The following is a 144,179-nucleotide window of genomic DNA, read 5'->3' on the forward strand; positions in this document are numbered from 1 at the left end:
GCTGGAGCCAATCCCAGCCAACACAGGGCACAAGGCAGGAAACAATCCGTTCTTTGTGCAAATTGAGCTGAACTGTAGAACGATGTACAGATACACCATCTGCAGCAAGATGTTCTTGCAGGTCTTTGGAGGTGATCTGTGGGTTGTCTGTAACCATTCTCACAATCCTGCGCATATGCCGCTCCTGTATTTTTCTTGGCTTGCCAGACCTGCTGGGTTTAACAGCAACTGTGCCTGTGGCCTTCCATTTCCTGATTCCATTCCTTACAGTTGAAACTGACAGTTTAAACCTCTGAGATAGCTTTTTGTAGCCTTCCCCTAAACCAGGAGACTCAATAATCTTTGTTTTCAGATCTTTTGAGAGTTGCTTTGATGATCCCATGCTGTCTTCAGAGGAGAGTCAAAGGGAAGGAAGCACAACTTGCAGTTGACCACCTTAAATACCTTTATATCTCATGATTGGACACACCTGTCTATGAAGTTCAAGACGTAACGAGCTCATCCAACCAATTTGGTGTTGTAAGTAATCAGCATTGAGCAGTGACATGTATTCAAATCAGCAAAATGACAAGGGGACCCACATTTGTGTGCAGCCAGTTTTCATATTTGATTTAATTTCATACAACTAAATACTGCTTCACTAAAAATCTTTGTTCGGAAAACACCACAATACTCAGATGTTCCTAGGAAATGAAAGACATACCACAATGATTATGCAGGCTGAGAGGGGTTCCCAAACTTTTTAATATGACTGTACAATATGTAATTTCATATACAGTGCTTTTCATAATGTTTGGGTCAAAGACACATTTTTCTTTGATTTACTCCTCTGCTCCACAGTTTAAAATTACAAATCAAACAATTCAGACATGAAAAAAGTAGATATAGCAGACTTTCATTTAAGAGGATTTGCAAACATTTCGCTCACAGCATGTAGAAATGACACTTTTCCTATATGGTCTCCCCATTTCAGGGCACCATAATTTTTTGGACAATTGGTGTCACAGGTGTTTGTGATTCCTCAGGTGGGTTTCATTGTTTCATAAGATATCTCAACTTGCTTCTACACTTTGGGGTCTATAGTTGCCATGGTTCAACATGGGGAACTGTGACAATGACAGTCAAAGAAGCCATCATGAATAAAACCATTAGAGACATCAGTAAAACCTTAGGATGACAGAATCAACTGTCTGGAATATCATGAAGAAGAAAAAACACACTGGTGGGCTCTGTAATCACAAAGGGACTGGTAGACCTCCACTACTGATGACAGAATCATCACTGTAGTAAAGAAAAAGCCCCCAACGCCACTCTGTCAGACCAGAAACAGCCTTCAGGAGGCAGATGTGGATGTGTCAGAGATGACTATCAGCAGAAGACTTCATGAACAGAAATACAGAGAAAACACTGCAAATGCAGACTACTGGTTAGCCACAAAAACAGGACGGTCAGATTACAGTTTGTGAGAAAGGACTTCAAAGATCCTGCAGAATTCTGGAAAAAGGTCTTGTAGACAAACGAGACAAAAATGAACCTCATCAGAGTGATGGCAAGAGAAAGTGTGGAGATGAAAAGGAACTGCCCGAGATCCAAAGCAGACCACCACAGCTGTTAAATGTGGTGGTGGTGAGGGTGTTCTGGCTTGGGCATGCATGGCTGCCACAGGTCCTGGCACACTTCTCTTCATTGATGACAGAGTTGCTGATGATATTGGCACAATGAATTCTGAGGTGTGTAGAAACATCTGACCTGCTTGAGTTCTACTAAATGCCTCAAAATTCAGTGGATGGCACTTCTTCCTACAACAAGATAATGAGCCAAACATACTGCTGAGGCAACACATGAGTTTTTCAAAGCTAAAAAATGGAAAATTCTTGAATGGCAAAGCCAGTCACCCAATTCAAATTTAACAGAGCAGGCTTTCCATATGCTGAAGAGAAAAAAACTTAAAGGGGACAAGCCCCCAAAACAAGCAGAAGCTGAAGATGGCTACTTTAAAGGCTTTGTAGAACATCACCAGATAAGATCCTCAGCACCTGCTGATGTCTATGAATCCGAGACTTCCATCAGACATTGCATGCAAGGGATATGCAACAAAGTGCTAAAGATGACAGCATTAAAGAACCTGCCATTGCTGTGTCTCAAACATTATAGTGCCCTGAAGTGGAAGGGCAATGTACAAAAAAGTATTCTCATTTCTACATGCTGTGACCAAAATGTAGGCCAATACCCTTAAATGAAAGTCTGCAATGTGCACTTTAATCACATCTGAATTGTTTGATTTTTAATTTTAAATTGTGGAGCAGAGGGGGAAATCAAGGAAAAATGGGTCCTAAACATTATGGAGGACACTTTGCATCGATATACTTTATCTAAGTTTGTATATATACACAGAATAATTATTTTATCCATGAATCCATTCTACTCACTGTCCCCATTATAGGATCAGCAGTACTGGGCATAAGGCAGGGATTATCCCAACTCCAGGCCACCGCAGCGGGTGCTCACACACGCCAAGTAAGTTTGTATTTGTTATCTAACACAAACAGGATGGAATTTAGGGAACCTGGGAACGTCCACATGGACAAAAGAAGAAAGTGTGATGTCCACACAGGCAGTCAACAAGGTAGAAACTGAATGCAGATTCATGAGCTGCTTTCTAGTGGATTTTATACTTTTATGTCATCTGTTCAAGTGCAGCATTCAAATTCTTCAAATAAATCAATATGGCCACTCCAAAGTATTCAAATTTAGTGACAAAATATCTTTAAGTGTTTATTGGTATAGTTGCCAGTGCCATGATTGAAAAGTTCAAGGTAATGTTTGTACACATTAAAAATAGATGATTTCTAATAAAAATACATATAAGAACAACAATTAATATGAAAACCCAACAGGTAGCAAGGATTTAAAAAAAAAAAAAAAAACGCTCTCACAGAAAGCCTGGCAGCAGGTCTCTGGCAAGTCCATTTCCATCTTAACGCTGCACTTTCCTATTTGTCTCTGCAAGGTGTCAGATGATCTCCGTCTTCGAGTGAGGTGGCCTGAGAGCAGGTCTGTTTGGTAGGCGCTGCACTGCAGCCTTCGCTCTAAGAGGCGAGATGCCAATTTGGGTTGATGGACTTTCGGGAGATTTTGTAGACGAGCGAATAATTGGCCGATGATCACGTGTGAGGTTCTCAGAACTTCTGTCAAGCACAGCTCTGCAAAACAAATCCCCAGAATACATTAGATGTGTTAACTGGAATGAACAGTAGATGGTGCTCTCGACAACATTATGTGCAGAGTTACCCATCAAACAATGAGAGGCTGCAGCAGAAACCAATGAATCCTGTATTGATCATGGAGATAACGGTTAGTTCAAGTAACAAATGAGCTTGAGTGTTCATTTACCATACAAAAGAACTGAATGGTGTTCAGTGGGCTGAGTAGAAAATTACACATGCACTGAAAATGATAAATATTCACATAATGTATTTACAAAAGAAAATTACTTATTATGTTGTCGCCACCGTGTGGTGGGATGGCGTCTGACTCACAGATCGTTCCTGCCTTGCACCTGATAGTTGCAGGGATTGGCTGCAGTTTCCCTACAACCCGGCTCTGGATTTGCAAGTTTAGAAAAAGGATAGATGGATGGATTATGATGTCTCAAAGGCTAAGTGTCACAGATAGAAAAATATTTCAGCTAAGTGCTTGAACTGTCAGATTTAAAATTCCTCTTAGTTTACTAAATGAGAAAAGTGAAATTTAACAAACATGGCAGTAAGCAGTGTGAGGTGTATTGGTTAGCCATGCAATTTTAAAAGTATGGCTCTGCAGCAAGTTCAACATACAGTCTTGGGAAAAAGAAAGTACACCTTCCTTTAGACCCTATTAATAACATCACAGAACAAAATCACAATTGTGTCGTCATCACTAACTTCTATAAACAGAGAGAAATCGAACCTCAGGCAACAAATAAAATATTTCAATATTTTGTTAGTTTTTTTTTTCCTAAAGGCAACCAAACATTCAGAAGAGATGTGGGAAAAAATAAGCACAGCCTTCCATCTTCCACAATATTTCATGGTCAGGTGTGTTTTCCTATAGGAGGCGCTAGCTCCCTGGAAATATGTTCATTTTGCAATTGTGGCGTCTTAAGTAACCCGAAAATAAACAGCTATATTATAAAGAGGCGATATCCCTCCCTTAGTCATACGGTGGTAAGAAATCACATAAGAGAAAATAACTTAGCTTTCTTTAATGACGGTTTATGCGGCATAACAGACGGGAAGCCATGACAAGACCTTGTGAAGAGTCTGCCATTTTCGTCTCTGCGTTGGAAGGATTTTCAGGATCGGATGACGGCATCTCCCATCCACCCGTCAGCTTCAAATATGTGCCAGGCAATGTTCCAAGGCTTTATACTCTTTCTTCATGTGCAGGCTCCCACTTAGGTAAATCATGCCATTCCAAACAAGGAAAAGAAGATCCAATGTAATGCTGACTCTGTCACACAGAAATAGTACAATGCCCATTTTCATAGTTGTCCCTTTCTTGTCTTCTAATGCTTGCCTAGCAGTTCTAAATAATGAGCTAAATCTGGCCTTGTGTTAGCTGTACATGTAAGTGGATTTATAAAATATTTTTTGTACAGAGCACAGTGACATATTAAATTTATGTACTTATTACAAGGTGTTACTAATGAAATGCACAAGATGAGTTAATGTCCATGAAGTGTGACTACCTCTATAAAAGCAAAAAGTTGTGGCAGTTTCATGTTCACATCTTGCCAATAAGAAAGTGCATCAGCCATGCCTCAGAGAAGGAATTGTTGCTGCTCGTTAGTCTGGGAGGGGTTATAAGGCCATTTCCAAACATTTGAAACTGATCTTTCTGCAGTGAGAAGGATTGTTTCCAAATGGGAGAGCTACCAAATCAGATGATAGTCTTCCCTGGAGTGGATGGCCCAGCAAATTCAGCCTGTTTAGTGGTCAGAGAAATCAGGAAACACCCAAGAACTACATCACTACATAACCTACAGACCTTGGTTAGCATGTTTGTGTTCATGACAGTACAATAAGAAAAAAAAACTGAAGAAATATGGAAGGGTGACAATGAGAAAGCTTCTTCTGTTCAAAAAGAATACAGTCATATGAAAAAGTTTGGGAACCCCTCTTAATTCTTTGGATTTTTGTTTCTTATTGACTGAGCTTTCAAAGTAGCAACTTCCTTTTAATATATGACATGCCTTATGGAAACAGAAGTATTTCAGCAGTGACATTAAGTTTATTGGATTAACAGAAAATATGCAATATGCATCATAACAAAATTAGACAGGTGCATAAATTTGGGCACCCCAACAGAGATATGACATCAATACTTAGTTGAGCCTCCTTTTACAAATATAACAGCTTCTAGACGCCTCCTATAGCCTTTGATGAGTGTCTGGATTCTGGATGGAGGTATTGTTGACCATTCTTCCATACAAAATCTCTCCAGTTCAGTTAAATTTGATGGCTGCCGAGCTTGAACAGCCTGCTTCAAATCATCCCATAGATTTTCGATGATATTCAAGTCAGGGGACTGTGACGGCCATTCCAGAACATTGTACTTCTCCCTCTGCATGAATGCCTTTGTAGATTTCGAACTGTATTTTGGGTCATTGTCTTGTTGGAATATCCAACCCCTGCGTAACTTCAACTTTGTGACTGATGCTTGAACATTATCCTGAAGAATTTGTTGATATTGGGTTGAATTCATTCGACCCTCGACTTTAGCAAAAGCCCCAGTCCCTGAACTAGCCACACAGCCCCACAGCATGACGGAACCTCCACCAAATGTGACAGTAGGTAGCAGGTGTTTTTCTTGGAATGCGGTTTTCTTCTTCCGCCATGCAAAGCGCTTTTTGTTCTGACCAAATAAGTCAATTTTTGTCTCATCAGTCCAAAGCACTTTGTTCCAAAATGAATCTGTCTCGTCTAAATGAGCATTTGCATACAACATGCGACTCTGTTTGTGGTGTGAGTGCAGAAAGGGCTTCTTTCTCATCACCCTTCCATACAGATGTTCTTTGTGCAAATTGTGCTGAATTGTAGCACGATGCACAGATACACCATCTGCAGCAAGATGTTCTTGCAGGTCTTTGGAGGTGATCTGTGGGTTGTCTGTAACCATTCTCACAATCCTGCGCATATGCCGCTCCTGTATTTTTCTTGGCCTGCCAGACCTGCTGGGTTTAACAGCAACTGTGCGTATGGCCTTCCATTTCCTGATTCCATTCCTTACAATTGAAACTGACAGTTTAAACCTCTGAGATAGCTTTTTGTAGCCTTCCCCTAAACCATGAGACTCAACAATCTTTGTTTTCAGATCTTTTGAGCGTTGCTTTGAGAATCCCATGCTGTCACTCTTCAGAGGAGAGTCAAAGGGAAGCACAACTTGTAATTGACCACCTTAAATACCTTCTCTCATGATTGGACACACCTGTCTAGGAAGTTCAAGGCTTAATGAGCTAATCCAACCAATTTGGTGTTGTAAGTAATCAGCATTGAGCAGTGACATGCATTCAAATCAGCAAAATTATAAGGGGATACAAATTTTTGCACAGCCAGTTATTCACATTTGATTTAATTTCATACAACTAAATACTGCTTCACTAAAAATCTTTGTTCCGAAAACACCACAGCAGTCAGATGTTCCTAGGAAATGAAAGACATACCACTGTTATCTTTTTTATTGAAAGTAGAGTCAATTATTATGCAGGCTGAGAGGGGTTCCCAAACTTTTTCATATGACTGTATGGCAGCATGGCTTAGGTTTGCCAAAATGCATCTAAACAAAGGGTCTAGAATAACATATTTTGGACAGATGAGAACAAGGTAAAGATGTCTGATCATCATGCACAGTGCCAAACACTGCGTATCACCACAAACACGTCACACCAACTGTCAACCATGGCGGTGGAGGGTGTGCAGCCACAGGGCCTGGGAAGCTGGCAATCACCGAGACAACCATGAACTCCACTTTATACCAAAATATTCTTGAGACAAATGTGAGACCTTCTGTCCGACTGCTGAAGCTGGGGTCAACCTGGATCATGGAACAGGGCAATGATCCCAAGCATACCAGCAAATCAACATCTGAATGGCTAAAAAAGAAGAAAATAAAGGTGTTGGAATGTCTGAGTCAAAGTCCAAGCCTCAATCCCACTGAGATGCTGTGGTGGGATCTTAAGAGAGCAGTACATAAACAGATGCCTTCAAAGATCAAGGAACTGATGCAAAATGATGTGCTGCAGAAAAGGTTCACTTCAAGTTATTGACACTAAAGGTGATTCTACATGATACAAAATTATAAGGTGGGCTTATTTTTTCCACATGCGTTCTGAATGTCTGCTTACTTTTTGGAAATCTGTTGTAATTTTTTGTCAGATGAAGTTAGATTTCTCTGTTTATAGAGTAAGTGATAACAACACAATTGTGATTCAGACCCCTATTAATAAAATCACAGAATTAAAGCAGGGTGGACTTTCTTTTTCTCATGACTGTAATGCCATTCAGTGATCCCCCGCTATATTGCAGTTCAGCTATCGTGCCCCTGCTACATCACGGATTTATTAATATTATTATTATTACTAGGGGGCTGTGCCCCCTGCTCGCTTCGTTCACTCACCCCCGGGTTTGGTTTTCCGGATAAACAATTTAAAGAGATTATTTTCATGAATTGTTACATATGCATTATTTAATTTTTACTTTAAAACTTTTGTAAAAACAATATTTGTCCTTTATTTCCTGCCCCGGGCATGGTTAAATCTCTTTCTCGTGGCACTTATAACGTTGCTTGCGTTGTAAAGGGGGGGTCTGAACGCACGTTAAAGAGATGCAATCGGTTCAGCTGTTGTCTTGCTGCTGCTGCTGCTGGCCAGCGGTGTGTTGTGCTTGTCGCGCTTTGTGTCAATCACTTAAAAGCCTGTACAGCCGCTGTCCTTTTGCCACTTTGCATCTCTGCCGCTAGCGTTCTGAAGGGGGTGTGAGGGCTGCACTCACACTAAGGAGAAGTGCTCAGATTATTTGCTGTCTTACTGCGTGTTCTGCTAGTCGTTGTTTTAAGAGCTGGAGGCACCTGAAGTTTGTCTGCCAAAAGCCTTCCAACAACCGAGAGGGTAGATGTCAGTGAACTTGTTTTAAATTGTTTATAAGTAGGGTGTGACGTGCAAAAGTCACCGTCTCACGGGTTTTGCTTCCTAAGGTTGTTATGTCAAGTCTTGCGTGTCGTTAAAGTGTGTCTCTGAGATGATCTGGTCTTGATCGCATCGCTCAACCCCTCGTGCCCCCCCGAAAGGAGGCGCACTACGCTCCTGCGACTTCGAGTCTCTCACGCTCACGTTGTGAAGGCAGGGGAGCTGATCACACGCTAAGCAGAAGAGGATGGATCAGCTACTGGCTTTGTGCTGCTTCTACCAAGATAACTGTTCTGCTTGTCGCTCTGTGAGTCGATCATTTAAAAGCCTGTACAGCAGCTACCCTTCTGTCCCACTGCCTTGTGGTGCGTGATGTTAAAATGTCTCTCGCAGGATGTCAAATTGTCTTCTAAGAAGATCAAGCCTCGTCTCCCTGACAAGATTTTTTTTTTATAATAGAGTGATGTTACTCATATCCTTAGCCCGACATCCATATATCATATGTGTTCACAAAATGTGTTTTAATAAATTTATATGTGTTTAAAGCGTGTGGGAGGGGTATTTTAAGGCTTAAACTATATAAAAAAATGTTTATTTATATGGTCTTTCTATATCACGGATCTTCACCTATCGCTGATGGGTCTGGAACATAACTTCCACGATAGGTGGGGGATCACTGTATTTATATTACGAGGGTGTAAGGATGACGCAGTGCAGCCTTAAGTGCCATTAAGAAGTCAAAGGATGACACACAGCCAAACTGGCGGAAGGAGAGGGCTTGCATTCCCCATTCCTGGGGTGGCATTCTCTGTCTGTGTGCTGGGTGCCAGTAAGTCAAAAAAAGAGCTGTGGCTTGGGAGAAGGGCAGCCCACCCAGCAGCCACCAGTAATGGCTCAACCTCTTAAAAAAGAAAGGGAGAAGGAGAGACTGAGGACAATTACGGAGGACAAGGGATTAAAACAGCAGGTGCAATGTCTTCCAGGTCTGTAAGGACAGGACAAGAGATGGCTCAGTTGTCTAGGGACACTGTAGATGACCCTAACCTGGACAGTGATTCTAGGATGGAGTTTAGAGCAGCCTCATGGACAGAAACCAACCGAGTTTGAAGGCAAGCTTGGCGGCAGAAAAGGGTACTAGAGCAGTGAGTAAAAGCCTTGTCACATTACACGACTTTCCCAGCAATGTACAGTTTCAGACTTTAGTTAGATAATCTTAGCGAGATTACGCACTCCTGTGACCACCAGCTGGGTAGTGCGACATTCCCAGCAACTTAGTTTAAGTAGTGTGCAACTCACCTCAACAAAATCAAACAGGCTTTACTTTCTCATAAGTCATAGGGGCAGGCTCTGTGTGCATCAGAGCTGACCACCAATAAACGCTCATCTGGACATACAATGCATAGAATTCATTCAATTAGAAACACAGATGTTTGGACCTCACAAAGAGGAGAGAAGAAAATCTGCCTGATGTTTCATGTTTTGTGCACCAGGAGAGAAAGGAACAAATAAAAAATAAAATGGGACAGTGATTGCGGCTGAACTATTCATATCTGTTATTGGCTGTCAGAAAAAAGGATGAGGTTGTGATACTTTGGAAATGTAAAACTGTCCTAATAAGTTGGCCACACAGTCACATAATCTGGCATGTCCTGCAGTTTCTAGTTGTATAAATTGACATCCTCAGACAATGAGATTAGCAACTAGAAGTCATGTAACGTAGCATCAGCTTAAGAGAGACACATCATACCAGGATTTAAGTGTTGTTGTTGTGCCTGTTTTACTGTATCTGCATATTGGTTCTCACTGTTCATACCTGTCTTTCATCTATTTACTTTTGGCCTTCTTATTTTATTGTGCATACTCAGGGCTGCCACAGGTGGTCCCCTCCTGTTACAATATGAATATAGGTAATGACAGATCTACTATCTGCAGTTACGGACAATCACATAAGAACTCTTGCCTATGCTTGGAAGAAAGTAGGGTAATAATAATCTGTGAACACCATACAGACGTCTGTGAGTAGGTATGTTCTTTCCAGTGGTTTATGAACTTTCTTCCTGGGGCCAACAGTTTTTTTTCTTCACAGTCTAACGTGATGCAGTAAAAATGACTAGAAACATTGAATTGTACCACTGTGTGTGTGAAATATGATGTACTGAAATACCAGCCATGCCAGTCAGTGTTTTTGCCTCAGGGTGTTGCTTTCTCAAAGTGCACAGGATTGGAGGGCTTTGTCAGGCTGAATGGCCTGCTCTCGTCCAAATTTTTCAAATGCTTTGCAGTTGCAGTAAGCTGCTACTCCTACACTCCTTCAAGTGGGATGCAGGTGGTTATAAAAGCAGATGGATATGAGATGAGGGTAAGTCAATAATTATCTACATTTTTGTGATAACTTTGTTTGGGTTAGCTGTACAACTTTCCCCCTGCACATGTAGAAACTTGATGTGTCTGTGGTCACTGTGGTAAAGTATCGACCATGATCAGTCAATTTCTCTTATTGTTTTCTAAGATTAAATATGGCCGTTCCCCTCTCCACTTACGTCAAAGAAGAGCAGCAAGCAGCAATCTGCTTTTAATGTTTTTGAATGTGTACCAGGGGCCGAAATCCTTGTCGGTTCATTAGAATCACGGTATAGACTTGATCAGTGGTGTCGTTGGTAGTGCACATGGATGGGCATCCCACTAATTTTTCTTGCTTAACACTTTTACGACCACTTTTGAACTTCTCAATCCAGCTGTAAATACGCAGCTGTGGTAAAACTCTGCCTCCATATTGTGCAGAAAGCCTTCTATGGATTTCAGCCCCTGGTACACCTTCAGCCTATGAAAACCACATCACTTCCCTTTGGTGTAACGGAAAGTGGAGTGGCCATTTCTACTCCACAAACACAATAAGATAAAACTGACTGATCAAGGTTGACACTTTAACACTGGAACCACAGACACATTATGTTTCCACATGTGCACAAGGAAAGTTGTATAGCCAACCCCAACAAAATTATTACAAAAGTGTGGATAATTCCTGACTTAGCCTCATCCATATATTCACATTCTATGTGAATTAATGTGTTCAAACTCTGAACTTTGATACATCTGCACTTGTATTCCAGATGTGACATTGGACTCAGTCAAGACAAGTGTCTGCAGGCTATCTAGTACTATTTAGGACAAGAGGACAGACGTAAGCTGTAATGCACTCCTAACAGGACTACCCAAGAAAGACATCAACCGACTGCAGTTAGTTCAAAATGCAACTGCTAGAATCTTAACCATCCATCTATCCATACATCCATTCTTAAACCTGCATATGCTGAGCAGGATTGTGGGAAAGCTAAAGGCAAGGACAATCCCTGGATCAGGGTGATCACAGACACAGACATCCATTTAGCAACGCCAATTGACCAAGGCTGCATGTCTTTGGACTGTGGGAGAAAACCGATGCACCTAGAGGAAGCCAACATGGACACGGGGGGGAACATGCAATCTCCACACATACAGGACCTGGAGTGGAAAGCCCAGCATCCTTACTGCCAGGGAGTAGTGCTACAACTGTGCCACCTTGTTGACCAGAATCTTAACCAGCAAAAGAAAATCTGAGCACATCTCACCATTCTTGGCATCATTACATTGGTTACCTGCATTCTTTAGAATGATTTTAAAATACTCTTAATTGTATAAAAAGCTCAAAATAATCTTGCTCCTTCCTGTATTTTTGGAGTGCCTGTCCCTTATATTAGCAGAAGTAATCCTCAAACACTGGTTTGCTTATTATTCCAAGCACTAGGCACAAAAAAAGTGGTGAGGCGGCCTTGTGCTGTTACACACTAAAAATCAAGAATGCTCCCAGTAGAGATACTCAAGGCTAACACCGTGGAACATTTAAAAAGACTCTTAAAAACACACTTTAAGTTGGCTTTTTCATAGTTGTGTTTTTTCCCTTTTGTCCCAGTTCTAATATATTATAATATGTAGTGCAATATCATATATTTTATAGATTATAAACCGCTACTATTCCCTGTTTTCTTTTCCGGCTTTCTGTGATGGCATGTTTTGCCATCATTATCTGATCAAAGCATGCTGTGGCCACCTGTGATGTCTGAAGGTATGTGGGTACTACAATTAGCCCTTTTCACACTTCTGTATTTTTTGTTTGCCATCGGCGGAGGAGGAGAGGTTGGGAGCATGCGCGTTGCTGCACCCATCACACGCCGATTGGGTACAAGTACATTGGGTGACACCTCAGCACCACACTGGAACAGAGTGAGGTTTTTACAGTGGCTGGAGTGCCAGTCCTACCACCAACCCCCAAGTTTTCCCTGCAAGTTGGAGGTCCTATTTGCAGGACAGGATGCAGATTAACGTCATGCTGGATGGAACAATTGCAGGTTAAGGGCCTTGCTCAAGGGGTAAACTGATTATTCTAAACAATGGTAGAATCCTGAAACTTGGACTTCTGTGGTGTCTCTGTGATCAAACTCTAAACAAAAACATCTGTGCCCAAGTTTCAGCAACTTTCCTGCTGAAACATGGAGAAGAAAATGGATCCAAGCAATCAAAACAGATAAATGACCATTTTTTTTTTATAAGCCATCACACCACTTATGTATGTAGCAGGCATTTCATATCTGAGGAATACATAAAATTTATGCTGTGCCTTAAGCCTGATGCTGTGCTTTTTCCTTTTGTCTTTAGTCATAGGGGTGGACTCTGTGTGCATGAGCGTTGACAAACAATGAAAGCTCACCAGGAAGTACACTGCTTACAATACAGTGATGAGCAATAAGGAACGTGGGTGTATTAGGCCTCACAAAGAAGAGAAGCTTGTCTATCTGATGTCTCATGTTTTACATACAATGACAGAATGGGGGGGAAGGGCAGAAGAAACTGTCAGAAAAAAGGGAGAAAATGTCTGTGCTGGAATGGCGGCATGCAGTTGCATAATCAGACTCATGTGAATTGATGTGATCTGATCAGTCAGCAAATCTGACATACCCTACAACTAAGAGTCGTATAATGTGATATCGACTCAAGGCCACAAGGGGAGTTCTAGAAGAATGGACCCAAAAGGTCATTTCTGATCCTGAAAGTTAATTCCAGGACATACCGTGGAAGAGGCTCCAGGCAGGGTCTTGGATTGTAGTGAGCAAAAGAACACCTGGCAGGGAAGTGGGAAGCCATCCCATCTAACAGATATTAATGACACTGCATAGGCAGGTCAGAACAGTAACAGGACTTGTTATTTTCTTTTTTTTTTTGCCAGACCCTGCATCCTTCTATTTATTATGGTCTTATTTATAAACATCCACTTTTTTTTTATTGTTTTATTTGCCTTATTTTAGGCTCAGAGATGATTCAAAATGATCCTCTATCTTACTCATACCAAAAACACAATGAGATCCCAAAACAGAAATCAAATAAAAGAAATAAAGTAAGATTACTTGTGAATCCGATCTCTCATTTCTGGTGGTCCAGAAGCTGGCCTTAAAATTGCACTGTTTGGAAAGACTCTCAGCCTGAACTCTGGACATGATTTTGGCTTCACAGCTGACATGTCCATGTGGACTCTCTCTGGATCCAGAAGGTGAAATTCTTCATCAGCCAAAAGCGGTCCAGCTCTTACTGCCACTTCACATGCTGCATTGTGCAACCCTGGTAGTTTTTCCTGCTTGATCTTTAGGTGTCGTGTCCTCAGCTCTGAGGTTTTCCGTGTTCCTGGAGACCCATTATGTCGGGGTGGGGGAGAAGGAGATGGACAAAACAGGGAGTTTGAGGACATCACTATAGTTGCATCTGTTTCAGCTGAGAAATCTAAAAGAACAAAATGAAAAAAATGCTGGAAATGCATAAAATGAAAAAAGAATACAACACAATTTTCAGGATTTTTCTTATTTTATTCATCATACTGCTGGAATAAACAGCAGCTGCCTACAACAGAAGAAGTGGGTTCAGCAAATGAAACGATGGACAGAAAATTTCACATTGTTTTGCCAGGAGCAAAAATAGGAAACAGCCAGAAAGATTTGCAGCTTTTATACCCAACACCTATTCTTGTCTCAGATTGACCAACCTGAGTTGGCCGGCACTATTTGTTAGACAGTACTGCTTGGATTTTAAAAGCAGTTAACTAGGAGATGCACATTTCTTTCAGAAATAAAGCAAATTTTTTTTTTCTTAGAGAAGCAGGAACAAAATCTGAAACTTTTCTGAGCCTTGTAATCTGTTGTTTTAAACCATAGGGGTTAATTATAATCACAGTCAGGAAACAACTGCAAGAAGTTATTCAGCAAATTTTTATAACATGCAGCCATTGCTCACCAAAATTCAATAATATCGCCAGAGCCAAAACACCAAGATGAACAATCAAGTTAAAAACGAAGTAGCATGGTTCAATAACAGAATACCAAAAACAACACTTTCAAAGAGAACTTGTTAACTGATTAAATCTATATCTCGGACAAAGTAGCTCATGCTGCTACACTGCATTCTATCATCCTGTATCAGGAGGGCAGATCCAAGTCACAAGGCAAGATCCCACCACAACCATAATCAGCCCGTAGCAGCTTCCAAACTAGTGATGTGAAACAGTTAAAATCTAAATGAAAAAAATTAAAAACTTTCTTCAGCAAAGAAGTAAATTGTAAACTCATATTAAAATAAAGCTGCAAAATTAAAGTTTCAAAATATACAATTCACGTGAACTAAAAAAAATGGTTCAAAACACAAAAATGTTTACAAAGGCAAAATGGATTTCACAATTCTCAACATACAGAGATTCACATGTTTTTGACATCAAAGTTGGCTTTGACGTAATGTGACGAAAGATTGAACTATATAACAACCCTAGAATGACTTTGACAATTCTCCTGTCTATTTTAAAAAAGAAAGACCTATTTAAACCTCTAAAATTAATAAAATGGAACACTTCATTTGTCCTACTGGACACATTAAGAATGAGGTACAAAATCTCTCCCTGAAATTACAGACGGTGCCGTGAGCTAGAGGAAATCCTGTCAGTAGAGCCTAGCTATCTTACCATTTTCTCCATAGCTCTTGTGCTGCAGGCGCTATGATGTTGTTGTTTAAGTATTAGCACTGAAGTTACACTGATTGAAGAGTAAATGCTACAGAACCCGTTAGTGAATTATCAATTGCAGTAGACTGCTTCTATAAAATGGACCAATGTGTCAGGTTAGCTAGTGATTCCAAAACGACCCAAGTAAGAGTAGATATGCTTTTGTGCATGCATGCCCTGAAATGGATTGATGACTGTTCTCATTTTGGTTTGGGCTTTGCACCCAAAGCTGCTGAGACAGGATCCTGCACCCCACAATCTTGTTTTTCTGTGGGTGCCTCCTACAATGGGAAGTATGAAACCCAAAAGTACAACTTACTGTATGACAAGGACCTATAGGTCACAGAGGACTTGCTGTCATCAACATCCAGACAGTGTACAGAAGCTATCAAGAAGGCTAATAGGATGCCAGGTTATGAAGCGTGATGTGTGGAGTACAAATCAAGGCAGGTTATGCTTAAATTATACAATACACTAGTGAGACTCCTCCTGGAGTACTGCATGCAGTTTTGGTCTCCTTATTAAAAAAAAGACACCGCAATGATAGAAAAAGCCTATGACAGAGCATCTAGACTGTAAGGTAATTTCAGTTTAAGGAAACAGAGGTGATTAAGAAGTGACAAGATTGAAGTTTTTAAAATAATGAAAGGAACTAGTACAGCAGACATAGGCTGATATTTTAAAATAAGTTCAACAAGAACAAAGGGGCACAGTTGGGAACTTGTTAAAGGTAAATGTCATACAAGCATGAGAATGTATTTCTTCGCCAGACACATGGATTAAATTACCAAGAAGTGTGGTAGACAGTAGGACTTTAGCGACCTTCAAAAATCGACTTGACATTATTTTGGTGAAATTAGGTTGACAGGATTGGAAAGCTTTATTGAGCTGAATAGCCTTTTCTTGTCTTATGTTGTGCACATCAGTTGGTTACCCATTTTTTCTGTGTGTACTTACCAGGTGATGGAGTTGTGCACCCAGAGGGCTCTGGGGATGCACTTAAAACCTCATCATTGTAACTACTCTCTTTAAACTCTTCTTCACTACTTCCATCCAGACTACATTCGTCATCATTGCAGTGTGTAATCTTAAGTATCTGTGGCTCACGTTCCTTCTGAATAGCTTCTAGACGCCTGATTAAAAAGATTATAACACACAAGTTAATGAAAGCCATAGTACACGCCAAGGTTTACCAAAAGATGCACATTTACTGGAACTAGAAGAACATCTCCACTAAAAGGTACAGAATTTAACAGACACATTATGGGGTTTCTAATCACTTTTTTAGATTATCACTTATGCTTGAATGCAAAGAATATTCTGTTGCCAAGTTGAAGCATTTGCATTACACAAAACGGCATACTATTGGCTGCAACTAGAGACCTTATCTTTATTTGGAGCTGAAATTGAAAATATTTATAAGGACATATGAAGTTTGGCAAATGATAGGGGACCATTCATCCCACCAGGCTTGGTTAGCTGACAGCCGAGTTGTCCCAACATCTCATTCAGATGATTTTCAAAGCTGACTTTTACTGAGCACAGGCTCAGAGAGTTTACACATTTATATAATTAAAGCATAATGCACTAACTGTAAATTATTAAACTGTAAAACATTAGTACACATAGACACACTCAATAAATAATATAAACAAGGAATGACAATACAAGTTTAATATTAAAAATAGGATATACACACGATGGGGTGAGAGGACAGCAAAACCTCCAGTGAGGGGAGTGGCAGTCAGTCATAACAAGTAAAAATCACAACTCTGGTGACATTCACCAAGTTGGCCCCTTTCCCCTTTGCCGAGTATTCTACAATATCTTAAGTACGTGCTGAAAAGTATAACAGTTACATTAATTTACTTGGCAGACACTTTTATCCAAAGCGACTTACAAAAGACGTCAACATAATCAAGTAGATATCAGTCTGAGGGACTGTTTTGAAACAAGTGTTACAGGTCAAGGATATAAAATAAACCAAACCTAACACCACAAGACTAGTTAATTTTGTCTTAGCTTCTACAAAACTGGTAATATCAATGAGACAGAAATTCACGGAACAAGAGTCTTCAAACACTTCTAAAACATACTAAGGGAATCAGCAGTTTGGGTGGAGGTAGACAGCTTGTTCCATCGGCTTGAGATATGATGCTCCACACAGAGGTGGTATCATCAGGTGCTGATCATTAGTAGACCCAAGTAGTGACAAGAAGCATAGGGCCTCACAACTGTTTCCATATATGTAGGTGCTGACTCATCAACTACCTTGTTGACAAGCATCAAAGAATTGAACTTGTATATTTTCCCCTATTGCTCAACTTCATTTCCATTTCTTCCTAATAAATTAAAGTCTCTTTCTCCTATCATTGGCTCCATTGTATCTTACGCCCTTCAGATATGGAGACGTGTTGAAAAACTGATGGGCCACTGATGAGATAGCACCTCCACACTCCTTTATTCCACAGTGAATATTGGAGGCTGTCTAAATTGCTCTTCCCCTTAGTGTCAGTCTGGTATCTCTCTGCTGGGACTAATATTGGTGAGTCAGGGCCAGAAACATTGCTCTCTTCACGATCTAGCCATCCTATCCCTTTCACTTAATACATTTTCTGTTTGCAGTTGAGGTCTTTGCTCAGGGTAATGAAATCAAATCATCTCCTATACTTGTTTGCTTCAACCCCCCCCCCCCCCCCCCCAATCCAAACAGCTGTCTAGATTCTACTTCCTCCTATACAAAGATTCCCTCAAAATTCTCCTAATCATGTCTATTTGGCTATTAGACCTTTCTCCATCGTCTGTGTTGTTGTTCTAAAAATCCTAGTCACCAGCAAAAACAATTTAAATTTGTCCACAGACTATACTCTACCCACTGGAGATGTCAGGTAATGGAATTAGAACTACCGTAGATCCACTATGTTATCTTAGTCTCCTTAAAGCCCCGGGCACCTTCCTTCACATTTTCTGGGGATGTCTTCTGGCTGTGGCTCACTAGTGCTATATAGGTGCTGGTCATAAAATTAGAATATCATGACAAAGTTGATTTATTTCAGTAATTCCATTCAAAAAGTGAAACTTGTATATTAGATTCATTCATTACACATAGACTGATGTTTAATCAAATGTTTATTTCTTTTAATTTTGATGATTATAACTGACAACTAATGAAAGTCCCAAACTCAGTATCTCGGAAAATTAGAATATTGTGAAAAGGTTCAATATTGAAGACACCTGGTGCCATACTCTGATCAGCTAATTAACTCAAAACACCTACAAAAGCCTTTAAATGGTCTCTCAGTCGAGTTCTGTAGGCTACACAATCATGGGGAAGACTGCTGACTTGACAGTTGTCCAAAAGACGACCATTGACACCTTGCACAAGGAGGGCAAGACACAAAAGGTCATTGCTAAAGAGGCTGGCTGTTCACAGAGCTCTGTGTCCAAGCACATTAATAGAGAGGCGAAGGGAAGGACAAGATGTGGTAGAAAAAAGTCTACAAGCAATAGGGATAACTGCACCCTGGAGAGGATTGTGAAACAAAACCCATTCAAAAATGTGGGGGAGATTCACAAAGAGTGGACTGCAGCTGGAGTCAGTGCTTCAAGAACCACCACGCACAGACGTATGCAAGACATGGGTTTCAGCTGTCGCATTTCTTGTGTCAAGCCACTCTTGAACAAGAGACAGCGTCAGAAGCGTCTCGCCTTTGGACTGCTGCTGAGTGGTCCAAAGTTACGTTCTCTTATGAAAGTAAATTTTGCATTTCCTTTGGAAATCAAGGTCCCAGAGTCTGGAGGAAGAGAGGAGAGGCACAGAATCCACGTTGCTTGAGGTCCAGTGTAAAGTTTCCACAGTCAGTGATGGTTTGGGGTGCCATTTCATCTGCTGGTGTTGGTCCATTGTGTTTTCTGAGGTCCAAGGTCAACGCAGCCGTCTACCAGGAAGTTTTAGAGCACTTCATGCTTCCTGCTGCTGACGAACTTTATGGAGATGCAGATTTCATTTTCCAACAGGACCTGGCACCTGCACACAGTGCCAAAGCTACCAGTACCTGGTTTAAGGACCATGGTATCCCTGTTCTTGATTGGCCAGCAAACTCGTCTGACCTTAACCCCATAGAAAATCTATGGGGTATTGTGAAAAGGAAGATGCAATACGCCAGACCCAACAATTCAGAAGAGCTGAAGGCCACTATCAGAGCAACATGGGCTCTCATAACACCTGAGCAGTGCCACAGACTGATCGACTCCATGCCACGCCGCATTGCTGCAGTAATCTGCTGCTGAAGAATGTGAATTTCCCATTGGGATTAATAAAGTATCTATCTATCTATCTATCTATCTATCTATCTATCTATCTATCTATCTATCTATCTATCTATCTATCTATCTATCTATCTATCTATCTATCTATCTATCTATCTAATCCAGGCCAAAGGAGCCCCAACTAAATATTGAGTGCTGTACCATGCTCATACTTTTCATGTTCATACCTTTCAGTTGGCCAACATTTCTAAAAATCCTTTTTTTGCATTGGTCTTAATTGATATTCTAATTTTCCGAGATACTGAATTTGGGACTTTCGTTAGTTGTCAGTTATAATCATCAACATTAAAAGAAATAAACATTTGAAATACATCAGTCTGTGTGTAATGAATGAATCTAATATACAAGTTTCACTTTTTGAATGGAATTACTGAAATAAATCAACTTTGTCATGATATTCTAATTTTATGACCAGCACCTGTATGGCAACATCAGTCTCCATAATCCTTTCCTTCCCCATTTCCTCTGTCCCCTGATGTTCTTTTCCTCCTGGACCTTTCTTCTCTTTCCTCACTTTTCAAGACTGTTACCGTTGCAGGTACTGTAAGGTGTTTATAGACTTTCGCTGAAAATCTTCTGCCCTTGTCTCTCCTGCAATCTAGAAGTCTTCATGTAATAACTGTATCCTTTTTGAACTTTCTGCATCTGAGATGAACAACTCTGCCAGCTCTACCATCTAAAACTTCCCTCATGCTGGTTGAAGGTTGCTTTGTGAGCAGTTTCTGCTTTCCATGGTGTTTTTGTTCTTACAGAGCCTACAGAACAGTTATTTATTGGATTCCTTTAATTGTACTCTTTTTATTAATTTAATCAATACAAACTTCATTACAATAAAATAATTTGAACTTTACCACAAGTGTTTACTCATTCAGTGTGTCATCCTTATGAAATTAAAGTAATATCACAAGAACATGGAAGGACAAGCAGACAGACAAACAAACACATAGATTTACTTGCTGTGTTCCAGTCTCCATGCTTTGAGCTCAGCAAAAATATTCTCCTGATTTTTATTTGCCACTTCTTTGGCTTCAACACATTCCTCAGATTTATGGCTACACTCTTGAAAGAGGCTTGAAGAGGAGGAGGTGAGCTAAGGAGAAAAAGAAAGTTAAAAGGTACAAACTATAAAAGGGAAATTTAAATAAATATTGGGCAAAGCTTTCAACTGTGATAATATCTCTAGCAGGGTATGGACTTTTCCAAACCTGCAAATAACGAGATCTAGGAAGTGAATTTATTTTGCAGATGTCTGAGGTTATCAGTGATACACTTTGAAAGATTTTTCTCAAGGCTCCAACTGTCTGATCATATCATATTACTAGAGAAGCTGCGATAACTAACACACACCAATGCACACAAATCAGAGTAACAACATATTTTCATGCTCCATCCCTCCACTATGGAAAATGATTGCCAATGTTTTTGGCAGACTAATTTTACATCCTGATGAGCTGTCAGGTACAGGCAGGGGCAGATCTACCATTAGGGCTTTCAGGGTAAGTGACCAGGGGCTTGTGATGGCAAAGGACCTTTTCATTAATCAATTCCACTGAATGAAACAAGCAAGTGTTTGTGCACCAAAAAGACCAAGGGGGATTCCCACTACCCTTGGCTTGATGAAACGACAGAGTTTCCATATGCCAAAAGCAACAATGGAAAATGACATGTTGCATCAAACAATCAGGTGTCCATACAATGTACTGTTAAAAGTATGATCAACTCTCAGTTAAAGAGCTAGGTCACCCAGGGGCCTATTGGGGTCTTGAATACAGACATGGACTACACCCATGGACATTCCATCCATCCATCCATTTTCCAACCCGCTGAATCCGAATACAGGGTCACGGGGGTCTGCTGGAGCCAATCCCAGCCAACACAGGGCACAAGGCAGGAACCAATCCCGGGCAGGGTGCCAACCCACCGCAGGACACACACAAACACACCCACACACCAAGCACACACTAGGGCCAATTTAGAATCGCCAATCCACCTAACCTGCATGTCTGTGGACTGTGGGAGGAAACCGGAGCGCCCGGAGGAAACCCACGCAGACACGGGGAGAACATGCAAACTCCACGCAGGGTGGACCCGGGAAGCGAACCCGGGTCTCCTAACTGCGAGGCAGCAGCGCTACCACTGCGCCACCGTGCCGCCCCCATGGACATTCCCTTCAGATATCTTTTATGAACTCTGTCCATTTCTTTATGTTATTCACTAGATCCAATTTCACAAAAGTCACAGATAGCCGGGTTTAAAGTTTCGAAAGGGAGTTCACCCCTTATATACAGTACAGCAGATTCAGTAAGTATTTGAAATCTTCACCTTTTACCCATTTTGTTATGTTACACCCTTGTGCTCAAATCACTTCAATTATCTGTTCCCAATGTTTAAAGACAGGATTTTGGAATTTTTTGCAAATTTATTAAAAATAAAAAACTGAAATATCCCACTGATACATGTATTCAGACCCTTTGCTCAGTACTTAGTTGAAACACCTTTGGTAGCGATTATGGCCTGGAATCTTCTGGGATATGATGTGACAAACTTCACACACCTGGATTTGGTGATTTTCTGCTATTCTTCTCTGCACATCCTCTCAAGCTCTTTCAGACTGGATGAGGCCCATCATTGGACAGCTGTTAAAGGTCTCTCCAGAGATGTTCAATTGGGTTTAAGTCCAAATTCTGTTGAGGCAACTCAAGGATATTGAAAGAGTTGACCCTAAGCCTCTCCTGTGTTATTTTTGCGTTGTGTTTAGGATCACCATCCTATTGGAAGGCAAACCTTTGGCCCAAAGCACTCTGAAGCAGTTTTATATTAAGGATTATCTACATACTTCGCTCTGTTCAGCTTTACCTTAGCCCAGACTAGTCTCCTAATTCTTGCTGCTGAAAAACAACCCCAAAGCATGATGCTGCCACCACCATGCTTTACCATTGGAATGGTGTTGCACAGGTGATGACAGGTGCCTAGTTTCCTCCAGATATGATGATAATCTTGGTTCCAGCAGACCAGAGAATCTTGCTTCTCAGAGTGTCAATGAGGTGCTATTTTGCAAAATCCAAGAAGGCTTCCATTTGTCTTTTACAAAGAAGAGGCTTCTGCTTGCTCACTCTGTAATAAAGCCTAAATTGGTGAACTGTTGCTCCTATGGTCATCCTTCTAGAAGTGTGATCATTGGTTTCTTAGTAACCTCTCTTAATATGGTCTTTCTCCCATGATTTCTCAACTTGGTTGGGTGGCCAGCACTAGAAACAGTCTTTGTGTTTCAAACCTGTGCTATCTGGAACCTTCATTGCTGCAGCAATATTTTTGTAGCTTTCCCCAAATCTGTGCGTTGACACAATTCTGTCTCTAAGCTCAATAGGCAATTTCTTTAACCTAATGGGCTTGGTGTTTGCTCAACAGTGGAACCTTCCACAGACAGATGTCTGCCTCCTACCAACTAGCTGAGTTCACCACAGGAGCACTCAAACAGTTGCAGAAACATTTCAACGATGATTAACACAATGGGATGCACCAGAGACAAAATTCAAGTGTCATAGCAAAGGGTCTGGATACTTACTGTCATATGAAAAAGATTGGGAACTCAGCCTGCATAATAATTTACTCTACGCATGTAACTGCCCAATGCTGATTACTTGCAACACCCAATTGGTTGGATTAGCTCGTTAAGCCTTGAAATTCATAGATAGGTGTGTCCAATCATGAGAAAAGGTATTTAAGGTGGTCAATTACAAGTTGTGCTTCCCTTTGACTCTCCTCTCAAGAGTGACAGCATGGGATCCTCAAAGCAACTCTCTAAAGATCTGAAAACAAAGACTGTTCAGTCTCATGGTTTAGGGGAAGGCTACAAAAAGATATCTCAGAGGTTTTTTAATATTTTTATTTTATTAATTTTCATTGTAATCATTCCATACAAACAGATCAATTTATAACCCAACAAATTTGAAGACTAATCAAACCCCACCCCTGAGAAGGAGAGCTTAGCTAAAGGAAAATTGCTTTAGGCTTTTTAATAAGGCAACATTAAACAAAAGAAAGGGAGAAGTAAATATCTATGTAAATAAGAGATGGAGAAGGGAGTTAAATGCGATAATAGTTATTTCTCTTATTCTAAAATAATATTGATTAAATCCTGCCATGTTTTGAAAAAATGTTGTACAGATCCTCTAATTGAAAATTAGATTTTTTCCAATTTCAAATAATATAAAACATCGGTTTCCCACTGACTTATAAGAGGAGAATTAGGATTCTTCCAATTTAACAAAATAAGTCTGCGTGCCAAAAGTGTAGTGAATGCAATCACCGTTTGCTTGTCCTTCTCCAATTCAAGTCCATCTGGAAGAACACCGAACACAGCTGTTAATGGGTTAGGAGGGATTGTGATACCAAGGCTGTCTGAGAGGCACTTAAAAATTTTTGTCCAAAATGATGTTAGTTTAGTGCAGGCCCAAAACATGTGACCCAGTGAGGCAGGAGCATGGTTGCAGCGCTCGCAGGTTGGATCCTACCCTGGAAACATTTTGGACAGTTTTAAGCGAGACAGATGGGCTCGATATATAATTTTTAGTTGAATAATTCTATGCTTTGCACATATAGAACTCGAGTGAATTCTCTGCTTTGCTACCTTCCACTCCTTTTCTGATATATTGATTAAGAGATCTTCTTCCCAATGTCCTCTTGGATCTTTGAAAGGTAGGGACTCTAATAAGATTTTATATATTGCGGAAATAGTGTTTGTTTCCTCGAAATTGAGCAGTATTTTTTCCAGCATTGTGGAGGGTGCAAGGTGGGGGAAATCGGGCAATTTCTGTTTAACAAAATTTCTAATTTGAAGATAGTAAAAGAAATGTGTAGCTGGGAGGTTGAATTTTGAACGTAATTGTTCAAAAGATGTAAATATGTTGTCTATATAAAGATCTCTGAGCATTTTAATCCCAAAACTTTTCCAGGTATTAAAAACTGGATATACTTGCGAAGGTTGAAAGAGGTGGTTCTCTTGCAGAGGTGCCACTGATAAAAGATTTTCCATCTTAAAATGCTTTCTAATTTGGTTCCATATTCTGAGTGAGTAAAGCACAATTGGGTTATTAGTATATTTGCGATAATTTTCATTTATTGGAGAGCAGAGCAGGGAATATAAAGAAGTACTACAGGATTTTACTTCTATTGCGGACCAAGCCTGTGTATGTTCATTTATTTGTGTCCAGGTTTTTATGGCTTGTATGTTTGCTGCCCAGTAATAAAACTGAAAATTAGGTAAAGCCATGCCACCTTCTGCCTGAGGTCTTTGTAGGGTCGCTCTTCGGATACGTGGGTGTTTTGAGTTCCAAATGAATGAGGTTATTATTGAATCTGTTTAAAAAACGATTTATTGATATATATTGGAATGTTTTGAAATAAAAAGAGAAGTTTAGGAAGGATATTCATCTTAACAATGTTAATTCTTCCGGCTAGAGTGAGATGAAGGGTTGACCATCTACGCAAGTCTTGCTTAATTTTTTCCATACAGACGCCAAAATTTTGTTGATAAAGAGCTTTATGTTTACTTGTGATATTTACCCCTAGGTATTTAAACTGATCTGCTATGGTAAAAGGTAGGATGTCTAATCTAATATTATATGCTTGTGAATTCACTGGAAAGAGTATACTTTTATTCAGATTAATTCTAAGACCAGATATCTTTTGAAATTCTGTTAGTGCTGTTAAAACAGCGGGGACAGTGTTTTCTGGGTCTGATATATATAAGACCATATCATCTGCATATAGAGAAATTTTCTGTTCCAGTCCTTCTCTGACAATCCCCTTTATCTAATAAGAATTTCGGCAGTGAACCGCCAGTGGTTCAATAGCGATTGCAAACAACAGTGGCGACAAGGGACATCCTTGTCTGGTACCACGTTCTAGTGTAAAGTAGTCTGAGCAAATGTTATTAATACAAACTGAAGCTTCTGGATTGGTATACAGTAGTTTGATCCAAGCACAAATATTCGGGCCAAACCCAAATTTCTCCAATGCAGTGAAAAGGTAATTCCATTCAATCATATCAAATGCCTTTTCTGCGTCTAATGAGAGTAATATCTCTGGGGTGTTTGATTTTGCTGGTGAATATATAACATTAAACAAGCGTCGGAGATTTGAAGATAGGTGTCGGCCTTTAATAAATCCAGTTTGATCTTGTGATATTACCGAGGGCAGCACTTTCTCCATCCTTCTAGCTAGGATTTTTGAGAGTATCTTAACATCATTATTCAGGAGTGAAATTGGTCTGTATGATGCACATTGTAACAAGTCCTTATTTTGTTTAGGAAAGACGGTGATTAATGCTTGTCGAAATGTTTGAGGTAGTATTTGGTTGTCTCTAGCAAAATGGTTGGATGAGCTTGTGAAGCCTTCATAGACAGGTGTGTCCAATCATGAGATATAAAGGTATTTAATGTGGTCAATTGCAAGTTGTGCTTCCTTCCCTTTGACTCTCCTCTGATGAGTAACAGCATGGGATCCTCAAAGCAACTCTCCAAAGATCTGAAAACAAAGATTGTCCAGTCTCATGGTTTAGGGGAAGGCTACAAAAAGCTATCTCAGGGGTTTAAACTGTCAGTTTCAACTGTAAGAAATGGAATCAGGAAATGGAAGGCCACAGGCGCAATTGTTGTTAAACCCAGCAGGTCTGGCAGGCCAAGAAAAATACAGGAGCGGCATATGGGCAGGATTGTGAGAATGGTTACAGACAACCCACAGATCACCTCCAAAGACCTACAAGAACATCTTGCTGCAGATAGTGTATCTGTACATCGTTCTACATTTCAGCACAATTTGAACAAAGAACATCTGTGTGGCAGGATGATGAGAAAGAAGCCCTTTCTGTACTCACACCACAAACAGAGTCGCTTGTTGTATGAAAATGCTCATTTAGACAAACCAGAGTCATTTTGGAACAAAGTGCTTTGGACTGATGAGACAAAAATGGAGTTATTTGGTCATAACAAAAAGCGCTTTGCATGGCAGATGAAGAACACCGCATTCCAAGAAAAACACCTGCTACCTACTGTCAAATTTGGTGGAGGTTCCATCATGCTGTGGGGCTGTGTGGCTAGTTCAGGGACTGGGGCCCTTGTTAAAGTCAAGGGTCAGATGAATTCAACTCAATATCAACAAACTCTGTCAAGAGGGCACAACAGCAACTTCATTTTCTTCGAAGGCTGAAAAGAGCAAACCTTCCTTCTCCTGTCCTCACAATTTTCTACAGAGGCACTATAGAAAGTATATTGACCAGCAGCATCTCAGTTTGGTATGGTAGCTGCACTGTTGCTGAACAGAAGATACTTCGAAGAGTGGTGAGGACAGCGGAGAAAACCATCGGGTCCTCACTCCTATCTGTTCAAGAATTACACTACTCACGTTGCCAGAGCAGATCATCATAAAAGATCCCACACACACGGCACATGGGCTGTTTGAACTTCTGCCCTCTAGAAAACGTTACCGCAGTATGCACTGCAGAGCGACCAGATTTAACAGGAGCTTCTTCCCCCAGGCCATCAGAATACTAAACTCTGTTAAATAACCTTTGTCCTTTTGCTCTCTTACTTACTGTGCACTTTATTACCACAAATAGGTCTTAAGTTTACAGTACATTATATTGTATTGTAATATCGGACATTACATTGTCTATATTGTATATATGATGTATAAATATTACATCCATATAGTGCAATATCACAATCACTGTGAAATGATGTGCAATATTTTCTTTCATACAGTATTATATTTCACCCACTGGCTGGCTTACATTTATATATATCTTTTGTTTTTATTGTTTGTACTGTGCTGCCTTGTGCTGTCTTACGCTGTCTTACCTACTTTCTGTGTAAGAAGTGAAATGTTTGTAATGTCTGTATGTTGTCTTGCGTGCCCTTGTCTTTTATGCACTTGTCTTATGTCTGCACATTGAGCCTGGAGAAACACAATTTCGTTCAGCTATGCATCCGTTGTTGTACTGTTGTATGGTATGAATGACAATAAAGTTCACTTACTTACTTACTTACTTAATTTTCAAGCATCAGTCACAAAGTTGAAGTTATGCTGGGGTTGGACAAGACAATGACCCAAAACACAGTTCAAAATCTACAAAGGCATTCATGCAGAGGAAGAAGTACAATGTTCTGGAATGGCCGTCACAGTCCACTGACTTTAATATCATCAAAAATCTATGGGATGATTTGAAGCAGGCTGTCCATGCTCGGCAGCCATCAAATTGAACGGAACTGGAAAGATTTTGTATATAAAAATGGTCAAAAATACCTCCATCCAGAATCCAGACACTCATCAAAGGTTATAGGAGGACAGCGTCTAGAGGCTGTTAGATTTGCAAAAGGAGGCTCAACTAAGTATTGATGTAATATCTCTGTTGGGGTGCCCAAATTTATGCACCTGTCTAATTTTGTTATGATGCATATTTTCTGTAAATCCAATAAACTTAATGTCACTGCTGAAATACTACTGTTTCCATAAGGCATGTCATATATTAAAAGGAAGTTGCTACTTTGAAAGCTCAGCCAATGAGAAACAAAAATCCAAAGAATTAAGAGGTGTTCCCAAACTTTTTCATATGACTTTATGTGAATGGGATATTTCATTTTTTAATTTTTAATAAATTTGCAAAACATTGCCTGTTTTCACGTTGTCATTCTGGGGCACTGAGTGTTGATTGATAAGGGAAAAAATGAACTTAAATGATTTTAGCACAAGGCTGCAAAATAGAAAAATGGGAAAAAAGTGAAGTGGTCCGAATATGTTCTGAATGTACTGTATACAGTGCATCCGGAAAGTATTCACAGCGCATCACTTTTTCCATATTTTGTTATGTTACACCCTTATTCCAAAATGGATTAAATTCATTTTTTTCCTCAGACTTTACACACAACACCCCATAATGACAACGTGAAAAAAGTTTACTTGAGATTTTTGCAAATTTGTTAAAAATAAAATTGAGAAAGCACATGTACATAAGTATTCACAGCCTTTGCCATGAAGCTCAAAATTGAGCTCAGGTGCATCCTGTTTCCCCTGATCATCCTTGAGATGTTTCTGCAGCTTCATTGGAGTCCACCTGTGGTAAATTCAGTTGACTGGACATGATTTGGAAAGGCACACACCTGTCTATATAAGGTCCCACAGTTGACAGTTCATGTCAGAGGACACACCAAGCATGAAGTCAAAGGAATTGTCTGTAGACCTCCAAGACAGGATTGTCTCAAGGCACAAATCTGGGGAAGGTTACAGAAAAATTTCTGCTGCTTTGAAGGTCCCAATGAGCACAGTGGCCTCCATCATCCGTAAGTGGAAGAAGTTTGAAACCATCAGGACTCTTCCTAGAGCTGGCCGGCCATCTAAACTGAGCGATCGGGGGAGAAGGGCCTTAGTCAGGGAAGTGACAAAGAACCCGACAGTCACTCTGTCAGAGCTCCAGAGGTCGTCTGTGGAGAGAGGAGAACCTTCCAGAAGGACAACCATCTCTGCAGCAATCCACCAATCAGGCCTGTATGGTAGAGTGGCCAGACAGAAGCCACTCCTTAGTAAAAGGCACATGGCAGCCCGCCTGGAGTTTGCCAAAAGGCACCTGAAGGACTCTCAGACCATGAAAAAGAAAATTCTCTGGTCTGATGAGACAAAGATTGAATTCTTTACTCTTTGGTGTGAATGCCAGGCATCCCTGGCATACCATCCCTACAGTGAAGCATGGTGGTGGCAGCATCATGCTGTGGGGATGTTTTTCAGCGGCAGGAACTGGGAGACTAGTCAGGATAAAGGGAAAGATGACTGCAGCAATGTACAGAGACATCCTCGATGAAAACCTGCTCCAGAGCGCTCTTGACCTCAGACTGGGGCGATGGTTCATCTTTCAGCAGGACAACGACCCTAAGCACACAGCCAAGATATCAAAGGAGTGGCTTCAGGACAACTTTGTGAATGTCCTTGAGCGGCCCAACCAGAGCCCAGACTTGAATCCGATTGAACATCTCTGGAGAGATCTTAAAATGGCTGTGCACCGACGCTTCCCAAACAACCTGATGGAGCTTGAGAGGTGCTGCAAAGAGGAATGGGCGAAACTGGCCAAGGATAGGTGTGCCAAGCTTGTGGCATCATATTCAAAAAGACTTGAGGCTGTAATTGCTGCCAAAGGTGCATCGACAAAGTATTGAGCAAAGGCTGTGAATACTTATGTACATGGGATTTCTCAGTTTTTTTATTTTTAATAAATTTGCAAAAACCTCAAGTAAACTTTTTTCACGTTGTCATTATGGGGTGTTGTGTGTAGAATTCTGAGGAAAAAAATTAATTTAATCCATTTTGGAATAAGGCTGTAACATAACAAAATGTGGAAAAAGTGATGCACTGTGAATACTTTCCAGATGCACTGTATATATTGCTCACAAAAACCAGAGCTCTACAAATCTAAAACACAAAATAATCAATCAATCACATATGTATTCACCTCCCTCAATTCCGTATTTAGTAGATGCACCTTTGACAGCCATAACAATATTGAGTCTATACGCACAGACTCCATTAGCTTTGCACATCTGCAAACTGCCATTGTTCCCTATTCTTTTTTTAAAAACTGCTCAAGCTCAGATTGCATGTATTCTATGATACTGGAAGAGAGAGACTGCCAATGGCGTGAATCTCAGGTCCAGAAGGAAAAATGTATACTGATCCTGGATGTAGAGCAGTTGAACAATTCTTTGTCCAAACATAGATACTTGAAGGGGTCATGTGAATTTCCCAATCCAGTCTATGAGTTTAGTTGATTTAGAAAATGTTTATGACTTTGTGTCCCATAGTTACCTTGGTATAAAATCTTTTGAGAGTACGAGAGTCCTGGGCCCTTATTGTATGCATGGAGTCCTTGTAGTTTCTGAGTGATAATTCTTGTAGTATCAAAAATATTGTTAGGTGTACAGAGCACAGTTAGATTTGTCAGGTGTACAGAGTACAGTTACATTCTTATTGGCACGTCCAACCAATATTCAACACACCACCACTCCGTGTTCACATTCTTAGTGTTAAGTCAAGTCCCTTCAGTGTGGGCACTGAATACTATCTTCTCTTCTCTTTATGGACAGGATATAGTACTTGGGTGTTGTACCATGTTAGCCATTATGGATGTAGTGAGAAGTTAAGCAAAATGACAACTAGAAAGATTACAATATGCAAGCTTTCAAGGCAACTCAGTCCACTTCTTCAGGCAAGATGTAATACAGAGACTGGAATTCCCAATGTTTATTTATATAGACACTAGGACAGATACAGCATTGGAAAACCTTTAAGTGAGACATCTTAGATTTAACAAATGAATAGACCTGTCCATGCAAAGATTCATTTAGCAAGAGAGGAGAACAATGTGTAGTCAAGATCTTTTGATAAGATAACTGTCCAACAATGTCTTTTGAAGTTTCTGATGAGTTTATTTCAAAACAATGTGGATCTGGACAGAATATCGAAGACCAGCTGAGATTTTGAAGGTATCCAGTTTAACACTAGAATTACCAGAGCCTACGAAAAAACTCGTAAATCCGTCCCACCTTAAATCGCGTCTTAAATCCGTTTGCACCTCTCCGCCAGAGTCCTTTGTCATCTAAATGTGCTGATAAAGCTACTAGCAGCCAGCTATTCCATCCCCCCACCGACTTAGAATGAACTTCTCTCCTAGCTCAAGCCTTGCCTTGATTTGATTACCTGGGATTGAAGTGGAGTTTTACAGTGGAAATAATTCTAGCGTTATTTGGAATACACGCATTTCATGTGTGTTCCATTTCTATAGTTGGCTGTGCAAACACATTTTTAAAACAGAAACGTTTTTCATATTCTAATAGTAAATGACAAAATGTAGGCATAAACTATATAACGTATGAAGCCTGAAGTCCATATATCAAAGAAACACTTTCACAAAAGGTACAAATAAAAGAACACGTGCGCCTTCATGCAAAAAAAAAAAAAAAAAAGCCGCGTTAGCATGCCACATTGACACTCTTACTACAACCGCCGCAGTGGCGTAATGGTATCAGTGCCTGACTGGGAATCAGTGGGTGGCGAGTTCGAATCCGCACGGCTCCACTTCGAGAAATTAACTGCTCTTATTCTTACAATTTTAGAATAACAATATAAATTTGATTTCAGTCTGTAACAGGCGGTGTAACTTATGATACTGGTAAAGGTTAGCTTTTTTTTTTTTTTTTTAAATTCACTTTTCATTCTCGCAGTCACATTCAGAATCAATCCATACAACCCCATCTGACACAGCTGGTTTCACATAAATAAAAGTGCACTTTTATTCAAGACTATAACCGAAGAATAAAGAAAGCAAGTTACAGTTGGTGGTTGATACGACAGCTTGCGTGGTGCAATGTTAAGAACTGCTGATTTCCGATCCGTGCTATATAAAATCATCACATTCAAATATTAACAGTTCCCACACACCCAAGGTCCGCCATTCCTACATTTACAACATGTGTACTTGTTGCAGTGTACACACCTCTCTGTGCTATGGTTCCTATTACAGTGAATGAGCACCTGACACTGTACTTTCTTCCCTGGGGAAGCTGAGGTCTTAGAACGGAAGTTTGTTGACGCTGTATCATCTTTTCTTTTTCCATCGCCTTTTCCTGTAAGAAGCGACGACGAAGTTCCTCTGCAAGGTGAGCCATGAACACTCTTCTTTCCTCAGCGGACCCCGTGCATGCCTTATACAGTACGTGTGCGTTCATCGCTGCTAGGTCAAGGATGTTGTACAACACAGCAACCGGCCACCTGCGTGTTCCTGTGCGCACTGAACAAGCACGCGCCTTCTGGTCCATGATGTCAACGCCACGCTGGGGAAAAAAGAAAGACAAATATATGTGACATTTTGAAGAAATCATTTTATCACCAGAAGAGCACCAGAATACTTCGTCACACTAATATTTTTTTCATTAGCATACCTTCATGTGGTTGTAGTCTGTGACCGTGTTTGTTTTTTTTTTTTTTTATCTTGCCCAATCTCCACATCATGGTGCATTGTGCTGAGAATGCAGACAGACTTCATCTTTTTGGGCACATACACTGTCAGCATGGCACTGGGAGATCTAAACACCAGCGTGGAGAATTGTTCGTGTACTGAACAGACTTTAGCTGCAGGTGGAAGTTCCCGTCGCACTTTATTCATGGTGCCAAGCAGAGTTGTATTGCGGTGCAGCAGTCTATTAGCCAGCGAAAGTGACGTGAAGAAGTTGTCTGTTGTTACGGTTCTGCCTTTTTGGATTGCGGCAGATTTGGAGACAAAGTACATGTGCAATGCCACTCCTTATTTAGGAAAAGATCCCAGTCGTCCCACGGGAGAAAGACTTTCCGAGTCTGTGGTCATAAAGCTTATGGAGCCATTTCTGGACAAAGGCAGAACCGTAACAACAGACAACTTCTTCACGTCACTTTCGCTGGCTAATAGACTGCTGCACCGCAATACAACTCTGCTTGGCACCATGAATAAAGTGCGACGGGAACTTCCACCTGCAGCTAAAGTCAGTTCAGTACACGAACAATTCTCCACGCTGGTGTTTAGATCTCCCAGTGCCATGCTGACAGTGTATGTGCCCAAAAAGATGAAGTCTGTCTGCATTCTCAGCACAATGCACCATGATGTGGAGATTGGGCAAGATAAAAAAAAAAAAACAAACACGGTCACAGACTACAACCACATGAAGGTATGCTAATGAAAAAAATATTAGTGTGACGAAGTATTCTGGTGCTCTTCTGGTGATAAAATGATTTCTTCAAAATGTCACATATATTTGTCTTTCTTTTTTCCCCAGCGTGGCGTTGACATCATGGACCAGAAGGCGCGTGCTTGTTCAGTGCGCACAGGAACACGCAGGTGGCCGGTTGCTGTGTTGTACAACATCCTTGACCTAGCAGCGATGAACGCACACGTACTGTATAAGGCATGCACGGGGTCCGCTGAGGAAAGAAGAGTGTTCATGGCTCACCTTGCAGAGGAACTTCGTCGTCGCTTCTTACAGGAAAAGGCGATGGAAAAAGAAAAGATGATACAGCGTCAACAAACTTCCGTTCTAAGACCTCAGCTTCCCCCAGGGAAGAAAGTACAGTGTCAGGTGCTCATTCACTGTAATAGGAACCATAGCACAGAGAGGTGTGTACACTGCAACAAGTACACATGTTGTAAATGTAGGAATGGCGGACCTTGGGTGTGTGGGAACTGTTAATATTTGAATGTGATGATTTTATATAGCACGGATCGGAAATCAGCAGTTCTTAACATTGCACCACGCAAGCTGTCGTATCAACCACCAACTGTAACTTGCTTTCTTTATTCTTCGGTTATAGTCTTGAATAAAAGTGCACTTTTATTTATGTGAAACCAGCTGTGTCAGATGGGGTTGTATGGATTGATTCTGAATGTGACTGCGAGAATGAAAAGTGAATTTAAAAAAAAAAAAAAAAAGCTAACCTTTACCAGTATCATAAGTTACACCGCCTGTTACAGACTGAAATCAAATTTATATTGTTATTCTAAAATTGTAAGAATAAGAGCAGTTAATTTCTCGAAGTGGAGCCGTGCGGATTCGAACTCGCCACCCTCTGATTCCCAGTCAGGCACTGATACCATTATGCCACTGCGGTGGTTGTAGTAAGAGTGTCAATGTGGCATGCTAACGCGGCTTTTTTTTTTTTTTTTTTTTTTTTGAATGAAGGCGCACGTGTTCTTTTATTTGTACCTTTTGTGAAAGTGTTTCTTTGATATATGGACTTCAGGCTTCATACGTTATATAGTTTATGCCTACATTTTGTCATTTACTATTAGAATATGAAAAACGTTTCTGTTTTAAAAATGTGTTTGCACAGCCAACTATAGAAATGGAACACACATGAAATGCGTGTATTCCAAATAACGCTAGAATTATTTCCACTGTAAAACTCCACTTCAATCCCAGGTAATCAAATCAAGGCAAGGCTTGAGCTAGGAGAGAAGTTCATTCTAAGTCGGTGGGGGGATGGAATAGCTGGCTGCTAGTAGCTTTATCAGCACATTTAGATGACAAAGGACTCTGGCGGAGAGGTGCAAACGGATTTAAGACGCGATTTAAGGTGGGACGGATTTACGAGTTTTTTCGTAGGCTCTGGTAATTCTAGTGTTAAGAACCTAAGGGTTACATTTCTGTTGTTTGCAGATTATGTTGTCCTCTTGGCCTCATCAGAATGTGATCTCCGGAGTACACTAGAACTGTTCATTGCAGAGTGTGATGTGGTTGTATAGAGAATCGGCCTCTCCAGATCTGATGTCACTAGGGGGCTCCGCCCCCTGCTCGCTTCGCTCGCCAACCCCTGGTGTTGGGAATGAGAAAAAGTGTGATGTATGAATGAGATATAGAATAGTGTGAAGGTGTAGATGATGCAGTAATGCAATGACTTGGGTAGTTATGTTTTCCACATTAATATTTTTTGGACATAATATAGTGCGTTGTGTTAAAAGGGGCATTTGGTCAAATGAGATTGCTGTTCCAAATCTGTCTGTAACAAAGTTGGCGCAGATAAAGGCTTGAGGAATTGTAATAATATCTGGGTGAAGTCTATCTGTATTGGTGAGTGTACCATCTCCTAGTTGTAATAACCAATTGTTATGATCTGGATGTGGACATTGCATGTTATGTACTAACTGTATATTTTGAAAGCAATGCCAATTGTCTGCGTATTTTAAGGTGCACTGAACAATAGCTGAGCGCATGGAATGTGGAACAATAGCTACGCACTGTCTAAAATCTCCTCGTAATAAAAGTACCTTTCCTTCAAAGGGAAGATCATTATTCATAAACGTTTGTAGAAGTTTATGAATGGTGTGGAGTAAGTGAGTGGATGCCATTGTATATTCATCAATAATTAACAGTTTTGCAAGACAGATGTCATGTGCAGTGCCACTGTTAATGTTCATAGTGGATATCGATTTGTAGGATCTAATGCAGTTCATAAAGATTTCACTTTCAGGTACATCGATAGTTAGAAGCTTCTGTAGATATTCAGGATATGAATGTAAAGGAGGCAGTCTAATTTGACCGTTTTGATAACAACGTGTAAATTCATTACATGTATTGCCAGTTGTTTCTTCAGGGAAGTTAAGTGAATGACAATGATTGCAAATGACATTCATTAATCTCAATGAATTTTCCTGAATAGTGGACTCAATATTGAACGCGTTGTCAGCTAACTGGCGCAATCGTTTAGCAGGTGTCTGTTGTTGATGTTCCCTCGCTGCCGTTTCTGTATGTCTGAGACGGAAGGTGTTTCGTTTTGAAGCCGTGCCTGTTTCGATGCAGTACTGTGAGACACGCGCTGCATGCGTCCACGTTCAGTGTATCTGTCCATTTGGGTTTGTTTCTGTAACTGTGTTAGTTGAGCTTTGCGTTTTTGGAGCCGAGACATTTTTTCTTCCAGAGTTTCAGAAGCGAGTTGGAGCCGACTTGTATTGTTTTTTTTCATGCGGGTTCGTGTGTTTGGTCTCGTTACTCGAGCCGTATTGGTTTGTACCCGTGATCGTGAATTCATGAATTGTTTGTTCTTCAGCGTTAGAAATATGGATAAGTAATAAGGAGGATTGCACTTACTGTTAATATGGAGCCTTTTCTGCGGTTGAACGGTTAATAGTGCCTCATTGTAATGAGATCCACCTATGCTGCATAGTGTGAATTGTGTTTGGTCCCGTTATCCGAGCCGTATCGATTTGTACCCGTGATCGTGAATTTATGACTTGTTTGTTCTTGAGCGTGATAAATATGGATAAGTAATAAGGAGGATCGCACTCACTGTTAATATGGAGCCGTTATTGTAATGAGATCCACCATTGCTGCATAGTGTGAACGTGTTGAGATGACGTATGTTTAATACGGACGGTTCATTTAGAAATGGGGCTTTGTGTGTAGATTTGTGCATATTTGCGTTGTTGATTTGTTTCAGGGTGTACTGTTCCAATGCGATGTAATATTTGTCCACATATGCGAAAGCAGTATGGGCCATTGCCTTTTGGTGGCCTGATATTTACTCCGGTAGATGCAAAAGCAAATAAACTATTGTAGGATCTAATGCAGTTCATAGAGTTTTTAGTTTCAGGTACATCGTTAGTTAGGTCGCGAGCGTCTTCTTTCTTTTTGTGTGCCAGGGGCTTGTTGAATCCTCCTCTTTGTGTGTGTCCCGTCCGTTGCTTTGGGGGGGGGGTTGCGGGTTCTTTTTTTTGTGTGGCAGGGGCTTGTTGAATCGTCCTCTTTGTGTGTCCCGTCCGTTGCTTGTGGGGGGGGGGGGGGGGGTGGGGGGGTGGCTGCTTGGAGGTGGGTGTGGGATTCGTGGGGCGTGAGCGGCTTCTTTTTTTTGTGTGCTAGTTTCGTGTGCAATGGCTTTCGTGCGGCGCTGTGTGCGTCGCCTGCGTTTGACTCCTTTTTTCTGTGGTCGCGGCGCCTCATTTCTTTGACTCCTTTTTTCTGTGCTCACTCCTTTTTTCTGTGGTCACGGCTTTTCTGTGGTCGCGGCCGCCTCTCGCGGCGCCTCATTTCTTGGGGCGCCTGCGCAGTACGTCTTTTTGCGGCTACGGCCCATGGCCGGATGTCCCTGCGTCCATCCGGTTTAGCATTCTCGGTTAGTAATACAGATGGTCCTCTACCCAGAGAACAGTGGCTAGTTCAATGCAGATAAAAGGTGAGAATTCTACCCTAAGTGCAGGAGTTCATGTATCTTGAGATTTTGTTCATAAGTTGGTATTGAGGTGATCATGAGGCTGACCAACACAACAATCCGGTGAAAGCAGGTTTATGGACATTGTACCTAACCATGCTCATGTACCAGGACAGTCTGCAGACGACACTTTCAATAGATCAGTCAGTATAAATCTCCATCCTCAACAATTGTCATGAGTTATGAGTAGTTACCAAAACAAAAATGAAATTGTGACTACAAGTGGCCAAAGTGAGGTTCATGCACTAGGTTGCTAGGCTCCCTCCGTGTTTGCAATATTGTGAGGAACTACATGGGAAGACCTTAGAGTATAACTCTTGGTTGCTCTGAATCTAGTTTGGGTGGCTTGCGCATGCCCCAGTGGTAGAAGTCTGAGAAGCAGACCAAGGACATCCTACAGGAATTATCTCTCTCTACTGGACGGGAAGCTTTTCTGAATTCCCTGGCAGGAGTTGGAAATTTATATTGAAAATACAGTGGTCTGGATTATCCAGCTCAGTGTGTAGCTACTCCAGCCCATTTCAGAATAGGCGGAGTGACAATGATGATGTAATAATGATGACAATGCTTTTGTTAGGGTTCCCTTCTCAAATGGTCACCTAAATCTTTTTCACTTTTGATGCTTTAAAATGCTTTGCTTCTTGAGGGCCAAAGCCAGCTTTTGAGCACTGTGCTGAGTAGATGACCTCCCTTTAGCAAGCAGTCTGGCAATACAAGCACAGCAAACTTTCCATGTGTATTTATATGTACTCATTACAAGTCAAGTCAGGTTGGGGAGCATGCACTGGTACAGTGTGTTGCCGCACCCACTACACAACGAAACAACTCAGGATCCCAGTTGACAACCCCCCCAGGCTGACACGCGGTCCAGTCCCACCCCCCAGAAATGAACCTCTATCTGCCGCAGCCAGGTATTACATGGGCGACTCCTTGGCCTGGTCCAGCCACTCGGGTCCCCAACAATGTGGATCTTACATGCCGGATCACCCTCGGGGAAACGCGCCACATGGCCGCAGTGCCGTAACTGATGCTCCCTCACAATGCAGGTAATGTGCCTCATTCAGGACTCCATGAGCAACTGCTCATTCGACACAAAGTCAAACCAACGGTACCCAAGGATTTTCCAGAGAGACACAGTACCGAAGGAGTCCAGTTTTCGTCTCAGGTCACTGGATAGTGTCCATGTCTCGCAACCATATAGCAAAACAGGAAGCACCAGAACTCTAAACAGTTGGACCTTCGTCCTTTTGCATAGATATCAGGAGCGCCACACACCCCTTTCCAGTGACCTCATGACACCCCCATGCTCTACCAATCAGTCTACTGACTTCATAGGAAGAGTCACCAGAGACATGAATGTCACTGCCAAGGTAAATAAACCTCTCAACAAGGTTGACACTCTCTCCGCAAACTGACACACTGCTGATGGCTGTGCCCAAAAGGTCATTAAAGGCCTGGCTCTTAGTTTTTATCAGGACACTCGCAAACCCAGACAATCAGACTCCTCACTCAGTCTCTCGAGCACCCCGATCAAAGCCTCCATTGACTCCGCGAAGTTCACAGCATTGTAAGCAAAGTCAAGATCCGTGAATCTTTCTTCACCAACAGATGCCCCACAGCCGCTGGACCCCACGACCTTGCCCAACACCCAGTCCATATAAGCACTGAACAGAGTAGGAGCAAAAAAAACACCCCTGGCGAACCCCAGAATCAACTGGGAAAAACACAGAGGTTCTGCCTCCAGTCACAGTAGCAGTGTACAGGCCAGCCATGATATCCAGCAACCTTGAGGGGATCCCGCGAACCCTCAGGATGTCCCACAGGGCAGCTCGATCAACTGAATCGAACGTTTAATGAAAATCGACAAAAGCTACACACAAACTCTGCCGATATTTGCGTTTGTGCTCCATGTGAACTCTCAGTGCCAGGATGTAGTCAATGGTAGACTTCTTAGGCATAAAACCAGACTGTTCCGGTCGCTGGTAGGTGAGCAAATGATCACGGATCCTATTGAGGACGACCCTAGCAAGGACCTTACCCAGCATCGAGAGCAGTGTTATCCCCCTGTAGTTGCTGCAATCCAGGCGATCACCCTTCCCTTTCCAGACAGGGGCGACTCATTGCATCATTAGTTATTTATAAAGATTTTGCATTTTAAACCTGAGAACTCAGTGAAGATCAGTATACAAAAATAAACTGAATGGAATTGAACTGAAAGTATATAAATGGAAAGTTGAACAGCTGGCTATGTCTAATTGCCAACGACACATGCAGACTTACAAATGCTTTATGTAAAGAATGTTATTGGCTGACCAGACAGCTAGGCACTGTAACTGAAAATCTTTTAATGACATGAAAACACATCCCCTTACATACCTAATGTAATTGAAATACCATGATAAACTGATTGAAACTGTTTAGGAATAATAAGAAAAAACTTTATAATATTCTAGACATCACATAATCTACATTTAACTTACATTTAACTTCTGTCGTCTTGCACGAAGAGCTTTTATTGGATTTCCACATATCACCTGACCAACTCCTGTAAAAGAACCAATATCATTTGTATACAGTACAAGACCAGTTAGAGGGTGGACTGGCAGCCCATCGACAGCTGCTTCCTGCCTTACACATAATGCACACAGAATTGGTTTAAATGGGTTTGAGAATGTTATGTAATATTATGTATCGGCTAAAGAGTGCAGCCATGGTGTCTGGTGTTAAAAAGACAGATTTTCCATCCATTTTCAGATTCTTAATGCTGCAGTACAGAAGGACAACAGCATCAGATACAAGATATGAATAAACTTGTACTGGACTCGAGTCCACATGATGGTGCACTCACAATAACACATAACAGAGCTAACTTATATTCACTGTTAGATGTGAAAGGGAAGCAGGGTATAGGGAGAAAAAGCAAAATGGACATAAAGAAAATGGTCAAACTCTACCACAGCCCAAGTTTTAACTCCAGTACCTTGAAACTAGTGCTCAAACTATATAATGCACTAGAGGGACTACATCTGGAGCACTATGTACAATTCTGGTCACAACATTACAAGAAAAACACAGCAGCACTTGAAGATATGCAGAAGAGAGCAGCCAAGAGCATCCCAGAACTTCAAGACATGTCATACTGTGACTCACTCCGAAAACTAAGCCTGTTTAAAGTCTCGAGCGCAGGAGACTACAAAAATTCTCAAACACATTGATACAGTAGTTACAGCAGAATTCTTTCAATTAAACAGTAAATCATGTACTCAAGGAAACCAGTGAAAATTGAGGGAAAATCTATTTAGGATTGAAGCCACAAAGTACTTCTTTATGCAAAGAGTAGTAGGAATCTGGAACAAACTACAGAGACATGGAGATGAAGCAGAATCCTTGACAACCTTTAACACTAGAATTACCAGAGTCTATGAAAAAACTCGTAGATCCGGCCCAACTTAAAACCGTTCTCACCTCTCCTTTGTCTTCTAAATGTGCCGATTAACACAAGTAGCAAGCAGCCGGCTATTCCATCCCCACCGCCGTAGAACGTTCACTAAGTTTTCCCAGCTCATGCCTTGTTTGATTATCTGGGAGTGACTGAAGTGCTGGAGTTTTAGAGTGGAAATAATAGATCGCTATTTGGAACACACGCAGTTCATGTGTGTTCCGTTTCTACAGTAATCTGTGTAAACACATTTTTAAAACAGAAACGTTTTTCATATTTTAGTAGTAAATGACAAAATGTAGGCCTAAACCATATAATGTATGAAGCCTAAAGTCCAAAGATCAAGTAAACACTTTCACAAAAGGTTCAAAGAATAGACAAGTAGCTTCCGTGGCGTAGCGTTAAGAGTTGCTGACTTGTAATCAAGTGTCCCCGGTTCGATCCCCACTCACTCCTATATTTGCCGTTTTCAGTAGTGAGCTCCTCATTTTGTTAATATTATACAGTACACACATACATTTGGTTTGCATCTGTAACACACAGTGTGCATTTATAGGACTTGTAAAAGTTACCATTTTTTTTTTACTTTTACTCTCTCTAAATCACGATCACGATACATACTACCGCCCCCAAACCCCAACCCCCACTCCAAGGGATCTGACCCTGTTATTTTTTATTTGAAACGGAAGAACTGGAGATGTGAGTGGTGTTTTGAGACAATGGAACTGAACATTCTTTCATCTGGAGGGATAAAAGCTGACACACAAACGCTGGCGAATCTGCATTCTCCGTATCTCATCGTCACTTGATTTTTTTTTTTTATTCAGTTTTATTGAGTGTTCCTGCTCATGCTGAATTAGTGTGCACCTTATGGTGTATGATGTCAAAAAAAACAAAAAACACAGACGTAGGTAGATATGATATTTGGAATTATTCGTTTTATGACCTGTATAGTACATTTCGGAAAACTTTGTGGCACGGATGCAACATTATTCATATTATTCATATTCATTCGCATAACATCTTGCAGTTTGTAATCAGTGTCTGCGCGTTTTTTTCCCTGATCTTGCCAGTCCCCACATGTTGCTGTACTCTGTTTCTTTTGTACTCCAGGACATGCAGAGGATAGAATAGTACAGAGCAGTAAGTTCAGCGCTATATGCAATCATCAGATTCAAATGTTAACTGTTCACACACACGCAAGGATAGTCTTTCCTACATTTACAACGTGTGTACCTGTTACAATGTACACGCTTCTCTCTATGCTGTGGTTCCTATTACACACCTGAAAGAAAGAGACAATATATGTGAAAACATTATCGCACTAATGCAATATTATTTGAAAATGAACAGCGTCATATCGGATGTGGATTTATGTTGGCGCTATTACTGAAATAAAAAAAGATCAACATGTGCGTTGATCCTGCAGCACTGAATAAGCTCACATGCTCTAACATCCCCCCAAACAGAGCTACTTACTACTGAAAACGGCAAATATATGAGTGACTGGGGATCGAACCGGTGACTCTTGATCACACTTGGTTTGCGTCTGTACTTGCGCTGTTTCCTAGAGTCAGATCGCGGGGGGGTGGGGGGTATTTGATGTTACAGGGATAATACAACAACTTCTGTGGCATAGCGGTAAGATTTACTGACTTGTAATCAAGAGTCCTCCGGTTCGATCCTAACTGCCTCGTATGTTTACCCTTTTGAGTAGTGAGCTGCTCTTATTGTTAGTATTATACAATAAACACATACATTTGATTTGCGTCTGTAACAGCCGATGTAAATTTATAGGACTTATAGGTAAAAGTTGGCATTTTTTTTCACTTTCAGTCACGATCACAATACATACTACCACCTTCCCCAGGGATCTGACGCTGTTAGTTTTTATTTGAAACTGGGAATACCTGTAGATGTGAGTGGTGTTTTGAGACAATCGAACTGGAAATTCTCTGATCTGGAGGGATAAAAGCTGACACACAAAAGCTGGTGAATTTGCCTTATTCCTATCTCATTGTCACTTGATTTTTTTTATTCAGTTTTATTGAGCGTTACTGCTTACGCTGAATTAGTATGCACCTTATGGTTATCGATTGTCTCAAAACACCACTCAAATGTACAGTTATTCCCAGTTTCAAATAAAAACTAATAGCGTCAGATCCCTTGGGGAATGGGGGATTGGGAGGGGGGTTAGTATGTATCGTGAGTGTGACTGAGAGAATAAAAGTGAAAAACAAAACGCCTACTTTTACAAGTCCTATAAATGTACACCGGCTGTTACAGATGCAAATCAAATGTATGTGTTTATTGTATAATATTAACAATAAGAGCAGCTCACTACTCAAAACGATATATAGGAGGCAGTTAGGACCGAACTGGGGACTCTTGATTATAAGTCGGCACTTCTTGCCATTGTGCCAAGGAAGCTGTTGCATCATCCTTGAACCTTTTGTGAAAGTGTTTATTTGATCTTTGGACTTCAGGTTTCACACATTATATAGATTATGTCTACATTTTGTCATTTATTACTAAAATATGAAAAACATTTCTGTTTTAACAATGTGTTTACACAGATTATTGTAGAAACAGAACACACATGCAATGCATATGTTCCAAATAACGATCTATTATTTCCATTCTAAAACTCCAGCACTTCACTCCCAGATAATCAAGACTGGAACTGGGAGAACTTTGTGCCTGTTCCGGTGGGGGGATGGAATAGTAGGCTGCTTGCTGCTTGTCTTGATCGGCACATTTACAAGACAAAAGATGCTGATGTTAGAGGTGTGAAGGGATTTAAGGTGGGTCAGATTTGCAAGTTTTTTCGAAGCCTTTGGTAATTCTAATGTTAAAAACTGCTGTTTGAACTTTGATTGATTTGTAATTATCAATTTACAGTGGGGCAAAAAAGTATTTACTCAGCCACCAATTGTGCAAGTTCTCCCACTTAAAAAGATGAGAGAGGCCTGTAATTTTCATCATAGGTATACCTCAACTATGAGAGGCAAAATGAGAAAAAAAAATCCAGAAAATCACATTGTCTGATTTTTGAAGAATTTATTTGCAAATTATGGTGGAAAAAAAGTATTTGGTCAATAACAAAAGTTCATCTCAATACTTTGTTATATACCCTTTGTTGGCAATGACAGAGGTCAAACGTTTTCTGTAACTCTTCACAAGGTTTTCACACACTGTTGCTGGTATTTTGGCCCATTCCTCCATGCAGATCTCCTCTAGAGCAGTGATGTTTTGGGGCTGTCGCTGGGCAACACGGACTTTCAACTCCCTCCAAAGATTTTCTATGGGGTTGAGATCTGGAGACTGGCTAGGCCACTCCAGGACCTTGAAATGCTTCTTACGAAGCCACTCCTTCGTTACCCGGGCGGTGTGTTTGGGATCATTGTCATGCTGAAAGACCCAGCCACGTTTCATCTTCAATGCCCTTGCTGATGGAAGGAGGTTTTCACTCAAAATCTGACGATACATGGCCCCATTCATTCTTTCCTTTAAACGAATCAGTCGTCCTGGTCCCTTTGCAGAAAAACAGCCCCAAAGCATGATGTTTCCACCCCCATGCTTTACAGTAGGTATGGTGTTCTTTGGATGCAACTCAGCATTCTTTCTCCTCCAAACACGACGAGTAGAGTTATTACCAAAAAGTTCTATTTTGGTTTCATCTGACCCTATGACATTCTCCCAGTCCTCTTCTGGATCATCCAAATGCTCTCTAGCAAACTTCAGACGGGTCTACATATGTACTGGCTTAAGCAGGATTTGAGTCCTTGGCGGCGTAGTGTGTTACTGATGGTAGCCTTTGTTACTTTGGTCCCAGCTCTCTGCAGGTCATTCACTAGTTCCCCCCGTGTGGTTCTGGGATTTTTGCTCACCGTTCTTGTGATCATTTTGACTCCACGGGGTGAGATCTTGCGTGGAGCCCCAGATCGAGGGAGATTATCAGTGGTCTTGGATGTCTTCCATTTTCTAATAATTGTTCCCACAGTTGATTTCTTCACACCAAGCTGCTTACCTATTGCAGATTCAGTCTTCCCAGTCTGGTGCAGGTCTACAATTTTGTTTCTGGTGTCCTTTGACAGCTCTTTGGTTTTGGCCATAGTGGAGTTTGGAGTGTGACTGTTTGAGGTTGTGGACAGGTGTCTTTTATATTGATAACGAGTTCAAACAGGTGCCATTAATATAGGTAACGAGTGGGGGACAGAGGAGCCTCTTACAGAAGAAGTTACAGGTCTGTGAGAGCCAGAAATCTTGCTTGTTTGTAGGTGACCAAATACTTATTTTCCACCATAATTTGCAAATAAATTCTTTAAAAATCAGACAATGTGATTTTATGGATTTTTTTCTCATTTTGTCTCTCATAGTTGAGGTATACCTATAATGAAAATTACAGGCCCCTCTCATCTTTTTAAGTGGGAGAACTTGCACAATTGGTGGCTGACTAAATACTTTTTTGCCCCACTGTATAGTACTAAACCCCTTTCAAATGTCAAGCCAAGACTGTAGGGCTATAGTGGGTTCAGAATGTTTTTAGGCACCTTCACTTTCTGCACAATTACGTTGTACATTTCAACACACTCAATAACCCATAATGAGAAAGTGAAAACATGTTGTCAGAAAGGTTTTGGAAATTTATTAAAAATCAAAAACTGAAATCTCTCATTCATATTAGTACTCAGACCTTTTGCTCTGGCACTCCAAACTGTGGTTAAGTGCATCTTGTTTGCCTTAATTATTTCTGAGATGGGTCTAAAAATTGATTGGAGTCCACCAGAGGCATATTGAATTGATAGGCCATCATTTGGGAAGGCACACATGTACTTACAGTATATACTATATACAGTTAGGTACATAAGTATTTGGACAACAACACAATTTTCATTAATTTGGCTCTGAATGCCTCTACAATGAATTTTAAATGAAGAAATCATTACATGATTGAAATGTAGGCTTTCAGAATGAATTGAAAGGGTTTAACAAAAATATTGTATGAGCCATTTACGAATGACTGCAATTTTTATACGTGGTTCCTCATTTACAGGGGCTCAAAGTTATTTGGACAAGACTGACAAGGTGTTACATAGTCAGGTGTGAGCAGGTCCCTCATTCTTTCATTAACTATTAAAAACAGACCATCATTAGACAGAGAAAACAAAACAAACCTATGAGAGATATAGTTGATTTGAACACCCCTGGTGTTTCTACTATCTGTTACATTCTTAGAAGGAATACACTGGTGAACTCAGCGGCACCAGAAGGCCTGGACAACCATGGAAGACAACTGTGCTGGATGATCGCAGAATTCTTTTCTTGGTGAAGTATACCCCCCTTTCACAACATTTAGCCAAACATAGAACACTCTCTGTGAGGTACGTCTATCATTGCCAAAGTCTACAATCAAGAGAAGACCTCATGAAAGTAAAGACAGAGGGTTTACCAAAAGGTGCACACCACTGGTAAACCTCAAGCACAGGAAGGACAGATTAGACTTCAGTTCTGGAGCTGTTTTCTTTATCCAAATGAAACTAAGATCAATATGTACCAGAATGATGGAGAGAAAGAGTAAGGAGAAGAGAAGGAACAGCTCATGATCTGTGAAACATGGTGTAGACCAGGGGTAGTCAACCTTTTTATACCTACCGCCCACTTTTGTATCTCTGTTACTAGTAAAATTTTCTAACTGCCCACCGGTTCCACAGTAATGGTGATTTATAAAGTAGGGAAGTAACTTTACTTTATAAAATTTATAAAGCAGAGTTACAGCAAGTTAAAGCATATAATAATAATTACCAAGTACTTTATGTCGGATTTTCTTTAAGTTTGGCAGAATAAATCTTTATAAAACAACTTCCATCCATCAATTTTCCAACCCGCTGAATCCGAACACAGGGTCACGGGGGTCTGCTGGAGCCAATCCCAGCCAACACAGGGCACAAGGCAGGAAACAATCCCGGGCAGGGTGCTAACCCACCGCAGGACACACACAAACACACCAAGCACACACTAGGGCCAATTTAGAATCGCCAATCCACCTAACCAGCATGTCTTTGGACTGTGGGAGGAAACCGGAGCGCCCGGAGGAAACCCGCGCAGACACGGGGAGAACATGCAAACTCCACGCAGGGAGGACCCGGGAAGCGAACCTAGGTCCCCAGATCTCCCAACTGCGAGGCAGCAGCGCTACCCACTGCGCCACCGTGCCGCCCATAAAACAACTTACTATAGTTAAATCTATCTTTTTATTTATACTTTGCATACATAGAAATTACATTAGTTAATTGAATTATTAGTGGGATCCCTGAGGCTGATGCTGGGAAACTAAATATTGAATATCCGGTTCAATTTTTGTGAGGAACAAACAAAGGTCTCCCCTTTCGGAAATATTCAGGCGGTTTCTTTCTTTGGTCATAATATGATTAACAGCACTAAATCCTGATTCCACAAGATATGAGGTAGGGAAAGGTATCAATAAACTGAATACCATTTTCCACATATTTGGATATAAGGCCGGCATTTTTTTATTTTGCCATAGGTTTTCATATCCACCACTGTCAAATTTATGTTTACTTTCTTCATCATATCTAATTTCTAACAGTTCTTCTTGGCAAGTTGTATCAGCCTCTTCAATATTTGCGGTAAAAGGATTTTTCATCCAGTCATATACCTTCAATTTCAAAATATCTTCAAATCGTTTTTCCATGTCCAATTTAAGTTCGTTGAGGTGGCTACTGAATCTGTCAATATCCTCTGGAGTTTCATCATCTTTTATAGATGATAATTGAGAAAACTGATGAAATTCTCTCTTCAATAGATTATGATGAAGTAGTTCAAGTTTGTCAATAAATAATAGCACAATACTTTGGCAACCTATAAAAGTTTTATTAGCTCCTTGAAGCTGCAAATTGGCATCGTTAAATCTCTTGAAAATATCTGCTAAGTAAAAGGCATCATTCTTTACTGTTTTTAACTGTTGACACAGATTGGTCTCATTATTACTTTCAAAAAAGTGTATGACACTATCATATAATGCTACAAATCTAGCCAAAGATGCACCCTTTGACAGCCACCGAACTTCTGTGTGCAAAAGTAACTTAATAAAATCTTCATTATTGTCCTGGCAAAGCTGCCGAAACATTCTATCATTCTTTGCATTGGATTTGATCTTGTTTACGGTTCGAATTATTATAGTTAATGATGAATGGAGACTTGTACTTAGATGTTTTCCTACAAGATGTTGTCTGTGCACCACACAATGAATACATAAAACATTTGGCACTTCCTGCTTCAAATAAGCAACAAATCCATGATAGCGACCTACCATTGATGGTGCTCCATCAGTAGCGCATGCAACAATATTATTCAAAGGAATATTATTTTTTGTAAAGTATGTTCTCACAGTATTAAATATAGATAATCCTTTTGTATCTGTGATGAGATTTATTGCGAATAGCATTTCTTCTCGTAATATATTGTTTTCATCAAAATAGCGTACATATGCCATCAATAAAGCATCATTATCTGCAATGGTAGATTCGTCCAATTGCATGGAAAATGAAGAGTTTTGGAGAATACTTATAAGTTTGTTTTCAACATTAACTGCCATTTCATCACTTCGTCGCTTTACTGTGCTATCGCTTAGGGGCAACGTTTTTAAAATTTAAGGTATATCCTGATGCATTACTGTTGAGATAAATTCTTTTATAGAGGGTATTATTACACTTTCACAAATTTTATAGCTTTTACCACTTTTTGCAATTAATTGTGAAATGCGATAACTGGCAATTAATCCATCTTCGTTCATTGTATGTTGTTTCTTAAATGATGCAACGATAGTTGAACGATTTTGAAATTTTTTATATATTTCCTTAAAATATTCAATGGGCTTGTCCTTGTCATTTGGATGCTTTGTAGAAAGATGTTCTCGCAATTGATTTGGCTTCATTGCCTCATTGGATAATGTTTTATGGCACAATAAACACATTGGATGTTATTTATTTGCAACAGATTCTATGAAACCCATCTTCAGATACTCTGGGGAATAGCCGTGTACGTATTTCTTTTTTTGAGACATGGGTTCACTATATTTCACAATATTTTGTTTGAAGCTGTAAGCACGTGCTTGCTCTCAGAAATCTAACTACGTACTGACTTTAGTTTTGATTACATAACGATTTAGCTTCACTTACGTAACGTGAACAAAACTTATGCACTTGAAGTCTGTTGCGTGGTCGCGACTTTTGGAATGCTGCGTGCTTTTCCGATCCGTTATGCGAGACGTCCTTCTCGTCTCCTGGCGTTGGTCAGGCAGGATCAGGCGTTCCGGTCGCTGGACAGCACAGCGTACGTTGGACGTGGATGGTCAGTCAAGGAGCTGGCTATCACGATCCCGCGAGGTTTTCATCAGACCGTAATGTTGAAAGATATGTGGATCCAACAACAGCCGTTGGGAGTCAGGATCGGGATGTAGTAATCATAGCTCCTCGTACGTTGAAATGATGAATGTGTTGACAGAGTAACAAATGCTGGGTACCTCTAAGTTGAGGATTGCAAGACGTTACAAGTGTCGTGGTTGAGCGAGAGTTTGTCGAGACGAGACTAAGTTAGTGAGTATCCGTGGTTGTGCATTTTATAAAATTTTATGTAGTGGGTGTTGGCCAATGGCATCACTTCTTTTGCTCGCGGATGCGGGCCAGGTGGGCGCGGTCCCAATACAAATGCCCTGTAACAGAGTCTGACCGCTGTCCTGATCTTGACTGGTCAACAGTTAGTCGATTAGTATGTAATCGCAGCGCCGTCTGGTTACTCTGCTACCGCCCACCATGAAAGCTGGAATGCCCACTAGTGGGCGGTAGGGACCAGGTTGACTACCACTGGTGTAGACAATGTTATGAAATGGGCATGTGTGACTGCAAATGGAAGTGGGTCACTAGTGTTCATTGATGTATTATAACTGCTGACAGAAGCAGCAGGATGATTTCTGAAGTCTACAGGTCTATATTGTCTGCTCAGATTCAGACAAATGCTGCAAAACTGATAGGATGACACTTAACAGTACATTTGGACGATGAGCCAAAACATACCGTGAAAGCAAACCAAGTACTTTTTAATGCAAAAACACGGAATATTATTCAATGGCTAAGTCAATCAACTGACCTCAACCCAACTGCACATACTTGTACATTTCACTTGCTGAAGACAAAACTGAAGACAGAAAGTCCAACAAACAAACAGCACATGAAGACAGCTGCAGTAAAAGCCTAGCAAAGCAACAGCATGGTGGAAACCCAGAACTTGGAGATGGCCATGGGTTCAGACTTCAGGCAGTAATTGACTGGAAAGGACTTTAAACCAAGTATTGAAAATGATTGTTATATTCGTGATTGTTAGTCTGTCCAAATACATTTCAGCCCCTGAAAATGGGGGACAATGTATAAAAATATGGCTCATATAATGTTTGAATTAAATGTTTGAATTAAAACTGTAAGTCTACACTTCAATCACATCTTGATTGCTTCATTTTAATACCACTGTGGTGGTGCATGGAGACAAAATTATGAAAATTGCATTACTGTCCAAATACTTATGGCCCTATTATGTATAGTCCCACAATTCACACTGCATGTCAAGACAAAAACCAAGCCATAATGATCAATTGACTGTTTGTAGTCTCTTGCAATCAAATTGTGCTGAGACATGGATCAGGGCAAGGTGATAAAACCAATTCTTAAGGTTTGAGTGTTCCCAGGAGCACAGCTTGCATCAATAATTGTGAAATGGAAAAGGTCTAGAACCAGCAAGACTCTTCCAAGTGTTGCCCATTTGACCAAACTGAGTAAACAAGAAGGGCATTGATCAGGGAGGTGACCAAAATCCCAATAGTCACTCTAGACATACTGCAGAAATTTTGTGATTAGATTTGAGAACTTGTCACAAGTATAGCCATCAATCCATCACTAAACCAAGCAGATGCATTTGACATCCCATGTGGAGCTTGCCAAACAGCATTTAAAGGACTCTGACAGCATGAGAGAAGATTCCCTAGTCTGATGACACTGTAATTGAACACTTTGGGAAGAATTCTAAGCAGTATGTCTGTCAAAAACCAAGCACTGTTCATTAACCCCAAAGTAGCATTCCTATGGTGAAGCATGGTGGTGGCAATGGGGGTGCTTCTCAGAAGCATGGAATCAGAATCTGATCTAAAACTGATAATAGGTCTTTGATGAAAACCTGTTCCAGAGTGCATGTGACCTCAGTCTGGGGTGAAGGTTCATTTGTCAGCACAACAACAACATGAGGATTACAGCCAAGACAACACTGGAGTGACTTTGGGACAAGTCTCTGACTGTCCTTGTGTGGCCCAGCCGAATCCCACACTTAAACCTCTAAGGAAATCTGTGGAGAGACCTGAAGATGGCAGTTTACATACACTTCCCATTCCAAACTAATGGAGCTCGAGAGGATTTGCCTGGAAGAATCTGGTAAACTACCCAAATGCAGGTGTGCAAAGCTTGTAGAAACTTACCAAAGAAGACTCAAAGCTGTGGAACTGCTGTCAAAGGGGCTTCTACAAAGTACTGAATTAAGGATCTGAAGACTTTTTTAAAAATGAACAATTTCAGGTTTTGATTTCTAATAAATTTGCAAAACTTTCTGAAAATATGTTTTCATTTTGTCATTATGGGTTGCTGAATGTAGATTGATGGGCAAAATTGCAAACTTATCCAATTAAAATTAAGTACAATAAAGTGTGCAGAAAGTGAAGGGGTCTGAATACTTTCAGAATTCACCATACAATATACAGATCAAAGGGGCTACAGTGTTCACTGTTTTGTCTTAATTTGTCCCTGCTCTTTCATTGTTATCTTCATCTAGCTTGTTGATGCCAATATGTTCAATTTAATCATTTCTTCATAACTGATTCCATATTTTTAGACTGCCTTAGGGCACTGTTTTTTCCTGTTAGTACTCCTTTTCTAGCAGATCTGAATGTGCACAATTTTTAGTCATGGAAGATAAAAAGGAACTGAAAATGTTTCAAATATCAAACAGGTTGAAGAGAGTTTTAGAGTTAATAAGTGCCATTTCATTTAGACATATGACTAAAGGGTTTTACCATGTGTAAGGCCACTGGCATCTTCTTCTAAAACACTTTCATCTGATCCAGATGATCCAGGACAGAGATTCCCAGGGATGTTATATCCTCGACTGGTCCCAAATAATCCGGCGCTTGCTGGTCTTTGTGAAATCCATGGCCTCTGACCGGTGCTGGGCCTTGCAGTGGCTGGACGCTGCCTAGATGGAGGTCTATCACCTGGAACATTTACCAAAAAGAATAAGAGCGGTCCACACCAAAATATCATCACCACAGAAATTACTTCAGCACATTGGTTTTTGAAGAATCTATAAACAGCTTTTGATTTAAAAATCTGTTACACATGTAATATTGAAGTGGGTTTCAGAATGCACAATATTGACTTTAATCATCATTTCATATGATGCATTCAAGCATTAAAAGGTTTTTGTATTTTGGTAAAATTATCCAGAGAGATGTTAGAATGGATAGATAGATAGATAGATAGATAGATAGATAGATAGATAGATAGATAGATAGATAGATAGATAGATAGATAGATAGATAGATAGATAGATAGATAGATAGATAGATAGATAGATAGATAGATAGATAGATAGATAGATAGATAGATAGAAAGGGACTATATAACACGATAGATAGATAGATAGATAGATAGATAGATAGATAGATAGATAGATAGATAGATAGATAGATAGATAGATAGATAGAAAGGGACTATATAACACGATAGATAGATAGATAGATAGATAGATAGATAGATAGATAGATAGATAGATAGATAGATAGATAGATAGATAGATAGATAGATAGATAGATAGATAGATAGATAGATAGATAGATAGAAAGGGACTATATAACACGATAGATAGATAGATAGATAGATAGATAGATAGATAGATAGATAGATAGATAGATAGATAGATAGATAGATAGATAGATAGATAGATAGATAGATAGATAGAGCTGCTGGAAAGGCTGCCACTCGCAGCGATACCTGACTCATCTATGATATGAGAATATTATGTGATTTTATTTAGAGATATATTGTGTGGGTTATGTACTCAGCAGGCAATTGCCAGGTACAAAGGTGGCATGGATAAGGGAAAGGACAATCCCAACAAGACCCCCTTCCCCAACCTCTTCTTGCAAGTGTGAGCTGACAGTGGCTGCAATTAATCAGTATATCTGCCTCTATGAGTAACAGTAGTAACAGTAATATTGTCAAAAATACAGTATGAAGTACAGTGAAATTCTTACTTGCGTGTCCAACATGTTTGTCACTATCCAAAGAATTAGCATTAGCTCAGAAGGTGGCAAAGACATAAAGTTACATGGTGAAGAGCTATTAGGAAGCTGATATAACTCCTCCTGGACTCTAGGGAAAATGTACAGATCATGAATGGGACAGATGGGGCCATTTTAAGAGGTTAAGGACCCCAGAAGCTACCTTATAGACTGGGACATTCTAAAGCTTTATGTAGCTTGATGGTATAAGGACATAAGAAGTCAGGCCTCTACAGCAGTAGCTCTCAAAGTGTGGTCCACAGATTATTGGTAGTCCGTAAGCTGACCTAGTTATCTTTCTGAGGAGAACCTTCCTGCCTATAAAGCTACATGACACAGCTCTAAGACACCCACCAGACAGAGCTCTGTCTGACTTTCTTGCAGATGATAACATCTTTTAGTTCTATAGTACTCCTTCATGCATCAGTCTTCTATGGTTGTGGAGACCACTTTCTCTCTTTTGACATTTCTTCCAACTCTCAGTCTCTCCCTGATCCAATCTAACCCCTTCACTACATGGGGCTTTTTCAATAATTCACCTTATTGCCCACCTCAAGAGCCAACCTGTGTCAACAGCAATCTCTTAATCGTATGTGGATGCTGATTCATGCTGTTTCTGATGTATTCATTTTGAAAGTCTCTGTATCTTTAGATAGATAGATAGATAGATAGATAGATAGATAGATAGATAGATAGATAGATAGATAGATAGATAGATAGATAGATAGATAGATAGATAGATAGATAGATAGATAGATAGATAGATACTTTACACCATCTTTAAGGCTTTGGAGACTTTGGAAGAAATCCCAACAACTTGTACCTCATAATTAGTTTAAAATACACTTCTGTCAACCTGAAGTTAAGACCTCCAAGGGAAACGAAAGCCACTATATAAAATAAAGCACCTACAGATGTATACTAGGCTTGGGAGAGAGACAGACGTGAGGCATGCCTGCTTTCAAAATGGAGGAATGATGCAGTTTTGAATGTGAGAACAAAGTGTTTGCTATAAAGAGGCAAGTTCTGAAGACACACTTAAAATGACATGCTGCCTTAGGATGCTATGAAATAAGAGTGCAAATAAACCAGGCCTGCTTCATTATGGCACATATTTATGCCTTAGTTGGATCAAGAAGAGCAAACACTTTTAAATTCCACAAATATCTCTCCTGGTTTGGCTGAAGCAAAGCCTACTGTTCTGGATGTTGATTTGAATCGTTCGGGTTGTCCATTGATGACGCCACTTCCGGTCCCAGATGACATCAGTTCCTTTTGATGTTTACTGTGTCTTATCATGACACAACAAGTATAAATTAGTAATGATTAAAGCTGGACTATTCTCTCACTGAAACTTGCCTCGTTTTTTATATCATCTACTCCAGTGTGCTTGTTCAAGTGATTCGTTGTTTGTTTAATTTTTTCAAAGGTAGCAATCTGACCTTGTTGGAGTTGGCTCTTGCATGTTTGTTCAGATTTGTGCAGCCCTTTTGGGGATAACAATTAAGAATATAGGTGTCGTTCTGGTCCCTGCTCAGGTATGTAAGCGAGGTTGCAAGTCTCAACAATATTGCTTTGTTTGATTTGTGCAGCCCTTTCAGGGGTAACGATGAGGGAGCTAAAGGATATAGGTGTCTCCCTGCACCCTGCTAAGGTATTGGTGTTTGAAACATAAGTGATGAGTGAATGTAACTTAGTAAAGTAGGCTGCATGGTTGTCTGAAGGGGGGGTGCATGGGGGCATGCACACCTCCCCACCAGAAAGTCATGTGATTTTTTTTTTTTTCAGCACTGCTGTCTTCGCATTAGAAGAGTTGAAATGAAATTACCATAGCAAAACTATTAATTATGTGCTTTCAACTTTTACTTTCAATTGCAGGCTTTAACTACTTAACTGTAATAATCCTGCGGTATTTCTGATCACTCTGTCCAAAAATTGCTGTGTTATTTTTGCATCCAGAACTCACTCTTCATATCAAAACCATCATTTTCTGAATCTGCATCCACAAAAATGTAAAAAAGAATGCAAACAGTTTGTATTGCTCACCCGCTCAGAAAAGAAGAACAAACAATGTCTGGTCATGCTGTTGCTGTTTATTAGTGCTGTGCTTTAGGCTTTTCGTTATTATTTTTTAGTTAGACAGACAGACAGACAGACAAACACACACACTTTATTAATCCCAAGGGGAAATTCACATACTCCAGCTGCAGCATATTAAATTGAAGAGTGATAAAAATGCAGGTATAACAGACAATAACTTTGTATAATGTTAATGTTTACCCCCCCCCCCGAGTGGAACTGAAGAGTCGTATTGTGTTGGGGAGGAACGATCTCCTCAGTCTGTCAGTGGAGCAGGACAGTGATGGCAGTCTGTCGCTGAAGTTGCTCCTCTGTCTGGAGATGATCCTGTTCAGTGGATGCAGTGGATTCTCCATGATTGACAGGAGCCGGCTCAGCGCCCGCTGGTCTGCCACGGATGTCCAACTGTCCAGCTCCATGCCTACAATAGAGCCTGCCTTCCTCACCAGTTTGTCCAGGCATGAGGCTTCCCTTTTCTTTATGCTGTCTCCCCGGCACACCACCGCGTAGAGAAGGGTGCTCGAAAACAACCGTCTGATAGAACATCTGCAGCATCTTATTGCAGATATTGAAGGACGCCAGCCTTCTAAGGAAGTATAGTCGGCTCTGTCCTCTCTTGCACAGAGCACCAGTATTGGCAGTCCAGTCCAATTTATCATCCAGCTGCACTCCCAGGTATTCATAGGTCTGCACCCTCTGCACGCAGTCACCTCTGATGATCACGGGATCCATGAGGGGCCTGGTCCTCCACAAAATCCACCACCAGCTCCTTGGTTTTGCTGGTGTTCAGTTGTAGGTGGTTTGAGTCGCACCATTTAACAAAGTCCTTGATTAGGTTCCTATACTCCTCCTCCTGCCCACTCCTAATGCAGCCCATGATAGCAGTGTCGTCAGCGAACTTTTGCACGTAGCAGGACTCCGAGTTGTATTGGAAGTCCGATGTATATAGGCTGAACAGAACCGGAGAAAGTACAGTCCCCTGCGGCGCTCCTGTGTTGCTGACCACAATGTCAGACCTGCAGTTCCTGAGACGCACATACTGAGGTCTGTCTTTAAGATAGTCCACGATCCATGCCATCAGGTATGAATCTACTCCCATCTCTGTCAGCAATTGCTGTGTTATTTTTGCATCCAAAATTCACTCTCCATATCAAAACCATCATTTTCTGAATCTGCATCCAAAAAAATGCAAAAAAGCATGCAAACAGTTTATATTGCTTACCCACTCAGAAAAGAATAAGAAACAATGTCTGGTCATGCTGTTGCTGTTTATTAGTGCTGTGCTTTAGGCTTTTCATTATTATTTTTTGCCTTATTAAATTAAAAATGTCTAAAACGAAAGTGGACAAGAAGAGTAACTATGCGTCCAAAATCCTCCCCTGTCGCCACCTATACACAGTTCTTTTCAAATTTCCTTATTTTATTTACCAAGTATTATACCCATTCATTTTATTTATATTGCAATGCATTCTCATTCCAGTGCATAAGAAAAGCAAATAAAATTGTTAACGTTTGTACTGCAACATAAAAAGCATTAGTGTTTTAGATGCTTTGCATAATGCAGAAGCCACCCTGTTAGACTGTGTCAGTGATTTTTCAATTCTGATATTAATTGTAGTTTTAGTTTTTATTTTATTTTATAAAATTAATTTTTATTTTTATTGCATTCTAGTTTTCAGTGGAATCAACCATTTTTATTTTTATTTAGTTCTGTGTTTAAAATTTTAGTTTTTATTTTATTTAGTTCTGGCCTTTTTATATAATAGTACAATTTTACTTTTTTTTTCTTTTGCAAGACCACAAATGCTGGTCTTCACATATTTCAAAGTTTTGTTTCAGTCAACAAAATACACTCACAGTTCATAATGCCGTTAAACACAGCATGACTATCAATGATCAAACAGATTAAGTGGCCTAATGAGTACAGTCAGCAAGATCAAATGTTTCAAACCAAGAAACCAGTCTGTGCAAGCATGTTGCTGTTAAGCTTTAAACAAGCACGCATTTTGAGTGATCTGTTCATCTTGCAATGTCGTCCATTGCACATATAGCCACACAGTGAAAATATTCACTTGACGAATGCCTGTAATGCAGGTGCACAGACAAGGTCCTCGGCACTATGATGGGCACCAGTAGATTGTATGTTAACGATTTCTGCTGTCAGTATTGAAGCTGTGACATGCAGTGATGTTCGTGGGGCACTGACTCCTTCAGAATCTGATTTACAAATATATAAACCTGTATCTTATTCACTATTCAATTGGCAGCATGCACATTGACTACTGGTTATGTTAAATAACTTATCAGCATTCTTTACATACACATAGGTAAGGTACATACAGTATTTGGCTAAGAAAGAACGTTACATTTATAGTGGCGAGAGAGAGTGGAAAGAGAGTATTTGCTCTGCACCCTCCATGTGTTCTAAATTTGCCGTTGGAATTTCACAATTCACACTCATTCAATACAAATGAAAGTATAGAGTGGTGTACAAAAAAACGGATTTCAATGTTGACCTTAATTGAAATACTTAGTTGTTTTTAAAATATTTAAATTCTTATGCTTTAATCAATTTTAATACAGACTGTTCAACAAAAGGATAACAAGAAAAGCAAATGAATATTTTATTTAAGGTCAAAATTTAGTCTTTAAATATTGAATTTTTTTTCTTAGTCTGATCCCATTTTTTTATAAAATTGAAAACCGTTTATGGTCTTACCTTTCTTTGTAAATGAAGTCCATGCGCCTATCCGTCTCCACGAAAATCTCAGTCACTTTCTTGTAAAAGTCCTCCTTGTTTTCCTTTAATTTTAAAAGTCTTAATCTTCCATTTTGAAGTTGGAAGAACAAATAAAAATAAACGGACCGCTGCAGTGCACTTGACTTTCTGATCTCGGTAACTTATTGGTGTGTCTGCATAGAAGAACTGCAGCAACAAACACCTGTTGGGCTCACATGCGACCCCCTTTCAGTGCGCCATGAAATTGTCTGCCTCAACTTGTGCCTTTTCACTGTGGTTTCATGTGTGATCAGCAAGACTAGATATGTCACACACAGTCATTAAATATATTAGCCAGACTGTGGAAAGTCAGGGTGTATAATAAATGTGTTTGCAAACATTATATTGGCGACATACAGAAAGGCAGCAACAGGCACGCGCCATTATGTTTGCATCAACCCAGCGTGTGAGGGATAGCACAGTCCGAGCTGAGGCTCCGCTTGTCTCTACCGCAACGCACCTCGTGTTTCTCCCTTGTATTTAATCAGGAAATGCACAAATTCAGAGATTTTGACGGTAAAAATTATCAAAATTATTGGAATCATACAGAAAACAAATTTATAGCACAGACTAGTGGACAAATTTAGTTATCATTATTAGTTTTTTTTTACTTTTCATACCTCCCCCGATCGCATGTCCCTGTATTGAAGTGCAGTCATGGTGCCAGAGAAGTGCTGGACTTCCACTAAGTACTGATCCAGTTGGTCCTGCACTGAAACTCCGAGACTATTTTCTTCTTCTTGCATGCTACATTTGCTTTTATTATCATCTGCGCTGTAATTAAAGTATTTCCACAAGTTACTTTCTTGCTTTCTACCAGCAAACATCTGTGCAAAACTCGCCATCGGCAACCACACGCGCCTATTACTTCAACCCGACAAACCTAATGTGCTCAACAAACAAACAACGGTCCTTTACGGAAGTTGCACCACGTGACTATTGTAAGCCCAAGGTACAAGATCACCGCATAGTGAACAGCGCAACATAACTGAACACTCAGGGCGACTGAACCGGATTGAAAGAAAATGATATTGTAGTTTTTTTCGTTTTTACTCAATTTTCGTTCTAGTTTTAGTTCGTTCACATATCACTAATTTTTATTTAGTTTTAGTTTCTCTGTTTGCCTTAATTTCAGTTCTCGTTCTTGTAAAACAAAAAACAATATTTTTAGTTCTAGTTCTCATTTTCGTTATGAAAATATCACTGCTGTACATACAGGTGTTTTATTAACCCAGTCAATAACTCACTTCCTAGGGCTCAGCAGCAGTTTGAGGACAGAGTTGGCCAGTAGCTCACGTCACAATGCAGTACACACCATGCACTGACACCCAGCCTTCTAACGGCACTGAACTTTTGCAAAGTTAATGAAGACAAAATGAAAGCACAACAGTTGTTTTGGACATCCGAATATCAGAACTTGGGCTTGCTTAAAGTACACTGATTTTTCCTTGTATTTGACAAGTCTTTTGCATTCCTATAACATTACATGCAACAACCTGTGGAAAAGTCACTTAGCACAGTGAGAAGTGTGAAAACTTGGCTGAGGACACCAAGGTTAGATGCAGGTTTATTTGGGCATGTGTGATGTGTTTACCTAATTGATACTTCATTCTAGTGCTCAAGAATATTAAAGTTATGAATAATTAAAAAAAAAAAAAAAAAAAGTACTTACTATATCTGCTGTTCAAGCAACAGTGATTTATCTCTCATATAATTAAAGCAGGAAAGACTCCCACTTTACTCTCTTCACTGAAGACACACACATATGCATGTCACATATGCAGATAATACAAAGCTATAGTGAATACTGGGTACACAAGCAAATAATAGTCTTCTCTAGTCAACCTCATAACTTTAGACTTAACCTGCTAATTTGAATATAATTTGAAATGCTTATTGTTAAAAATGCCTTCTAAAATCAAGAAAATAGATATTATTTGTTAATCTTGCTGTTTAAAATTAATCAAGTAAACTATTTACCTCTTTCTTATTATTTCTAATTAGTCTCAATAAACATTAATTAATTTTGGGGCTCACAGACAAGTTTGCCCCCTCCAGCAATATTTTCTGTGGACACCCATGGTGGGGTGTACATGTAAATCAAGGCTAATAATTTAGGCATTTCAAGTATTAACTTGTCTACTAATATAAAAGAACCCTAGAGGTTAATCTGCCTTTTGTGAACACTTTTACACCGCCACAAAACACTAACAAACATGAGCCGGCAAGGTAACTCATAAGAGTAGCAGTTTCAGAATAACCTTGTAGCACAGAAAGAGACCGGGGAGCAGTGAATATCTGACAGTACTCTGTTTCTGCTGGGTTTTTATCTTTCCAAAGACATACAAGCCTAAGTATGATACACACTTAAATTAAGGAGGTGCTTTCCAATAAACAGCCCTATTCAGGCCTGCTAACTCACTATTTATGTCTGTGTTCCAACTATTCTTTATACTTTGGGTCATTAATATTTTTCATGAGTAGAGATAGAGGAGAGAGAGGTTAGGAGCACATGCTGATACAGCGCATTGCCACACCCACCACATGACAAAGCAAATCAGGATCCAGATTAGGGCCCGAGTGCAGCCATGCAACGGGTGACACATCAGCACCACACTAGAACTAGAGTGGAACAGTGTAAGATTTTTTTATGGTGCCTGGTGTGCCAATCCTGCCACCAACCCCCAAGTTTTTCCCTGCAGGTTGGAGGGCCTAAATGCTGGGATGGATGCAGATTAACGTCATACCCAGGACAGAGCAATTGCAGGTTAAGGGCTTTGCTCAAGAGGCCAACAGAGCAGAGTCCCTTTTGGCATTTACGGGGTTTGAACCGGCAACCTTCCAGATCCCTAGCCTCAGAGCCACCACTCCGCCCACTAATGAGTCATGAGCACGTGTAAAAAAAAAAAAAACTGATAATTATAATGCTGAATGTAATTAGCGGCTATTGGCCATAGGTGGTCGTCCCTACCTTGGACTTTGACAAAGATGACCTTGGTCCAAAATACTTTGAGAACCACTGCTCTAGAGTTTTACTTTTAGCCATAAAGGGCTGTGTCTCACACCAGAAGTGTTGGTGTATGAAGATTTATACCACCCAGTTGACACTTGGGATACATCATGGACAGTGAGGCAGGGAAGAGGTTACCAGTAACAGCTGGTTATGAAAGTTTCTTCCTATTCCCCACCTAAAAATGAGCTTAAGAGGTTACCTGGTACCTTTCGTGTTTGGTGCAAGCCATTGATGATCTGATAAAATACTATTAACTCAAAAGGTTTTGAAAGATTAACTTTATGAATTCCTCTGACAATTGTTTAAACCTCAATCAGGTCAGCATTTTTCTTACCAGGATATTTCCCTTAGCCTGCTAGACCCTTACAGGCCATTTAACACTTTGCTTTCTCTTCTCTGTACAATTTCTGATACTGGTTTTTGCTTTTTTTTTTAATAATGGTGACCAAAACTTTTGAATTTTTTTTTAAATTTGGTCTGGAAGACAACATAACATAAAATCATAAATTAGTCTGTAAGTCAACATAAACCCCCAAATCCTTTTCAGAGGTTGCTTCCCATAGGACAGTGTCTCCCATATTGTATTTGTGATTCACTTTCCTTTTGCCCATGTGTACCCTTTCCAACATTAAACTTTGTTTTCCAAGTGTTCACTCAGTTCTGAAGCTTGTCTGAGTCTTCTAGAATTGTTTTTACTGCCTCTTCAGTATGTGCCATTCCCCCAATTTTGGTATCATCTGCATTTTAGGAGTGGTTTCTGTGTGGCACTGAAATACTCTTCACATGTATGTGACTCACCTCACAGTCCTCAAAAATGACATCACACTGACTATGCATTCAGTGTCTGACCTGTGATAGAATGGTAGTTCCTCATATAGTTGTCTGATTTGGCAGTTCAACTGGAATGTGGGTTATTTTTGATGCCACTATGTGGAGAAATAAACATTTATTTTATTTTCATCAGTCTTTCTTAAAATTGTTATTTACTGTTCCCAGCTGAAAATGATTTACTAAGTACATTCTGGAGTGACACAGTACCCTTACAGCTTCAAAGACATATGGGCAAATTCTGGCCCATTCACTATCTCTGTCAAAGTCACAGGTATCCTGAGTCCCACCAAATCCTATAGATATAAATTAGGCGACTCTAAAGTCTCTTGATGTGACAAAGACATGAGCAACACCTCTGATGGACTGTTACTATAAGCATTGTTTAATTCCATATACCTAATGCTGCCGGGACAGGTCCCTGCCACCCTGTTCCTGAATAAGCAGGTTTAGAAAATGGATGAGGAAGAGATGAATAATTCAACCCAACAATCCTTGATGCAAGTTCTTGAGAGGGGATCCCTCCATACCCTTCGAAGAATAACAGATTGATAGGAGACAGAGAAAGAGACAGATGAAGACAGTTTAACCTGACTCTGTGGGTTTCTTGTGTTTTTGAGCTATATGGAACTGTTTTTAAAGGACTGTCAATAGTGGTCCTTCATTGTGTATATTGCTATTGCTTTTTGTCTCTCTGCCAAACATACCTTTCCCCTAAGTAAGAAATTACTCAGTAAAATGTAAATGCCATTAAGCCACAAACTACATTTCAAATGCAAAACATAAACAAGATGTTTTTACCAGATGTGACATCATCCTCCAAAAGACTGCTATCTTTGATTAAGTCTTTTATGGTCTTCCAGTCTTCATTTGCTTGTCTGCAAGCTGATGGAGTGATATCATCCGCAGGAAGGTCATCCAAAACACTGAGCTGCGGAATCAGATCTTTCACTGTGGCCCGGTAATTGTATCCTAAGTCCTGAAAAAGAAAGTAAAGATCAAACTCCACATTCTGTTTCCATGTGTTTCACCCCGGTATACTAAACTATTCAAATTATAACTCAAAAATTTGATTTCCCACTCTAGATTCCAGGGATTATTTTACTTAATAACATGGAATCCTTATCAGCTTGCATTTATCATATTTTTCAAATAATTTACCAAAAATCACTTAGAGTTAGTGTTTTTGGACACCCCATATCTCTCAGGACAGTCACATATTCCTTATGCAGTTTTGGTGAACCAATATTTTTTTTTTAAATTTCTCATTTGTGTCATATTTTAAACATGACTCAGTTCTCACTTCATCACCAGAGCAGTATGCAAGTAGTTTTAGAAAGGGCGCTTTGGATCAAACATTTTTTAATTCATTAAAAATCTTAAATCTTATCAATTCTATTCAATACAGGTGATATCAGACCAATCAAATATTTTGTATTTATGAAACAAAGCTCATAAACTGGGAACTTGCTTTAGCCATGTGCTTAATCTACCAATATGACTACGCATTTGTGCTCGTTTAACAAAGAATTTCAGAGAGAATTTATATGTCTGAAAAAGAAGGATTTGCTTCGGGAAACAACAAACTGATATCCCAAGTATATAGCAGTAGATGTTTCATTTCCCACAGAGGATGTAGATATAGTACTCAGCATATCGATACCAAAAAACAAAAAGGTTATAAACTAAAGAGATCCTATGCACAAAGTCCTGAACTAATCCCACTAATGTCCACTAGAGGAGGGAAAACCGTCAAACACAAGCTAGTCAGGAAATATAGCAAATTTATAAATAAAAAGATTTATTTTACAAAAATGCTCTATAAATATCAAAGTTCCAAAGAGCACAAAAAGCAAAATGAGTTGACTGAACAAAACAATCCAATAGTAAAGTCCCATTACACAATGCAGAAGGCAAAGTCAAAAACAGATCGAAAGGCCACAAAAAGCCAGAAAAACATAATAAATCCAAATTACCAAAAGCACAAAAGAACCAGCCACCCACCTAGCACATTCACAATGAATCCCAAAGACTGTGGGTTTTCTCCAGCCTTTACAGGGCTGAGTGCAATCCTTTGCCTTATTGGGCAGATGGCCCCACTTCTTGTGGGATAACTCACAAGAAACATCACTGAAGACACATTGAAACTTGAAAACTAAATAATTCACACTGGTAACATAAAATATGAACAAAATGGGCATGAATGAGACATTTGATAAAGAGAGACCAGAACTTGCTGCAGAAAAACATTTATACAAGCATAAGGCTGCTGGCATTTCAGTCAGCAGCATAAATAAAATATGATCTGAGTTGTAGAGGGGCTTTCTAATTCAATTGTGTTATCTTATGTGCAAGCAGCAACTGTGCAACTGTGTTTGTAGATAGCAACTGTGACATAGCCATACACCCACTGGCAGTGCTTACGGTGTTGTTTAAAGTACACAAGTACTAAAGTATCTTTTCATACGAGTGCCTTTGTAGGCAGAATTTACTTTGATTTATTTTTTAGAGTTGTTTTGTGTGTGAGCAGTGTGAACTGTTTCTATGCAGCACTGGTAAAACCACAATACCCCAAGTCCCTAATAAATCCCAGGTTTCCCCAGTATTCTTTCAGGGAGAATCTCGTCACCTTATTTAGAGTTTAAATTAAAATACTCATTAGAAACATAAATATGCAAGTAATTATAACTAGGGGCTACACAGTTTTAAAATATGCATAATAATCCTACACAAATATGTAAAAGAAATAGTACTCACAAAGAAAAGTTTTCAATCAAACTTGTAGCAGGCTACTTAAAATTACCTACAACTCCCAGCACCCCTGGCTGTATTACACCATTGGGAATATTCAGAGAGTGCAGGGGTTGCTGGGACGAAGGATAATTAAGCGGCTTCTTTAAAAAGGAGCCAAAAAGATGCCGAGGGGATTGCGGTCATCTGTCTGTATTTGTTTGTACACAACATACACTGTTGGATTATGAATACAACCACTGTGGATTACAATTTCTATCTGGATGTAGGTGCTGTCCTGTGCCTGTTTGTCCATATGACTTCATCTTGGTTGGATACACCTGTATCTGGGGAGCACTCCCAATCATGCCAAATCTTCTGCTACAACTGGAACCTGGTAGGACAAAATCTGACATTTCAATTGTTGTATTTTATTGTTTTAACTGTTTACTGAGTTAGTGTCTTTTGTTTTGTTCTGTTAGTGTATAAATAATTTTCGCCAGCAGGTAGACGAGGATGACTTTTGCATAGGCATTGTTTGTTTAATAATTGTTTTTTCCCCTTCTTTATTTGTTTAATATATACTTTATTATATCTTTTTTATTTATCGAGTCTTTGAGTCGCTTATCAGTGAGTAAGTGTGTGCATGCCGGGTCAAGGCTGGGTGTGTTCCTGGGTTCCCCTGGATAAAATAAACAAATCACCGTCTTCGTTCTGTTTACATATTAGCTTCCTTGTGACTGCAAACGTATCAAATTAATATAAAAATCAGGGTAGCACGGTGACAAATGAGTTAGCACTGTTGCTTCATAGTCAGATTTCTGCCCAGTTACTACCTAAGGTGATGTTGCATGTTTTTTTTTTTTATTTCTTCATATGGATATTTTAGGATATTCCTTTTTCCTTACATATCTGAAAGACATTTGGATTTAGGGGTCATTAGTTAACTGTACATTGGCATAGCATTAGTGAGAACAGTGGAATGGCAACCTGTACATGACCGATTTCTGTCTTGTATCCTACTATTGTGAAACTCAAAGATTACTGTACACTAAAATTGGAGGGATAGCAAATACTGAAAAGACGACAAGAACATTTGAAAAAGACTTGGACAATCTTCAAAACGCAGTTCAAAGTAGACAACTGCAAAATGCTACAAATTAACAAAAGGAAGATCATGTTATAAAAACAACAAGGGTGATACAGACATGGTAGAAAATGAAAATACCCTTTCACTTAAAAAAAAAATTCCTTCCTTCATCTCCTCCACTCGGTGTTCTCAAGTACACGATTTACCATTTGTATTATGGGACACTTTTAGACTTTTCAACTGACAGATCTATGGTGATAGGCCTTTAGCCCCTGTTTGGTCAAACTGAACAGGAGTCTAGTGTATGCTGGGAGAATTGTAACGTGAAGATGAATTTCAGAGTGTTTCTGCATAGACTGTTTATGTGCTTTCAGTCCAGGTAACTATTTTTGAGCTGGCTGTGGGATGAGTTTGCTGACAATGATGTTTTGCCTTTGCATATACTTTGTGCTTTGAGAAACTATAAAATATCAGAATGCCCTGGTAGCAGTGAGGAGAACCTGTTGCTAAGTGAACCATGGTGTCTTGTTTTATGTGCTCACTGGGCAAGAAGACAGTGAGAGTTGCTGTCTTCTAAAAAATTGACACTTTCAGAGAGTCTTGTCTCTTCTTCAGAAAGAAATATTTTTCTTCACTTTTGATGATAGTAGTTTAGTGTTGTACCATGTTAGCCATTTTGGATGCAATGAGAATCTTTTATTAGCTAATGAAAAAGTTAGTCTTCACTTGTGATGGAAAAAACATAATCTGCAACTAAGAAATGAAGCCTCCTGGGAACGTTCACCCACATCTTTCTATTACTACTGGCATTGTATGAAGATTTATACCACCCAGTTGACACGTGGGGTACATCATGGACAGTGAGGCAGGGAAGAGGTTACCAGTAACAGCTGGTTATGAAAGTTTCTTCCTATTCCCCACCTAAAAACGAGCTTAAGAGGTTAGCTGATACCTTTCGTGTTTGGTGCAAGCCATTGATGATCTGATAAAATACTATTAACTCAAAAGGTTTTGAAAGATTAACTTTATGAATGCCTCTGACAATTGTTTAAACCTCAATCAGGTCAGCATTTTTCTTACCAGGATATTTCCCTTAGCCTGCTAGACCCTTACAGGCCATTTAACCCTTTGCTTTCTCTTCTCTCTTTATTTCTGATGCTGGTTTTTGCTTTTTTTTTTAATAATGGTGGAAAGAACTTGACATAGAAGTTCAAATATGGTCTCACTATCATATTTAAGACAAATGCATTTCCATGTTCCCTTCTAGAAATACTATAACAGACGTGTATAATAATCCATATTTGGATTTTTCGTTCTGCCACAGTCTGACTCCTCCTGACCATTTGGGATTTCACACCCCCTCATTTCAAATAAGTGGAGAAGAAACTTATTCGGCTAGAAATTCCTTGAACCAGAAACAGGACAACTCCAGCGGGAACACACAATAGTGAGAACAATAGGAACTGAGCCTATGGATCCTCTTTCAGAGCTGCTCCTTACAAGGAAGCTGCCAACACTTTTCTTTCCAATTACATCTAATGATTATAAATGGCCCAGACATTATTGTATTTTCTAATTTTTTTCCTCAATACAGACCAAAAATACACATAAATAAGTCACTACATAATTAAATAAATAAAGGCAGAATTTCAGTAAAATTCTGCCAGTTTTACTGCTAGTCAAATTCATTTGAAAAATGATTTAATATGTTAACTGAAACACTGCTAGCAACACACAAGAAAGGAACAGTCAGGTGTTTGCATTTACGAGAATGATGATCAAACAACGCTTTCATGTTTCTAAATAAAATAATTACATTTTGATGACCCACTTATGGAACACTATGCAAGTCAAATAGGGTGATCATCAAAAAGCTTATTTTACAGACGTGATCACACAGGAATGATTCACGGGTGAGCTAAGCCCTTTCATCTTACTGCTTACAGTCACTATCCTTTCCTCAGGGAATTCTGTAAACACGTATTTGAGTCTTCTATGATGCTCAGCTGCATATGAATATCCAATGCCTGAAACTTTAAAAGCAAAAGTGCATTGCAATAACTGCTTTAACCCACCTACCTTTTTATTTTTTAAAATGCCATTATTTACAAGTGACATTTTTTTACCAAAATTACTTGATAAACTAAATGCTGGTAAGGCTAAGAAGGATACTTATGTGCAGCCTTCACTGAGTGCTGATAAATGGCAGCACAGCAAAGAGCGAGCTCCAGTCTTCACTGCCATTAGGTTAAAAGCTTCTGTGTCTTCTGTGAGCATCTTCAAATTTACACAAAAACACACTGCATTTATATATACTGTAAATTGAAATATATACACAGTAAATATAGAAAGTCATTCTCCATGTATATATTCATATATACAGTAAACACAAATAAATAAGCACACTATGTATCTTACTAGTTTATATACAATGTATATACTGTATATTTTATATATATATATATATATATAATATATATATATATATATATATATATATATATATATATATATATATATACACACTGTATATATAAATATATATATATAAATATATATATATAAATATATATATATATATATATATATATATATAAATATATATATATATATATATAGTAACAAGGCGCAAGATTCACATTGGAGGCACACGTATAAAATAAATAAACTTTTTATTTTCTTCACCTGTGGGGCACGTCTTCCCTGTAATCCCCACAGGCACAACACAGTCCCAAAAGCACCAAGCACACCACACACTTCTTCTCCTGCACCACCACTCCTCCCAGGCAACCTCGTCCTCCTCCACCTGACTCTGGCCGCTGGCCCCTTTTATTGGGCACCTGGAAGTGTTCCAGGTGTTTGATTGCGGACATCCGGCTGCACTTCAGGGTGTGGCGAAACTAGTGCCCAGTGCAGTCCTGGAGGTGTGCAGACAGGAAATTTACCAAATGGATGCTGCCACCTATCCCACTGGGGGGCACAATGCCCAGGGAGGCAGTATCCCTCTATCTATCCATTATAAAGTCTTCCCAACCTGGAAAGAAACCATCCATTTGGGCCCAGATGCCAGCCAATCTGTGCCATCTATAACAATATAAACACACATATTTATATACACACAAATATTGTATATGTTTTGTATCACACTGGATGTCTTCAAATTCTCAAAGTCACATACTGCATTTAAATAAAATTCAAGGACACATACTATAAATATATTTGGTGATATACTCCACATATATTCATACACACTCTGTTTGTCATGAAATTACACTACAATTAGGGGCTTGTGATCAGCCCCAAAACTGCATTAAAAACGCCTAGTACGAGAAACGTATGTATTACAAAGGCCCTGTACCGCTGGGATGGGGCCCAGCCCACGCAATCCTAAAGTGGATAAGACAATTAGAAAATAAATGTCATTTTCAACTTCCCACAATATAAACTTAAAAAACACACACAATCACAAATATGAATATTTCTGTGCAAACCCTGCAACATCGACTTGGTTTGATGTTTTTAAGAATACTATTTCTCTGTACATACAGAATGATAATGTATGTTTTTATTGAATGTTATTCTGTGTTCTACTGCAATAACATACTTTATTTTTAAATGTATACGGCTGTAAAAACTGAATTTTTTTTGCCCTGTTTTCCATAAAATATTTTAATTTGCTTCTTTGTTTTTTTTTGTTTTATGTCATTTTCTTTGGTTGGTGATCAAGGTGGCCACAAGATTGAGATGGCATGAAGTGGTGGGTGGGAGACTGTAGTCTAAATCCAATAAATTGTTTCTGCTCACTGCCTTTGATATTGAATCTCGTTTATATTCTGGCATGGTAACATTTATTTTTCTTGAAACCTGCTGTCAATAATTGGTGTTAGACCCTTCCATCCATCCATTATCCAACCCGCTATATCCTAATTACAGGGTCACAGGGTTCTGCTGGAGCCAATCCCAGCCAACACAGGGCGCAAGGCAGGAAACAAACCCCGGGCAGGGCGCCAGCCAACCACAAGGCGCACGCACATGCACACACATACACACACCAAGCACACACTAGGGACAATTTAGAATCGCCAATGCACCTAACCTGCATGTCTTTGGACTGTGGGAGGAAACCGGAGCACCTGGAGGAAACCCACGCAGACACGGGGAGAACATGCAAACTCCATGCAGGGAGGACCCAGGAAGCGAACCCGGGTCTCCTAACTGCGAGGCAACAGCTCTACCCACTGCGCCACCATGCCGCCGTGGTGTTAGACCTATTCTGCTAAAATACAGAAGAAATATATACTTGAAGGACAGGAGTCTGATTAGTTCTGCAACAGTACATATGAGTATTCTGGTATTGTCTGTTATAAGATCACAGTTAAGAAAAAGCAGACTTCTACTGATCTTTGCATTAATAAATCAGATAACAGGATCAACATTTTTTTTTCAAATTGCATACAATCTCATATGCATAAGTGAGGGGAGAGAAATGGAAATGCGAATATCTTGTCATTCCCTTTGGACTCACAAACCACCAGAAACATTTCAATCTTATGTTAATGTCATTTTTTATGATTTATTGGGGCAATGTGTATTGGTTTATATTGAGGGCACTTTATTTTTTTTTCCAGAAGTTCAGATAATCACATTGAACACATTATGCAAGTATTTTAATGTCTTTGATAAAATATCTGTAATAATGACACCGAACATTAACTTTCTTTTTGGGTTATCAGATATCTTGTAGTACAATTGTAAACAGACCCTTGAAATGTAAAACTTGGTTTTGCCAGGTTTACCCACTATTAAGGTAATTTATAAAGGATTTTAGCTTTGTGACAGCTTAACTCAAAAAGCAGCAATTATGTTTATCTGGACTTCTGATGCTCTTGAAGCATTCATTCACCTATAGAAGTTATTAACTACTGCTTCAGTTCTATGTTAATCTGATTGTTCATTACAATTTGAGCTTGAAGTTGATACTTCAAATATTGGGCTGGGAGCAATACTTTCCCAAGGCAAGATGGTTGTTATTTTTTTACCAAATTCAATCATTTTAAATCCTATAGCTTCAGAAATCAAAACATCAAAGCCAGTTGTCTGTCTTGGCAATACAAAAAAAATCAGAACAACCACATGAACCAGAGAACGTTCTTCCTAAGGAACACTTTGTTGGAGGTATAATGTTTGAAGACCCTATCTCTAAGATGATTGAAGCTTAGTAATCTGAATGTCCCTGAAAATTTAAAATTTGTTTCAGAACCATACAGAAGGCTATTCTATTTTGGTGACAGAATTCCCTTAGTGCTGATCACTCTGTAATTCCCAAGCTGTAGAATTAATAAAACATTACTTTTTGTGGCCATCACTGAAAACATTAAAGCTATGCCCAAGTCCTGTACAATCTGTTGTAATGGAAAGGTTAATTTGGAAATGTTTACTCCAATCAATTCCTTCTCCCCTATACCTCAGAAAGAGATATTTATTTATGGACTTAATTTCTGATCTTTCACTCTCGCAAGGGTATAACGTTATTTTTCGTCAATGTTGACTGATTTTTTAAGTTTACAAATTTTGTTCCATTGTGAAAACTTTCTTCTAACCCAGCCACAGGGGAATGCACAAACCAGTGTGTTTCTTCGTGCCAGTCCCAAGTCCGGATAAATGGGGAGGGTTACGTCAGGAAGGGCATCCTGTGTAAAATTTTGCCAAATCAGTATGCGGACAACAATACAAATTTCCATACCGGATCGGTCGAGCTCTGGGTTAACAATGACCACCACCAGTACTGTTAGCCAACAGGGTGCTGGTGGTAATTGGGCTACTGTTGGCAGAAGAAGAAGAAGGAGAAGAAGAGGGGTGAGACGTGTTTGGAGGCAGGAGGAGAGGAGGAAGTTAAAGAGAGTGGAACTGAGGGTATGAACTTTGAATATTGGCAGTATGACTGGTAAGGGGAGAGAGTTAGCAGATATGATGGAGAGAAGGAAGGTTGATATATTGTGCATATAAGAGACTAAATGGAGAGGGAGTAAGGCCAGGTGGATTGGAGGTGGATTCAAATTGTTCTATCATGGTGTGGATAGGAGGAGAAAAGGAGTAGGGGTTATTCTAAAGGAACAGTATGTCAAGAGTGTTTTGGAGGTGAAAAGAGTGTCAGACAGAGTAATAATTATTAAGCTGGAAATTGGAGGTGTGAAGATGAATGTTGTTAGTGAATATGCCCGCAAGTTGGGTGTGCAATGGATGAGAAAGAAGATTCTGGAGTGAGTTGGATGAAGTGATGAACAGTGTATCCAAGGGACAGAAAGTGGTGATTGGAGCAGATTTCAATGGACATGTTGGTGAAGGGAACAAAGGAGACAAGGAGGTGATGGGTAGGTATGGTGTCAAGGAGAGGAATGAAGAAGGTCAGAGGATAGTGGATTTTGCCAAAAGGATTGACATAGCTGTGGTGTATACGTATTTTAAGAAGAGTGGAGGAAGATGCACACAGGTAGATTACATGCTATGCAGAAGAGTCAATCTGAAGGAGATTGAAGACTGCAAAGTGGTGGCAGGGGAAAGTATAGTTAAGCAGCATAGGATGGTGGTCTGTAGGATGACATTGGAGATCAAGAAGAGAAAGAGAGTGAGGACAGAGCCAACGATCAAATGGTGGAAGTTGAAAAAGGAAGACTACAAGGTGACACAGGCACTGGGTACTAGTGAAGAATTACCAGACAGTTGGGAAACTACAGCAGATGTAGCAAGGGTGACAGCAAGAAGTGACATCTGGACAGAGGAAGGAGGAAAAGGAAACCTGGTGGTGGAATGGGGAAATACAAGAGAGTATACAGAGGAAAAGGATGGCAAAGAAGAAGTGGGATAGTCAGAGAGATGCAGAAAGTAGACAAGAATACAAGGAGATAAGGTGAAAGGTGAAGAGAGAGGTGGCGAAGGCTAAAGAAAAAGCGTATGATGAGTTGTATGAGAGGCTGGACACTAAGGAGGGAGAAAAGGTCCAGTGGGCTAAACAGTGGGACCGAGCTGGGAAAGATGTGCAGCAAGTTAAGGTGATAAAGTATAAAGATGGAAATGTACTCACAAGCGAGGAGTGTGTGTTGAGCAGGTTGAAAGAGTACTTTGAGAGGCTGATGAATGAAGAGAACAAAAGGGAGAAGAGGTTGGATGATGTGGAGATAGTGAATCAGGAAGTGCAACGGATTAGCAAGGAGGAAGTAAGGACAACTATGAAGAGGATGAAGAATGGAAAAGTCGTTGGTCCAGACATACCTGTGGAAGCATGGAGGTGTTTAGGAGAGATGGCAGTGGAGTTTTTAACCAGATTGTTTAATGGAATCTTGGAAAATGAGAGGATGCCCGAGGAGTGGAGAAGAAGTGTACCAGTGCCAATATTTAAGAATAAGGGGGATGTGCAGGACTGTAGTAACTACAGGGGGATAAAATTGATGAGCCACAGCATGAAGTTATGAGAAAGAAGAGTGGAAGCTAGGTTAAAAAGTGAGGTGATGATTAGTGAGCAGCAGTATAGTTTTATGCCAAGAAAGAGCACCACAGATGTGATGCTTGCTCTGAGGGTGTTGATGGAGAAGTATAGAGAAGGCCAGAAGGAACTGCATTGTGTCTTTGTGGACCTGGAGAAAGCATATGACAGGGTGCCTCAAGTGGAGTTGTGGTATTGTATGAGGAAGTCGGGAATGGCAGAGAAGTACGTAAGTGTTGTACAGGATATGTATGAGGGAAGTGTGGCCGTGGTGAGGTCTGTGGTAGGAGTGACGGATGCATTCAGGGTGGAGGTGGGAGTACATCAGGGATCGGCTCTGAGCCCTTTCTTATTTGCAATGGTGATGGACAGGTTGATAGACGAGATTAGACAACAGTTCCCATGGACTATGATGTTTGCTGATGATATTGTGATCTGTAGCAATAGTAGGGAGCAGGTTGAGGAGAGCCTAGAGAGGTGGAGATATGCTCTAGAGAGGAGAGGAATAAAGGTGAGTAGGAACAAGACAGAATACATGTGTTTAAATGAGAGGGAGGTCAGTGGAATGGTGAAGATGCAGGGAGTAGAGTTGGCGAAGGTAGATGAGTTCTTGGGATCAACACTACAGAGTAACAGGGATTGTGGAAGAAAGGTGAAAAAGAGAGTGCAGGCAGGGTGGAATGGGTAGAGAAGAGTGTCAGGAGTCAGGAGTGATTTGTGACAGACGGATATCAGCCAGAGTGAAAGGGAAGGTCTACAGGACGGGATTGAGACCAGCTATGTTATATGGGTTGAAGACGGTGGAACTGACCAGAAAGCAGGAGACAGAGCTGGAAGTAGCAGAGTTAAAGATGGTAAGATTTGCATTGGCTGTGACAAGGATGGATAGGATTAGAAATGAGGACATTAGAGGGTCAGCTCAAGTTGGATGGTTGGGAGACAAAGTCAGAGAGGCGATATTGCGCTGGTTTGGACATGGTGCAGAGGAGAGATGCCGAGTACTGTATTTTAGGAGAAGGATGCTAAGGATAGAGCTGCCAGGCAAGAGAAAAAGAGGGAGGCCAAAGAGAAGGTTTATGGATGTGGTGAGAGAGGACAAGCAGATGATGGGTGTAACAGAACAAGATGCAAAGGACAGAAAGATATGGAAAAGATGATCCACTGTGGTGACCCCTAATGGGAGCAGAAGAAGAAAAAGAAAACGAAAACTTTCTTCTGCTCAACACTTGGTAGATCTTTTTATAAATAAATGCTATCAACTTCTTGGATTCCCTAAATCCATTATCTCTGATTGTGGACCACAATACTTAACAATAACGTAAATCTGTTAAAAACTTAAACTTGAAATTTTGACCTGGTCATAATACTTTTATGTTATGCTTTATGTAGTACATATATGTATGTGTAGTAAAAACACAGTTAGTCAACTAACTAAAATATACACTATATACAGACACCTGACCATCACACATATACAAGCTTGTTGGGCATCCCATTCCAAAACCATGGGCTTTAATGTGGAATGTGGTTACAACAGCCTTAACTGTTCTGGGAAGGCCTTCCATAAGATTTTGGAGTGTATCTGTACAAACTTGTGTCTATCTGACCAAAAGAGCAGTTGTGAGGTCAGGTACAGATGTTGGGAGAAGAAGACCTGGCTCAGAATCAGTGTTCCAATTCATCACATAGGGTGAGGGCTCTGTACAGGTCACTCGAATTCCTCCGTATCTTTTTGGACATGGCTTTGTACACAGGGGCACAGTCATGCTAGAACAGAAAAGGGCCTTCCCCAAACTGTTGTCTTTGCAAGCTATAGCATTAATAATATCCTTCACTGGAAGCAAGAGGCATAAGCCTGAACCCTGAAAAACAGCCCCACACCAGTATTCCTCCTCCAGCAAACTTTACAGTAGGCACTATGCAGTTCAGTAGGTAGTGTTCTGCTGGCATCAGCTTAACTCAGATTCATCTATCAGACTGCCAGATAGTGAAGTGTGCTGTACATATTGATCTTAAGCTTGCATGCCCCTACTTGGACATGAAAACCCATTTTACAAAGTTCCATGCAAAGTTCTTGTGCTAATGTTACATTCAGAGGAATTCTGTTGTGAGTGATGCCACAGAGGATAGGCGAATTTTATACGCTATGCTCTTTAGCACTCAAGAGGCACTGCCCTGTGAATTTGTATGGTTTATCACATGGTGGTTGAGGTGTTATTTCTTCTAGACACTTCTACATGGTAATAGCACTTACAGGTGACCAGGGCAGATCTAGCAGAGCAGAGATTTCACAATCTGACTTGTGGGAAAGGTGACATCCTTTCACAGTGCCACATTAAATGTCACTAAGCTTTCCAGTATGACCTATTCTACTGTCAGTGTTTGTCAATGGAGATGGTATGGCTGTGTGCTTCATTTTATGCAAAATGGGTGTGGCTGAAACTCCTGGACCCAATAATATGGAGGGGTGAACGCATACTTTTGGCCATTTAGTGTAAAATGGGACAAGCCTATGCTCTTATAAATCTAGGCAATCATACCTGGCAGTCACAATCTGAGCTGGGCTCTGACAGTTTTCTGTTTCTTTAAAATTTTATTTCATTTAAATCCCACTTACTTTGCTGTAAATGCCAACTTGTTCCATGGCCTGGATATTAATTTATTTTACAAGTACATTATTTTAAGCTCTTAAAGAATGCTTATGCTGGTGACCTGGGGTTAGAATAAAGTCTATCTTGCATGTGATAAAAGGCAACTAAAGGAGGTAACACTTTAGAAAGGGTATCCAGCCACAAAAACGTTTTGTTCACTCTCAAAATTTGTGGGGGCAACAGACAAACCTGAGGGGCCCTAGAAAGTTGTTTTCAAATAGATCGAGAAACAGATAAAGAAAAAACTTAGTTAATTATGAATTAATTGTTGTCATGGACAGCAGACACGGGTTGGCATTTAGCTGGGATGGATCAAGGTTCCTTAACCGGCTGGAAGGCCAGTTTAACACTAAATTACCAAAGCTTACGAAATAACTCATAAATCCAGCCCACCTTAAATCCGCTCGCACCTCTCCGTCAGCGTTTTTTGTCTTGTAAATGTGTTGATAAGCCGAAGCAGCCTACTATTCCATCCTCCCACCACCGCAAAAAGTGCAAAAATTGCTCTCCCAGCTCAAGTCTGGTTTATCAGAGAGTGAAGTAGTACCTAGACCTGTATTGGCTAAAAAAATATATAGTTATTTGGAACTCATGCACTTCAAGTGTGTTCCATGTCTACAAAGATCTATGTAAGTGTAGGATAACAGGAAATGCAAGAAATGTTGAACACATACCTAAAAGACAAACTTTTTCCATGTTTTAGTACTAACGACAAAATGTAGACATAAAGTCTATAATGTGTGAAGACTGAAGTCCAAATATCAAATAAGCACTTTCACAAAAGAGGTTGGGCGTCATCCTGCCAGTCAATCTGCCCCTCACCTGTCCTCCAACAAAGCAGCTCAGCTTACAGAGCTCACCAACATATCGTGCAGACTCCTGTTTGTGATTATGTATTGTGATGGTCTTTACATAAAAAAACATTTATATGTTACTTATAGGGCGGCACGGTGGCGCAGTGGGTAGCGCTGCTGCCTCGCAGTTTGGGAGATCTGGGGACCTGGGTTCGCTTCCCGGGTCCTCCCTGCGTGGAGTTTGCATGTTCTCCCGTGTCTGCGTGGGTTTCCTCCGGGTGCTCCGGTTTCCTCCCACAGTCCCAAAGACATGCAGGTTAGGTGGATTGGCGATTCTAAATTGGCCCTAGTGTGTGCTTTGGTGTGTGTGTGGGTGTGTTTTGTGTGTGTCCTGCGGTGGGTTGGCACCCCTGCCCAGGATTGGTTCCCTGCCTTGTGCCCCTGTGTTGGCTGGGATTGGCTCCAGCAGGACCCCCGTGACCCTGTGTTCGGATTCAGCGGGTTGGAAAATGGGATGGATGGATGTTACTTATATAAAAGCCAGATCAAATGTTATTTACCTTGATTTATTTACTTATCTTCCTACAGCATAAAAGTCACAAGTAGACTGCAGAGCTTCCTTGGTTTGATCGACAAGGGCATGCTCACAAATTGCACGTGTTAATGCCACGAAAAATGCCTGCGGACATTTCAGTACGTGATCAATGGTACGAGAATGCAGTCAGACTTCTTTTTTGGGCACATACACTGTCCATATCTAAACACTAGCATGGAGAATCACTCGCATACTGAAGAGTCTATAGCTGCAGGTGGAAGCTGCCGTCGGACTTTTGCAGTCACTGTACTTTGTATATAAAAGTCAAATTGAATGTTATTTACCTTGATTTATTTACGTATCTTCCTATAGCGTAAAATCACAAGTAAAACTGCAGAGCTTCCTGTGTTTGATCGACACGGGCATGCTGACAAAGTACATGTGTACTGAAGTGACTTTAGCTGGAAGTGGAAGCTCCTGTCACACCCTATGCAACTGTGTTTGATCTTATTCAGGAAAAGATCCCAGTCGCCCCACGAGAGAAAGACTTTCCAAGACTAAGGTCATAAAGTTTATGAAATCGTTTTTGGACAAAGTCAGAACCATAAAGACAGTTGCATGGAGCTTCCACATTCTATCTGGCTTTTATATAAGTAACATATAAATGTTTCTTATGTAAAGATCATCACAAAACATAATCACAAACAGGACTTTGCACAATACCTTGGCGAGCTCTATAAGCTGAGCTGCTTTGTTGGAGGACAGGTGTGGGGTAGACTGACTGGCAGGATGACGCCTGATCTCTGGGTGCATCCAAACGGTGCCATCTTTTGTATTTAGGCCTGGTGCAACTGCGTTGTTCTTATATGTGAGTAGACATTGCTTGTGGGGGGTGGGTGATGCTTCTGTTCTCTTTCTCCGATGTAGAACCCTCATCCTCATCTGAGTTCACCTCTGTTATAACACGTCTTTATTTGAAAACTAACAGTGTCAGATTGGGAGGAGCGTGAACGCGACTGACAGTATAAAACTGAATTAAAAAAAAAAACGCTAACCTTTATAAGTACCATACATTTAGACCGGCTGTTACAGACTCAAATCAAATGTATGTTTTTATTGTATAATAGCAACAATAAGAGCAGCTCACTACTCAAAACATTTATGTTGAGACGCAAGGAAGCTCAAACCGGTGACTCTTTGAATAAGAGTCAGCAGCTCTCACAGCTGTACTGCCAAAGAAGTCGTTACAAAGACCCACACTAACCCGATTTCTTTTTCTTCGGTTATAGTCTTGAATAAAAGCGCAGTTGTTCTGTAATATTTATACCTTTTATGTAAGTGCTTATATGATATTTGGACTTCAGTCTTCACACATTATGCACTTCATGTCTACATTCTGTCGTTAGTACTAAAACATGGAAAAAGTTGGTCTTTTAGATACGTGTTCAACATTTCTTACATTTCCTATAATCCTACACTTACATAGATCTTTGTAGACATGGAACACACATGAAATGCAGGAGTTCCAATAACGATATTATTTTTTTAGCCTATACAGCTCTAGGCACTACTTCACTCCCTGATAAACCAGACTTGAGCTGGGAGAGCGATTTTTGTCGTGGTGGGAGGATGGGATAGTAGGCTGCTTGGGCTTATCGACACATTTACAAAACAAAAGACGCTGACAGAGAGGTGTGAGCGGATTTAAGGTGGGCCAGGTTTACGAGTTATTTCGTAAGCTTTGGTAATTTCTAGTATTAACAGAATGGCAGAGGGAGGCCAATCACATGGATATTTGCCCCCCTCGATACAATAAGTGGCAGTCTTCCTAGGCTATGGTGCCTGCAAGAATACCCGCAGGGCAGGGTGGGAATTGCTATCCCTGTAGACAGCCCTGCTGTGGTCCAGGTGTGCCACCAAGAACAGACCATTCCCACTTTAAAGAACAGAAGCACTTTCAGTGTGCAATGCTGTGACACCAGAAGTACTCCCAGATCCGGCATAAAAGAAGCTGAGTTAACTGAATGGGTAGTCAGAGTTGAGAGGAGAGTGAAGAAACTGCATAGGAGTGTGGAAGGAGGCAAGAAGATTTTGTATTATACTGTTGTGAAAGGATTTGGAGGTACTTTAAATAAAAAAAATGTAAAAATCTTCTGTATGAACCCAGGACTGTGCCGTGTAGTTGTGTTTGATAGTTTGGGACAATGCTATGCACCCTAATAGTCACACTGTTCACATTTGCTCTTATCTAAGATTAAGGATTTGGTTTATTGAAGACTCAGTTATAGTTAGTTTAAATATTAACTGCCCAACCTTTTAGGCTTAGCAGAAGGAGAGTGCTTGACACTAGAAAGATGGCTGACCAATTCATTTTCAGTTCTTTTAAAGGCTACCATTTGTTTAATTTTACAGGTTTTATATACAAGGTGATTTAATTATAAAATCTGAAGTATTTTTCTTTGGAAGTGTAGAAGAAATGGAGCATATGCATAGAGGAAAAACATTAAGTAGACCCTTTAGGAATCCTGTGCATTAATTAATATGTGCCAACCATTTGAATTATAATTGTATAGCCTATCATCTACATTCTGCACAAACTTATTAAGTTAACAAAAGTTCTCACAAGGTACTTGGATTTCACATTAAAAGAGCAGGTTATTCTTCTACATCAATAAAGAAGAATACATTCTAGAAATTCTAAAATAAATATCTATGATATCAGCAAAACCTTTTGAGAGCGTAAAAATCTGATAATGGGTTATTATTCCTGACCCATTGATTTCTACAGAAAACAACACAAAGCAAAGTAACTCTAAGCTTACTAGCAAAAGACTGGCTGATGTTCTTATGTAACAGTATCCATTTGGGTGACATACCTAACCATGGCTATTTAAATAGAAAGCAAGAATGAAAGTGATTGTTTAGAGAAAAAAAAGAAAGGAAGAAAACCTTGTGCAGAACTTTTAAATTTATTTAAAAGAAATGGATGCACTATTCTGATTGATATTCACACATCAGGGCTCACTTAAAGTTTAGTAACAAGCTCTTATTCTGAGCTTTCTACATTCTTTTCATTAGAGACGTAACTACTGATCACCACACACCCCGCAGAGTATACTTTCCACATCACTCCCATCTTCCCGCTTGTGGAGGTCTGCTTAGAGAGAAGCTCTCCAGATAATAACAGATTGATTACTCCAGGAAGACAGATATCCCCTTACCATAAACTACAAGCACAAGGTCAGTCTGCTCGAGAAAACTCCTGACTGAACCAATTCTATTTTTAACTGTAATCTCACCTAAAGAGTATGTTATACAAATGGTCTTCTCATAATAACTAGTTTTAAAATAATGACTACATACTTACATGTACATTACATTTAATTACTAAGTATTCACCCTGAGTGATATCACTTAATTGTGTATCAAACACTCAAAGGGAGATTAGGTGGTTAGAGAAAAGATTTTATTACAGCTTTTACCATGCTAATGACAGCAACTAATGGAGTTTACATTTTAATGGAAGTTAATCTCTACTTTTGAAACACATGAAGAAAAACATTTTTGGGATCATTAAGTTAGGTCGACAGTGTGGCCTAGTGGTTATGGCTTTGAACTTCAATCCCTGAGGGTGTGGGTTCAAATCCTGCTAATGACACACTATTGTGACCATGACCAAGTCACTTCACCGGCCTGTGCTCCAACTGGAAAAGCAAAAGGAAATGGAACCAACTGTATCTCAAATGGTGTAAGTCGCCTTGGATAAAAGCGACGACCAAACAATAAGTGATAATACTCAGATTTCAGAAGAGTAGAAGAACGTATTTGCACAATGGATGTCCGCAAAATGTATTGCTGAGTGTAAGGTGATCACACTAATAAACATTTATTGCAGCTATCATGGCCCTTTATTTAAATTTCAACCCTCCACAATATCTAGACTCCAGAGCAGACCAATTCCACATTCAAGAGGGACATTTTTTTTGGTATGTGTGGTGGAGTGATTTCTGCCGTATAAGTTGATAAATATTTTGTACGTCTTTATTTGTAAACTAGACAAAGCACATGTAACATTAGCTAGTGTTTCAGGAAGTATATTTTACTTTATTGATGAGAAAACTGCTGCTTTGATGTTTAACCAACCAATCCCCCCAGTCTTTATTACTGACTCAAGATGTGAAATTAATGGTAAAGGGGATGAAGCATGTATCAGACCAGCTTGGCAAGGAAGACTGTGTTTGGATGTACAGCCTATAAGCCATCGACCGCAGGAAGGCCATAACTGAATAAAGAAAGCAAATGGGGGATGAGTTGTACCTGAGCGCTTTCATTGGTAACTGGACAGGAAGGGACAGGTAAATTAATTTTACTGGTCTAAAGTATGGCTGTTTATGATTGGTTTTGAGTCGGAAGACATTTTGTTCTACGGCGTCCCACTGGTTTGGGTTTTGTTGTATGAATGGTATACAGTTGGGCACCTAGCCTTTATCTGTCTCTCTCACCATTTGGCCATGCAGAGAAAAACCATGATGAAGACAATTCTATCTCAGCAGCCATACTGAAACAGGCATGTGGCCTGTTTCAATACTCCATTCAAAGGCCATGAGGTAGCAAAGCTAGGCTACAATGAAAATAAGAAACCTATGAACGCAAGATGCACTGCTACTTAGGCTCTAAGGGCATGGTTTGCCAATATTCACATAGTATTCTGCTTCTATATATTAATGTTACAATATAAAGAGAACAGTAATCATTATTCCCAAACAGCCCTTTTACAACCAGTTTAACACAAAAATACACAGATATTCATTGGGTTGGTGTAAAAGATGTAGAACATTAATATCTGACTGAGCAACAATAGCATCAAAATGTGTAACTGAGCACTCCTCGCCCATGTTCAAAGGTCCACTGACATTCAGCAGTGGACAGATCGAGCATTTTCACACAAACATTTTTAATTCTATGTGCGTTGAAAAAATTAGCCTATTTTGGGTTAGTTTTGTTAAAATTGTGACTAGACTTAAAATTGTCTAGTAAGTACCTTCTGCACCATTGTATAACCACAACATTTTTCACATAAATTAAAGTAAATTAGCATAGCATCCTTCTGTAAATGTGCTCAAAATATAAGGCAATCCAGTTTCTATTGATTCAAGACAGTTTTTCAAGATTTTGTGCAGGCTTATAAGAACTTAACCTACTTGTCGCTGAAACAAATCTGTCGATTGTGACTAATGCATCTCCGGACTATGCAGTGCTGGTCCAGGATTAGGTCACTTCTGCCAGCATGCACATATTTATCATTATTTGTGCAGACTTCTTCAGTTTGTTTTCTTGTACATTACTATTTATTGAACACATTTGCATTTTATCCTGTAACCTTGTGTTGTAACATAACCCTCCACAACTCTGATCTGGATTAAGTGGCCTTGATAAAATGATGTTATGTTACCTTGTTTTTTATGCAGCTTGGCAATGGTGTGCTATTGAAAGGGTCTTACTGAATATACAATTACAACTGATGGATTATAGGAATAGCACACTATATTGGTTATGTACTGTATAGGCTGAAGAGTGATATTCCAGGTTGCTGAAGCTGATCCTATATCCTGGCTTCTGGCAAGCCTTTATGCAAAGTGTGTAACGCAAGCCAATCAATTACTGGAAGAAAATGATTGTAAGTTGACATCATCCTGTTGTGCACCAATATGCATTTCCAACTGATCAGAAAAGTCTCCGTCATCTCCATGTGATGGCTTTTGTCCCAGGACCTAGTAGATCCCCTTACCTCCCTTAGCTATATAACTGATGCAGCAGCCTGGCTACAGACAGTTCAAAATCTGCAATGACAATGAAGATCAGGAGAAGTACAGTATATACAGGTAATGGAGGGCTTTGTCATGTGGCTGAGAGATAGCCATCTGCAATTGAACATTACCAAGACAAAGGACATATTGGTGGCCTTCACACAAGCCGGAGAATGCCACTGGAATCAGTCACCATAACAAGGGAAGAAGAGGTGGAAGTAGTGTGGTCTTATAAATGCCTACTGTAGGCTCCATCTGAGATTTACAATAAATTGGGAGAGCAATACAGGTCTGTTTTACAAAAAGTCAGAGCAGGTTTATTTTTTTGGGAAGATTCTGGTATTTCAATGTATGTAATACATTGCTGGGTTTGCAGTGTACTACTCTAAACTGCTGTGTAATACTGGACATCAGAATGAAGTGATCAGGAAACAGTGGCGCTTCGCCAGTGTTGGAATGAACCAGGAGTTACTGAAAGCATAAAAGAGTATGATGGCAAAATTAGAAATAATTATAATTGATGTTACCCACCCACTCCATTACCCGGTGCCCCAGAGCAACTTTAGTCAAGGGCCCATTCAACCATGGTGGCCTAACAGGCACTGCAGGGTCTCTACAGTCATTAGTTTGAATAATGCCTTCTCCAATTGTGTCTATGTTCACCGTTTCCAATTACACACTGGAACAAAAACAATATATTTTTGTTATTAAATAATTAGTACTATGTGGTGTGTACAACCCCAATTCCAATGAAGTTGGGACATTGTGTATAACGTAAATAAAAACAGAATACAATGATTTGCAAATCCTTTTCAACCTATATTCAATTGAATACACTACAAAGACAAGATATCGAATGTTCAAACTGATAAACTTTATTGTTGTTTTGCAAATCTTCACTCATTTTGAATTTGATGCCTGCAACAAGTTCCAAAAAAGCTGGGACAGGGGCAGTAAAAGACTGGGAAAGTTGAGGAATGTTCAAAAAACACCTGTTTTGGACATTCCACAGGTGAACAGGTTAATTGGAAACAGGTGTTTGTCATGATTGGGTATAAAAGGAGCATCCCCAAAAGGCTCAGTCGTTCACAAGCAAGGATGGGGCGAGGTTCACCATTTTGTGAACAACTGCATGGGCAAATAGTCCAGCAGTTTAAGAACAACGTTTCTCAACGTACAATTGCAAGGAATCTAGGGATTTCATCATCTACTATCCATGATATCATCAAAAGATTCAGAGAATCTGGAGAAATCTCTGCACGTAAGTGGCAAGGCCGAATGCCAACACTGGATGCCCGTGACCTTCGATCCCTCAGGTAGCACTGCATTAAAAACTGACATCATTTTGTAAAGGATATTACCACGCGGGCTCAGGAATACTTCAGAAAACCATTGTCAGTTAACACAGTTCGTCGCTACATCTACAAGTGCAAGTTAAAACTCTACCATGCAAAGCGAAAGCCATATATCAACAACACCCAGAAATGCCGCCTGCTTCTCTGGGCCCAAGCTCATCTGAGATGGACTGATGCAAAGTGGAAATGTGTGCTGTGGTCTGACGAGTCCACATTTCAAATTGTTTTTGGAAATCATGGATGTCGTGTCCTCTGGGCCAATGAGGAAAAGGACCATCCGGATTGTTATCAGCGCAAAGTTCAAAAGCCAGCATCTGTGATGGTATGGGAGTGTGTTAGTGCCCATGGCATGGATAACTTGCACATCTGTGAAGGCACCATTAATGCTGAAAGGTACATACAGGTTTTGGAGCAACATACGTTGCCATCCAAGCGATGTCTTTTTCAGGGATGGCCCTGCTTATTTCAGCAGGACAATGCAAAGCCACATTCTGCATGTGTTACAACAGCGTGGCTTCGTAGTAAAAGAGTGCAGGTACTAGACTGGCCTGCCTGCAGTCCAGACCTGTCTCCCATTGAAAATGTGTGGCGCATTATGAAGCGCAAAATACGACTGTTGAGCAACTGAAGTTGTACATCAAGCAAGAATGGGAAAGAATTCCACCTACACAGCTTCAACAATTAGTGTCCTCAGTTCCCAAACGCTTATTGAGAGTTGTTAAAAGGAAAGGTGATATATAACACAGTGGTAAACATGCTGCTGTCCCAGCTTTTTTGGAACGTGTTGCAGGCATCAAATTCAAAATGAGTGAAGATTTGCAAAACAACAATAAAGTTTATCAGTTTGAACATTCGATATCTTGTCTCTGTAGTGTATTCAATTGAATATAGGTTGAAAAGGATTTGCAAATCATTGTATTCTGTTTTTATTTACGTTTTACACAACGTCCCAACTTCATTGGAATTGGAGTTGTATGTTTTTGGATATTGTACCTACATATGGTACATTTGTGTACTTTGTTTTGTTTAGCTGTTTTGTGGAACAATAAAATATATTTATTCATTTACGTGTCTCATATGCATCTAATAAATATCTATCTATCTATCTATCAATCTCATGCAGTGCACTCATTTATCTTTTCCATGTAGTGTCTTTTATCTGGATATATGTTATATATACTGCCTTTTGCATCTCTCTGTGTCTTACATAGTATCTTTCATATCTATCAATTAGACAGCACCTTTTTTAAATTTCAACTGATCTCTTTTACAATACACAGAACCGCACACAAAAATAAAACACAAGCTCTAATAATCTGTTTGTACCACACACTGCTTGTTTTACCACCCAAAAGGTCAAAAGCCAAAACTAGACAACACCTACCTCAGTTGCACCTGGACGTGGGGTCAAGCAGACAGGATTTCCTTCCAATGTTAGAACACTTAATTTGCTGCAAAGGCCAAGGTACTGCACTTGAATAATGTCTTCAATATTGTTGCCTTCAAGGTCTAGAATCACAAGGTGATCCAACATGCTAACTGACTCAGATCTGAGATGTCGTTATATGCAAGATACAGTTCCTGCAGAAATAAAATGAAAACGCACTCTTCAATCAAGAGATATGGCATATTGACAGGGAATGCCAGTTCAGTGCTCTCTTCTGACTTACTGTATATGATAGAACTGTTAAGACAACTAAATTCAACTTAATTGTACATACAGTGTTTTTCACTGATTGCTACACATACGTTACAACCATAATATGATACCAGTGAAGTACAAAATCTGCTGGTTGTGAAGGGGCCCCATAACAGTTCAAGCTTCAGGACCCCAGAAATGTAGGTCTGCCTCATCTATACAGAATGCAGTACGTGTAGCTGACAATACAAATACATATTTCATTGAAGTGTGTGGCCACTGAGTGTGCTCAGCTCCCCAAAGCCGACGCAGACAGATGTGAACACAAGTTCTTCACCATACACAGGCTTTTATTCATGTGAAATGCTTTCTCTACAAGAGTTTCCCACAACAGCTATGCAGTACAACAATAAAGTAGCACAACAGTAAAGCACCAAGCATTTTCTCTTTTCTTCCTTCTCTCTCTATATCTCATTTTCTCTGCTTCTGCCTCCAATCCTTCTCCAGCAAACTTCGTCTTCTCCCTCTCAACTTTGGCTCTCTGAGCAGTGGCAGCGGGCTTCTTTTATCCAGCACCCGGGAGTACTTCCAGTGACCCATTAGCTTGGAACAGAAGCACTTCCAGGTGAGGCGGAAGCCCAACAAAGTAGGGCTCCACACCCCCTAGCGTCACCCATGGAACCCAACAGCGTTGTGCCGAATACCAACCCCCATGGAGCCCTGTGGGAATCCGAGGAACTGCTGCAACCCAAGGGGGCTACCATTTAGCGCTGGGAAAGATAATGCCCTGTACAAGTTCTCCCGCTGGTCCTTCCTTTATGAAGTTGTCTCAGCCAGGTAAGGGCCATGGCAATCTGCCACAAGTGTTATTAATTTAAATTGTTAATCTTTACTATAATATCAATACCAATAATCGTAAATTCTGAAATTTGTAGTAATCGTGCATCCCTGCGTATGCATATAAGTATTCACTGCTTTTAAGATCTCTGTGATGTTTAAGTATTTTAAGGCTCCAAACTGAAGTTAGTAAAAGGTAATGTAAAATAAAATAAATTAAGTACAGCCAGAAGCAAAAGAGAGGAAAACAAAATTCTATTCTACAAAGGTTTCAAAAAATAGAAACCACTGAAGGACACCAAAGTCACTTTTTAAATGGAGGTACAAGGTTTAAAATTACCAGTAGCAACCCACTGCAAAGACAATAAACCAATGTGCAGTGGAAAGATGAGCTGGACTTGAAATCTTGCAGATAAGTTGCTACTAAGCAATTTATGGAAAAAAAATTATCCATCCATCCATTATCCAACCCGCTATATCCTAACTACAGGGTCACGGGGGTCTGCGGGAGCCAATCCCAGCCAACACAGGGCGCAAGGCAGGAAACAAACCCTGGGCAGAATGCACACACACACCCACACACTAGGGACAATTTAGGATTGCCAATGCACCTAACCTGCATGTCTCTGGACTGTGGGAGGACACTGAACCACCCGGTGGAAACCCACGCAGACACGGGGAGAATATGCAAACTCCACGCGGGGAGGACCCAGGAAGCAAATCCGGGTCTCCTAACTGCGAGGCAGCAGCGCTACCCATTGCGCCACTGTGCCGCCCAAGATAAATTATAAGTATGGTAAATGGCAGTCTTATTATGGTGTGGGAAACTGTTTCTCAGTTAATGAAGAGGTACATTTGGTGAAGACAAGTAGTGCTGTTGTCACATTTTTTACTTTTTTCAGGCATAATACTGCAGAGCATAACATAGTGAACCAGAACAATGAATTAGGAAGAAAATCAGTGTACCTTCAAGGAACAAAATGAGGGTATCCCATCTAGGTCCGAGAGACAGCAGCGAACCATCCATAACACCTCTAAGTGGGAGAGTGTTGTTCCAAGATCCCTTCATAAATAAGAAAGAAAAATTAGTTAAAGAAAAAACTTCTGAGATGATTCTCCATTGATTGTCATTTGAGCTTTTCATTCCATTAGTCTGTTTTAAAAGTCTGTAAAGGCGGATGTAATTTCCCCCAAAGGGTAGATGGAGAGAAGTGATAATATTCCAGTACCACTCTAAAGGCAGTGAAGCACAAGTGCTCAGACAGTGAAGCGGACACCAAGACTGCTGTAGCACCTTCGTAGGAAGTGAAAGGGTCCCATTGTGCACCCAGTGAAGGGGGGTGTTCAGAGTGCAGCAGTGCCCTATAGGTACGAAGGGGAGTGATTACATTCAAAACGGGAAGAGAGTGTAGAAAGTGCCATTACAACTCCTAACCACTGTCAGTAAAAGGAGATGCTCAGGGTGGTATAGTTCACTCAGTAAAAAGTGAAGGGGGTTAACAGTGCTTTACAGTCAACATAGGCAGGTTCCGTCAGGAAAGACCATTTCTGTGGTGGTAGAGAATTCCTGAAGACAGCCACAGGCAGGTGCACAAGATCCCATAGGAAATAAAGGGTGGTACTCACAGTACAATATGGCATCAACCTGTAGGTGGAAAAGTGAGGTGCTAAGGCTGCTGTATAATATCTATAGGCAGTGAAAAGGATGTTAGGCATGAACTATTTAGAAGTGGCAGAGTATAGCAAACAGCAAACTGATGATTCTCACTTTTTTGCCTTGAAAATTAACCTTCCTTTCTATCTTTGCTAGATTTTAATAATTTGCATGTACTCTACCTGCCAAAAATCTTTAAATGTTATCCACTAGTCCTTTACCTTCCCACCCATAGGGTTAGGCAAAGCACATACTAGTGTAATGTCCATTCTAACAGAGGGACAGAAGAACTGTGCAGTCAAACACACTTGGCTTTCATACAGTGCATCCGGAAAGTAATCACAGCGCATCATTTTTTCCACATTTTGTTGTTACAGCCTTATTCCAAAATGGATTAATTCATTTTTTCCTCAGAATTCTACACACAACCACCCCATAATGACAATGTGAAAAAAGTTTACTTGAGGGTTTTTGCAAATTTATTAAAAATAAAAAAATTGAGAAAGCACATGTACATAAGTATTCACGCCTTTGCCGTGAAGCTCGAATTGAGCTCAGGTGCATCCTGTTTCCCCTGATCATCCTTGAGATGTTTCTGCAGCTTAATTGGAGTCCACCTGTGGTAAATTCAGTTGACTGGACATGATTTGGAAATCACACACCTGTCCATATAAGGTCCCACAGTTGACAGTTCATGTCAGAGCACAAACCAAGCATGAAGTCAAAGGAATTGTCTGTAGACCTCCGAGACAGGATTGTCTCGAGGCACAAATATGGGGAAGGTTACAGAAAAATTTCTGCTGCTTTTGAAGGTCCCAATGAGCACAGTGGCCTCCATCATCCGTAAGTGGAAGAAGTTTGAAACCACCAGGACTCTTCCTGGAGCTGGCCGGCCATCTAAACTGAGTGATCGGGGGAGAAGGGCCTTAGTCAGGGAGGTGACCAAGAACCCGATGGTCACTCTGTCAGAGCTCCAGAGGTCCTCTGTGGAGAGAGGAGAACCTTCCAGAAGGACAACCATCTCTGCAGCAATCCACCAATCAGGCCTGTATGGTAGAGTGGCCAGACAGAAGCCACTCCTTAGTAAAAGGCACATGGCAGCCCGCCTGGAGTTTGCCAAAAGGCACCTGAAGGACTCTCAGACCATGAGAAAGAAAATTCTCTGGTCTGATGAGACAAAGATTGAACCTGGCACCATCCCTACAGTGAAGCATGGTGGTGGCAGCATCATGCTGTGGGGATGTTTTACAGCGGCAGGGACTGGGAGACTAGACTGGATAAAGGGAAAGATGACTGCAGCAATGTACAGAGACATCCTGGATGAAAACCTACTCCAGAGCGCTCTTGACCTCAGACTGGGGCGACGGTTCATCATTCAGCAGGACAACGACCCTAAGCACACAGCCAAGATATCAAAGGAGTGGCTTCAGGATAACTCTGTGAATGTCCTTGAGTGGCCCAGCCAGAGCCCAGACTTGAATCCGATTGAAACATCTCTGGAGAGATCTTAAAATGGCTGTGCACCGACGCTTCCCATCCAACCTGATGGAGCTTGAGAGGTGCTGCAAAGAGGAATGGGCGAAACTGGCCAAGGATAGGTGTGCCAAGCTTGTGGCATCATATTTAACAAGACTTGAGGCTGTAATTGCTGCCAAAGGTGCATTGACAAAGTATTGAGCAAAGGCTGTGAATACTTATGTACATGGGATTTCTCAGTTTTTTTATATTTAATAAATTTGCAAAACCTCAAGTAAACTTTTTTCACGTTGTCATTATGGGTGTTGTGTGCAGAATTCTGAGGAATAAAATGAATTTAATCCATTTTGGAATAAGGCTGTAACATGACAAAAGGTGGAAAAAGTGATGGGCTGTGAATACTTTCTGGATGCACTGTATATACTATAACAATGCACCAACAGCTAATAAAAACTGTGCACCCACATAAGCATTAGAGTGTAGAGCAAGGTAAAATGCCTAATTCTGAATAAAATCATCAGCCTATGCAGTATGTCTTAACAAAATCATTCTCTCAAACCACTGGCTAGGAGGAGCGTTTCCAAAATGAAGTTTCCTATATTAAGTACATTCTTTTTTATTGTAGACTTACTCAGAATTGCTGCATATCCATCTTACTAACTGAAGGTTGTAAACCGGATATGGACACAGGGTGCTGGGCGCATCGAGGCGCACGCGCACTGCCGCCCACCACAGAGGAAAAAAAGAAACGAGAGGATTCGAAGGTTGTATTACAGGAAGCAGGGCTGAACTTGCTGTGCTCCACTCTGCCAGCAGTCAGTGTCAGCAAAGGCAACGGAATCATGTCTCCACAAAACGAGACCGCTTTACTACAGATATGCGTATGTAATTAAACGAGAGGATTCAGCGCATATGTGAATCACATTACAGTATTACAGTACGGAATTCCCAGACGACCAAACTACACGGCGTAAACCGGATATGGACGCAGGGCGCAGGGCTGAACTTGCTGTGCTCCACTCTGCCAGCAGTCGGTGTCAGCAAAGGCAACAGAATCACGTCTCCACAAAACGAGACCACTTTACTATAGATATGCATATGTAATTAAATGACATTTTCCCAGACGCACCCACCCTCCATGATATGTCATCCATCCACATATCGGACGGAACAGAAACTGATTGCCATTCTTGGATATCCAATTCGTTGGCAAATCTCGGGCTTACTAGTACTGTATAAGACAACAATATGGGTGATGTAACTTGGCCTTCTATCTATGTGGGAGTTACTGCTGCTGCCTCAAGGATCCAGTATCCTTTGTTCATATTCCAATTCCTATCACTCCCCATGTGAGGTCTGCAATTTTTTTTTTCTCTAAGTAGCTCAATTTCCTTCCCATACATCCCATGGATGTGTGTGTTAAGTTAACTGTCCCAGTATGGATGTGTACATAAGTAAACCCTGAGATGGTCTGATGCCCTTTCCAGATCTGGTCTTTGCCTTTAGCCATGAGGTGACAGGATAGGCTCTGGTCCTCAGCAATGCTAAACCAAGAGAATATTATGTTAATCCTAAATATTACGAAAGGTTTGGGATTAATGCTGTCAATAACACGTGACAAATGTGTTTATTATGCTTGCATTTGCTATTCATTTTTATCAGTATTTTGGTTCTTTTATCATTACTTCAGTGACGTAACCAAAATGCATCACCATTTTGTGTTTGTTATTACTATTATTGTACATGGTTGCTAAACAATGTGAAGAATGACAGGGATGGACTGGGATCCCGGCCAGCATGAGCTCCATTCCTTTCTTAGTCTGAGGCTGAAGTGGCATTCCAGCAGGGCTGAACAGAAGACCCTTACTTGGCTGGGAGTTCAGTATCATGGAAGGACCAGGAGAGACAGTCTATCACGCCCATGATATGCTAGGTAGCAGCACTCCAGGACCAGTACACCTATGCATATCCCTGCAGGGCATACTGGAAACTACAGTCCTGTTGGGTGGCCATCTGAGTTTCATAGAGACTGCCAAGGGAAGCGGCAGGGAAGGACTATTCCTACATTGAGAGGCTTCTGCCAGACTTGGAAGTGATTCCCTTGGGCAATATCTTGGCCCCAGAAGTACACCAGGGTCTGAGTTAATAAGAAGCCCTCCGTCTCACTTCGAGAAGTCAGAGTCAGAAGGAATAGGGCAACACTCACCCAGGGAGGACCAGAGGAAGAAAGATTTCGATTGTGTTACTTGTGGAAGTTCAAAGGTATTGTGCATAATAAAATAAACCTATTTTAACCAGGGACATGTGAGTGGTCTAGCAGTGTCTGGTATTCGTGCCTGTGCTATACATATACCTCTTACAGGTCACAAAACTTGATAACCCTTTGCTTTCTGTGTTCGATACAATTTTTTATCCTCCTACAAACAGTACCATGAATTCCCACTTCTTTTAGCCTACTGTAAGCCAAGATAAACAATACCATATGCACCACACTTATCCTACTCTTTTGTTGCTTCCACAGAGAATTCCAGCATATTAGTGAAACACAATCATCCCCCTCTGTTGACAGTTTACTTACAGAACCTTCTTCACAAGAGTTGTTTGATGTTTTTCTTAATAATTACTGCCATTAATTTACCTGTGATGCACAATATGTTTACTGGTCTGTACTTACTTGGACCAGCCTTACCACCCTTCTCATACAATAGGATAATATTTGCTAGCCTCCAGTCTGGAAGAATTTTCCCAGTTTGTAGAAATTTTTGAAAAGTATGTGCCAAGGATTTATTCACTGCCCTCCACAATGTTAAATTAAATTCTGCAATGTACACTTTAATCACATCTCAATTGCTTGATTTGTAATTTTAAACTGTGAGGCAGAGGTGTAAATCAAGGAAAAATGGGTCTTGGTCCTAAATATTATGCAGGGCACTGTATATGCATTAACCAACTTGTCCTGGTGATTTGTTAGATTTCAGTCTCTTCAATCCAAGCAACCATTCTCCCTCTGTACTTTCCAATTCACTTAGTACCTCCTTAGTAGTCCCTGTTACTTTTAAGAGGTTATCAACTTCTTAACACATATATACTTCAATAAAGTGCAAGTTCAAAGCATTTGCCATTTCACTGCCTGCATATTCTAGCTCACCTTTACTGTTCTTAACACTCTTCACCTCCTCCATGACTCTTCTTTACTACTAAACTACGGAAACAATCTCATTGGGCCACTCTCTGCGTTTTCTGTTAAATTTATCTCCAACTGTCTTTTAGTCTTCCTAACACCCTTTTCCACCATTGCTCTTAGGTGCTCTATGCTGAAGTTCCTTGCCTTATACGCCTTGTACATTTTCTTTCTTTTGTAACCTGTTTTTTTAGCTCCTTACCTATCCATCATGGAGTTCTCTTTAATTTCATACTGCTTCTACTTGTCCCGCATTATATGTAAAGCATTTTAAACTTGTTCCACATCTCCTGGACAGACTCCATACTGAAAGCCCAATCCCAATTTTTCTTTATTTTTCCACGTATGCCCAAATTTTGCCCTACTAAACTAAAATGTAACTGTTTTAGCTTTTGCATATGTTGGAGCATTAAACTGACAGCTTTTAAGATTAAATTGCAAGCAATACATTTTTGACAGTTAAGGTGATAAATAAGCATTAGGTTAGATTCTTTTGTTTTTATTCATTTACTAGCTACAGTACCTGTGGAACACAGGTAATGTAAAAATTAAAAAATATTTGCTGACACTTGCCCTACATGTACTTCCAGCGCCTTTCCTCTTTGTCTGCATGTTTCTGAATGTCTCTTCACCGGCATCATGTCTCTCGAGTGCATTCCTATAAACCCTGCTTCTCTGACTGTCATTACTTTCAAAAAGCCTTTCTAGATAGATAGATAGATAGATAGATACTTTATTAATCCCAATGGGAAATTCTCACCTCCTGTCTGGTTTTATACTTGCCATGTTTGAAAGCAACTCTTAACATGTGTCATACGGCTTTACTCCTCCTCGTGCGTCTCACAATTGCACTACCTCTTCTGTCATGTTTCCAAAGCCAAACTGAACAATCACACCAAAACCTATCTGACCAATCAGATTGCTCTGACAGACTGGACACACAGACCTTAGTGTTTTACTACATAATTAGATTCAAAGTCCATCCTGAGTAAATTAACAACATTGATTTTACGTAGCACCTTTTTTAGTGATCACCATGAAATAGTGTTTTAAAAGTATTATTTAAAAAAAAAATCTATATTTTTAAAGTTGGAACACTGACAGGTGAACTGACTTACTCAAAGTCACACAGTGAAACAGAGGGATGTGCCAGTACTGAAATCTTTATTTTATATACAGTAGCATCTATCTGTAGTGAATATAATTATTACTTATATTATTGTATATGTGTTTAGTTCAGTTTAAGCAAAAGAAGATTAAGAGTTGACATGATCAAAGTGTTTAAAATTATGAAGTGAATTAGTACAGTGGATCAAAACTGTGACTTTAAAATGAGTTCATCAAGCACATGGGGACACAGTTGAAACTTGTTAAGGGTAAATTTTCACACAAACATTAGGAAATTTTTCTTTACACAAAGAACAGGACTTTCAAAACTCAACTTGATGTTTTTTTGGAAGAAATAAGTGGATAGTACTGGTGAGCTTTGTTGGGCTGAATGGCCTGTTTTCATCTAGATTGTTCTAATGGTCTAATGTGGCTAACACCTTTATCCAAGGTGACTTACAAGAGATTAATATGTTATCGCCATGTTCTTTACATTTGGAACACTTGCAGGTGAAGTGACTTACTGAATCTCAAACAGTAAATCAGAGCCAGGCACTGATACTTTAATCTATATTTTATATGGTGTTTTTATAAAGTCAAAGTCAAAGCGAACTTTATTGTTATCTCAACCATATAGAAGTATACAGATAGACGAAATTGCGAAGCTCAGGGTCCACAGTGTAACAACATGAAGTGCAAATAAAAAATTAAAAATGAATTAAATTAGAATTAGAATTAAAATTTAAAATTACAATTAAAAATTAAAACATAAACAAGACAAGGCATTGTGCAAAGACAAGACAAGTAGCAGCAATATTGACATGTAGTAAGCTTTACTTGTTGTGTTCTACATATATGTCTGCACTGAATCAGCTGCATTTAATCTCATTGTACATGTGTATAGTGACAATAAAAGGCATTCTGTTCTATTCTATTCAATATGAACATTGATGCAATGTATGGTATTGTGCAATCTAGATACATAAATATAGTCAATAAATATGTAATATAATACATAATCTATCTTACTAAACCACAGTTAATTTATGCACGGCGGACGCACCGAGGAGCATGCGCATTGCGGCCTTGGCGCCCGCCCCAGAGTCCAGAGTCAAACGCAGCGGCTTCCCAAAACGCGGCGGCGCCCGCCCCAGTGTCAAACGCAGCGGCTTCCCAGAGTCAGTAGGTGGCGCCCAAATAACACAACGTGCTGCGCCATGGCACCCGCCCTAGAGTCAAACGCAGCGGCTTCCCAAAACGCGGCGGCTTCCCAGAGTCAGTAGGTGGCGCCCAGACAACACAACCTGTGAGCGCCCAAACAACACAACCTGTACAGTCATGGATACAAACAATGAACAAAGGCGCCCACACAAAGAAACCACTTTAGTTCAAATAGGGTTAGTGAATTAAATGGAAACTTTACCATGCCTACGACCTACACCTGAGGTACAGTGTGCACGCCAGGTTGTACAGCCGCCCGGACGCGACTGCCCACACCACCGCATATACCCTCCATGATATTTCATCACGCAGCGGCTTCCCACCGAGGCGCATATTGCGCCCTGGCGCACACCCCAGAGTAAAACGCAGTGGCTTCCCAGAGTTAGTAGGTGGCGCCCAAACAACACAACCTGTTCACTACACTTGCTCTAATCCACTGTGCCAGTAATATAGATCACATAACGGTCACAGACTCAAACCCAGCGGCTTCCCCGACTCAGTGGCTGGCACACGAACACCACAACCTGTAAACTAAACTTGCTGTGCTTGTGGACACTTTTTGTGACTGAAGACAGAGAAGAAAATTAAAATTAGTAAAAACCTTTTATTGATACATACCAGGCAAGGGTAAAATGACAGAGAAATACAGTCCTAGGACACCGCACTTCATCTGCCTCGAGCGCAGATGTCCTTGCTCTTTTATAGCTTTTCTAGTCTCCTGATCGTAGACCACGTAAGCAATAAAAATAGCGTCCTGACTCATTTTGTATTATTCCAATTGGTAAAGTCTTTACCCTAAAGGTACATTTTCTTGTCACACACATCATTGAAAGAAAACTTACAGAAAGTATATATGCTTTTTGTCACGTACGCAAAACACAAACAAGTTTGATCATTCTGTCCTATTTTCCTCCACTCTGCCAGCAGTTGGTGTCAGCAAAGGCAACAGAATCACGTCTCCACAAAACGAGACCGCTTTAGTATAGATATGCTTATTGAATTAAATGACATTTCCCCAGACGCACCCACCCTCCATGATATGCCATCCATCCAAATATCGGATGGAACAGAAACTGATTGCCATTCTTGGATTTCCGATTCGCTAGCGAATCGCGGGCTTACTTGTAGATATAGATAATACAGCACAGTGTGAGGTAGTACAGAAATGGCAGCATGACTCAGTGTATGAGAATAGTTGTTTAAGACATGTGTAAACAATGACAGGACAGAATGTTTCACAGCAGAAGGATCCATATTACTAAACGAGAATGGTAAACCGGATATGGACGCAGGGTCGTCGTGCCCGTGGACGCAAAAGACATAGTGCGCAAGCGCCACACAAAGCCCCCCCCCCATAGTGAAATGGGAGAGACTGCGCACGTGCGCAGGCGCCACACAAAGCCAGCCCCCCCCCCCCCCCCACCGCAACAGAGCAAAACGGGAGAAACTACGAACCGTCAGAGTAGGAAACAAAGTAAAACCTCATAAAGAGGATAAAGAACAGGGACAAACACATGAAGAGCAGGTTACAGAACAAAGCCCCCCTCCCCAGAGTACAACGACAGAGACTACGAACCGTCTGACATGCCGCAAGCAGGATAAAGCGAGGTCAGAAATAAAACACAAAGTAGGAAACAAAGTAAAACTTCATAAAGGGATTAAAGAAACAAAGCACCCCCCCCCCGAGTGAAACGGGAGAGACTACCCACGTGTGCAGACAACACACAAAGGCCCCAGAGCAAAACGGGACAGACTACGAAGCATCAAAGTAGGAAACAAACTAAAACGTCATAAAGAGAGACTACGAACGGTCTGACATGCCGCAAGCAAGATAAAGCGAGATCAGAAATAAAACACAGAATAGGAAGCAAAGTAAAACTTCATAACATTGGCTTTTAACTCTTAACCTGTCTTATTTCCACTTGCTTTTTGCTATTTCTCTGTTTTATTGGGTCCCCTGACCTGTTTTTAGTGTCTCTGTTTTAATTCTCTCTTAATGTTTGTTTTTAATATTTTGCTTTTAGTCTTGCTTGTTTTAACTGTACAGCGCTTCGGTCAGTTGTAATGCTGTGTTTTTAAGCGCTTAACAAATAAAAATGGTATGGTATGGTATAAAGAGATTAAAGAACGGGGACGAACACATGGAGAGCAGGTTACAGATGATGAAACCTAGGCACTAAACACATGCACACCAAGATACAAAATATAAAGGCAGAACCAATGACAGTTAAATGTCCACACCACACAATGGATATGGACCCTGAAGGTTCAGGTGCCTACATCGGGCGTCACAAAGCCCAGTAAAGTACAAAAGGCAAATGCGCCTACACAGCATGGTAGGAACCGACATAATACGGAATGCGCAGGCGTGGCCGCCATATTGTGAGTGGCACTAATGCGTAGATCTAATGAACGTGGACTCCTACAACGCGCGTCTCAAACTGCATAAGCAAAGCAGGCACAGGTTCAACACGACACACCTCGAGTTACCGAGATACACACACGCGCCTGCCTGGATATAATTAATTAACAGTGGAGAGCCCCAGAGTGACACGGGCAAGCTCTCCGTATTAAACGTGCGTCATCCTCACACGTGGCTACCCAGCGGGCACGGGTTCAAAACGCCGGGGGTAGGCGAGCGAAGCCCCCTTGTATCGAAGAATGTCAAAGTGAACACCCTCACAAGTACAGAGGTAAAGCGTAATTGTTCTAAGGATACAGTCAGAGAAGTGGCAAGTGAACGCATCCACTCAGTAAATTTAAAGCAGCTACTGACTCTTATTACATTTATTTTAAATAGAATCTTTCAATTGAGTCCATTATCACAAGGCACTTTATAGTCAAGGCAATGGAAGAATTGTTTACTGATTTTATTTATTTACTTACTTATTTTTTACAATGGATGCACTGGCTGGAAAAAGTGATTAATGATGTGTAATAGAGGTGGGGCATTCACTTTCCATATTGAACACTGACATAAGGTGCTTTTATAATCATATGTTACATTTTAACTCAAAAGTCAAACATGAGACTTAAACCAACAGTTTTAGACAACAGTGCCGAGATGTTAAGGGATACTGGTGACCTAAATTGCAACACACATAACATCTTGAATGAGAAGTAACCGCTTCTGATCTTTTATCTCCCAGGAATGCAACAAGTCTCTGCTCGTCTTCTCAAAGACAGCATTTCAGTAACATCTGCATTTTCCAGGGAGGTAACCATCCACAAACACATTCATACCAGAAAGTCAATGCCGGGAAATCAGATGTCTTAGGATGTTCAGAGTTTCAGCATAATGTAGGCTCAGTTAGCTTTCTTGGATTGCACAAGATTTAATTTCTGTTTGTGCTGATGGGCTATATCCCCTAAATGCTCCAAGTTCTGTTTAAGGAGTACAGTAATCCCTCCTCCATCGCGGGGGTTGCATTCCAGAGCCACCCGCGAAATAAGAAAATCCGCGAAGTAGAAACCATATGTTTATATGGTTATTTTTATATTGTCATGCTTGGGTCACAGATTTGCACAGTAACACAGGAGGTTGTAGAGAGACAGGAACGTTATTCAGACACTGCAAACAAACATTTGTCTCTTTTCAAAGTTTAAACTGTGCTCCATGACAAGACAGAGATGACAGTTCTGTCTCACAATTAAAAGAATGCAAACATATCTTCCTCTTCAAAGGAGTGCGTGTCAGGAGCACAGAATGTCACATAGATAGAGAAAACAATCTCTAGCAAACAAATCAATAGGGTTGTTTGGCTTTTAAGTATGCGAAGCACCACGGCACAAAGCTGTTGAAGGCGGCAGCTCACACCCCCTCCGTCAGGAGCAGGGAGAGAGAGAGAGAGAGACAGAGTTTGTTTTTCAGTCAAAAATCAATATGTGCCCTTCGAGCTTTTAAGTATGCGAAGCACCGTGCAGCATATCGTTTCAGGAAGCAGCTGCACAAAAGATAGCAACGTGAAGATAATCTTTCAGCGTTTTTAGACGAGCGTCCGTATCGTCTAGGTGTGCGAACAGCCCCCCTGCTCAATCCCCATAAGTCAGGATCACAGAAAGTCAGCGCAAGAGAGAGAGAAAAGTAAGCAATCTAGCTTCTCAGCCATCTGCCAATAGTGTCCCTTGTATGAAATCAACTGGGCAAACCAACTGAGGAAGCATGTACCAGAAATTAAAAGACCCATTGTCTGCAGAAATCCGCGAACCAGCAAAAAATCCGCGATATATATTTAAATATGCTTACATATAAAATCCGCGATGGAGTGAAGCCGCGAAAGGCGAAGCGCGATATAGCGAGGGATCACTGTAGTTTCAAAATACATTACATTGATTTTGTTTGAAATTCCAATGTTCTTACCTCACAGAGGCAATCACACTATTGTTCAATTTCATTTGGACCAAACTGGGCAAATACGTCCCTGTAAAAAGTAAATGTTAGATTTTCATTAAGTTAAACCACAAACATGCATAGCAGATAGCACAAGAGAACAACAACAACAAATACAATATTAATAACTAGTCAAAGTACCCGGCATTGTCAGGATATATTATTATAATGGGTTAAGATAAGAAAGCAAATATTTATGAAACTTTAAAATGTTAACCCTTTTGTAATTGCTGGCTGAAATGCAAGTGTCTCGTCTGCCATTTACCTGTATGTAGAGCCAAACTCAACTGGCTGAATTATTTTGGATGAGAGAGCTTGGTTTTGTGTTTCATGCCCCCCACCCCCAATTACAACTGTGTTTTTCCAAAGAACTTTTGAAAGCCTTTAAAGTCTACATTTGAAGTCTAATTGATTAATAATATGCATGCAAAATTGCACAAACTTTGACAAAGCCGTTTGTTGACATCCATTTTGTTTTAGAAACACCATTCCCAATAATTTTTGAAATGTCATGTAAAAAAGGTTGATGTGCTTGCTGCTTCCTGAGCAGCTCTTCTTTTTTCCACCCTAATGGCCCACTTCTTCTTTTCTTTTGTCGCCATCTTTTTGCGTTAAAACTGATTAAGATTGTGTTGCAATTACTTAGTACGTTTTCCTTAATTTTTCACTTAACCTGGCACTTAAGTCTTCAATCTGCCTCAAGAATGATTTAAGATATTAAAAGGTAGGGGAAGTGATGGCAAAGGTGGTGGGGATGAGAACAGCTTCCGTATGCATGCGCCGCATGGTTGATTTTAAAATAGAGTGGATTCTACAATAAAATAAATAAAAATAAAAAGAGGAATAACCTTAGAGGTCAATCATCACCCCAAAAACGGATAGTAGACATCACATAGTATATGTGTACCAAATTTCAGGTCAATATTTCAAACTGTGTGCGAGCTACAGGTGATTTAAGATCCTGGACAAACGAACAACCACGGTAGTGTATTACAGTGGAACCTCGGTTCACGACCATAATTCGTTCCAAAACTCTGGTCGTAACCCGATTTGGTCGTGACCCGAAGTAATTTCAATTTTAATCTATAGGATTGTATGTAAATACAATTAATCCATTCCAGACCGTACAAACTGTATGCAAATATATTTTCTTTAAAGATTTTTAAGCACAAAAATAGTTAATTATACCATAGAATGCACAGTGTAATAGTAAACTAATGTAAAAACATTGAATAACACTGAGACAAACACCCAGGCTCCCTGCTCAGCTGCACGTGCAGGCTCGCTTGCTCTCTGCTGCACACTCTCTCTCTCAGCAGCAGGCGAGCCTGCGCTCTCTCTCTCGCGCTCACTCTCTCTCTCCTGCACCGGCTTTATTTATATAGCTATTTATTAAAACTAGCCTTTTTGACGGGAGCTGTGGACCCGCTATACCACGGAAGGAAGCTGGGTTGAGAGGCGGTTACAGAGAGAGTGAGAGTCCCTCTGCGTGATGCACCGAGAACAATGTACAGTACAGGGAGAGACTGAACATGGGCGTAAATCATCAGCGCGCACAAACCGACAGGGAAACTGGCTTGTTCGTATGCCGAGTGTGTGGTCGTGAACAGATGCAAAAGTTTGGCGAACTTTTTGGTCGTAACCTGATTTGTATGTGTTCTGAGAAGTTCGTGAACCAAGGTTCCACTGTATATTTAAAGATTGGTTGCATGTATTTTGGTTTTCCAATTGGACTACAGGCAGATCAAGTGACTTGCTCAGGGTCACACAGTGGTGTCAGTAGTGGGATTTGAAACCATAACCTCAGGGTTTGAAGTCCAAAGCCTTGACCACTACGCCACACTGCCCTACAATGCAGGACCAAAACCTGAAAAGGTTATCACTCCATCACAGGACACGCTAACACATAAATCCACACATATTCATGTCAAAGACAGAGCGAACAATCAATTTAAATTATATGTCTTTAGGATGTGGGAGGAAAGTGGAGTTTCTACTGAAACCCCAGAAAAGGGATTACTCATAGTTATTTTGTGTGGATCTGTGTTTTAAAAATCTCTGTGTCGGTCTGTATTTTAAAAATCTCCATGTATATGCTAAATGCTTTTTAATGAATTATTTTTTATTGTAAAAACAGTAGTCTGATTTGATATGAGATAAAAAACACCTCTTAATACTTTACATTTGAATCAGGATTAAAATCAGGAAAAGAGTTAACTTACAAGTTATATACTGTATAACTTAGTTTGAAATCCATAATCATAAATCACCATTGTCATGATAATTTTGAGTAACCAGTTAACCTAATCTGCATGTCTGTGGATATGTATGAGGAAAAGCAGACTACATAATAATATGTGACCCTCCATCTTCCTGTTTTATGTCCCAGTGCTGTAAATTCCATACCTCGTTCACCGCAGACTGCTAAGCTGTATGTAAAAGGTTTACAGAAACATTTCCTAAACTATACGTGTACAAGGCGGTATATGGTAAGCCAGAGATTAGAGCCGGTGAAGACAACTAAGACTAGCATTAAGACAGGAAAATTGCACAACACAGAGTAATCGCACAAATACCACAGGAGCCTCTTGTTCTTTGCATTTGTTAGTTATTCTCCTTTAACTCATCCTGTTTCAAATGAAAGCACACACTTTCAAATGATTATGACCCACAACCACCAAAATGAATGAGGGTCAGAAAAAACAATAAAGTTGAGCACATGGCAAAACAGAGACTTGCAGTGTCTTATTTGTTGTCATTTTTTTTCTCTCCTTGTTTTTGACTTACCAAAGTTTCCCAGGCTATTTTCTCGTGTGTCCACGCACATCTCTAAAAATGTCACTTGTGTCAGGTCATCAGTCTTTGCCAGAACTTGCTATGGAGTTAAGAACACAGGGAAAAAAAAACAGTAGTAGTTTATTTTTAACCTACATGCATTCAAAACAAAAAGGATCAAATGTAGAACTTCAATTTTAAAGCAAGAGACAAAGTTGTCACTCTTAAATAAATCAACCTATATAAAAAACTTTTATATAGTATATGTCAATGTCAATTTATTTATATAGCACATTTAAAACAAGACAGACAGACAGACAGACAGACAGACAGACAGACAGACAGACAGACAGATAGAGATAGAGATAGAGATAGAGATAGAGATAGAGATAGAGATAGAGATAGAGATAGAGATAGAGATAGAGATAGATAGATAGATAGATAGATACTTTATTAATCCCAATGGGAAATTCACATTCTCCAGCAGCAGCATACTGAAGCTGCTCTTCTGTCTGGAGATACTATTTAGTGGATGCAGTGGATTCTCCATAATTGATAGGAGCCTGCTGAGCGCCTCAGACCACTGCTGATAGGAATGCTGTGGCCAAAGTGCTTTACAATAATAGAATAAAAGAAAAAAAAAAACAAACAAAATAACATAAATAGAAATAAAAATATATGAACATAAATAAAAATAAAATAAATAATAAATAGAAGTGATGTTATACAATCACAATGAGGAAACCATCAGTATTACTGAAGGTCAAGGAATGCAAGTGAGTAGAAATGAGTCTTTAATCTTGTTTTAAACAGTTCAATTGTAGACGACTCCTTTATGTGATGAGGTAAAGAGTTCCACAGGCAAGGAGCACCAGCTGTAAAAGCCCTGTCCCCCTTGGTTTGAGGGACAACAAGAGACAACTGACCAGAAGATCTAAGCACTCTGGATGGCTGGTGTAAAAATCACAATTCAGATAAATAGGCAGGAGCAAGCCCATGTAAAGATTTAAAAACTAGAAACAAGATTTTAAAATCAATTTTAAAACTGACAGGCTGCCAGTGTAAAGAAGCTAAAATAGGAGAAACAGAATCAGACTTTCTTGCCCCAACCAGAAAGCGAGTGGCAGCATTTTGGACCAACTATAACCTGTGTATCAGGGATTTGCTAATCCCAGAATACAGCGAATTGCAGTAATCAAGGTGAGAAAAAATAAAAGTATGAGTAGCTTTCTCAAGATCCCTGGAAGATAAAAAAGGCTTGATCTTACCTAATAGACGAAGCTGAAAAAAGTAACTCTTGACTACAGAATTTGCTTGTTTCTCAACAGAGAGGTTACTGTCAAACTGTATATCTAACATATGAACAGAAGATTTGCATTTAAGAGATAAAATAGTCTTATTTTGAATAGATTTTCTTAAGTCAGTGTCAAATTATGCAATTTCTAATTGAGGGATATAGCATGTCAAATTAATAATAATAATAATTCTTTGCATTTATATAGTGCTTTTCTCACTAATAATAATAATAATAATTCTTTGCATTTATATAGCACTTTTCTCACTACTCAAAGCGCTTAGCAATTGCAGGTTAAGGGCCATGCTCAAGGGCTTAACAGAGAAGAGTCCCTTTTGGCATTTTTTACGGGATTTGAACCAGCAACCTTCCGATTGCCAGTGCAGATCCCTAGCCTCAGAGCCACCACTCCGCCTGTTCCATTTTCCATCTACAGTTGCTGATCTCATTGCCAGACCATGAAAATTACTCAGATTTAGTGATCGTGTGCAGACCTTCCAGCATGGTCATGCCCACCCCCTTTTGTGGCAGCCAATAGCAGAGTCCATGCTGAATGAAGGGTTAAGAGGAATGGTGAGTTTATCAGCAATTTTTTTCATTCTGTCATGGTATCTAAAATATGAAGCAGCAGACAGACAGTTTGGGAGGGACAAAGCCCCCATGCTCCTTATTCCTCATCATCGCATTACATTGTACTTCCAAATGAGCATTCATTGGTTGTCTGCTTTCATGCATGCAAGTGCACCACTACAACTAAAAACAAAATCAAACCTGCTTGATTATCCCAGGGAGTTGCAGACTAGCTGGACAGAGTCGTTGAGTATGTCACATTACGCTATGGGCTTTATGAGAGCATGCTGCCAACTGTCTCCGACTCGCTAAGATTATGTAAATGAAGGCCATAGATGAAAATCACTGGGTAAGTTGTATAATGTGATACAGCTTTTAATGAGCTATTTTTAAACATTTTTTCTTGCTTCCATTACACTTACTGCACATTGATGCTGGCTTACTGGAGTGTATAATACATTTGTGAGACCTTCAGTGAATACTGTGTGTCATTCTGCTGTCCAGCAAAGAGTGACAACATGTTTTATGTTGGTTAGACATGCAAATAAAGTTTCACTGTACTCTGTACATGTGAAAGTACTACCACTACTATACACTGATGGGGCAAAACATAATGACTAGCTGCCTCATATACTGTTGCTCCTCTGTGTTCCATCAAAACAGCTTTGACACACCAAAGCATGGACTCTAAAAGACCTCTGAAGATGTCCTGTGGAATCTGATTCCAGGATTTTAGCAGAAGATCCACTAACTCCTGTAGGTTGCAAAATGGAGCCGCTGCAGGTCACACTCGTTATTCCAACACATGCCACAGATACTCAATTAGATTGAGTTCTGAGGAATTTAGAGGCCAAGGCAACACCTTGAACTCTTCATCAAGTTCTTCAAACTGTTCCCAAACAATTCATGCAGTGCAGTAGGGCGCATTATCCTGCTAAAAGATGCCAATCCCAATGGGGAATACCATTGCCATGAAGGAGTGTACTTGGTCTGTAATAATGGTTAAGTAAGTGGTACATGTCAAATTAATGTCCTCATGAATGCTCATCCATCCATCCATTGTCTCCCGCTTATCCGAGGTCGGGTCGCGGGGGCAGCAGCTTGAGCAGAGATGCCCAGACTTCCCTCTCCCCGGCCACTTCTTCTAGCTCTTCCGGGAGAATCCCAAGGCGTTCCCAGGCCAGTCGAGAGACATAGTCCCTCCAGCGTGTCCTGGGTCTTCCCCGGGGCCTCCTCCCGGTTGGACGTGCCCGGAACACCTCACCAGGGAGGCGTCCAGGAGGCATCCTGATCAGATGCCCGAGCCACCTCATCTGACTCCTCTCGATGCGGAGGAGCAGCGGCTCTACTCTGAGCCCCTCCCGGATGACTGAGCTTCTCACCCTATCTTTAAGGGAAAGCCCAGACACCCTGCGGAGGAAACTCATTTCAGCCGCTTGTATTCGCGATCTCGTTTCTTTCGGTCACTACCCATAGCTCATGACCATAGGTGAGGTAGGAACATAGATCGACTGGTAAATTGAGAGCTTCGCCTTGCGGCTCAGCTCCTTTTTCACCACGACAGACCGATGCAATGCCCGCATTACTGCGGATGCTGCACCGATCCGCCTGTCGATCTCACGCTCCATTCTTCCCTCACTCGTGAACAAGACCCCGAGATACTTGAACTCCTCCACTTGGGGCAGGATCTCGCCACCAACCCTGAGAGGGCACTCCACCCTTTTCCGGCTGAGGACCATGGTCTCGGATTTGGAGGTGCTGATTCTCATCCCAGCCGCTTCACACTCGGCTGCGAACCGATCCAGAGAGAGCTGAAGATCACGGCCTGATGAAGCAAACAGGACAACATCATCTGCAAAAAGCAGTGATCCAATCCTGAGCCCACCAAACCGGACCCTCTCAACACCCTGGCTGCGCGTAGAAATTCTGTCCATAAAAGTTATGAACAGAATCGGTGACAAAGGGCAGCCCTGGCGGAGTCCAACTCTCACTGGAAACGGGTTCGACTTACTGCCGGCAATGCGGACCAAGCTCTGGCACCGATCGTACAGGGACTGAACAGCCCTTATCAGGGGGGCCGGTACCCCATACTCTCGGAGTACCCCCCACAGGATTCCCCGAGGGACACGGTCGAATGCCTTTTCTAAGTCCACAAAACACATGTAGACTGGTTGGGCAAACTCCCATGCACCCTCCAGGACCCTGCTAAGGGTATAGAGCTGGTCCACTGTTCCGCGACCAGGACGAAAACCACACTGTTCCTCCTGAATCCGAGGCTCGACTATCCGACGGACCCTCCTCTCCAGGACCCCTGAATAGACTTTTCCAGGGAGGCTGAGGAGTGTGATCCCTCTGTAGTTGGAACACACCCTCCGATCCCCTTTCTTAAAAAGGGGGACCACCACCCCGGTCTGCCAATCCAGAGGCACTGTCCCTGATGTCCATGCGATGTTGCAGAGGCGTGTCAGCCAAGACAGTCCTACAACATCCAGAGCCTTGAGGAACTCCGGGCGTATCTCATCCACCCCCGGGGCCCTGCCACCAAGGAGTTTTTTGACCACCTCAGTGACCTCAGTCCCAGAGATGGGGGAGCCCACCTCTGAGTCCCCAGGCTCTGCTTCCTCATTGGAAGTCATGTTAATGGGATTGAGGAGGTCTTCGAAGTATTCCGACCACCGACCCACAACGTCCCGAGTCGAGGTCAGCAGCGCACCATCCCCACCATATACAGTGTTGACACTGCACTGCTTCCCCTTCCTGAGACGCCGGATGGTGGACCAGAATCTCCTCGAAGCCGTCCGAAAGTCATTCTCCATGGCCTCCCCAAACTCCTCCCACGCCCGAGTTTTTGCCTCAGCAACCACCAAAGCCGCATTCCGCTTGGCCTGCCGGTACCTATCAGCTGCCTCCGGGGGTCCCACAGGACAAAAGGGTAGGACTCCTTCTTCAGCTTGACGGCATCCTTCACCCGCCGGTGTCCACCAGCGGGTTCGGGGATTGCTGCCACGACAGGCACCGACCACCTTACGGCCACAGCTCCGGTCAGCTGCCTCAACAATAGAGGCACGGAACATGGCCCATTCGGACTCAATGTCCCCCACCCTCCCTCGGGATGTGGTCGAAGTTCTGCCGGAGGTGGGAGTTGAAGCTACTTCTGACAGGGGGCTCTGCCAGACGTTCCCAGCAGACCCTCACAACACGTTTGGGGCCTACCACGCCTGACCGGCATCCTCCCCCACCATCGAAGCCAACTCACCACCAGGTGGTGATCAGTTGACAGCTCCGCCTCTCTCTTCACCCGAGTGTCCAAGACATGTGGCCGCAAGTCCGACGACACGACCACAAAGTCGATCATCGAACTGAGGCCTAGGGTGTCCTGGTGCCAAGTGCACATATGAACACCCCTATGCTTGAACATGGTGTTCGTTATGGACAATCCGTGACGAGCACAGAAGTCCAATAACAAAACACCGCTCGGGTTCAGATCAGGGGGGCCATTCCTCCCAATCATGCCCTTCCAGGTCTCACTGTCATTGCCCACGTGAGCATTGAAGTCTCCCAGCAGAACGAGGGAGTCCCCAGAAGGTATGCCCTCTAGCACCCCCTCCAGGGACTCCAAAAAGGGTGGGTACTCCGAACTGCTGTTCGGTGCATACGCACAAACAACAGTTAGGACCCGTCCCCCCACCCGAAGGCGAAGGGAGGCTACCCTCTCGTCCACCGGGGTAAACCCCAATGTACAGGCTCCAAGTTGGGGGGGCAATAAGTATACCCACACCTGCTCTGCGCCTCTCACCGGGGGCAACTCCAGAGTGGTAGAGAGTCCAGCCCCTCTCAAGGAGATTGGTTCCAGAGTCCAAGCTGTGCGTCGAGGTGAGCCCGACTATATCTATCCGGAACCTCTCAACTTCGCGCACTAGCTCAGGCTCCTTCCCCTTCAGAGAGGTGACATTCCACGTCCCAAGAGCCAGTTTCTGTAGCCGAGGATCGGACCGCCAAGGTCCCCGCCTTCGGCCATCACCCAACTCACACTGCACCCTGCACTTGGTCTGTAATAATGGTTAAGTAAGTGGTACATGTCAAATTAATGTCCTCATGAATGCTTGGACACAGAATTTCCCAGCATCACACTCCCTCCATTGGCTTGTCTTCTTCTCACAGTGTATCCTGGTTCCATCTTTTCCCCAAGTAAATGACACATATGTACCCTGCTGTCCACATGATGCAATAAAAAAACAGGATTAACTGGAGTAGACAACCATTTTTTATTGTTCCAAACGTCTAGTTCGCATTCCCATTGTTGGTGCTTTCAACAATGGGCATGAGCACTCTGACTAGAATGAAGTTACTCAATCCCATATGCTGCAGGGCCTGATGCACTGTGGGTCGTGACACGTTACTCCAACAAACATCATTAAAATGATCCATGATTTGTGCCTCAGTAGCTCTTCTGTTGGTTTGTACCAGATGGGATAGTCTTTGTTGGCCCCTTGCATTGATGAGTCTTCTTTGCCAAACAACTTGCCGGTGGTTTGTGGTTTTTTTTTTCCTCCTCAGACCACTACTGATAGGTACTCACCACGGCTGACCATGAACACCTCCCAGGCTTTGCTGTTTTGGAAACACTCTGACCCAGTTGTCTAGCCACAATGAGTTGGCCCTTGGATCTTTACACCTGTCCATATCTTCTGCACTCAACATGCGGACTATAAGTAACTAATGCCAGCTTTTCGTCTAATATATCTCTGGCCTTAACATGCGCTGTTCTTACAACGTAGTCAACATCATTCACTTCATATGGGAGTGGTCATAATGCTTTGGGTCATCAGTTAGTGCATTTACAATTCTTCAATAACCCGATCACTCACAGAAACTGGATTTATAAAATGCCATGAAAACCCTTATTTCAATTAAGGAAATAGGGGTATGGGTCTTTGAGAGACCTAATTAACAGGGGTAGATTTCCCCACAAATAATCCAGTCCATGAATAATCCCATAACCGGGTTACAGTTAAGGATTTTGTATTCTGCAAATGTACATTGCACTCTGTCAGCCTGCGCACATGTTTGGTTTGCACATGCACATTTTGGTTTGTCAGCGTCCACAAAATAAATTTCCAGAAGCAAATGTTCAGCAATCCTATTATTCCTTCTTCTGGCTGGAATAATGTGTGTCATTATTTCAGAAATTAATTAATTCATGTTGATGACCTAAAATCAGCAACACAATCTAGAGAGCAGTAAGGTAACACATTAACAGTAACGTGTATTACATGGTCAGATTACTTTTTAAAGTAATGAGTAACCTAACACAATGCTTTCATACTGAAGTAAAAATAACTGCATTATTATTATTCCAGTAGCAATAAGTGTAAGGCAAGAAGCAGACATATCGGTTATGGCAGTCCTTTGCTGGGCTCAATCACTGTGCAGAAAAGAGTTTGCTGCATGCAATCTGGTACCAGAAACTTAGTTAGTTAGTTAGTTAGTTAGTTAGTTAGTTAGTTAGTTAGTTAGTTAGTTAGTTAGTTAGTTAGTTAGTTAGTTAGTTAGTTAGTTAGTTAGATACAGACAGCCAGACAGGAAAGGTACTATATAGTACATATATATACAGATAGACAGACAGCCAGACAGGAAAGGCACTCTATAGTAAAGACAGACAGACAGACAGCCAGCCAGCCAGCCAGCCAGCCAGCCAGCCAGCCAGACAGACAGACAGACAGACAGACAGACAGACAGACAGACAGATAGATAGATAGATAGATAGATAGATAGATAGATAGATAGATAGGAAAGGCACTATATAGTAAATAGATAGACAGACAGACACTTTATTAATCCCAAGGGGAAATTCACATATTCACATATAAACAAATAAACTGTCAGTTAGACTAAATATATTTATAAAACACAAAAAAAGTATCACTGACGCCATGCTTATTTTCAAATTCATGGTGGCCGCTGTTGACATTTTGTTCTTTTTTGCACAGTTTAATGACATTGGAGCATTTTTCAAAAGAAGAACTCCAGAAGATTACTTACCCATGTAAACTTGGATTATTAAGTAATCAGGTTTCTTCCTTAACCAGATTATTCACCTTAAGCTGATTGTGTGTGTGGATGTAAATTCACTGTGTGCACTTCCTTGGCAGTGCAAGTTTAATCAACATATATAAGTTGTTTCTTAATAGCTTTCTATGTATTACTCTCCATTAGGCATATTTATTATTTCAGTTGTGCAAGTGTTATAATAAAAAGGTTTCACAAATAGTATAACAGGAAATAATACTGACAATATATAAAACTGAAAATCTATATATATAATTCACTAAGCCAGAAGACAAGTAGCCGACCATGGAAAGCACGCCGGAAGGGGCGTGGATTCACTAAACCGCCGACAAGTAAGACGCCAATGGCGCACGCAGGAAGGAGCCACGCCCACCAACTCTTAGACCATTGGATACGACGAAAGAATCACAGAGCCACGCCCACCAACTCGGATGCGAGCCAAGGGAAACATGTCGTCATTTCTGTTTGTCTGTGCCACAGTACACTTGCAGCTCTGAGCCACGTTGACTTTTCATTAGTCAACCTCAGTGGAACCTTGGTTCACACACAGGCCGCGCGATAGAGAGAGCCGCGCACACACAGGCAGCGTCAGAGAGACAGAGGGGCGCGCACACACACACACAGAGAGGCAACGCCAGAGAGAGACAGAGGCACACACAGGCAGCGCAAGAGAGAGCCGCGCAATCCTTTAAAACTGAAGTTAAAACACAATGAAGGAAGCAGTCTTTAAAAACCAATAAGCCCTGTGCCTCTTTTTCATTAGCGTCTCACCTGCTTCAGGCCCTGCAACAGTCGAGACGCTCTCTCTGCAGCTGACCTTCTCTGTGCCTGACTCCACTACTGTCAGTCGCCTGATTAAAAATGGCCTTTTGAAGGGGAGCTATGGACCCGCTATACCACAGGAACACATTGCCTTCGAGCCTGCTCTCGCTCACTCTAACGTACTGGCTTGCTCTCTCTCTCTCTCTCTCCTCACTCTACACGGGAGAAATGCCCGAAGCAGAGAGACAGAGGGGGTGGGGGCTCGCGTGCTGCTGAGAGAGAGAGAGAGACAGAGAGGGCTCCCTTGCTTCTGAGAGACAGAGGGGGAGGGGGCTCGCGTGCTGCTGAGAAAGAGAGAGGGGGGGCTGGGGAGGCTCACGTGCTGCTGAGAGAGAGAGAGGGGGCTCGTGTGCTGCTGAGAGAGAGAGAGAGAGGGGGGGGGGGGCTGGGGAGGCTCGCGTGTTGCTGAGAGAGAGCCTGCGCATGCACTGCACATGCCATGCAGCTGAGCAGGGAGCCTGGGTGTTTGTCAGTGTTATTCAATGTTTTTACTATTACACTATGCATTCTATGGTGTAATAATTAACTATATTTGTGCTTAAAAATCTTTAAAAAAAATATATTCACATACAGTTCGTATGGTCTGGAATGGATTAATTGTATTTACATGCAATCCTATGGGGAAATTGCTTCGGTTCACGACCAAATCGGTTTACGACCAGAAGTTTGGAACGAATTATGGTTGTGAACCGAGGTTCCACTGTATATTGAGTCTAGAAAACATGATCAGCAAGTCTTTGATAGGCTGCAACAAAATGATGAAAGAACGGGCACATTTTTTTCTCACAAGCTGGGTGGGTGTTAGTTAATTAGTTACTCGAAGGATTTCAAGATTTAATATGCACAAGCGGTAACACTGCAAAAGCAGCCCAAACCAGAAAAGACTGCTGGCAAAAAGTGGCTGACAAATTAAATGCGTGTGCATTGTACTTACTGAAAGCGGCGTTACGGATTTTGCAAATGTTCATTTTTCCCTCTGCTTAAAAAACATTAAAAAAGCGGCGTGATTATGCGGCGTATACTACGCCGTGGGTTGGTATGCAGCGTGTAAAACAGTTTGTCGCGGATAATTTGCCTTTTACTTTAACACGAAGACAATTTCCTGTTAGATTTGCCTTTGCGATGACAATTGATAAGGCACAGGGCCAAACTTTCAAAAAGATGTGCATGTATCTGCCAAAACCAGTTTTCAGTCACGGACAGTTGTATGTTGCTCTCTCCAGAGTTCCATCTTTTCATTCACTTACTGGTATGCCTGCAGGAACACGTGCAGTGAGCGAGAGAGAGCGAGCGACACACACACGCATACAGGTGTGCGAGAGAGAGAGCGCTGGACGCATAAGAATAATAATACTTCATTACATTGATATACCGGTGTTTTCAGTATTCAAAGTGCTATCCACACAGGGAGAAACCGGGAAGCGAACCCAAAATCTTCCATAGTCTCCTTACTGCAAAACAGCAGCACTACCATTGTGCTACAAGGCAGTTAAAGAATGCACCGGCCTCGATTTTGTTTTCACTTCTGTTTACAGCGATTGGATCGTAGTGTGCATTGTTGCAATGTTACTTTTCTTGGTGGCTTATTACATTACGGATGTTTCACATGTTAATTTTTTTCCCTGTGCTTAAAAGACATTAAAAAAGTGTTTCTCAACTGTGACTCCGGAACAACTCAGTACGCAAGCTATATTAAGCGTCAACAACGAAGACTCGCTACACCTTAATGAACAAGTGCTGAAACTTATCCCTACAGACGAAGTAACTTTCACCAGCGTGGCCTCCATCGTCACAGACGATCCCGTTTTCAGTCACGGACAATTGTATGTTGCTCTCTCCAGAGGTCCATCTTTTCATTCACTCACAGTGGTATCCACAAACCCACCCCATTTGGACAACTGTGTCGTTCAGCAAGTGTTCACCCATCAATACATAATTATGCGGCGTATGTTACGCCGCGGGTTGGCTAGTAATATATATTTCCCTCTCTTCTTTTCAAGAGACCAATTTTGTAAACCCTTTCCAAACTGACTTTAATGGAAAACTAATGGTTAGAAGTAAGAGTCTGAAAGGCTTACCACCAACAGGTCAAAGATTCACAAAAGCAGCACACAACAGAAAATGCCTGGTATCTTCATCAGTTAAAATCTGTGTGCCATTTTATTTAGCATAGGCTCAGCATAGAACAACCACTACAGGTGACTGATGTCCTATCCAGGATTGGTTGCTACCTTGTGTTCGATGTTTCCAAGAGACTCACGTCTCTCGTGGCCATTAATTAGGTTGAACAAGTTTGAGGATGTTATTTTGTTACTACAGTAGATGTATCGCTGTCTACTTCAAAAGTGTGTTACAGGAAATAATAGGAAAATAACAGGAAATGTAATTCTTTAAACTTTGAAGCGGAAACCGTGGCAATCGTTAAAAAGTAAGTGGATGAGATAATCAGGACAACTGAATTATTACCTGACAGGATGAGCGTGGTGGGCTGCATGATTTCCTCTTGTTTGTCAAACTAATGTTCTATGCAGAACAGTTAAAATGTAAAATTTTCTCTGCCTCATGCTTATAATTCTGGTATTTCATAGAAAAAAGCAAAAGCAGTGTGAAATCTTTTTGAATTATTATTAATACTTGGATAAATGGTATACCTTATCGTCATCTTTTATAGTCAAGGAATGACAACTTACAATATAGTAATACAGTACATTATCTTTTATATCTTCCAACTTACAATATAGTAATACAATATCTTTTATAGTCAAGGAGCAAGGACAACTTACAATAAAGACTCCTCATTCTGGGAGGGCCGCGGGGAGCCATGCCCACCTTATCAGACTTGATTTGTTTGTGAGAAAAATTACTCTTTTGTATTTAAAAATAATGTTCAAAATATATACATTATATACAGTCAGTCACAGTGCCCTCCATAATATGCTTGGAACAAAGACACATTTTTCCCTGATTTCCCCCTCTGCTCCAAAGTTCAAAATTACAAATCAAACAATAGGCCACTTTTAAAAGGTGAATTATTAAAACTGTTTGATTATGTTTGTAAAACATACACTTCACCCTCAGCTGCCAACAGCTGTTCGTCTGTAAGATGCATTATGACAAGCTACAAAAATCTCAATTTTGGGAACAAGTGCATTAAATGCACATATATCTTATAGTATTAGACATTTGTATTTGTGTATTTTAGGTTTTTGATGTGTGAAGATCTTAATTCTGACATTTATTTTACATTTGAAATTAAGGTTTCAAAGTGTAAAAAATGTTACAATCTTATTTTTCCTTATTTACACAACGCCATCTTGAATGTCATGTAACCTTGATAGTCATACTGATGACATCACGCAAATGGTGCTATAAATATGACAGTAATTCACACTACATAGCCGAATATCCAGTCAGTTAGCTTTTCTCTCAAGTAGGCTCTAACAGTAGGACTGTTTATTTTAGTTTTCACTTTGACTCATAAATACCCTGATTCAGGAGAAGTCAGTGAGATTTTAAAGTAAGGCAAACAAGCTGAGGTCAAAACCAGAAAAGCAACCAATCAGATCGACAAAAATGAAAATACTAACCAGACTTCTAAACCAAGAGACAAATGCTAAGTTCAAAATACTACAAGATAAGAATTTAAGGAACTTTATTGATTAGAGGCTTTCTGTCAATCTCAGATACAGAAATAATCCATGTGCTGATCATGATGCATTGAAGGCATCTTCCCAAGGAATACTGGGAATGGTCACCAAGGAATCGCCTGAAACATAGCCCCCAAAACAACGGTGCGTGTGACAAATTACAGATGGAACTGCAAGTGAACTGAAGTGAAACAGTAATAAATCTGAACATTTTAATATTGCTCTGAAATGGAAAACTGATGCTACATCTGGATACCATGACATAAAAAAACATTTTTTATGCGCCTCACTTAAATATGCCCAGGAAAACTAAAAACTAAATTTAATTAAATAACTCTAATTCTAACATCATGTCTTTTTAATTCCTGATGGCCTAACTTTCTTTGATATCAAGGTTGTGTCCCATTTCTGTCCTAGACCACCTCACCATTAATGTTTATCTTCTATTATTTCAGTGCTCACAATAATTCTTGGCCACACCAGCGCATATCCTCTCCTCAATAAAGTTAAAGTCAAAACATACTTTATGATTTCAAATCCACCCAATATTTGAAAGCAAGGTACATTTTTTCTGCAGCTGATTTATCCAAGATATATCAAACATGTGATCCCACTGTAATTTCCAAGTACAAGTTTCTACCCTCAGCACATCTATAAGTGGGGACAGCACAAGTTTCAGTATTGCACTGCATCCAAAAGAAAAGACAGCGGGAAGTATAACTATTCCAAATGGCACATTTATACTGCAAAATGTCCTTGCCAAATATTAGACAATGAACAAGAGGACTTACCATTGTCATTCCCATCTACTGCCATTATTGTTCTTATTAGCTTTTATTTTAATAACAATCCTCAGGCTTGACAGAGAATAATATAATTATTTAGGGATACAATGTCTGAAGTGTACATTAATAGAAACACCTAGCTTTAGAAACACCTAGCTTTGTTTCAGACAATAGCATGAACAGACTACAGAAATGGTTAAGTAAACAAACAGAATGTTCCGGAAGATGCTTTAAGAAAATGGCTGATGTCATGTTCTTTCATGTACCCAGTAAGACTTGACAGTTGTCACGAAAACAGACAATTTCATAAAAGAAGCGTAAGAGATGAACATAAGAAATATGGATTAGAACAAGAATATAGTGGAATGAGACTTTTATTTTGGGGCGTGTAAGCTGCTATGCTCTCTGCTGAAAACATCTCATGTCTTTTAACCAAATCAGAGTAAATGTCAGGATTAATTCAGCACTGTTGTGCAAATTCAGCTCTCAACAGGTATGAGCCTCTGTCTTTGATATATGACCATTCCTTCATAGGTAGGAGTGTATCCCTCTTCATGAAAAGAAAATTAAAGACGCAATGAACAAGATTCCTCCTGCCTAGTTCTTCAGTTGATTGACTATTTAAATAAGCAAAAAGATCCCAGTCAAGGACTAAATTTCTTTCTTTAATATATTTCCGATTTGATTCTTCCCCAGACTTTACTTGTGGGCCCAATAGTTATCATTCTTGGTGGACACTTGTGAATTTTAAGGCTGGTTTAATTTTCCTGTGTAGTGATGATTTTATATTATATAATATAATGCTTACTACTATATTTCATTTACTGGTACATATTTACTGGAATGTTTGATAGTTGAGTATTTTTTGTGCTCTCTTTTTAATGTCTTGGTCTCTGTACAAAAAATCAGCTGACTGTCTAAACATAATTGTGTGACAATCCAATTTTAACTTAATTTGAAATGAATTGAACAAGGATCAAAAATTTACCAGTTTCTCGGGGGATAGGTATTCATCCACAAGCAGCTCGGCATCATCAAAGACCACTGGACTTGGATTGACCAACGAAGAATTGCTGAATTCTGTTACCCACACTCGGGCCGTGCCCGGTCGCATGGTCCTCACTAGAAGGGAAACAGAAATAGAATTTGGTAAAGGAAATACAGAAACACAATTGGTGTGTAATATTTTTCTAGGAGCATAACCAACCCAGAAATGTTAAAATTACTACTGCTCACAAACCTGTGAAAGTTAACAAAATGAATAGCTGGATGGACAAGAACAAGTGGAGTCATATCTTGGCCAGCCTCAGCATGCCTTCCTCCAGACTGAACTTCTTCAAAATTTCCAACAGATGGATAAAGAGTGAACTCCTCATTATATGTCAAAGGTTTATTCATAAAACCCATTGAAATGTGCTAATTTGTCCTAACATAAAGTATTATTATTAGCAGTAAGAGCACCCGGTTTAAAATTTTGCCAAATCAATATGCGGACAACAATACAAATTTCCATACCGGATCGGTTGAGCCTCAGGTTAACAACGATCGGCACCAGTACTGTTAGCCAACAGGGTGCTGGCGGAAATCTGGCTACTGTTGGCCAAAGAAGAAGAAGGAGAAGAAGAGGGGGAGATGTGTCCGGAGGCAGGAGGAGAGGAGGAAAGAAAAGAGAGTGGAACTGAGGGTAGGAACTTTGAATGTAGGCAGTATGACTGGTAAGGGGAGAGAGTTAGCAGATATGATGGAGAGAAGGAAGGTTGATATATTGTGCTTGCAAGAGACTAAATGGAAGGGCAGTAACGCCAGGTGGATCAGAAATGGATTCAAATTGTTCTATCATGGTGTGGATGTGGGGAGAAATGGGGTAGGAGTTATTCTGAAGGAACAAAATGTCAAGAGTGTTTTGGAGGTGAAAAGAGTGTCAGGCAGAGTAATAATTATGAAGCTGGAAATTGGAGGTGTGATGATAAATGTTGTTAGTGCATATGCACCGCAAGTTGGGTGTGCAATGGATGAGAAAGATTTTTGGAGTGAGTTGGATGAAGTGATGAACAGTGTAACCAAGGGGCAGAAAGTGGTGATTAAAGCAGATTTCAATGGGCATGTTGGTGAAGGGAACAGTGGAGACGAGGAGGTGATGGATAGGCACGGTGTCAAGGAGAGGAATGAAGAAGGTCAGAGGATAGTGGATTTTGCCAAAAGGATGGACATGGCTGTGGTGAATACGTATTTTAAGAAGAGGGAGGAACATAGGGTTACATACAAGAATGGAGGAAGATGCACACAGGTAGATTACATCCTATGCAGAAGAGTTGATCTGAAGGAGATTGAAGACTGCAAAGTGGTGGCAGGGGAAAGTGTACTTAAGCAGCATAGGATGGTGGTCGGTAGGATGACGTTGGAGATCAAGAAGAGGAAGAGAGTGTGGGCAGAGCCAAGGATCAAATGGGGGAAGTTGAAAAAGGAAGACTGCAAGGTTGAGTTTAGGGAGGAGGTGAGACAGGCACTGGGTGGCAGTTAAGAGTTACCAGACAGCTGGGAAACTACAGCAGATGTAGTAAAGATGACAGCAAGAAGGGTGCTTGGCGTGACATCTGGAAAGAGGAAGGAGGAAAAGGAAACCTTGTGGTGGAATGAGGAAATACAGGACGAGTATACAGAGGAAGAGGATGGAAAAGAAGAAGTGGGATAGTCAGAGAGATGCAGAAAGTAGACAAGAGTACAAGGAGATAAGACACAAGGTGAAGAGAGAGGTGGCGAAGGCTAAAGAAAAAGTGTATGATGAGTTGTATGAGAGGTTGGACATTAAGGAGGGAGAAAAGGACCGATGGGCTAGACAGAGGGACCGAGCTGAGAAAGATGTGCAGCAGGTTAGGGTGATAAAGGATAAAGATGGAAACGTACTCAGAAACGAGGAGAGTGTGTAAGATGGAAAAAGTACTTCGAGAGGCTGATGAATGAAGAGAACGAGAGAGAGAAGAGGTTGGATGATGTGGAGATAGTGAATCAGGAAGTGCAACGAATTAGCAAAGAGGAAGTAAGGACAGCTATGAAGAGGATGAAAAATGGAGTGGCCGTTGGTCCAGATGACATACATGGAAGCAAGGAGGTGTTTAGGAGAAATGACAGTGGAGTTTTTAACCAGATTGTTTAATGGAATCTTGGAAAGTGAGAGGATGCCTGAGGAGTGTAGAAGAAGTGTACTGGTGCCGATATTTAAGAATAAGGGGGATGTGCAGAACTGTAGTAACTACAGGGGAATAAAATTGATGAGCCACAGCATGAAGTTATGGGAAAGAGTAGTGGAAGCTAGTTTAAGAAGTGAGGTGATGATTGTGAGCAGCAGTATGGCTTCATGCCAAGAAAGAGCACCACAGATGCAATGGTTGCTCTGAGGATATTGATGGAGAAGTTTAGAGAAGGACAGAAACAGTTGCATTGTGTGTTTGTGGACCAGGAGAAAGCATATGACAGGGTGCCTCGAGAGGAGCTTGGGTATTGTATGAGGAAGTCGGGAGTGGCAGAGAAGTACGTAAGAGTTGTATAGGATATGTACAAGGGAAGTGTGACAGTGGTGAGGTCTGCGGTAGGAGTGACGGATGCATTCAAGTTGGAGGTGGGATTACATCAGGGATCGTCTCTGAGCCCTTTCTTATTTGCAGTGGTGATGGACAGGTTGACAGACGAGATCAGACAGGAGTCCCCGTGGACTATGATGTTTGCTGATGACATTGTGATCTGTAGTGATAGTAGGGAGCAGGTTGAGGAGACCCTGGAGAGGTGGAGATATGCTCTAGAAAGGAGAGGAATGAAGGTGAGTAGGAACAAGACAGAATACATGTGTGTAAATGAGAGGGAGGTCAGTGGAATGGTGAGGATGCAGGGAGTAGAGTTGGTGAAGGTGGAGTTTAAATACTTGGGATCAACAGTACAGAGTAATGGGAATTGTGGAAGGGATTGTGGAAGAGAGGTGAAAAAGAGAGTGCAGGCAGGGTGGAATGGGCGGAGAACAGTGTCAGGAGTGATTTGTGAAAGACGGGTATGTGTGCGTTTTCTATAAATCCCTCTCTTTCACCAAGGAAGCATCCCTATAGAATTATGCTGCCATAACCTTGCTTCACTTTAGAGATGGTATTAGCCAGGTGATGAGCAGTCCCTGTTTTTCACCAGACATAGTTCTTGAAGTTCTAACATAGCACTTTAATTTTTGTCTTATCAGACCAGAAAATATTTTTCCTCGTGCGCCTAGAGTCCTTCAAATACCCTGTAACAAACCTCAAGAGGCTGTTATATGCCTTTCACTTAAAAGTGGCTTCTATCTAGCAACTCTACCATAAACACTTGATTGATGGGAGTGCTGTCATCCTTCCAAATGGTACTCTCATCTCATTAGAGGACTTCTGAAGCTCTGTTAGAGTGACCTTTGGGCTTTTGGTCACCACCCTGATAAAGGCTCTTCTTGCCCATTTACTCAGTTTGGCTCAATGGCTAACACTATGAAGAATCCTGGCGGTTCAAAATGTCTTCCATTGGACAATTATGGAGTGCAAGAAATTGTTTTATCCCATTTCTCTGATCTATGCCTTACCATAATTTGATCATTGAGGTTTACAGAGTTCCTTGGACTTCATGACTTGGTTTTTGTCCTTACATACAGTGTGAATTATGGGACCTTATAAGCACAGGTACACATGTGCCTTTCTAAACAATGTACAATCAATACAATTTGCCACAGATGGACTTGAATCAAGTTCTTGACACATCTCAAGGGGAATTAAAGCAAACAGGATGCACCTGATCACAAGCAGTGGGACTGCCACAGCAAACGGTCTGAATGCTTCTATAAATAAGAAATTTTAGTTTTTGATTTTTAATAAATTTACTAACCTTTCTGAAAACATATTTTCACTTTGTCATTAAGGGTTATTGAGTGCAGGGTGATGGGCAAAAATGTCAAATTTATCTATTTAAAATTAATTCTATAACACAATAAAGTGAAAATAAAATCAAGGGGTCTAAATACTTTCTAAATCCACTGTAATATATCATTTCAACAATATTGTGCTAAATTTAGTTTGACAAGCAGAGCAAAACCAAAACTCACTCTTGTTCTACGAGCAGAATCTGTCAAAATGGTCATATTCCATCTTGTTTCTGTTTCAGCGAAACAAACATTTATATTTTTTTTAGTGGTACTATCGTTACAAGGATATGCTGAAAACCATTTCCCCCACTCATATTTATCTATTTATGTTACCATTCCTGTGTGACTTCCCAGCAGGGTGGAGTTTGGGGCAGAGGCCTAAGAGTAGAAGGGGACTGACACTTCCTATTCCTGCTTCCTCTCTCCATGTGAATCTCCCTGCAGTGAGATGGAATGGAGCCAATGTATGCAAATACATTCAGGCAGTCTCAATGTTACATTTACATTTATTTATGTGGTTGACGCCTTTATCCAAAGCGACTTACTACATTTAAGATACAATTGGTTACATTTCTTTTCTTTTCCAATTGGAGCACAGGCGGGTGAAGAACTTGCTCAGGATCACACAGTGTCAGTGGAGGGATCTGAACCTACAACCTCAGGCTTTGAAGTCCAAAGCCTTAACTACTGCACCACACTGTCCGTGAATATAAAGAACAGAACTCATTTAATTAAAAATAATAGAATTTATTATTTTAACAAAGGCAAATATTAAAGTTAAATTAAGTCAGAGCGCATCTACTTAATATATGGAAAACGTTGTATGTATCATGATTTTGTGGATCATCCTGGATAAATATGCCAGCAAAATTTACTTTATACTTGCACTCGGTGGCCACTTTATTAGGTCGGTTAGTTGGTCGGAGGGTTGGTAGGACCCTCCTTTTGCCTCAGAAGAGTCTGAGTTCCTTGAACTGGAAACATTCCATAGAGATTTTGGTCCATGTTTTATGAAAAGCATCCCACAACTTGAACAGGTTTTTCAGCCTCCTATTCCATCTCTTTCTAAAGATGGTCTATTGCCGGGGTACTCAATAGGCGGACTCCGGTCCGCATCCGGACCCAAATACGGTTAAATCTGGACCGACGCCAAAACAAACATGCAAATGTAATCATAATCCAAATGAGTTCTCAATGAAGTGCGCAATTGTGATTCCGCGCGATATGTCTTTGAGGTTTCTACTCGGTTTGGTTGCTACATCTATGTCCAATCACAGCAGTTGTAACAGTATCGTTCCCACTACTCCCCGCCTCCCCCCCAATACTCGCTCGCTCGCTCATTCACGGCAGCCAGATTTATGTACCGGTCACGTGCTCTGGGTCAGGCCGGTGAACAGGCAGTCTCATCACTCGCAGGCAGTGCAAATTTAGATAACTGATTTTTTTTTTTGCTGACTGAAAGTGAAGATGGCTGGCTCAAGACAGTACATTGATAAGAAAAGAAAAGTTGATTTTGAAAACCGCGAATTTAAGAGTGAGTGGACAGAAAAATATGCGTTCGTGCTCCCCGTGGGAAGCAGAAAACCAATGTGTTTAATCTGCAACGAGACGGTAGCAATAATCAAAAGTGGTAATGTGAAACGCCATTATGAAACCAAGCATGCACATTTCGAACAAAATTACCCTCAGAACCCAGAGGTAAGGACCATAAAAACAAACAAGCTGAAATCATCATATGAAGCTACAAGCAGTGTAATAGTTAGATCAGCCACACAACAGGAGCGGGCAACAGAAGCCTCACTTAGAGTAGCATGGGTCCTGGGAAAAAACAAGAAACCCTTCTCTGATGCTGAAGTAGTCAAAGAGTGTATGAGTGAAGTGGTGACTGCTCTGTTTGAAGGGACTCAAAAGGATGAAATAATCCAGAAAATAAACCAAATACCCTGTTCTGATTCCACTGCTGCAAGACGAGCTGAAATACTCGCTGATGATTTGCTTGAACAACTTAGTTCTGCTATAAAAAAAAGCCAAATTCATTTCATTGGCTGTGGATGAATCAACTCATGGTCTTTGTCAGATTTTTTGATGAAGAAAAGGGAGAATTTCATGAAGATGTTTTGGGTCTCACAAACCTCCATGGACACACAAGGGGGGATGATATCTATGAAGCAGTGACACAGATGCTTAGAGACAGAGCGATAGACCTGAAGCATGTTGTTTCCATTGCTACTGATGGCGCACCATGTATGATTGGGAAAGAGAGGGGATTAGTGTCACGCTTGAGAACTCACCACCCTGACCTCATGGCATACCACTGCATAATTCACCAGATGGTTTTGTGTGCCAGCCTTGGAGAAAGGTACTCAGAAGTCATGACAACAGTCATGAAACTGGTCAATTATCTGAGAGCATCCTCTGCTTTGCAACATTGTTTATTGCGCTCATTTCTAATAGAGGTGAATGCAACATTTGATGATTTGCTCCTTCACAACAATGTCCGGTGGCTTAGTAAAGGCAAGGTACTGGAGCGTTTTTGGGCACTGCGGAAAGAGCTGGAGACATTTCTGTTGGATCAGAAGAGTGCAAAAGCCAAACCGTTTGTGGATTTCATGAAGAATGACGAGAAAATGGAAATTGTTGCTTTTCTAACGGACATTACTTCCCATCTTAATGACCTTGATATGAAGCTCCAAGGCAAAAACAGCACAGTGTGTGACCTCATGTTAGCTGTCCGTGCTTTCCAGAGGAAGCTGGAGGTGTTCAAATGTGACTTACAGCAGGACCTGCTTCACTTCCCAAGACTTTTGGATCAGACTGCAGGAAAACATCACCATCACAATTATGCTGAATTCCTGGACAAGCTGATTAAAAATTTCCAAACTCGCTTTGAAGATTTCCCTTTGGGAAAACAAGTCTTGCTGTGCATCGAAAATCCATTTCTTGTCAAAAATATTGCAGAATTCTCAAATGAAGCCACAAAAGTCTTCCAATGGGCCAGTGCTGCTTCTCTGCAAACAGAGTTAATTGAGCTACAAGAAAACCTAGCACTGCAGGAATCTCACTGTGACCTTGTCACCTTCTGGACAAAGATGGTTACTGCGGCAGGTGTTCCTCTCCTGCAGAAGATGGCCCTTCAAATTCTTACAATGTTTCCTTCAACGTACTGCTGTGAATCTGCCTTTTCCACTATGAACATGGTGAAAAACACATACCTCAACACCCTCACCAATGAACATTTACATCAGTGCCTCCGCCTTGCCCTCACACCTTTTATGCCCAAGTTCAAACAACTGGTGGCACAAAGAAGGTGTCACCTTTCACACTAAAAGGCCTACCATGTCATTTTTTTGTGTATAGTTCTAAAGTTTGGAGATTGCCTTTTTTTGGAGTTCTCTATTTGGAATTTGACCGTCACTTTTCCGGACCTCAGACTGAATGGAAATTTAGTAAGTGGACCTTTCAAATTTACTGTTGAGTAGCCCTGGTCTATTGGATTGAGATTTGAAGACTATACAGGCCCCTAGATTAAAATGAAGTCATGTTTGTGATGCTGACTGAAGATGACACATGTTTTGTGACATGGTATATTACCCATTTGAAAAAGAGTAAAATGAATGTGCATGGCAAAAGCAATAAGGCATATTACAGCATTTAAATGACATTTAATTAGTGTTAAGAGGCCTAGTTTGTGCCAGGAAAACATTCCTCCAAACCGTGAGTCAGCCATCACCACCCTTGATGATGACACAATGATCAATGGATTCATGTTGGTTTCATTGTCAGGCACAGGCGCTTGGGGAGCATCTGCAGGGCTCTAATGAAGACAATGGGGTCAGAGAGTGGGTGAGTACAGTTGTTGAAACCTTTTCCCTGTTTGCCTACAGTACAGAAGATAAACTCTTGAAACACTTGTGACATCACTTGCTTTCCAGACTCGGAAGTCCCACCTCTTCCACCTTGCCAAGGATAAGAGATCGAGGAACCACAAATGAGTGTTCATTCCTGAATGTGAAACTATGGTAAGCAAAGTTTCAACTTCAGAAGTACTCTCTACTTATGAAATTCTGATCTTAGACTGTAATGGTCCCAAATCCTTTCACTAGTTGTTTTATGCCATATTCTTGAGTTGGACATTAAACGAGGTACCAAGAAGAGCCATAACCCTTTGTTTTGTCTGTTTGGTAACATTATGATGTAAACACTGACCCTACCATCTGCAGCAGAAATTGAGACTCTCCAGACTAGGGGCCTCATATATAACGCCGTGTGTAGAACTCACACTATAACATGGCGTAAGCACAAAAGCGGGAATGTGCGTACGCACAGAAAAATACGGATGCATAAATCTGTGTGTACGCAAACTTCCACATTCTTCTGCTACATAAATCCCGGTCAGCGTGAAAAGTAACGCACGTGCATGTGCCTGCTGTCCCGCCCCAACTCCTCCCAGAATTACGCCTCTTTGAATATGCAGATCAATATAAATAGCCCTTAAGCTCAGCCTTCTGTAAAAAGACAATGGGAAAAGCACGGGGGAAAATAGAAGAATTTCAGCGAATACCAAATGGAGGCAAAGAAAAACATACTATTTGTTGGTTTAAACAGTGGTATAATCAACAAAAGGAAGTTGATCGAGTGACAGAGAGTCGGAGAAACTCGAAAGCTCAAGTTCACAAAGTCACACAGTGCCCAAAATAAAAAAGTTATCAGATATCAAAGTCAAAAGGCGAGTCATAGCCCACCGTCTGAGTGTCATATGAAAGCTTATAAGGGTACAGACAAAAAAAAAATAGACACAGAGTGGGGGAAAAAAAGCACGAAATGTCAACTTTAATCTCGAAATTTCCACTTTAATCACATAGTTTATTTTGTCATTAAAGTAGAACATAAACTTCATCTTAAAATCGTTTAGTTACAATGGGATTTGAGAAACTAGTAAATTAAATGCTAGTAGCACGTTAAATGCTTTGTTCTGTATTTGATCTTCTATGTGCTCTGTGTGTGTGAATCACTATGTGCTTCTGGGCTTTCTCTTCTTCCGACAGGACACAGAATCGATTACATTCGTGATATTACACCTCTCTGAATAATTAAAATACTGAGATGTATACGTGATATCATTTTCATGATGATAGGAGTTAAATCATGTTATTAAACATGGGAACATTGTGGAGCAGTGATTGTTCATGTCTCACGCAAGATGCTTGATGCACCATGTGCGACCTTCGATGAAATACTTTATTGTAGCAGTACTGTCTCTTTGAAACATACTAACCCCTAATTCCTTCCTTACTTTTCTTTCTCCAAATACCCAATCACCACACAATCAGCTCTACAATAGATGTTAAGCCATCTGTAAGCTTAGAACACTGACTCTTCAAAACTTTTAAGGAACATTGAAATAGCTTTGTAGTACGTGTTTAATTATTCTATCCATCAATCCTTCCAGTGTTGTGCCAAACACAGCAAGAGGCAGGAACAATCCGTGAACGGAGTGCAAGCTCCTAGCGCTGCGGCACCATGTCCTGGCATGTTTAATTATTAATAATATAGATTATTTAAATGAAGTTAAAGTTTTATCTGTATAATACTGTATAATAAACATATTTTGCTGCATTTCATCTTAAAAATGATATCATCATCATATGTACAGTAAATATGCGCTTTATAAAGTGGCTCAGATTATGCAATATTATAACTGTAGTGCAAGTTTACAGTGAGGTAATTGTACTTATAAGTACAAACAGTTCTACAAGGAGCACTTGATGGACTGATTGAGTACGTTTAGAGTTCTTGGGATGAAACTGTTTCTGAACCGCGAGGTCCGTACAGGAAAGGCTTTGAAACGTTTGCCGAGCGGTTCAATAGACAGCATGGCTGAGGCAGCGTGTGCTTTATGTTGTATACCGATAATTCTCTTTCTCAGCTTCTGTAGATCTTTAATTCCCCACTCAGATACAGTAATATAAATACACTGAGTGGTGCAGTGAGAGTAATATGGAAAAAGATGATCCACTGTGGCAACCCCTAATGGGAGCAGCTGAAAGACGAAGAAGAAGAAGGTGCAGTGAGAGTAACAATGCTAAAGCAGCTATTGTATAGTTTGGCCATTCTGTGGACCCTTATATTGTTACTGGTTAATTACAATCAGATGCATTAAACTAATAAACAATATGTGGTTAATTTCAGTGTATTTATAAAGCTGCGTCATGGATGTGGATCTGAAAAAGAAAGGGTAACCAAACAGGAACAGTAGCACTGCTTTGACGCTGGGTGCCACCAGTCTGCAAAACCGAGCAAAGAACTTGCATACGCCAGGGTATGAGGTACCGTGGAAATGTGCGTGGCTTTACGCCAATTTTAGGTTTTATACATCGAGATTTGAGCACTGAAACGTTCATACGCAACATTTTTGTGCGTATGCAACGTTTATACATGAACCCCCTGATGACATTAGTCCAGTCTTCAGTTTTAGTTATCATGTAGCCCATGTGTTAGGAAAGTGCCTGTACAGTTGATTCAGAAAGTATTCAGACCCCTTTACTTTCTGCACACTTCACTGTGTTGTAGGTTCAATTTAAGTGGATAAATCTTCCATTTCCGCCCATCAATCTACAATCAATAACCCATACTGACGAAGTAATGTAATGAATTATTATTATTATATTTACAGAAAGGTTTTCAAATTTATTAAATGAAGCAAAATGACACCTTTTATTTTTAGTTAGGCAGTAAAAGTTGTCATTTTGCTTGACTTCTCACTTCATTTATAATGGATAACACAGTACAACACCCTAGTACAGTGGAACCTCGGTTCACGAACGTCTCGGTACACGTACAAATCGGTTTACGACCAAAAAGTTTGCCAAACTTTTGCCTCGGTTCACGACCACACCCTCGGTATACGATAAGCCAGTTGCCCTTTCAGTTTGTGCGTGCCGATGATTTCCACACATGTTGCATTGTTCTCGGTCAGACGTGCGTGCTTGCACGTGAGTGCGTGCTTTCGCTGTGAACTCTTTGTGCTCTATTTCATTTCCCTTCCGGTTCGTACGCGCCGATTACTGTATTTAAGCACGTGTTCAGCCTCTCCCTGTTCATTGTTCTCAGTCAGACGTGCGTGCTTTACCTGTAAACTCTTTGTGCTCTACAGTATTTTGTGTGCTTTTGCAGTTAACCATGGCTTCTAAGCAAGTGAAGAGTGGTGAGAAGAAAGTTTTGCAGAAAATTGAAATCGAAGTAAAGAAAGAAATTATTGAAAAGTATGAGCATGGCATTCGTGTTACTGATCTTGCCGCCGAGTACAAGAAGTCAAAATCTACGATTTTGACTATTCTAAAGCAGAAAGAATCTATTAAAGCAGCTGATGTTGCAAAAGGAGTTACAGCGTTAACCAGGCAGAGGCCTCAAGTGCTGGAAGAGGTGGAAAAACTGTTACTAGTGTGGCTGAATGAGAAGCAACTTGCAGGGGATAGCGTAAGCGAGGCAATGTTATGCGAGAAAGCCAGGAAGATTCATGGCAATTTGCTGCAAAACTATCCTTCTACGAGTGGCGAAAGTGAGGAATTTAAAGCCAGTAGAGTATGGTTTGAAAAGTTTCGCAAGAGAAGTGGCATTCATAGTGTGGTAAGGCATGGAGAGGCTGCTAGTTCCAACGCTGAAGCTGCGAAAGAATTTGTGAAAAATTTCACAAAATTAGTGGAGGACGAAGGCTACATCCCGCAACAAGTCTTCAACTGCGACGAGACTGGATTGCTCTGGAAGAGGATGCCGAAGAGGACCTACATTACCCAGGAAGAGAAGGCTATGCCCGGCCATAAACCAATGAAGGACAGGTTAACCGTTTTGCTGTGTGCTAATGCTAGTGGCGACGTAAAAATCAAGCCGCTACTTGTTTACCAATTTGAGAACCCTCATGCTTTCAAGCAGCACAATGTAAACAAAGCCAGACTGCCTGTGATGTGGAGGGCAAACACGAAGGGGTGGGTCACAAGGACCTTGTTTTTGGAATGGCTGCATGAGGCTTTCGCTCCCGCCGTGAAGCAATATCTCGAAGAGAATAACCTGCCTAAAAATGCCTTCTTTTGATGGACAATGCACCGGCACACCCTCCAAATTTGGTTGACGATATGGTCCGAAAAATTTTAACGCGTTGGAAAAGGCAAGTCACATTAGACTGCTATTTCGTGAAGTCTGATCCACCAGCTAAACAGCTAAAAACACCAGAAGCCCAAAAAATCACAGAGAAAACACCTGAAGGAGAACATCCCTCCATCGCGGAGCCGGACTCTCCCTCAAAACTGTAACCTCCTCTCCACTCAGTTCCTCCTCACTTCCTTCATGTCAGAACTCGACTCATGCAAGGTGAGTTTTCTTGGTGGTTTATGGTTAGTTTAATGTATTACGGATTTTTCAAAAGTTCATTTTTCAATTCGTAGTGTGAATTGTTGCAATGTTACTTTTCTTGGTTGTTTATTAAATTTCTGATTTTTCAAATGTTCATTTTTTTCCCTGTGCTTAAAACTCATTAAAAAAAGTTTACACCGCAATCGGGTTGTAAGGCTATTAGCGTGAACTCCTGTAATGTTACTTTCTTGGTTGCTTATGGTTGGCTTTTAAATAAAGTTCGGATTTGTTCAAATGTTCCTTTTTTTCCCCTGTGCTTAAAACTCATTTAAAAAGAATGTTTACAGCGATCGGGTTGTAAAGCTATTAGCGTGAACTCCTGCAATGTTAGTTTCTTGGTGGTTTATGGTTGGTTTTTAAATAAAGTTCGGATTTATTCAAATGTTCCTTTTTTCCCCTGTGCTTAAAACTCATTTAAAAAGAGTGTTTACAGCGATCGGGTCATAAGGCTACAGTATAGCGCGAACTCTTGCAATGTTAGTTTTCTCTGTTGTTCAAGGTTTTCTCAATGTTATTCAATGTTTTTACATTTAGTTTACTATTACGCTGTGCATTCTATGGTTTAATTAACTATATTTGTGCTTAAAAACTTAAAAAAATATATATATTTACATACAGTTTGTATGGTCTGGAACGGATTAATTGTATTTACATACAATCCTATTGGGGAAATTGCTTCAGTTCACGACCAGAGTTTTGGAACGAATTATGGTTGTGAACCGAGGTTCCACTGTACTACAAATTTATTAAAAATCAAATGTAAGGTTGTGTCCACTTTTATTCAGTCAGTCAGTCATTGTCCAACCTGCTATATCCTAACACATTTTGTCATTAAGACATTAGTAATTTCCAGGATCAAAAGAATTCACTTTTACAAATCCAGGAAAAAGAATACATAAAGTTTGCAACCTTTTCCCTTTAAGAAAAATAAAATAGCTTGCTTATCAGCAGTGTTGCATTTTATTTATTTTTGTCTAATGTACTCAAATTACACATTAAAAGACATAATCTATATATCTCTCTATTCTAAAAGAAAATCATGATAACAGACTAGACTATTTCCAAGTGATTTTTTCAAGTCCTGCGACACGAGACTTTTGCCATGAGATTTTTTCAAGTCACGCCCTCCTCTCAATCATATTCAACCACGCACATGGTCCTCTCGCCTCTCATTCACGTGAATGCTTTTGACAGGCACAGTTGATGCTCTCTCAGTTCTTATAAATTTTTATGTTTTCCTCACTTTAAGTTCCCAATTAAATAAGACTTATTATGTCCAAATCTTATTGAAGAATTTCATCCCAAAGGGTTATCAACAGATGAAATGAGTATATGGGCAATCCTAGCACCGAGAAATGATGAAGTCAAATGAATTAATGCGAAAATTGTCGATTGGTTACACGGAAAATTGGTTAAATGCATATCAATAGATAATGCTGAAACAATTGGTGGTGATGGTGCAGAAGATGAAAACATCAACTTATAATATCATGAAGAATATCTACAATCGTTAACACTGTCCGGTCTTCCATCACCTGAATTACTGTCGAAAGAACAGTACAGTACCATCCAAGTATGGTAATGTAGTACATCTTCTGCGGATAATATTAGACACCAAAGGAGATCTTGATATGCCATTCATATTAAAACGTTTACAGTTTCCCTTTAGAATAGCTTTTGCAAAGACAATTAACAAATTACAGAGACAAACATTCGAAAAAGTCGGTTTATTTATTAGAGAGAAAGAAACGATATTCACTCACCGGCAGATATACGTTGTGTTGTCATGATGTAAGTCCAAACACAGAATCAAAATTCAATGTGATATTGACAAAAATTTAAATCAAAAAATTGTTTTTACTGAAGTTTTATAGTAAAAGTGTAAGTTTAAAAAGTATTTGCGTGTTAATTTCAAAGGCAAACAGAACAAAATCGTATAATGCAACGAATAACTCTAACGCAACATGAAACATAATTTATTATCAAATTATTATGTTTTACTATTTTTTAATATGGTTAATTACTCGCTGTAATGTAAAATAGTTAGTTCTATTATGCATATGTAACAATTCCCATGAAAATAACAATCTGTTTAAATTGTTCATCCACATCCCCTTACGCGAGTGGCAGAACTATATATAAAATCCAACGTACGTCCATCCGTTTTTCATGAGAGAACTACTTAATGGATTTAGATCCATTTTTTTGTATAATTTTGCTTGAACATTCCGGTTGATTTTGTGACTTCTCTCATCACACTAAGTATCATAGCTCGCTTGCCGTAGTCATTTATTCCCGCAAATTCAAGAGAGATGCAGTGGACTGAGGGGAGGGGGAAGCGGGACATCCTCACTCACACGCCAGCCTCCATTAGAGTGTATGTAGAGTCACGCTACATCTCACCACGTCCTGGAGTGTACCTTGCCTCCGCTTTTCTAGCTATACCTGTTTGTTCAGCAGGTATTCATCTAGAGATTGTTAAGGACTAACGTTTGACATTTTTGAGAGAGATCAGAGCTACGTGTGTTTTAGATTGTAGCTACTGATTGGCAGAGATATCACGGCCATATGCTTTTCTCCCCACATGGGGTACGCTCTCCCGTCATAGGTGAACACGATCAGATACAGTGCCAACATTTGACATAGGAGCATACCTACCTTCCGCTTGGCCACAATTTGATTTTTGTTTGTTTTTATTGCTTTTTTAAGTTTGTCCTGTTTCACTACTACAGTCGACCCTTGATATACGACTGGCCTGACATGCGAACAACTTGCTTTAAGACCAAAATTTTTGTTTTGAATTACAACCAACATCTTGCGTTACGACCCGAATGCGGTCACGTGTATCCGCTTGTGCGATTGCAAACAAACAGCTGAAAGTGTTTGTAAGCGTCAGTCAGGGCCCAGATACATGTGTTTGTGGACGTAATTTCGGTCAGAGCAGTGATTTATATAATTTATTTCGATAATTGCTAAGGAAGGAAGCGAAGGTAACGAAGGTAAAGAAAGCGATCACAATAGAAAAGAAGAAGGAAATTGTGTGGAAATATGAGAGTGGCATTCGTGTGACCGATCTCGCTAATATGTACAGCATGTCGAAATCCACCATCTCGACAATTTTACAAAGAAAAGATTTGTATAAGGAAACTCCTTCCAAACAATAACCACCTTCCATTTCATTCTCCTCCTCCTTCCTTCCTGCAAGCCAAATATGTCAACTTAAATGGTGAGTACAGTATGAAATTATTGTTTCTGGTAGGCTAGGCACTTTTTATAACTTTTTGGTTAGTACATTAGAAAAAGCATTTGTGTTTTTGGTAAATTATGCACATTACACAACCCTTTTCTATTAAAAAAAGTTAAGTAAGTGTTGCTGTGAGCGGTTCGGAACACATTAAGGGCATTTCCATTATTTCTTATGGAAATAATAGTCTTGACTTAAAACCAACATGAGTTACAACCAGCCCTCACGAATGAATTGAGTTCGTAAGTCAAGGGTCCACTGTATGTGGATGGAGCCATGGGGGACAGCAAGTTAATAATATAAATGGAAATCCAAAAATCACCAGGGCCAGAATGAAAGTGGAAAACACCTCAGAATGTGTACCTCTGCATTTTTACTGCTTCCATTTGCTGAATGAAGCTCAGTTTATATCAGTTACCGTACTACCCCATTGCACTGCTGCTTTACTTCCACAAAAAGCACATTGCACCCTCATCTGTTGGAAAATCGCAGCTGTGAAGGGAATGGTGCATGACTAGTTACGGGGGAACAAATATTTGCTTCTTAACTTGGAAGGAGTAGTTTTCTTATTTCAGAATCGCTCTATTTTTTTGTAACCTTAGAAAAAAACAGGGTAAACTTTTCTGCCTCATAGATCCTGTGTCCTCATGAATTTCAAGGAAGGTCACAATGATGTACACTTTAGGATAACTTCCAATTCTAAATTTCCCTATTTAAGTGTGAAAATGGTCATGCACATAAGTAGGTCCTGCAACGGATAGGCTTCCTATTCAGGACTGGTTCCTGCCTTTCACCTGATGCTGCTGTGATAGGCTCTGGCCCACCATAACCCCGATTAGATTGAGATGGTTTGGGAATGTTATGAAATTTCCACAGCAGTAAATTAACTAGGGATTTGTAAGGAATGCGCTAAGCCTGAGTCACTCCCTCATTGGGCCAATCCCTATGACCGGCCGACAAAAGACAAAAACGTCAGCCAAAACACTGAGCCAGTTGCAGGCTTTTACTTGCCATTGCCAGAATGATTTCTAATACTGCATATTCATTCACATCAAAAAGTGTCCTTCATAACCTATTGCATACCTGGAAACTTTCTGGCTTAGATTATATGTGCAAAGTACTTGAAAATTCCTGAAAAGTATACCATGTCTCCCAACCATGACTCACCCATGTTCATAAATGTGCTTTACCTAGCTAGAGCATTTGGAATAGCCCTGAATGTTTGAAAGGGGCTACTGTCACTGTCTCTACAGGATGTGTGGGGTAGAGGCTGTTTGACTGTAACGCCTCTAGCATTCCAACAGTTAAGGCTAATACTCTCCTTTTATAAAAATGCCTGTGAGACTATTACAAGAGGTGAATACCTCTGTACTAGTCACATGGATGTCACACAGCAAGCCACCATCATGCTACTGTACTATAGCATGGCAACGAGGAAAGGATGAACTGTTGGGTAGGTCAGGACAGTGCCACAATCTGAGGTTTATTTTCACCAGAAAAACCTTTTACTTTAGTTTGCTTTCCTCTCCTCCATTGTCAACAAACTATCCCTTCCATTACAGTGTTTAGTATGATTTTTTTTTGATTCAGCCATTGGGAACTGCTTATATATTCTGATGAACCAAAACACTATGACCACACCCATATGAAGGCAGGCGGTGGGGCACAGGCGTGAAAGCTTTGAGCTTCAAACCCTGAGGTCTTGTCTGACCATGAGGAAGTCACTTCACATGCCTGCGCTCCAAATAGAAAACCAAAAGAAACGCAACCAATTGTATCTCAGATGTTGCAAGTCGCCGTAGACAAAATCAGTCTAATAATAATATGAAACTGTCTTGTAACAATACCACATGTCAAGGTGAGACATATAAGAGACAGTAAGTTGATATTAGATACTCGTTGTCAACGTTTTGAATAAAAAAAAATACGGGCAGATGTAAAGACCTAAGTGACTTTGATAAGGGCCAAAATGTTATGGTCAGAGTATTTCCGAAATGGCAAGGCTTATGAGGTGCTCACAGTCAACCATGGTGAGCACCTATCAACAGAGGATGGAAAAACTACAAACTGCTGATAGGTTGTTGGGCAGTCAAGAATCACCATTGTGAGAGGTCAATGAAGGCTGTCATGTAGTACGAACCAACAGAAGGGCTAAATTACAGATAACTTTAATGATGGCTATGGGACTAATGTGTCATGACACAATTTCATTAAGCACTACTATGTATGGAGCTACATAGTCACAGGACAGTCAAGAGTGCACATTCTAACTCATGTCCACTTTCAAAAGTGCCTACAACGGGCATGCAGGAACTAGAGCTGGATCTTGGATCAATGGAAGAAGGTAGCTTTATCCAAAGAATCCTATTTTCCGTTGCATGACGTGGGTGGCCAGGCACATTTGCATCAATTACCTGAGGAAGAGATGGCACCAAGATGTAAGCTGGTGGAGGAAGTGTAATCCTTTGGGCAATGTCCTATTTGGAAACCCTGGGTTCGGGGATTTAAGTGGAAGTTAATTTGTCACATACCATCATTAAACATCATTGCAGACCACGTTCATCTATTCATGGCAACAGAACTCTCAGGAACACCACCCAAGTGAGCATTTGTTGGATATGTTGGAGCAACAAGTCTAAACCATGGTAGCTCCACCTCACAACTAACAGTGATTAGACGATTTGCTGCTAACATCCTGGTGCTAGCTACCACAGTACAGCTTCAGAGGTTTTGTTTGTTTCCTTTTCCGGTGTCCTTTTGGTGGTGGCTTGCACCACCACCATCTACTCAAAGTACCATGATGTTCCAAAAGTGATGGATGGATTAAAAGCCAGAAGTCTGTATGACCATCAGCATCAAGCGATTCTGTGAGAACCCTAACTACAAAGAGGACTATTTCATTTATGTTAGGTAGAATGCCCAGAGGGGACTGGGCAGTCTCATGGCCTGAAACCCCTACAGATTTTATTTTTTTCTCCAACCTTCTGGAGTTTTTTTTTGTTTTTTCTGTTCACCCTGGCCATCACACCTTACTCCTTTCTATGTTAACTAATGTTGTCTTATTTTCTTATGTTGTCTGTTATTTTTCTTTTCTTTATTATGTAAAGCACTTTGAACGACTTTTTCTATGAAAATGTGCTATATAAATAAATGTTGTTGTTGCTGTTGAGTCCATGCCTGGGTGGGGCAGAGTTGTTTTGGTGGTACATGGAGGACAAAATGGATGTTAGGCAGGTGTCATAATGTTTTGCCGCATCAGTGTAAAGTGTATTGACCTCTCCATTACTGTTAATCTAGACAGACATGGGCTCTACAGTGTTTTACAATTTACTGTTGCTAGTCAATCAGTGAATCGATAAGGGACTGGAATGCTGCCTAGGTGGGAGGTTAATGAGCTGTCCGGGAGTTAAAGGAGATCCCATCCCAGACATAACATTAAAGGTGGCAAAAGGAATTCAAGAGGCCAGCCATTGGTCTTCTCAGTGGGCTTGGCCTTTTAAGGAAAACACTGCATTCTCCCAAGGGATTAGAGACAACCCAGAAATATTCTTCAGTTGGATAGAGGAGACACTAGAAATGGTCTTGGGCCATCCATTAAAAAATGATCTCCTGCAGTCTGACAGGAGAGCAAGGAGCAGCAGCAACACAGGCTAGAACTCACCTGGAGTTAAGGAAAAGGATATCCAGGACAGGTTTGGTAGTATAGTAGAAGAGGAAAGTGTAAGATTTGGGCAAGCCCTAGTAAGACAAGTTTTGTGTTTTTTACTGTATGTTCCCTGTATGGTGATTTACACTCACTGTCCTCAGTAAACTAATGGTATTATGGACTGTCTTTACAAATGGTACACTTGAAGTTGGTCTGTGCATTTGTTTTGGGTTTGGGGTTAGCACACAAACATATATTATCTACATACATATAGCTCATAGACCAGTGTTCACCAATTGGAGTGTACTCGAATTTCCTCTCATAAAGACGTGTTTTAGTTAAACTGTAGATCACAAATTATATGAGGGTGTTTGTGTGAGTCCCCATAATGAAATGGCATCAAATATATGGCACGTTTCTTCTGCCATATCCTGGCTCCCCATGATTCAAAATGAAGTGAATGTAGTGAATAAGCAGGAGGGATGGATGGCCTAACAAAGATTGCATTAACAAGCAAAATATAAAATGGTAGCCTATACAATAATGTCTGCACTTGTCAAGATCTCTGCCAAGGAAGAATGTTGCTAGGCAATGGCTTAGGCAAGTCAGTTTAAAAATGACAAGCGGCACACGCCTGAAGCACATGTCTCTTTTCAAAAAAGAAGGTTGTCTTCTCACTGTTAAAAGAGTACAATAATTCTTTTTGTTGCATAAAACAATTACCTCTTTATTTGCAATGGGATGTCTTACTGCTATGCACATGGACAGTTCATTTAAGATTTATTTTAGCTTTCACCTACTCACCAGTTTGGGACATGCAGCTAAAACTGTTCAATGTTCATTCAGTTTCTCTTTCAGTGTGGAGACATGATAGTAAAGGCTTGCCAACATGGCTCTCGAAAGTAAACCTGGAATTAAAGAATATAAAAATGTCAAAAATGTAGGCAATTATGGAGAGAAATAAAAAAGTAGCATGCCCCCCTAGTGAATACACTTTTTGCCCCATGTGAATGATCAGAAATGTCCCTTCAGCATTTGTAAAAATCTGGAAATAATTCTAATATAAATGAGTATGCTGATAGATAAAAGCACTGTATAAAATCACAATGACACAGCGTCAGTCCCATATACCAATTCCCCAGTTTGACTGTGAAAGTGCTACAAGTGCAGGAAAAAATTTGAAACAGTAATATATGGATGAAGCGTGCCTTTGGATGAACTTGGATGGTAGAAAAACCAGAAGAACTTGTGTTGCTGCTGGAAGACATGTTGGTGAGGCCATCAGAGGACACTTATCCCGTCTGTGTCTGTGTGGAACCCAATGCACCAGTGCAGTGATGGGAACACTTTGCTGTAAGAATTGGTGCCATCCTTCAGATGTGATGTAAAACCAAAGTCCTGACTTTGCTGTCACAAAAGATCAGTGGGCATCTTTCAAAAAGATGTCCTGGCTAAATTGCCTATCACAACCTCATCAATTCCAACCCACTACTCATCCTCTGTTTCTAATTAGCTTTTTTATTTCACCCCTTCACACTGTAATAGCTAATGTGCGGTGAGCATATTGGTATTTGGGTGGATGCTGCACAGTGGTGCTGGTTGAAGTGGTTCTCCATTGCCCATGCTTTGAATAGTCAGAAAAACACTGAAAAAAATTTCAACATGAATACTGGGACAAATTTAGCAAATTGTTATAGGTAAATCTCACACAAACATTAGACACATTGAATTAGATAGATAGATAGATAGATAGATAGATAGATAGATAGATAGATAGATAGATAGATAGATAGATAGATAGATAGATAGATAGATAGATAGATAGATAGATAGATAGATAGATAGATAGATAGATAGATAGATAGATAGATAGATAGATAGATAGATAGATAGATAGAGAAGTTTATTTATCTCCAGAAGGAAATCTGGCTTTTCACTGTGGAAGAGAGGTAAAGAAGGGAGTGGAGGCAGGGTGGAATGGGTAGAGAAGAGTGTCAGGAGTGATTTGTGACAGACGGGTATCAGCAAGAGTGAAAGGGAAGGTTTACAGGATGGCAGTGAGTCCGGCTATGTTATATGGGCTGGAGATGGTGGCACTGACCAGAAAGCAGGAGACAGAGCTGGAGGTAGCAGAGCTAAAGATGCTAAGATTTGTACTGGGTGTGATAAGGATGGATAGGATTAGAAATGAGGACATTAGAGGGTCAGCTCATGTTGGACGGTTTGGAGACAAAATCAGAGAGGCAAGATTACGTTGGTTTGGACATGTGCAGAGGAGAGATGGTGGGTATATATGAGAGAAGAGTGTTAAGGATAGAGCTGCCAGGCAAGAGGAAAAGAGGAAGGCCTAAGAGAAGGTTTATGGATGTGGTGAGAGAGGACATGCAGGTGATGGGTGTTACAGAGCAAGATGCAGAGGACAGAAAGATATGGAAAAAGATGATCCGCTGTGGAAACCCCTAACGGGAGCAGCCGAAAGAAGAAGAAGAGAGCATAATTTTAAATAGCTCTTGCATCCCTTCCTAAAATAACAACACAAAGACTGTGGAAATATTTATCAATTGGTGGAATTCTAAACAAAATTCATTTCTTGCCAAGTGCTTGCCCTGTCTTGTCTGAACACCTGCATTTTCATGTATTAAAGTTTTTGTCTTCCATGCATTTTCAAACCAATAATATTCAATAGTTTTTCCAACTTGAAGAGGGTTCAAATATTTCTAAATCGCAGGCCAATTTTCAAAGTTTAGAATTAGACCAATGCTTATCCCAAAAATATGGTTCCTGCCATGTTTGATATAGAAGAGCTGCGGTCCATGGATATAAACCTGGCTGTGACAGAATATGCCAGCACATTTAATCAAAAGACTGCACTTTGTAATATGGAAGCCAGCCATGTTTTATTGTTTTACACGACATGTTATTAAATTAAGACCATGACTGCATAGCAGATTTGTTAAATTGCTCTCAGGTGCAACAAGACTAACAGCAACTTGCTTTAAGATTTTTTCTTGAGAACAATTTGACAATTAAGAGAAGGAATTTAGTTTATTAAGCTTATATTCTTAGCTAATGGCTAAGATGACCCAAAATGTCACCCAGAAACTTTTTTTTAAAGCCGTCAAGGTTTCTGCTCCTTGCAATAAGGAGATCATGGATTCATGTCTTGGGTCCTGTGGTAAAGCAAGCTCCGCGGCTGGTTGGCATTTTAATAAATAATCGCAGCATTCGTATCTTCACGTGGTGGGGTGTGGCAGTGTGGTGAGTGGTTCCCGTGTACAATACTGGAGTGGACAGCCCTGCACTTAGCGTAGGATCATCCGTGACCCTAACTGACGCCAGGAGCTGCTCATTACTACAGCTGTGCCATGTCCCCAGTTTAAAAGGGAAGCACGAGTGCAAGAAAGGAGAGAAACAGAAAGGAATAAAAAAGAGTGAGGGAGTTTAAAGAACAAAAAGAGAGGCAGGAGCAGTAGCGAGCCAATGCCTAGCGTGGAAGCAGGCATACAGGAATGGTGCTCCAGGATGTAGCGCGTGGCCACGAGGATCACTCCAGTTGAGCAGCCAGGATCAGGAGTGATCATTATGCTCATCAGAATTCTCTTGCCGGGTGGAGCCTGTGACTGGCAGCAGTGGATGATGGCACGCTTTCGCCATGTGAAGCCTGGAATGGCAGCGGTGTGTGCGGGAGCAGGGTCTGGTGGCTCCATGTGGAATGCCGTGGATCGGGTGGCAGGGACATGGGCCAAGATTGATGGGTGTCTGCACCTGTTGGTAGACGTCTATCTGTGCTGCGAGGCCCTAGAAGTATAAGCCAGAGAGGCGTCACTTTATAATAGGGAAGCAACAGGGACTGAGCATTTTAAAGAAGACTCTTGTCTGAATTTTAACATCGTTTTTAACTGATTTTTTATTTATTTATTTACTGGATTTTAACCACCACTGTTCATTCATTTTATGGATTATTTATTCATTGACTGTTTGGGACACTGCACTTTTTTGAACACTTCTTTTCTTGATTTTTTTAATAAAAGCACAAGCACATTTCACCATCCCCTTGTTTGGTGTGTTTTGTCCTCGTCAGCTCAGCTCATCCGGTTATGTTATTGACAGTGTTAGGTTCAAGGGGCTCCTGTTATTGAAGAGCGAGAAGGAGCTGACCTGCATTGTCACAAGTCCTCCATGTGTGGAGTTTGAGCACTTTGAGTAGTGAGTAAAGCACCATATAAATGTAAAGAATTATTACTATTATTATTACCAGTAACGGTGCACTGTATGATAACATGCAGTGAATACACTTGACTTGAGCATTCCTAGTTTTCATCCTCTTTTTCTGTACGTTTACCATTCGATTGCTCAAAAGTTGACGCGCTTGCTGCTTCCTGAGCAGATCTTCTTTTCTCCACCCTAGTGGCCTGCTTCTTCTCTTCTTTCGTTGGCATCTTTTCGCGTTAAAACTGATTAAGTCAGTATTTGTGTTGCAATTACTTAGTACATTTTCATTAATTTTTCACTTAAGCTGGCATTTAAGTCTTCAATCTGCCTCAAGAATGATTTAAGATATGAAGAGGTAGGGGAAGTGACAGCGAAGGTGGTAGGGAATGAGAACGGCGCCCGTATGCAAGCGCTGCACGGTCGCTGCTGAGAGTTGAATCTGCAATAAAATAAAATAAAAATAAAAAGAGGAATAACCTTGGAGATCAATCATCACCCCGATATATGTGTACGGGCGGAGTGGTGGCTCTGAGGCTAAGGATCTGCGCTGGTATCCCGAAGGTTGCCGGTTCGAATCCCCGTCAGTGCCAAAGAGATCCTACTCTGCTGGGCCCTTGAGCAAGGCCCTTAACCTGTAATTGCTCCAGGAGGCGCTGTACAATGGCTGACCCTGCGCTCTGACCCCAAGGGGTATGCGAAAAAAACTAACAAACACTGTTGTAAGTCGCTCTGGATAAGAGCGTCTGCTAAATAATGTAAATGTAAATGTACCAAATTTCAGGTTAACAGGTCAAACGGTTTGTGAGCTACAGGTGATTTAAAATCCTGGACAGACAAACGAACAGCCGCGGTAGCGTATTATATACTACTAGTCATTTAGCCCGTTACAATAACGGGCGCTAGAACAGTAGTGCATAAACATTAGTAGGAACAGTCTATATTAAATGGCAGGGGACCTTGACCTCATTCTTTTTGTTGGTCGTATTTTTCTTTCTTTCAGCCTTTCTTTTGTTGATGTTTACTTGCTGAGCTGACTGTTCTTCGTGGGCTGCCGCCGTGTATTGTGTGTCTTTAATTTTCTGTGACAGTAATACTGTCTTGTACGGCTCTATTCAATAAGGGCGCGTAGATAATTTAGTTCAAATGGCTCTGGAATATGTGAAGATCAACAGGTGCAGATCTTTATTTACGCGCGCCTTTTTCGTTGCGCCCAATTGAGGTCGTCCTTTTGAGGCTCGCCTTTTTGTGCACGCCCTTATTGAAGGATACCGTCTTGTATGTCCGCTGGCTTGTTCGTCCGTAATATACGTCCGTAATATACCTTTAATCTTCTCTGGCGGTAATACAGGCATGCGCGTCGGTAATATGCCTTTAATCTCCTCTGACAGTAATACTGGCTTGTATGTGGCTGTAATATGAGTCACTGTATTGTGTACCTTTAATTTCCTCTCGCAGTAATACTGGTTTGTATTTCCGTAAAACGCCTCTAACTTTCTCTGACAGTAATATCGCGCATAGCACCGTGCCCCGCACATGCGCACTTCACCAGAAGACACCCACACACGGACACCTGGACGCACATAGGGATTTTATATATATATAGATGTGACGTCTACTATTCGCTTTCGGGTGATGATTGACCTCCAAGGTTATTTCTCTTTTTATTTTATTTTATTGTAGAATCAACTCTTGGCAGCGGCCCACAGGGCGCATGTGTAAGGGCGCCATTCTCATTCCCTACCACCTTCGCCATCACTTCTCCTACCTCTTCATATCTTAAATCATTCTTGAGGCAGATTGAACATTTAAGTGCCAGCTTAAGTGAAAAACTAAAGAAAACGTAATAAAGTAATTGCAACACAAACACTGACTTAAATCTGTTTTAACGTGAAAAGATGCCGATGTAAGAAGAAGCTCGCCACTAAGGTGGAGAAAAGAAGAGCCACTCAGGAAGCAGCAAGCGCATCAACCTCAAACAATAAATGATAAACATACAGAGAAAGAGAATGAAGACTATAAGTCAAGTGTATTCACTGCACGTTATTGTGCAGTGCACCGTTATTGCTAAATACATAATACAGTACATAAAAAACAGTGTTCACTGGAGAAAGTGAAACAAAAACAACATTAAATAATAATGATACATAATCCATTAAAACCAAGGAGAAACCAATAGGAGTCAGAATCAGCCTTTTATCTGGTCATACAGTGCTGCTGTCTCTCACCTTAACGTCTCACCCTGCTCACCCATCTCTCAGGTATACTAGGCAGGGCTGAGACAATGGCAAATGCGGTGCACGTACAACACCTTTCATCAGTGTTTGGCAGGACTCGCTGAATCCCACTCCCTCATCCTGCTGTCTCCTTTGGCATCCACAGCAGTCCTTTGAGCATACAATCGCTCCTGCTCTACACTGCTTAGCAGGAGTGATACAGTCTGCCCCATTGCGGGGTTTCCCCAACCATTCATCACCTTCCAAACCTCCCATCTGATTCTGTTTTCTCTCTCTCATTGATTTTTCTTCCTTGATTTCTCTCTTCAGTTTCTTCTCAGTCCTTCTTGTTTTATTTTTTTATGTCTTACTCAGACCCCTTTAATCCTTGTAGGAACAGGCGCCTTTCATTAACAACCCACAGAGTGTGAAGGAGGAATTGCGGGGCTGATCTCGCTTGCACATGAATGACCAATCAGTCAATTTCCCCATTAAACTCTGGGGCTGCTCAGCTGGAGTAAGGAAAGTGAGCATGAGTCGAGGTACTCCACTGCTGATGACAGAAGAATCCTCGCTATGGTAAAGAAAAATCCCCAAACACCTGTCCGACAGATCAGAAACAGACTTTGGAGGCAGATGTAAATGTGTCATAGATCAGGGGTCGCCAAGTCCGGTCCTGGATGACCACTGTGGCTGCAGGTTTTCATTCTAACCCTTTTTTTAATGAGTGCTCTGTTTGAGCTGCTAGTTAACTTCTTGTGAATTCATTTTAATTGAATTGCTTTTTAAAGATTTGTTCCCCTGAATTTCTTCATCGTTCCTCTGAACTGCTTCATTTCTTTCCTTAAATGGCACCCAAACAGAAATGAAACATGAAGTGAGTGAGCCAACAAAAGACCAACTAAGTCAGGGCCTCAAACTCCAACCAGCTGCTTCATGAGGTGCCAATTCTTTTTGTTAATTAAACTCGTTCTTTAATTACATAGCTTGTTGCCGCTCTTACTGTGCAATAGCAGACATTTTCAAAATTGTTTCTCTTTCTAAGAGCACTGTTAAAATGTTTTGGGGACCTGTGCAGATCGACATTACTGAGACTGTCATCGTTCTTTATTTTCAGATATTGTATGATGAACACCAGTTGTTTTGGCTCATTTTGTATCTCATTATTGTTTGGCTGCTAATTAAGGAAAAAGAAACAAGGGGTCTGAGTCTTCAAGAACATGTCAATTAAAATTAATTCAAAATAAGTTCATTAGCAGCAAAAACAGGTCACTCATTAAGAAAAGGGTTAGAATGAAAAACTGCAGCCACAGTGGTCCTCCAGGACCCCTGTCATAGATAAGGGGTGTCAAACTCCAGGCCTGGAGGGCCGCAGTGGCTGCAGGTTTTCATTCTAACCCTTTTCCTAATCAATGACCAGTTTTCACTGCTAAGTAATTTATTTTCCCTTCATTTTAATAGCCCTGTTTTTAAGGATTCAGTCCTTTGAATTGATTCTTTTCTTCATTAAATGACAGCCAAACAGAAATGAGACATGAAATGAGCCAACGGATGACCAGTTAAATTGGGGCTTCAAACTCCAACCAGTTTCTTAATGAGAAGCCCATTATTGCTGTTAATTAAGCCCATTATTTAATTCCATGGCTTGTTGCAGCTCTCATTCTGGCACAGCAGACATTTCTAAAACTGTTGATTTTCTGTGTTTTCTAAGACCACCGTCAAAATGTTTTGGTGACCTGAGAGATCAATCTTA

The 144,179-nt window shown here is 40.6% G+C and overlaps 1 protein-coding gene across 1 annotated transcript; it reads right to left on the reverse strand.

Annotated features, from left to right (window-relative positions):
• Positions 1-2,743: 2,743 nt before the first annotated feature.
• Positions 2,744-87,853, reverse strand: lrrc56 (leucine rich repeat containing 56). Its single transcript, XM_028793510.2, has 9 exons — positions 87,757-87,853; positions 85,699-85,895; positions 62,674-62,851; positions 51,908-52,105; positions 39,818-39,882; positions 20,519-20,655; positions 16,194-16,369; positions 13,603-13,972; positions 2,744-3,203 (listed from the first exon to the last, which is right to left on the reverse strand). The coding sequence occupies exons 2-9, from the start codon at positions 85,846-85,848 to the stop codon at positions 3,014-3,016; spliced, it is 1,464 nt and encodes a 487-aa protein (XP_028649343.2). The 5' UTR covers positions 85,849-85,895; positions 87,757-87,853; the 3' UTR covers positions 2,744-3,013.
• Positions 87,854-144,179: the final 56,326 nt, after the last annotated feature.

Source organism: Erpetoichthys calabaricus, chromosome 2 (assembly GCF_900747795.2).
Source record: "Erpetoichthys calabaricus chromosome 2, fErpCal1.3, whole genome shotgun sequence".
Classification (NCBI taxonomy): domain Eukaryota; kingdom Metazoa; phylum Chordata; class Cladistia; order Polypteriformes; family Polypteridae; genus Erpetoichthys; species Erpetoichthys calabaricus.

Bases quoted from the DNA above. Each gene is read 5' to 3' on its own strand.
- lrrc56 (XM_028793510.2), bottom strand. From the start codon at position 85,848: ATGTTGGATCACCTTGTGATTCTAGACCTTGAAGGCAACAATATTGAA. The intron at 20,656-39,817 runs GTAAGTTAAATG...TTTTCTCCTTAG, and splicing joins CAAGACGACAGAAGTTAAAT to CTCACCTCCTCCTCTTCAAG. The intron at 13,973-16,193 runs GTAAGTACACAC...TTGTTCTTTTAG, and splicing joins GTGCACAACTCCATCACCTG to ATTTCTCAGCTGAAACAGAT.